The sequence below is a fragment of the Physella acuta genome, unplaced genomic scaffold (genome assembly GCF_028476545.2).
Source record: "Physella acuta isolate Inbredline_101_S28 unplaced genomic scaffold, ASM2847654v3 ptg000643l, whole genome shotgun sequence".
NCBI classification, from domain to species: domain Eukaryota; kingdom Metazoa; phylum Mollusca; class Gastropoda; family Physidae; genus Physella; species Physella acuta.
In genome coordinates, this window is record NW_026732162.1 from 1 (window position 1) to 118667 (window position 118667).

Below are 118667 nucleotides of genomic sequence, written 5' to 3' on the forward strand. Positions count from 1 at the left end.
AGTAAAAGCTGCTGGACATAAAGATAACCAAACTATACTTTATTGTTCCGATCTCACAGTAACAGGTGAACTCTACTTCATCTACCTCCATAGTTCGCTAGGTTCGTAAGGGGTAGCTTTATTTACACCATACCTTATTTACCTAATTCGGACGTCACAAATGTGTGTAGGCCTACATAGACTAAATCAACAAAACTTAAGTGTGGGATATATGAGAGCCTCAGTGTGGTTCACGGGCGTAGCTGTTGATGAGTTGTAGGTAAATGACGTAGAAGGGGTAAGCTAGTATAACATGACGTCACACTTTGGAGGCGGAGTGCAGACAGCTGAGCGTTTGGGGGGGGGTTTAGGAATGTGAGGAGGCATAAAATTGCATGACGTCATTTATGGATGACTACCCAAGATAATTGGATTTTTTTTTTTTAATTCAAAAGAATGTAAGTTAATAAAAAAAATCTTTTAAGTTTTGAAGTTTTAAGCTTTATTTCAGTCTAAGCCAAACAAAGTTAGATCGATTGCCTCAAAAGAGAAAGAAAAGAGTTAAACCCTTCATAAAAACAACAAGAATTCGTTTTTTTTGGTTTATTTCAGAAGAGTTTAAACTCAGCAACAATAGCGAGTGGTGTTAAGGTAGCTTCACATTGTAAGGGGGGGAGAGCTTCACATACCGTCCCGGCGAATGAGCTCTTGTGTGATCGCGTCAGACAGGTAGGGGGGGGGGGAGGGGTGTGTGTAGGCGGTGTGTAGGTATGGGATAGGTGCAAGCAGACAGTAAAACACACCGGAGGATTAAATACCACAGAAGGATTGTAGGCAAGGGGGGGGGGGGAAGGTAAACAAATGTAAAATTCAGCAGAAAATATAAGTTGGCGAACAGGTATATATATATATATAATATATATATATATATATATATATATATATATATATATATATATATATATATATATATATACATATATGTTTGTGTGTATGTTAAGGTAGGCCTGTATTTATACGTAATCTGTACACGATCGATGAGGAGCTAGACGGTTGAAATGTAAATGTCTAAAACACAAATTGTTTACTGACTGTACACTCAGACGCTCATAATTGTGTTTGAGCTATTGCATTAATAGGGGAGTGAGATGAAAACTGGGATATCAAATTATACAATTTACATGGTTATGACATTACCAATCATGATAATTAGCGCTCCACGTAATTATTGAGCAATTTTCTGCTGAGCGCTGCCTCACCATGTTGTGTTTGAATTTGTATGAGAAAAAAAAATATTTTTAATTCAGGGGAAGTAACTGTAAAATTTCTGTACACAAATTAGGACAACACGAGTTATTTAAAATGTGGAATGCTGAGAATAAACAATTTCTGTTGGTTAATTAAATGCTGTTTTATCCCGAGACATAAAAAAAATATATAAAAGAACACAGTGTAAGCAGAAGGCAGTTAAATATTGAAATAACCGTGAAAAATGATAATGTGTATGAATATTTTTTGAACAATCAATAGTTCTCATATTTTACATCAGGTACTTCTTGATGTAAAATAAATACAATAAACCCATATATATATATATATATATATTATATATATATATATATATATATTATATATATATATATATATATATATATATATATTATATGTATATATGGTATTGTTTATGGGAAAGAAAACAAGAAAAACAAGGCGGAGCGTTAAATGCAAAACTAACATTTGAAAGAAGCTTGGTCGAAAGGACAACATCACCTTTCTGTTCCATACAACAACATCACCTGGTTCCATAGACCAACATCACCTGCCACTCATCTGGTCAAGTGCCCGACGTTTCCTGGAATCCACAGCCTTCTTTAGAATCTGGTTCCTGAACACCTCCCAGCTGGCCATCGTCTCGATGCTGGGGACTGCAGGGTCTCTTCTGTGGGGGAGGGGGCGGATCTGGGGAGCAATCAAAATTTTTATCTTCTACTCTATTTTTTTTAAAGGTAAACTTATGAATAGAATATCCATCCAACACACACAATTTGAGACTGATAAAATACAAATGGTAGCCGCAGTGAGGTTAATTCAATTAGTAATAAAGCAGACAGTTTTAGCTACCTCGCAAGTTAAAGGACAGTCTAATCTGTAACCACACTGTTATGTGCTGACGAAGACCTTGGGTAGAAACGTCCATAGTATTTGTAACTGTCTTTAACTTGTGAGGCAACTAACATTATCTGTTTCATTACTGAATGTTAAAATATATAGCTTCTTATTTTACACGTAGCCTAACGTAGCATTTTCTACTCTCGTTTAAGGTAGGTAACTCATACGAGAATAAATGATGAAAAAATAATACCAGTCGTTTCCCTTTGACTACGATACCGTTCATTAGAGGTTTATAGGCCTATATTTTTATATGCTAGAAACATTTATCTATGCGCTAAAAAAATTATCGAAAATTATAGAGTAAGTTTGAAAAATATATATACATTTTTTTATTCGTTTAAATCTACAAACAGAGTTTTAAAATATTAAAACATTGAGCCTAATATATGACGAAAAAATAAACACAATTACAATAAAGGTTTAGCTGTCAATTTAAGTGGAATAATTGCATTTAGCTATTTGCAAACCTAAAATCCGTAATGAAAAACAAAACAGATCAAAAATGCAAACAGAAAAGTGCGAACAAAAAAATGCGAAATATAAATTGCGAACTGATAAAATGCGAACCTCCCTCCTGATTTGTTTCCGTAACTGCTCCGACGTGTGGTCCAAGAAGAACTTCCGGTTGATCATTATAAGCTCCGCCCCTCCGGATACGAGGTTGGTGCTGGTTGTCTTGTTTAAAGACTTGAAGACACACGACTCGAGACCCTGGGGATGTAGCCATAGCTACATTTGTAGTAGTTGGCTACTCTGGCTACACTACTGAATGCTACTGCAGGACAAATACCAGTGCAAAAAAATCCGTGACGAAGTAGAGAAATGGGGAACAGGCAGTGTTTCTTCCAGACTTTTTTCTCCGGGGGGGCACTTGAAATCTTCGGGGGGGCGGTAAACTTTCTTCGGGGGGGCGGACACTGTTAAAAGTATATATTTTCTATATAAATTATATAAATTTCATTTCGTTCGGGGGGGCGGTAAAAAATTTTCGGGGGGGCTTCGCCCCCCCGAAGAGATGCCTGAAGAAACTCTGGGAACAGGGGCGAGGGGGTTGTCCATAAATGACGTCACACTCGTAGGGGAGAGGACGGGGGGGAGGTTATTCGGATGGTGTGACGTCCACATTTTTTGCATTATAAAAATTGCAATTTTAGAAAAAGAATGCTAGCCGTTATTTCGAGATTTAAAAAAAAAACTGTCTTAATAAATTGTAATAGGAATTGATTAAAATACCCTATGTTGACAGAGTTTCAGACAAGATTTTGGAAAAAAAATATCAACGTTTTGAGAATATTCATCTGCAATTTTGATGGGGAGGGGGGGGGGGTATTGAATTATGAGGTATGACGTCATTTTAGGTGTGTGTGTGTGGGGGGGGGGGGGTCATGCTTTTTGTGACGAAGTGTGACGGATAGGAGATGGGGGGGGGGGGGGGGGGGGGGGGGGGTGGTAAAAATCGTCAAAAAAGCGAGACGTCATTTATGGATGACCCACTAAGGCTGACCTAAACTAAAGTCACCCCCCCCCCCCCACTGGTAACCGAACTGTAGCTGTTTCCAATAATTACTTCATAATCTAACCACATAAAGTCCCGGGACTATACGCATTCCCGTCCATCTTCCTTATTGCTCCGCCTAATGACTTAACCGAGAATCAGAAGGGATTTTAAATATAAAACTTACATAAACGTCACGAGGACATAACTTTAAAATCTCCACAAACACACAATTTCTCATTCCCTCCCCTTGGTGGTCTTCGGGTTTCATGGGAGGCGACTCAGGGAAAAATTCTCATCCATCATATCAGGGAGTTCTGGAACCTGAAAAAAACATCACAACAAACATGTTGGAAACATCGAGAAATCTCAAACAGCCCACAATGTTCAAATCTAGAACACTCACATAAAATTTGATTTAATTAAACGAAATAAAAAAATAGACACAAGAACATAGAGTGGAATGTTAAAATTCCTTTTCTAAATATCTGCATTGAATATTTTGCTCATGATGTTTTTTTCCTAAACGAAGATGTCTTTATGGTTAGTGAAAGAAGACTACTCTGCTGTTATTCTAATATTACCTGGTCTGTCATCCAACATACTCACCTGACATCCACACAACTCACCTGGTCTGACATCCAACAACTCACCTGACATCCAACAACTCACCTGACGTCCATGTACTCACCTGATATCCAACAACTCACCTGACATCCAACAACTCATCTGACATCCAACAACTCACCTGACATCCAACAACTCACCTGATATCCAACAACTCACCTGACATCCAACAACTCACCTGACATCCACACAACTCACCTGACATCCAACAACTCACCTGACATCCACACAACTCACCTGACATCCAACAACTCACCTGACATCCAACAACTCACCTGACATACAACAACTCACCTGACATACAACAACTCACCTGACATCCAACAACTTACCTGACATCCAACAACTCACCTGACATCCAACAACTCAACTGACATCCACACAACTCACCTGACATCCAACAACTCACCTGCTGGACTACTGCCCCATGTTTTTGCTCCATGATGACGTCAAGACACTGTAGGTGGTCAAGACCATTTTGCTCTGCTCAAACAAACAAACAAACATACAAATAATTATCTCAATTATCTCAGTTTGAATTACTTTTTAAATTAGAGATACAAAAAACAAAACAATTTTGGATCAAAATACAAAAACATAATTTTATATGACCATTAAAATCTAAAAAATACTTCGCTGTTTATATTTATATTAAAAAAAATATGCCCGTCTATCAAATTAGCCAATCATTGAAAGTTTTACATTACCTTCTTTGTTACGTTCTTGAAGGACCAATGAAATCGCGCCTTTCTTCCTTCCTCTCCTATCACTGCTGATGTTTATCGTGTACCCTCTCTGATGCCCAATGCTTGGGAGCGGAGAGTAAGGGGATAGAGAGGAACCAGTCGGCTGGATAACCAAAGGCTCTGTACAGTTAAAATTTATATCAGTTTGCACAGAGTTTCTTCCAGGCATCTCTTCGGCTTCGCCCCCCCCCCCCCCCGAAATTTTTTACCGCCCCCCCCCCCCCCCGAACGGAATGAAATTTATATAATTTATATAGAAAATATATACTTTTAACAGTGTCCGCCCCCCCCCCCCAAAGAAAGTTTACCGCCCCCCCCCCCCCCCCGAAAATTTCAAGTGCCCCCCCCCCCCCCCCCCCGGAGAAAAAAGTCTGGAAGAAACAATGAGTTTGCATATCGCAGATAAACGGAGAAGCGTAGCGAGGGGGGGGGGGGGGGGTGCGGACTGCACCGGATGACACCATTTAGGGGGGGGGGGGGGTGACACCAAGGCAAAAAATAGCAAGATATAGAGAGAAAAATTTGAGGGGGGGGTGCAAATCGAAAGTTTGAGGGGGGGGTGCAAATCGAAAATTTGAAAGTTTGTCCCCGGGAAGGGTCGCTGCGCCTCTGGGGGGTGACACCATTAAGTGCCGCACCGGGTGACACCCGACCTCGCTACGCCACTGGATAGAGGGCGTAACTATGGGGGTGGGGTGGGCTGTCACTCCCCCCCCCCCCGTGTACTGACCCTAGGGGGTGTTAAAATGTGTTAGGGAACAAATAAATGAAAAAACGTTTTCTTGAACAGCCTTACATGATTATACTATTACTATTTGGCTTCGCAGGCTCATTTAAATTTTCTTCACATTAATTGTGTGACACAAAGGTAAAAACAGTGATTGGTAATAAGTGCCGACTATTCCGAATTGGGAACGGGGTGCAATTTTTTAGCCAAAGTGAATAACTTTACTTGTAGGTGGAGGGGGGGAGGATAGAGGTGATTGGTCGCTCAGGACACTGGATACCACAAGGACAGATATTGATGTCAGTATTCTAGTTTGATCATATCCCACATAACCACCAGTTGCTAAGCAAGTTAGCTACTTTGATAAGACAAGTATATAACCCCCCCCCCACCACAAAAAAAAAAGAGCGGTATAATAGATATCGAACCCCGAAAAACATGCGCAGAAAAGAATTGGAGTTTAAGCTGTGCTGTTTTCTTTTTGTAATATAGGGTCTATACACAACTCCTATCCTTGACATCATACCAATGAAAAAACACTTAAACAATATTACCACGTGACCACTTACTATTTATAGAAGTTGCCTGCGATTTGTCAACAAACACTCCATTGTGCACCGCGCGCAGGGCTTTGATGACGCTGCATGACCCAGATTTCACCACGTAGATCCACTCAGACGTGTTGCTATCGCGACACAGCAACACACCGCGTCTAGACAACAGATCACGTGACATTTTTAAAACACGGTAATATTAGCAACACAGTTGTGTACACATAATAATCAACGCCTTAAAAAAACAACAACCCATAAATGCTATTTTTGTGTTTTTGCAAATTTTGTCGTAATGGTGGTCGTAAAATAATATTTTAAAAAAAAAACGATTTGTAGCTGAAAAAAAATTCAGGGGTTTAAAATTTTAAAAATAAAAGTTTTTAAATTATTAAATGCTAAGAACTCGAAATTCTTGTAGTTAAGGCTACATTTCCATTTATTTATGTCCTGAGACGTAGCTAAAGGCGTACGGATAGGGTGGCGGCATCAATTCCCCCAGGGGTTCCGACAGGGGTAGAAAACAATATTTAAAACGTCCCTTTCAACTACGATTCTGATGTACACACAGTGAAGGATAAGCAAATAAACTGTCCCAGGTCCTTCCAATCTGATTGGGGCATCCATAAATGACGTCACACTTGAAGGGGGGTGGTCCGTAATTTTGTGACGTCACACAGGCTGAGCGATTTCCGATAACCGGAAGTGGTACTTTTTCTACTTTGAATTTTTCAAAAGCCTATAACTTGAGTACTATGTCAGATAGATACATGAAATTTCACATGTAAGTAAAAGATCTAATTCTCTACCTTCTGTCAAATTTTGAGTAATTTCCGTTGACCGGAAGTAGTAATTTACGCTATTTCCGATTTCTCAAAAAACGCATGTAAATTTATAAAGTACTTTTAATATTGCGCACTATTATGAACATCTTTATTTGGCGTTCGCTTGGTGCGCAATTCTTTTTTCAATGAGATTCTATTCTATTTTAAAAAGTTTAAGTATTTAACTATATCCCGAGTTCCCATCCCCAGTTGTTTTACATAAGAATATTAGAGAAAGTTTAGGGGAGATCACTCCCGGTTTATTTTCTTTTTTTTTAACCAGTAAGTAAACTTTTTTAAAAACTGTTTTAAATATTTATTTATTGAATACAGTGGGACAAATTGACAATAAAGAACAACACGAAAAATGCTCTGTGTTTGAAAATATTCACAATATAGCACATCAATGTCAGTTTTGTAGCAATTTGATTTACGTTACATCAATGTCAATATTAAGGAGATATAGGATTCACATCTGTGAGATTCAAATCTTAGAGAACTTGATCCTGGCTTAAACTCCTTTTGTTCTTATTTTTACTATGTAAAAGCCATCTTCTATAAATCTTTCTACTGTAATCTCAAACGTTCTCACCACTATGTAAAAGCCAACTTCTATAAATCTTTCTACTGTAATCTCCAAGTCTCCAACTTTTTCAATTTGTATCAGGCCTGTGGGTGTAGACTTGAGGGTTGCCCAGTAGCGTAGCGAGGGGGGGGGGGGGCGGCGGGGGGGAGACATATGTTCCCGGGTGCCGACCTTAGGGGGCGCCAAAATGGGTTGAAAAATATATTGAAAGGTTGAGGGTGGTGCAAATCGAAAAAAATCCATTGTTTGAAAATTAACACAATCCGTCACATTTTACAATCCCAAGCTTTTTAAAAATCTTTATTAAAATGTAAGTTTCTTTCAAATCAAATATGTCAAATTTTGTTAAATAAAACAGATGAAAAGGCTTTAACATCAAAGTTTATACTATCATTTCAAGTTCTCTGGCATATTCAATGGTTTGTGTAGCTAATATTTTGGCAGGGATGGTGTGATCAGCATCCTTAGCTTCATGAATAAAGTGAAAAAAGTCTTTCTCTAATCTCCATTTTCTCTGAGTAGCATATTCCTTCATTGGTTTTTGGGCTTCAAAGAAAAGCATTCTCGCAGCTTTATTAAGACCAATACGGTTGTATGCTTTTTCTATGCTCCCTGCTATTTCATCTCTGATTGTGTTCAGTAAAATATCAAGTTATAAGAAGTTATAGTTGTCTGCTGGAGCATTTCCTCTGGCTAGAAAAAAAACCTTATTGTAAATTCCCTCCATCTCGGGCAGATGAGGCTCGTTAGCTGGGGACAGCCACTCTTCTAGGAGAGACAACTCCAAAATCAAACTACTGCTGCCTTGTAGTTTGTTCTTGGTTGGACAAAGGCTATGGAAGCAAATCCAAAAAGAAAAGCAGGCTGAAATCGGAGTCAACGGCCTCAATGGCGCAAAACCAGTTGACACGTAATCCTTAATTGTGATGGAGGCGTGGTCGAGTCGGCAAAGCTCATGTTTGATAAATTCGAAAAAAAGTCTCGAGTTCAAACCCTCTGGCAAATAAGGCTCGATCCCTCCAAACACTAAAAATTAAGAACGAAGAAGAAGAAGAAGAAGAACTTCCCTCCATTAAATACTGTTCCATGCTTACTGGATGTTTGATATAATTGTTATTCTGAATCTCCTTTACATGTAAACGTTCCAGTTCAGTGTGGAATTCTGCTAATCTATTTTGAGAACGTAGACACAAAAGGTTCAGTCCTAAAAGCTGGTATTTGAATGCAGACTCTGGAAGGTCATCCTTGTAATCCATATAATAGCATTTTAATTGGGCCATGTATCTTTCAAATGCTGGAATATCCTTTTTATCAATAGCCCACTGTGCTCCGATTTTAGGAATATCTCAAGCAATTAGCAATTCTTGCTTGGTCACTGACGCCTCTGTTGTTGGTAGAAATGCAACTTGGGTGAGTGACAACTTGAGTCTGGAAAGAAGTTCTCTGGACTTTTCTAAATTTTGTGGCTTACTATCCCATATACGTTTTAAATTTCTTTCATCGTAGCGTTAGCCATTTTTGTTTACTGTTGTACCTTGTAAGTAAACTTTTTTTTTTCTTTTTTTTTTTAAAGTAAACTATAAACTATTTCGACTCCGCAGACAAAAAGATTACTGCTATAAATTTTCTGATGGACTATAAATTCTAATGTATTTAGAAATAACGCAAAGCATTCATTAATCCATTCAAAACCTGTAATATTTACTGGATTTACAAAATCATCATTTTAATATAGTTTTTTTTGTATAAAACAGATTTATAAAATTAAAATTTACAAAGAAAGTTCGATTTACTTTTTAAAATTCAATGATTTAGAGAACGTTTAGTTTTATAAGCTTATACGATAGTGTTTTCTCCCTTTGTATTAAGAATCATAGACTTGAATAGCTGGTTCCAAATGGTTCCAAATTTGTGTTGCTAGAAAGCATGTTTTTCAACCAAAATTAAATATTATGTAACATTTGTGTAATAAGTGAAAAATTACTTCTGTTTTCATTAAGGCTAGAAATAGTCAAAGAAATATTTTTTTTAAAAATTTGGATTGGTAGAGTCAGGGTGTTGTGGTGATTGGGGGTGTTATATCATTTAATATAAATACAATATTACGCTATACCAGGGGTTCCCAAACCCGTGCCCGCGGGCGCCATGGCGCCCGCCGAACGATTCGTATGTGCCCGCCTCTCACTATTCGACAGAGACAGAATTTTTGTATAAACATTATTGAAAGGTTGAAGGGGATGGAAATCGAAATTTTGAGGGGGGGGGGGGCGGTGCAAATCGAACATTTGAGATGGGGGGGTGCAAATCAAAAGTCTGAGGGGGGAGGGTGCAAATAAAAAATTTGAGGGGGGGGGGGGGTGCAAATAAAAAATTTGAGGGGGGGTGCAAATCGAAAGTTTTGTCCCCGGGCGACGGGAAGGGTCGCTACGCCTCTGGAAGGAGTTTGTCGATTTAAAATAGGTGGTGCCCGCCACCCTACCGATATTTTAGAATGTGCTCTAGAGTAAAAAAAGGTTGGGAACCCCTGCGCTATACAGTACTATACACCATAGATCACTATTGTGTATTTTTATCATGGAAAACTATTGTTCTAACTTTTATTGTTTTACTCTCCCTGGCCATTTCGGTTGCCTTTAATGAGTGCTTAAGGGCAGTTTTTGAAAATATTTGAATTTATACAATAATTCTAAACGGCTTTTCAACGGCTTATATTCGATACAAAAATATAAAAATGAGTGTAATCGATGGTTCCCAAACGGCTTTAATTTTTACAAATGTATCTATAAGTTTATCACTTGCCATATTTTTAAAACGATTTAAAAAAAAAATAGTATTATTACTTAGACCTTTAATGCCTATAGTACTGTCAACTTGCAAAGGGGAGGTAATTAGTGATTGGCTGTTCAGCTAATAGCTGATATTCTTAATATCATTGATATTAACATTCACCAACATGACATCTATAGGCCGTGCCAGATGAACTACATAACCATTTCGTATGCTTAAAAATGTGTTTCCCCTGCATTCTTGATCAGATTTACAGGGTAGATTTGAAGATATGTTAAAGAGAGGCTAACTTGGTCATTTATCATTTACCGATTTCAAATAATATTTTTTTATCGTTTGCTAATATCAACTAATAAAAATAAAAAATAAATAATTTCATCATTACTTATTTCAGATGATTAAAATAAATAAACTGGGAGTGATCTCCCCTAAACTTTCTCGAATATTCTTATATAACACTACGTGGGATGGCAACTCGGAATATAGACATGATTTCTAATTACTTAAACTTTTTAAAATAGAATAGAATCTCGTAGAAAAAAAAAGAATTGCGCCAAAACAAAATATGCATAATAGTGCAGAATATTATTAGTACTTTATAAATTTACATGCATTTTTTTTTTGCGTAAATTACTACTTCCGTTCAACGGAAATTACTCAAAATTTGACAGATCGTAGAGAATTAGATCTTTTACTTACATGTGAAATTTTATTTATCTATCTGAAATAGTACTCAAGTTATAGGCTTTTGGAAAATTCAAAGTAAAAAAAGTACAGCTTCCGGTTATAGGAAATCGCTCAAAAGTTGATACGGATCTACGATTTTGATAAAATACTTATATATGAAATTTCATCAACCTAGCTGTAACGGTACTCAAGTTATCGTGTTTACACACGGACAGACACACACACAGACACACACACACAGACATACGGACAAGATTGCAAAATTATGTTTTTCCGTATCAGTGAGGTGTAAAACGTCGAGATTTTTGGAAATCTCGATTTTTTTTTTTTGCACGATTACAAGACTTTCTCTATACTTCGTATATACGAGAAAGTAAAAATGAGCTTAGTTAACCGTTGAAATTGATTGCAAATCGAACCACAAACCCATCGATAGACGATATGTGAGGTAAGAAACAAAACAACTTGTTGGAATATAAAAGCAATTAAATCCATTTTGGAATGAAATAGATCTACAACGTTTTGGTATTCGTATTTTATATAAAATAATGTTATCATTTACCGATTTCAAATAATATTTTTTTAATCGTTTGTTAATATCAATTAATAAAATAAAATAAAAATAATTTAATCATTACTTATTTCAAAATATAAAAATAAAAATAATTATTTTGGAAATACCTAATTTCAACTAATTAACATAAAGTTTTATTGTACACTAATTTTAGTATGGCGTGGTCTAGCGGTAGACCGCACGCTCGCTAACCCGAAAGCTACGAGTTCGGATCCTAGGTTCGCGGCCGCAGGTCGTCCATGACAGAATTGCCCCTCATGTCCAAATACAATTTTATTTTTTTGTTTACTAATATTAATATATTAATGTAAAATGTAATCCTATCATTCACTAACTTCAGTTAAATTTAATTAAACGATTTTTTGGTGCAAAAACCAGCTTTTTAGCGCAATTTCCATTCTGGAGAATTGCGTTTATTAACTCGTCATTTCTGGGAATGTATGGATGGATGAATGTATGGATGTATGAATGTGTGTCCGGACTTTAAGTCGTATCTCCTCCTCAACGAAGCAATATCGATGACTAGTTACAAAAGCAATTATGTTAAGCAAGTTACGAGGATGAACATAGGCCATAACAATTCAGGGTTTCTTTCATGGATTTCCCGAAAAAGCCAAAAAACCTGAAAAAAAAACAGTTTTGTGGCCCATATCTCGGCAACCAGACCACTTAGCGACTTGAAACATGTACCAATCGATTCCTGCCATAATTTAGAACAATATTGCCGAAGAAAGTTTTAAAAAATATCCTTTCGTTCGGTCACAATTTTTTTTTTTGAATTAATTAAAATTTGGGCCGAATTAGTAGGCATGTTTTTCCAACCACACCACACGCGTCATCACGTTCAATAGCTGCGCCATCACGTTCAATGGCTGCGACATCACGTTCGGTAGCTAGGCGCGCAATGGTTTTTAGTCATGTTACTCTATTGTAAATAAAACGTGTAAAATACTGAAAAAAAAATTAATAAAAAACGTTTTAATAACTAACCAATGGTTTTACTAACCCTGCTCTTGATTTACGCTACGACAGAGCTATTTTTAGATAACATAAGGAAATTGCGCTAAAATTGTCACTAGACTTTTTTTAATTACTTGTTTTAGTTTTGTACCCCATCGTCCTTTAACTATCTTAATGTTATACCCAGTATACATTAGGATTTCTTTAGAAAATCTCTACTATCCCCCATCCCTTCGCAAAATTGCGTCCACCTTCTCTTCGCCGCCACCCCCACTCAGAAGCTCCGCCCCCCCCCCCCCCAAGTAAGTCTACCGCCCCTCCCCCCTCCCTCCCCGAACTAAATGAAAATTATATAGAAAATATATACTTTTAACAGTGTCCGCCCCCCCCCCTCGAAAAAAGTCTACTCCCCCCCCCCCCCCAGAAAATTTCAAGTGCCCCCCCCCCCCCCCAGGAGAAAAAAGTCTGGAAGAAACACTGCCCCCCACCCCCTGGACGAAATAGAAAAAGTAAATAATTTATTATAAAAAATAACATAGTTAAGCTAATTACTTGTCTAACCCCCCCCCCCCCCCCCCCCCCCCCCCGTTGAGGAAGTTGAAGTGCGCCACCCGGAAATATTCAAGTGCCACTGGTTTAAATAACATCTAATTTGATCTTACCTGACATAGGTGAAGAGTAAAATTTTGGGGTTGGCGACAGGCAGGACCTCGATGGGCCAGTCTCTGAGGATCTGCAGGCTACGCAGGAACCGGATGTGCTCTGGCTCCACCCCCCGCTCCACGTGCATGAAGATGTCAACAAAGTCCTCGCGCCCAACAGCCAATAGATCCACGTCACTCTGACACGTCACCGTGGCGCTACGGCGTGACTTGTGCATCAGAGCAAGCTCCTGGGGGTGAGGGGGGGCGGGGTTAAGAAAGAGGGGGTGAGGTCTTTCTTCTTTTCTTCTTCTTCGTTCTTAATTATTAGTGTTGAAGGGGATCGAGATTTATCTGCCAGTGGGTTTGAACTCGAGAATTTGTTCGAATTTATCAACCATGAGCTTTTTGCCGACTCGACCACGCCTTCAACACAATTAAGCGTTACGTGTCAACTGGTTATGCGCCATTGAGGCCATTGACTCCGATTTCAGCCTGCTTTTCTTTTTGGATTTGCTTCCATAGCCTTTGTCCAAGAACAAACCACAAGGCAGCAGTTGTTTAATTTTGGAGTTGTCTCTCCTAGAAGAGTGGCTGTCCCCAGCTAACGAGCCTCATCTGCCCGAGGGTTCGAACTCGAGACTTTTCGGTTAGCAACCTTGAGCTTTACCGACTCGACCACTCCGACCCTAGGGGGTGAGGTGAGTGATGAGGTAGGAGGTCGTACATGGAAGATAGCTGGAATGGGTTCGAGTAAGTTAAATGTCCATGAGCTCACTCAGCTTTGATGGGTACCCAACTCCAGTGGCGTAGCGAGGTCGGGTGTCACCCGGTGCGGCACTTAATGGTGTCACCCCCCCCCCCCCAGAAGCGTAGCGACCCGTCCCGGGGACAGACTTTCAATTTTCGATTTGCACCCCCCCCCCCCCTCAAACTTTCGATTTGCACCTCTTAAAAGACTATTTAACACTCGAATTAATCACTTAACTAAGTGGAATGATCATTTTTCTTTATATAATTTGCTATTTTTTGCCTTGGTGTCACCCCCCTAAGTGGTGTCACCCGGTGCGGTCCGCACCCCCCGCACCCCCCTCGCTACGCCTCTACCCAACTCACATTAAGGAAAGTAAAAGCGGCTGGGCATAGTGCTGATAGCATTATCCTTTCATGTTGCGAGGTCACGAAAACAGGTAAACTCTACTTCATCTGTTTCATGGACTGCCAGTTTCGAAAGGATACCTCCACCTTCAAGATCTCTGATAACCCTTAATGAAGCCTTCTACAATGGTTTAACTACCGTAACTAAAATTCAAACTTTAACACAATCCTAGCCTGTTCTAATAAAAAAAAAAACAGTCCATTGGATTTTTTTTTCAATTAATAATTAATAAGTGACCAGTCTAATAAAGTACTCATTCCAACCAAGATTAAGTGACCAGTCTAATGAAGTACTCACTCCGACCAAGATTAAGTGACCAGCATGATGAAATACTCACACCGACCAAGACAAGATTAAGTGACCAGTATGATGAAATACACACTCCGACCAAGACAAGATTAAGTGACCAGTCTAATAAAGTACTCACACAGACCAAGATTAAGTGACCAGTATAATGAAGTACTCACACCGACCAAGACAAGATTAAGTGTCCACTCAAATGAAATACTCACGCCGAAACTTTTCCCTTTTCCAAGAAAAGCCACGGTCCTGGCTGTTTGTTCGCCGGTCTGTTTGTCTGTGTCAAGCACGATGACGATAGCTGTGGGCAGAGACGATGATGGCGAAAAAGATGACAAAACAAAGGTCAAGAAAATAACAATAAACTTCTTCACTGTTTTATGGGAGAATTTGCTTTAATGTTCTTCTTCTTCTTTCTTCATTGTGATGTTTGGCGTGATTTCCTCCAACACAATTAACTATTACATGTCAATCTGTTACTGCTTTTCTTCATGGATTTGTTCTTTCTTCTTCTTCGTTCTTAATTTTAGTGTTGTAAGAGATCCCCCTCCAACACAATTAAGTGTACGTGTCAACTGGTTTTGCGCCATTGAGGCCATTGACTCCGATTTCTGCCTGCTTTTCTTTTTGGATTTGCTTCCATAGCCTTTGTCCAACCAAGAACAAACTACAAGGCAGCAGTTGTCTGATTTTCGAGTTGTCTCTTCTAAAAGAGTTGCTGTTCACCAGCTATCGAGACGCATCTTCCCGGGTTTCGAACTCGGGACGTTTCGGTTTACAAACTATTAGTTCGACCAGGCAGATTTTTTGGCCAAAAAACGCGAGTGACTGACTGACCTACTGATCTACTGACAAACTGAGCTACTAACACACTGACCTACTGTCCTATTGACGACAGACAGACTACCTGATATACTGACATGCCGACCCACTGACCGACTGGCTTACTGATATACTGACATACTGACATACCGACTAAATGACATACTGACCTACTGACCGACTGACCAACTGACGACAGACAGATTGACTAACTGATCTACTGACCAACTCACCTGTACCAGACAAGATAAAGTAGAAATTATCCGCCATATGACCTTGACGAATGATGACCCGTTTCGATTCAAAACTGAAACAACGGTTACATTCTTGAACGCGCAGAAAAAAATTAAGATCATTTTAATTACGATTTCACAAACATATTTAAATCGGTAAACATAACTACAAAACTTTAAAGGAAAATAGACTTAAAAAACACGGTGATGGTGAACTCACTGAACTCCTTGACCGCTTGTCTCAGACCTAACAGACCTAACAGACCTAATACATAATACACACCATACACAGAGAAGTACTCACTGCTCATACCTAACACACAATACACACACTACACAGAGAAGTACTCACTGCTCATACATAACACACAATACACACAATACACACACTACACAGAGAAGTACTCACTGCTCATACATAACACACAATACACACAATACACACACCACACAGGGAAGTACTCACTGCTCATACATAACACACAATACACACAATACACACACTACACAGAGAAGTACTCACTGCTCATACATAACACACAATACACACAATACACACACTACACAGAGAAGTACTCACTGCTCATACATAACACACAATACACACAATACACACACTACACAGAGAAGTACTCACTGCTCATACATAACACACAATACACACAATACACACACTACACAGAGAAGTACTCACTGCTCATACATAACACACAATACACACAATACACACACCACACAGGGAAGTACTCACTGCTCATACCAGCCGACCCGCACCAAGGACTCCTGCATGGTGATGGGAAACTCACTGAATTCATTGACCGCTTGTCTCAGACCTAACATACCTAACACACAGAGAGAAGTACTCACTGTTCATACCAGCCGACCCGCACCAAGGACTCCTGCATGGTGATGGGGAACTCACTGAACTCCTTGACCGCCTGTCTCAGGGACAACAGCACCTGACGCAGCTGGGGAGGGGTGCGTCTGCTCGGCTCCAGGGAGAGGATGGCCTTGGCCTCGGCGGTTACCTGGATCTGTTGGGTACGTTATGCAAGTATGGTGGTGGTGGTGTGTGTGTTTGGGGGGGGGGGGGGTAATAAAGTAACTCCCCTGGATCTGTTGGGTACGTAATGCAAGTATGGTGGTGGTGGTGGTGGTGGTGGTGTGTGTATGTGTGGGGGGGGGGGTAATAAAGTAACTCCCCTGGATCTGTTGGGTACGTAATGCAAGTATGGTGGTGGTGGTGGTGGTGGTGGTGGTGTGTGTATGTGTGGGGGGGGGTAATAAAGTAACTCCCCTGGATCTGTTGGGTACGTAATGCAAGTATGGTGGTGGTGGTGGTGGTGGTGTGTGTATGTGTGTATGTGTAGGTGTGGGGTTAATAAAGTAAGTAAGTCACCTAGATCTGTTGGGTACGTTATGGAAATGTATGATGTGTATAGCTTTGGCCTCGGCGGTCACTTTTATCTATTGGGTACGTTATGGAAGTCTATGATGTGTATAGCTTTGGCCTCGGCGGTTACCTGAATCTGTTGGGTACGTTATGGAAGTATGGTGGTGGTGGTGTGTGTGTTTGGGGGGGGGGGGTAAAAAAGTAAAAGTTCCCTTTTCAAACCTGACGGTCTATAGGGCAAGTGAAGTAGAGTTCACTTGTTTCTGTGACCTCGGCATTATGAAGAGATAGTGTGGTCAGCACTATGCCCAGCCGCCTTTACTTTCCCAAACGTGAGTTAGGTACCCATCAGAGTTGGGTGGACTCAGGGACTCCTTGAACCCGGATTCGAACTCGAAACTTACGAGTTAGCAGTCCAGCTCTCTACTGCTAGACCACTCCGTCCCAGTGTTGGGGGGGGGGGGGGGGTAATAAAGTAAGTAAGTTCCCCTTTCGAACCTGCCGCTCCTGACGCAAGTTAAGAAGAGTTCACCTGTATCTATGAGCTCGGGGTATGAAGGAATAGTGGCCATTGACTTCAGCCTGATTTTCTTTCTGGATTTACTTCCATTGCCTTTGTCCAACTAAGGACAATCTACACGGCAGCAGTTGTTTAATTTTGGAGTTGTCTCTCCTAGATAGGTTGCTGTCCCCCAACAGCAATATGCCGAGTTGCCTTTCCTTTCCCTAACGAGAGTTCTACTGACTTGAACCTAGATTCGAACTAGAGACTTTCGGGGCGGTAGTTTAGTGCTCTACCGCTATGCCACGCCGTACCATGAGGGTAATAAAGTAGAATTGAAATCGTGTATCATGGACGGATTTGAACAACAGTTAAGGTCGAAAACTTGGAGAAGAATTACACAAACGATACTAGTAACACTGAGTAATTTGTATGTAAATTGTGATTTTTTTTTGAAAAATTTAAAACTTAACACTGACGTTTTCAATAAAAAAAAGCACCTCGAAGAATTTAATTGAAGGATAGGATAGCTTCTTTCTAGGTAACAATTGCAAACACTTTCTAACATTCACATATTTCAAGTTTCACACAATCTTCTTTTTTAAAAAAGTAAACAAATTTCGAAGTTTCGTATATAAATAATAGCTCCTGTACTTAGATCTCTGTAAAATTTTGAAAGATTTCCGGTAGCCGGAAGTTGTATTTTTCTCAAAGGATCATATTATTAGAACTCTTTTACTTTCTTTACTCATTTGAAATGAAGGGTTTAGTCACAAACTTCTGAATTTTTAATACCGTATTGCACTAGAGGTCAGAGGCGTAGCGACACTTCCCGGCGCCCGGGGACAAACTTTTCGATTTGCACCCTCCCCCCACCTCAAGATTTCGATTTGCACCCCCCCCCCCTTCAAGATTTCGATTTGCACCCCCCCCCCCTTAACCTTTCAATTTATTTTTCCAACCCATTTTGGCGTCCCCTAAGGTCGGCGCCCGGGGACATATGTCCGTCCGTCCCCCCCCCCTCCCCATCCCAACCTTTATTGTTATATGAGAAATTCGATAATGTAAACGAGATAATATTCATGCTGTATTTACATTTGTCAATTTAAAAAAAAAGCAGCTTTTATTTCTATTTTAAAACACATGCATCAACATCATTTAAATATTTAAATCAACATGTGTTGGTATTCAAAAGTCTGTAGGATAACTCGAATATCTACAAAAAAAAAGTTTTTTTAACTTTTCAACACAAAACAAAAGTGAGAAATTAATTACTTGGTGAAAGAAATGCGGTGAAAGAAATGTGTATACTTGTGTAAGGGATAATACATAAACAATAGTGACATACATTTTATGAAAGCCGTATTGGTTTTTATTTCTGTACGTTTGTTTAATAGTTTTTTTTTATTATTAGATATAGTGTTATTTTACATTGGACAAAAGGCAGCTGCTAAACGTGTCAAAAAGACTATCTAAGTAGTGATATTTATTTGCATTTAATAATATAATTATTAATATAATAGTTTAATAATACGGTTTTTCATTGTATAAATATAATTGATTTTAAATTGCATAACTTCAAAATATTTTATCATTTTAGAATAATGGTTATTTACAATAAAAATAAAAAATAATTTTGTTATAAATAAATAAAAAATAAAAATTTCTAATGCAATCATTACTTTTTTAGATGTTTGCAAAATTCATTTACAAGTTGTCTCCCATGACATTCTCTGATGTATAAATATTATAACGTTTAAATAAGTTTTCTAATTATTTAGTTCTAGACTTCTTGTAGCCGTAAAAAAAGTTTTGTTATTGATTATTAGTACTATAAATCGACTTTTCATTTCTGATCCCAAGTTTGTGTTTGTAACAGACATCCAACTTCCCATATCGGAAAAATTCTCCTGAATTTTTTTAAAAAAATTTCCCCACCCTTTGACCCCTCTGACCTCTCTGTTGGCCTTGAAGTCCTGGGGGTCAAAGCTGATGCCGTACAGGTCGTAGGCTCTCTTGGACGATGTCCAGCTTTTGTCCAGATAACTGGACCAGATACTGAAGTACCTCTCCCGTCTCTGAGTCCGCTCTCTGGAGAGAAAAAACGTCGCATTCAGCCAGATTTAGCTGTAGAGAGGTCAGGATGACGTAAAACACAAATCAACCTATTATAACAATAAAAGCCATCATGATCTGAATCATATCAGACAGCAAGTTGGATATGGCGAAACTTGCCCAAGTAGCATGGCCCCGGAGAATACAGAGCACGTTCTTCAGGACAGTTTTTTATATAGACAGTCGCGATCCAAACACTGGCCCCTATACACCCCATTCATGGGGAAGAAAAACTATATGGAGCAAGCGGATCTGGAGATCACAGTCTAGTTCATACACGAAGTTGGACTTGTTGTTTAAATCCTACACAATAAACTAAATCAAGAACGCAGAAAAAGAAGATATCACACAGTCAGGTATAGCTGTGCAAAGACCAGAAACGTCTCAATCAGCTAAGCCTAGAGTTCAGAAATAAATGTGTCTCGACATATATCAGCCAGCCAAGTATAGCTGTATCGAGGTCATCATGACATGAATCATACCAGCCAGGTATAGCTGTATCGAGGTCATCATGACATGAATCATACCAGCCAGGTATAGCTGTATCGAGGTCATCATGACATGAATCATACCAGTCAGGTATAGCTGTATCGAGGTCATCATGACATGAATCATACCAGCCAAGTATAGCTGTATCGAGGTCATCATGACATGAATCATACCAGTCAGGTATAGCTGTATCGAGGTCATCATGACATGAATCATACCAGCCAAATATAGCTGTATCGAGGTCATCATGACATGAATCATTACCAGCCAGGTATTGCTGTGCAAAGGTCAACATAACCAGAAACAAATTAGTCAGCTAAGGGAGAGTTCATAGGTCAACTTGTCCGGAAACTCCCCAGGTGACCCTCATTTACAGACACATTCCTTATGTGCCCTTTGTGGACCGTATGGACGCAACCACGCCTCAATGTGGAACCCAGTTTTGGGCGATTCCTTCAAGTTCGGTCCATGTCATTTCAGTTACATATGGTTAACTGACAACTGATTTTTTTTTAGCGCAATTTCCATTCTGGAGAATTGCGTTTATTAACCCGTCATTTCTGGATGGATGGATGGATGGATGGATGAATGTGTGTCCGCAGCTTTAAGTCGTATCTCCTCCTCAACGAAGCAATATCGATGACTAGTTCCAAAAGCAATTATGTTAAGCAAGTTACGAGGATGAACATAGGCCATAAAAATTCCGGGTTTCTTTCATGGATATCCCAGAAAAGCCAAAAAATCTCGAAAAAAAAAGCAGTTTTTGGCCCATATCTCGGCAACCAGACCACTTAGCGACTTGAAACATGTACCAATCGATTCCTGTCATAATTTAGAACAATATTGCCGAAGAAAGTTTTCAAAAATATTCTCTCGTTCGGTCACAAATTTTAAAATTACATAAACACCTACAAACCGATTGTTCTTCTAGCTTGAACGCACCCCAACATTATACGTCAGAGCTATTTTTAGATAACATAAGGAAATTGCGCACAAATGTCACTAGACTTTCTTAATTAACTTGTTTCTACGTTTGTCGTGGTTTAGACTGACTTCCAAAGTCTAATTGACACAAAAAAAAAAAAAAAAAAAAAAAAAAAAAAAAAAAAAAAACGTACAGAAAAATAAAATAAGTGAGCACAGAAATGTACACCGTTGTAAGCATTAAAAAGTGTAAAGTATGATAATTACGGGGACGGTATGGTCGGGTGTAGAGCGCTCGACTGCTAACCCGAAAGTCTCGAGTTCGAATCCTGGTAAGGACTTTAGCCTACCGGACGTCCTTTTGTCCACCCAGCTTTAATGGGTACCTGGCTCACGTTAGGGAAAGTAAAAGGAGCTGTGCATAGTGCTGACCACGACGTGCCGAGGTCAAGAAACAAACTCTACTTCTACCAATCAATTTTTAGGTCTGAAAGAAGAACTTCGATTTTTTACGTTTGAAAAATTACCTGCTGGTGTAAGTTGCCCTCAACAGATGTAACACCATCTTCACGGCTTTGCGGAACTTCATCAGTGGCTGAAAATATAGTTTCAATAATTTCATCAGTGGCTGAAAATATAGTTTCAATAATTTCATCAGTGGCTGAAAATATAGTTTCAATAATTTCATCAGTGGCTGAAAATATAGTTTTAATAATTTCATCAGTTTGCCATAGAAGTCTATCAAAACTAGCGTAAAGACCAATTAGTAAAGCAACACCAGAACATAACGGCTTGGCAGAAGTGGTGGGGGGGGGGGGGGATACATCTCGAAACGTCTCCGACTAGGGAGATTAATCGAGTCAATATAGATCTTGTAAAATACTGGGAAAAGCATTTGAAACTGTTATGGTTCATTTATTAAATTGTAAATGAGCGTGAACAAAAATTAAGTTATAAATGGTATTTAAATTAATTACAGTAATCAACATATTCATATAAAACTCATCCATCAATGATCAATGATTAATTCAATAAAATATATAGATGGTAGCAACATAAAGGAAATAAAAAAATGTGGGGGGTGGGGGGCAAGTTTTTTAAACGTCAAAAATTAACTGACTTTGTAAACAAATCAATTACAATAAATAATTAAAAACACAGTTGAAAGCAAAATTGTTTTTAATCAACATTTGTTCATGTTATTAAAATAATAAAAACATAATAAATTTAAAAAAAACACCAAAAAATTCATAAAAAACGTTTTAATAACAAGCTTTTATGTAACAATGCACTAAAAAGTAGAAAATAAATTATAGACTACTATTTAAATAACTATAAAGAAAAGCGTGGGTAACTTTAGTATCTATTGGATACCTTTACTAATGTTAAGGAAGACACCCACGCTTTTCTTTATAGTTATTTAAATAGTAGTCTATAATTTATTTTCTACTTTTTAGTGCATTGTTACATAAAAGCTTGTTATTAAAACGTTTTTTATGAATTTTTTTTTCAGTACTTTACATGTTTTATTTACAATAGAGTTACATGACTAAAAACCATTGCGCGCCTACTGAACATCACGTTCAGTAGGCGCGCAATGGTTTTTGAACGCAGCCATTACGTGATGGCGCAGCTATTGAAGGTGATGACGCGTGTGGTGTGGTTGGCTAGACATGCCTACTAATTCGGTCCAAATTTTAATTAATTAATAAAAAAGTAATTAGGCATCCAATTAAGTCAAATTTAGTTTCAGATTGCATTGTCTTCATGTCTTGACCCACGTGCCAACTGTGAATCGTGTCGGTCAAGTAGAACTGTCCGAATTTTCACTCCTGCGTTTCTATCTAGACAGACTGTCGACAGACTGTCGACAGAGGAAGTGAGTTAAATAAAAGCTTGTAAAAAAATTCATAAAAAACGTTTTAATAACAAGCTTTTATGTAATGATGCACTAAAAAGTAGAAAATAAATTATAGACTACTATTTAAATAACTATAAAGAAAAGCGTGGGTCACTTTAGTATCTATTGGATACCTTTACTAATGTTAAGGAAGACACCCACGCTTTTCTTTATAGTTATTTAAATAGTAGTCTATAATTTATTTTCTACTTTTTAGTGCATCATTACATAAAAGCTTGTTATTAAAACGTTTTTTATGAATTTTTTTTTCAGTACTTTACATGTTTTATCTACAATAGAGTTACATGACTAAAAACCATTGCGCGCCTTCTGAATATCACGTTCAGTAGGCGCGCAATGGTTTTTGAACGCAGCCATTACGTGGTCGTGATGGCGCAGCTATTGATGACGCGTGTGGTGTGGTTGGCTAGACATGCCTACTAATTCGGTCCAAATTTTAATTAATTCATAAAAAATCAATTAGGCATCCAATTAAGTCAAATTTAGTTTCAGATTGCATTGTCTTCATGTCTTGACCCACGTGCCAACTGTGAATCGTGTCGGTCAAGTAGAACTGTCCGAATTTTCACTCCTGCGTTTCCGTCTAGACAGACTGACGACAGACTGACGACAGACTGACGAGGAAGTGAGTTAAATAAAAGCTTGTAAAAAGTAGTCTAATTGCATCACCAAAATAAGCAAGAGATATAAATTAACGTGGCAGGTGGTAAAAAAAAAGTTGTTAAAATCAATCATAAATTACAACAAAAGAATCTCAGAAACTTTAAATCACACAAAAAAAAAACAACATATCTTTTTCAGTAGAAGAGAGATGGAAATACAGTAAAGATAGAAAAAAAAATGAACAAATAAGACAATCTCAAACACAGCCAGGAACGAAAAGAACCGACCCTGAAATGTTTTGAATTCACCATTTTCGACAGATCACCCTGAGACAGAGTTCTGCGGAGAGATCGGCGGTTTCCGGACTCCCCGGAAATGTCAAACGTCACGCGTTTTGCTGTCTTCCCAGAATACACCTGCCCGTTTACTGGCGGGGTCGTCCATTTTGGACGATCACGTGATCGTCTTCTCTTGGCTGACGTCATAGTGGTCAGCTGGTTGCGCTGGGCTGTCTTGGGCAACCCCAGGACAGGGGCGATAACCTTTGGGTAGTTTCGAGGTAAACAGCTGAAATTTAGAAACGAAATTAGCTTGCAAGTTTGCTGTAAGTTTAACTGTGGATATAGATTTAACAAAAGGGTTTCAGTCGATCGCACCAAACACTAATGGTCTGACAACCCAACTTTCCGGAAGTCTATTAACCTATAACCCAACTTTCCGGAAGTCTATTAACCTATAACCCAACTTTCCGAAAGTCTATTAACCTATAACCCAACTTTCCGGAAGTCTATTAACCTATAACCCAACTTTCCGGAAGTCTATTAACCTATAACCCAACTTTCCGAAAGTCTATTAACCTATAACCCAACTTTCCGAAAGTCTATTAACCTATAACCCAACTTTCCGAAAGTCTATTAACCAATAACCCAACTTCCCGAAAGTCTATTAACCGATAACCCAACTTTCTGAAAGTCTATTAACCGATAACCCAACTTTCCGAAAGTCTATTAACCGATAACCCAACTTTCTGAAAGTCTATTAACCGACAACCCAACTTTCCGAAAGTCTATTAACCTATAACCCAACTTTCCGAAAGTCTATTAACCTATAACCCAACTTTCCGAAAGTCTATTAACCAATAACCCAACTTTCCGAAAGTCTATTAACCGATAACCCAACTTTCTGAAAGTCTATTAACCGATAACCCAACTTTCCGAAAGTCTATTAACCGATAACCCAACTTTCTGAAAGTCTATTAACCGATAACCCAACTTTCCGAAAGTCTATTAACCGATAACCGAACTTTCATAAAGTCTATTAACCTATAACCCAACTTTCCGGAAGTCTATTAACCTATAACCCAACTTTCCGGTAGTCTATTAACCTATAACCCAACTTTCCGGAAGTCTATTAACCGATAACCCAACTTTCCGAAAGTCTATTAACCGATAACTTAATTTTCCAGTAGACCAATTGTCTGAAAATCCAACTTTTCCTAAACACCAACGATTAAAAACGTAATTTTCCTAAGCTTATTATCCGATGAACTAATTTTACGGAAAACTGTCTGAAAATCCAACTTTTCCTTAACACCAACGGTTTGACAACCAAATATTTTGACAGCCTACAGAAAATAAAAACTGAATTAAATTTTTTTTAAAATTGACAAAATTATCTTTGAATTTTTAAAATTAAAAGCGTTTCGCTGAAATGTTTTATTATAATAAAGCAGGGACACTATCACGTGATGGAAACTAGGATGTTAACTAATAGGCAGGATCACGGCTCTAAATTAATAAATGCGGCAGTGTCGAAGACTGCTGCTCTTAAAACTTTCGGTGGATGGGGCCGGACTCAAATTTCTTTTCTTTTGTTTTTGTTTTGGGGGAGGACGGGGAGGATTGGGGGGGGGGGGGGGGAATGACGACACTAACTGGTATATATTTCTATATCAATTTTTCTTCGTTCGGGGGAGGGGGGCGGTACGTGTGCTTCGGGTAAGCCACCCTCCCCCCTCCCCATGACATGCCTAAAGGAACACTTGTGGTCCCTTATATTGTTTTTCTTCTTCTTCTCCCTTTTCAACTCCCCGTGGTACGTGGGCTAGTTTACAACATTTTTCAAAAGCTTTTCTGTAATGTATATTTTTCCTCCTATTTTGTTTGGCGAAAGCTTTTATAGCGCCATATGTTTATTAATAATGATGTCTTATAGTTGAATTAAAACTAATGGAAATAATAGTTTAATTCATTTATCGTAATGTTTATTTTAACTGGAAGGAAACGGTGAAATTCTATTTTATATCAGTAAATACATATTAATACTGTAATGATATAAATGTTTTGAATGTTTTATAATTTCACGTGAATGTCTAATTAAAGGTTTCAAGCGCAGCCATTGATTGATAAGCATGTTATTATCTTGTCAAGGCTGTGTGCCCTTGTCTACACTGAGTATTTAAGTCTCTAGTTGTTTACTTTAGGTGGGGTATAAATGACAGACAGTTGACTAAGCTTTGTTACCCCCTTTAAACGTGGAATGTCTATTTTAATCTTTTATGTGTCAGCATATTTATTTTTAGGACCAAATACGGTTTTTTATGTAAATAAAATCGTGATTGTACAAAAAAAAAAATAAAGACCGTCTTTATGTAACTAAAATTCGTGATATAAAAAAAAACTTAAATAATCTATACTTCAATAATTTGGCGATAGTATAAAAATTAAAAATACTCTGTACCGTGTTTATTTAAATACATTTTTGATAGTATATTAATGTTATTTACCGTCTTTAATTGAATAAATAAGCGCTTGTAAAAAAAATCCTATGCACTCTCTTTTATTTCAATAAATTAATGATAGTTCAGTAATGGTATGAACTGCCTTTATTGAATAGTGATAGATCTTGTATACATTTATTTTTTTATTTTTTCGTATAAAAATGTTCTTTTTTTTTATAAATAAAAATTTTTTTTTTTTTTTTTTTCAATACTTTTATTTGCAATTAAAACAAGTACATCAACATCAAATTTTTTAGCATAACTTTGAACACCAAATGAAAACGAAAGGTTTTGCAAATGTACATAATGAATATTTACATGATGTCATGTATTTGATTATAAAAAAAAATTGCAAAGGATGACAGTAAAAGGGGTGAAGGTCAAATGAAAGTGTCAGAAGTCTGGGTGGGGAGAGGAAAGGAAATTTTTCAGAGAGGGTCAATGGGACAGTGAAGCATTTTCTATGTAGGGAAACAACTTAAGTTGACTAGTTGAAAGGGTGTTGTAGTGTTCACATTGAGTTTTGAAAAGGTTACAGTGTGAAAGATGAGGGGAAAGAGACAAGATTTAGAACTTTAAATAAGTTCTGGATATTGATGTTGCGGTGGGTGGTGGGGTCGTTGGAACAGTTAAAGGGATTGTGGGGTTATCATGTCTGGGGGTAAAGTGGATAGAGGGGGAGAGAGGAGGCGGTAGATTTTTATTTTATTTTTATTTTTATTAATTCAATTGTTTTAAACATTTTAAATCAGTAATAATAATATATTTGATAGATTTTACATAAATAAAAATGTTCTTTAACGTTTTTTATCCAACACATTTGAATTGAATTGAAACTAAAATGTCCCGGCTTTATATAAATAAGTTATTGATAGTACAGTATTAATAAGTACTGTCGTATTGAATAAATTAGTGATGTTACTAACTGTCTACAATGCAACATACCTTGTCAACGACGGCAGGGAGGCGGAATGACGCACCCTCGGCTCCTCTGTCTTCCACTGTTGTTCAATGACCGCAGTCTTCCAAGACTCAACTTTTGTTGAAAAATTCCAAATCCAGTTGGGTAGTCTCCCCTCCATCATCAAACCAATGTCCCGGTATAGGGGACCGTGTAAAGGGAGATCACTCGCGTAGCTTTGACTTCTCCGTGAATTACCATACACGGCGTGTTTAGTTGATGAGCTGCAGGATGGGTCCCGGAAATCGCGCGCGCGATTAACCGGATCCGGATAATTTGATTGACCGGATGATTCCGCTCCAATAACTTTGTTGCCATGAATATTATAATTAACCACGCTCGTCGCTGCCTTATGAGTTTTTAAAAACGGATTCGTTCCGTTATTTTTTGCGGCCCGTGAAGCACGATTCACAATTTTTATTTCCCGGTTTCTCGGAACATTGTTTCCGACAGCTGAACGACGATTTCCGTTCTTGTTTTGCATGTCTTACAAGTAATAAAACAATAAACTTTGATAAAAACACAGCTTTAAAATATCGCTTGGTATTTTTCGCATCAACTACACGATAGTGATTTTACTATCTTAATTCCTATAACTTAAAACCAATATGAAAAAAGAGAACATGGACACAATGATAAGGAATGATTTGAAATTTTGGCTATATCTGGCGAGGTCAGCTTTCTTTAACCAAGTATCATAAATGAAAGCTAATCATAGCTATCGATTTCTAATTAATAACTGCTCGAAAATTATAACAAATGTTTATCGCATGAAGCCTGAGAGACACAGCGGAGCTAAAGATAACATTTTGTAGAGTTATGGTCAGTGTTTCTTCCAGACTTTTTTCTACGGGGTGGGGGGGGGGGGGGGCACTTGACATTTTCGGGGGGGGGGGGGGGGGGGGGGGGTGGAGGGGCTATAATTTCCGGGGATGGGGGGCGGACACTGTCAAACGTGTATTTTCTATATAATTTCCATTTCGTTCCGGGAAGGGTGGGGGGGGGGGGGGACCAAAGAGACGCCCGCAAGAAACACTGGTTATGGAGATTTAGCTCTTTTATTGCAAACAGTAGCTTAGCTGTTGTTCAATGCAAATATTGGAGCGATTTGTAGTTTACAACGATACTTTTTTAAATTCCATATAGAAATTGATAAATAAATAAATAAATATATATATATACATAATATATATATATATATATATATATATATATATATATATATATATATATATATATATATATATATATATATATATATATATATATAGGCCTATATATATATATATATATATATATATATATATATATATATATATATATATATATATATATATATATATATATATATAGGGCCTATATATATATATATATATATATATATATATATATATATATATATATATATATATATATATATATATATATATATATATATATATATATATATATACTAGTTGTACCGGCCAGACCCTGTACTAGCAAATGAGGTAACTGTTATTTATAAAAAAAAAACGTGTTGCCTGGTCGGTAGCTACCCTCGCACCCCCGAAGTACGCCGCTGCCCGACTCCTAATCACCGTTGTCCTTAAAACTATTTGTTATAGCATAAAGATACCCGCTATCAGGCGCTTAGTACGTCATATCTCATGCACGAATTCGGCTATTTGCACGGCTCTTGTGCCGATACACAAACAACTTTTGCCGAAAGCCTCCAGTGCACTCTGGCCGTTTGTGCAATGTTAGATTCGTTGCGGTGTTTAGTTTAAATACGCTGCATTGGGTTATGAGGCCAACATTGTTTAGTTTCTATGAATTATTTTAAAGAAAATTTTTAGAGGTAATAAAACAATTTAGCTGGACCAAGAACGGCGAGGGAATATTAGAAAATTAACTCAAATATGGTCTATTTATTGCTTTTTGGAGGTCGCTTTGAAATTTTTAAACCACCACAGGTTAGGCTTATTTTAACTTATTACATTTACATTTTGTATTTCTGGTTATAAATTATCGTTTCAGAAAATATCTATGTAATTGAAAGCAAATTGAGCCATCGAATTAAAATAAAAAATGTGAAGTATAATGACATTTTTTTAAAAATTCGAAATTAAAGATGTGCTGTAGGCCTACATCAAGGTATATTTTTTTTTAGAAAATATACTTTACAGTGCTATTTAAAAAATTAAGCCTGATAAAGTCTAGTTTAAAAAATTGCAATCTTTGAATTTTAATTGTTTAAGGATTTTGTTTTTGCGACGTAACCTGAGAGCGTTACAACCTATTTATTAGCAGTGTTTCTTCCAGACTTTTTTCTCCGGGGGTGCAGTTGAAATTTTCGGGGGGGGGGGGGGGGGACAACAACAAATTTCGGGGGGGGGGGGGGTGGGCGGACGCTATCAAAAGTATATATTTTCTATATCAATTCCATTTCGTTCGGGGGGGGGGGGGGGGGCGGTAAACTTTCTTCGGGGGGGGGGGGATGTGTGCCGAAGAGATGCCGGGAAGAAACTCTGTTTATTAGTGTCAAAATCAACATGGCTTACTTCAAATTTGACCGTGTTATTTTTTTCCTCTTGTTTACTATTCTTCAAGTCAAACGAGTGACTTCTCGTCAGCTGTCTTCTGATAGTGCTCTCCCCTTGTCCCATGTCTTCCACAGATCTCTGGCGCCGGTTCGGGAAATTCCGGTGCTCGAGTAGAGTGAAAGACGAATTCAGCGGATGATTTTTCAGCTCCGGAACTAGGTCGTGGTCGGCGAGGCTGAAATTTTTGGAGGCGAATTCCACTTTTTTGACGACCTTCACCCCCAGCTTAGGTAGCCCGGCTATCCGTTGGTGTGGTGTCTTGTGTGACATGGTGATGGTTGGATGACCACTGGCGAGAGTCGACATGTTACATCAGTAACAAAACTTCATCTTGAGGGATAGTGAGAGAAAATAATAATCAGTACACTCATACATAAAGACAGTGGCGTAGCGAGGTCGGGTGTCACCGGTGCGGCACTTAATGGTGTCACCCCCCCCAGAGGCGTTGCGACCCTTCCCGGGGGACAAACTTTCATGTTTTCGATTTGCACCCCCCCCCCTCAAACTTTCGATTTTTGCACCCCCCCCCCCCTCAAACTTTCGATTTGCACCCCCCGTCAAGTTTTTCTCTATATATTTTGCTATTTTTTTGCCTTGGGTGTCACCCCCCCCTAAATGGTGTCACCCGGTGCGATCCGCACCCCCCGCCCCCCCCCCCCCCCCTCCCCCCTCGCTACGCCCCTGCATAAAGAGAGTAATACAATGGATAAATCACATGGAATCTCTTTGACTTTGAAGTAAAATTATAAAATATCATATTCATTATATATATATATATAAAAGAAAAACAGAAGATAAATTTTATATCTCAACCAAGTATTATAGCATCTATTTGCTAATTAAAAATTTAGATCAGTCTTAATAAAAAAAAAACCCACATAGTCAGCTGTATAAGCCCTGTTATGTTAAACATACACAAATATAAATAAAAATAACCTTACATTTCATCTACAATTATTTCCTCGTGTGATCCACATATCAGTCTCCATTCCCAGCCCCTACAAGAAACCTATCCTGTAACACTGACACTATTTATACACACCGTTCAAGCCCAAACTCTCGACAGATATTTGCACACTCTATTAACAACAGCTATCTGTGTCACCGTGCAGATATCCAAGGATTAGCAACGCCCTTCGCGTAACAATAATAATCCCACTAACTACCTTGAAAGCTGGAGCACACACAAAAAAAAAAAAAAAACTACGACGCGAGCGAATAAGACAGGATTTATTCCCGTCCAAGTTTTTAGCGCACCGAGTCCCCTGTCATTGGTTGATAGGTGACACGTGAACGGTCCCCTTAAGCAGGAGGCATCGAATTTATGGGCTCTTAAGTCACTTCCAGACCTGGTTAAATCACGTGGTTTGGGGGTGTAAAGATAATACATGTTTAAGTTGTAAGGAGAGGGGGGGTGGGGGGGGGGGGGTTCCCACCATCGATTTAATAACAATACATGACATTCACATGCTGGTGCTGTATTCACTTGTTGGTGCTGTATTCACTTTGTGCTTTCTTGACTTGGTTCTGTAATGAATTGTTGGTGCTGTATTGACTTGTTGGTGCTGTATTGACTTGTTGGTGCTGTATTGACTTGGTGCTGTATTGACTTGGTGCTGTATTAACTTGTTGGTGCCGTATTGACTTGGTGCTGTATTGAATTGTTGGTGCTGTATTAACTTGGTGCTGTATTAAGTTGGTGCTGTATTGACTTGGTGCTGTATTGACTTGGTGCTGCATTGACTTGGTGCTGCATCGACTTGGAGGTGTATTGACTTGTTGGTGTTGTATTGACTTGGTGCTGTATTGACTTGGAGCTGTATTGACTTGGTGCTGTATTGACTTGCTGGTGCTTTATTGACTTGGTTCTGTATTGTATTGACTTAAAACTGTTTGACTTGGTGCAATATTGACTTGGTGCTGTATTGAATTGGTGCTGTATTGACTTGGAGGTGTATTGACTTGTTGGTGTTGTATTGACTTGGTGCTGTATTGACTTGGTGCTGTATTGACTTGGAGGTGTATTGACTTGTTGGTGTTGTATTGACTTGGTGCTGTATTGACTTGGTGCTGTATTGACTTGGTGCTGTATTGACTTGCTGGTGCTGTATTGACTTGGTTCTGTATTGTATTGACTTAAAACTGTTTGACTTGGTGCTGTATTGACTTTGTGCAATATTGACTTGGTTCTGTATTGACTTGGTGCTATATTGACTTAGTGCTATATTGACTTGGTGCTGTATTGACTTGCTGGTGCTGTATTGACTTGGTTCTGTATTGTATTGACTTAAAACTGTTTGACTTGGTGCAGTATTGACTTGGTGCTGTATTGACTTGGTGCTGTATTGACTTGGTGCTGTATTGACTTGGTGCTGTATTGACTTGGTGCAATATTGACTTGGTTCTGTATTGACTTGGTGCTATATTGACTTAGTGCTGTATTGACTTGGTGCTGTATTGACCTGGTGCTGTATTGACTTGGTGCTGTATTGACTTGGTGCTGTATTGACTTGGTGCTGTATTGACTTGGTGCTATATTGACTTGTTGGTGCTGTATTGACTTGGTGCTGTATTGACTTGGTGCTATATTGACTTGGTGCTGTATTGACTTGTTGGTGCTGTATTGACTTGTTGGTGCTGTATTGACTTAATGCTGTATTGATCTTTTAAGACTTAACAATTCCGCAGCGATAAGGCACATTGTACCCAACGCCCGCATACCTACCATCTAAGGTCAGAAATCGATTTTTGGTCGATCAAAGATCGCAGTCGAGTGGATGTATACTTCAGACGTAGAGCACTTGAGCGTGAAGATTGATAGATTGCTGATAAACACGTGCAGTAAGTATGCATGAAGAGAGTGGCCATTGAATCCCTGCACTGGGTAAATATAAACACAGTTTTACCACTACCCCCTCAACTACAACACACATACTCTCTCAAGATAAAGTATTGCGCTACGTGCTTTACAGAGCTGAGATTAACAATACAAGGTTACATATGGTTATAGACTAGTGGCGACAAAGCAGAGGCGTAGCGAGGGGGGGGGGGGCGGGGGGGGACATATGTCCCCGGGCGCCGACCTTAGGGGGGGGCGCCAAATTGAAAGTTTGAGGGGGGGTGCAAATGAAAAGTTCGAGGGGGGTGCAAATCGAAAGTTTGAGGGGGGGGGGGTGCAAATGAAAAGTTCGAGGGGGGGGGTGCAAATCGAAAGTTTGAGGGGGGGTTGCAAATGAAAAGTTCGAGGGGGGGGTGCAAATCGAAAATTTGCTCCCGAGGGGGGCGCCAAATTGAAAGTATGTCCCCGGGCGCCGGGGAAGGGTCGCTACGCCTCTGCGACAAAGTTACCCACAAAACATAGGGATAAAGTAAGACGATAATCCAATAACAATAACATAAACACACAGATATTCGTGTAAAAAAGTACTCAAAGAATCTTTTTTTTTGTCTCTACTTAAAATATATCTTTGTATAGTAACCGTTAACGTATGTTTACCATTAAGATCCAATTAACATTTATTTATTTTTTAATTGAATTTTTTTTTTGCTTGTGTGATATTTTCATACATCTGACGAATTAGAAGGTATAGATAATTTCCTTATTGATAGAAATCGAACTGTAAATCTATTTTAACCAACTTGACCTCTTTAAAAGCAAACCATCATTAATTTCCTATCCAACAAAACTGTTACCATTATTGAATGTTCGCAATTAATAGCTTCATTAAAAATACATTTTTCTTTTCACATTTTTAAAATTTCTTTTAAAAAATCAATACTCCCTCGTTTGTATTCAACATTTTAGTAAGACTTTTTTTAACGAATAACCTTTCATGGACGTTCGATTTAGCTCCCTACAAATTAAATTCATGATCGATTTTTTTTCGTAATTCAATAACGAATTAAAGGCGTCGTTTCTTACAAGTTAATTAAAATTAAATTCAAACCGAGTGGGGTATTTTCTTTGTCGACACCGGGTAGTCCCGTTCAATCAGGCTTAATTCTGCGTTCCGGTGTCACAACAGGACAAGATTCCCCAGTCGCTACGCACACTTGTTTCTCCGCTGTTTCAATACACACGGTGTAAAGGGAGATTTACCGCCGTAATAACTTTACCGTTGTATAGACCAACATTGCGATTGCGTAGGGATTTCTAAGGAAGTCTTTCTTATGAAAATAATTCCTTATGGATCTCACGGTTGATGAGATTTTGGTCGTCACAACATGATTTTTAAGTCGACCAGATTTATGAATACGATCATACGGTGGTTGACCGAACCTTCAATTACTAGCAGTCGTGCCCGTCTGACGCAAAGGGCTACGGGCACATTTAAAACAAGTTTCAATACGCAGCGGTTTTTGTTCTGGATCATATACAGCCGTTACAATCCAACATATTAAAGATATCTAGGTTTCTGTAAGAACGGTAGAAGAAGAGGCAAAGACCTCTGGGCTGACATGGGCGATGATAAGGAGAGTGGCCCAAAACAGAGTCCGGTGGGAGAGGTGTGGTTGCAGCCCTTAACTCCCAGGGAAAAGATTAAGTGAAGTAAGTTAAGTAAATGGGGTGGCCTGGTCTAGTCACGAGTTCGTATCCGGGTTCAAGTTAGTAGAACATCTCCGAGTCCATCCAGCTCTGATGGGTACCCAGCTCACGTTAAGGAACACAAAGGCGGCTGGGCATAATGCTGATCACACTATCCCTTCATAAGCCGAGGTCATTAAAACATGAACTCTACTTCATCTGCCCAATCTGTCTATCTTGGGCACGAACGGGAAAAGAAGATGAAGTCAAGTTAGGGTTCCACAAGGCGTGTTCCAGCGATAGAACACTCGACTGCGAACCCGAAAGGAATGCGTTCTGAACCAGGGTTGTAAACCATAGCCCGTACCCTGTCTGAAACATCCGCCACCAAATGGTGCCATGTAACCTAGCGGAAACCTATGGGGAGTTAGCATGGGTGAGAGACATGCTCAATTCTTTATCCTGTTCTAGTCAGCATGGCCAATGAACACTGTTCACACAATGGCCATGTATGGAGTTAGATAAATAGAGCAGAGCTTATTTCTGAAATTTTTTTATCGTGGGATGGGGGGGGGGGGTAAAGCGCCCCCTGTCGAAACAAGTTCACTGTGCTTCCCTAACGAAATAGAAAAATATAAAATAAATACTCCATGTACATGGAGAAAAAATGTCTGAAAGAAACACAACAGTGATCTAGAATTCTTTATCTGCTGCTGGTAGCGTTGTCGATGTCTGGGCATTTGTAACAAATTCTATGAAACTGTCAGGGTGAGAATGATGATAAGGTTAAGCTTAGGGTTAAAGTCCGTTTGTATGGTTAAGGTATCAAACTAGAGATTATAATCTAGAATATGTTTTATAAAAACTAAAGTAACCTTTGGATCGTGATGGCTGATGGGGCAGGTGAAGTAGAGTTCTCCTGTTTCAGTTACCTCGGCATGTGAAGGGACAGTGTGATCAGCACTATGTCCAGCCACCTTTACTTTCAACTAACGTGTGTCAGGTACCCATCAGAGTTGGTTGGACTCATGGACGATCTACTGACATGATCCTGTATTCGAACTCGAGACTTTCAGGTTAGTATTCGTTTTCTCAACCACCCGCTCACGCCGTACCATTGAATAAGTGCTATCAACATTAAAAAAACACATCATTGTTGGTATTGACATTAAGGCAAAACGTATTTTCAATAACGTGCCGATCTTCTTCCCTAATGGAGATAAATTTAGCTCTAGCGGCCTTGATAAAAATAACTTGTCGGTATGGACGCTAGCTATAAATAGGTTGTTGCGTGACGTGCAATTTTTTACCACTCCATAACCACGAGACAAGTTGCGGAACGCGATTCCGAACAAAAGGGTTGGAGAAACACGCTGTTCGGTGGAGCGCGGGCCGTTCAGGGGTGCTTTAAATCCAACCATTGATACAATAAATTATAAGATTGATTTTTTTTTAAATTTTTATCATCTTCGAATCGATTGTGATTCTAGTTAGTCCTATAGTTGTTGTAGTGTTATCTCCCCCCCCCCCCCATACCGTTCGTCCCCAAGACACAATGACATCGGCATACAAAGCATAGTTGGGGTCAGCACTATGCCCAGCCAACTTAGTTTTCCTAACGTGAGTTACGTACCCATTAGAGCTGGGTGGACTCTGTGACGTTATACAGACCCTAGCCCGGGATCCTAACTCGAGACTTTCGGGTTAGCAATCTAGCGAGAGCTATTTTTATTATCCAGTAAATAACCTACTAAGTCATATTAAAAAAAAAAAAAAAAAAAAAAAAAAAAAAAAAAACTTCATTTAAAAAAAATTGTTAGAAACATCTGCAAACATTAAAACAATGATTACCAATGGAACATTTACTGATCTGGTGGTGGAAAGTCTCCCTCCATTTGACCCACCCACCGCTTCGAAGCGAAGAAGAATCACATTATTTTTTGGTTCAAATACTTTCGTGATATTTTAAACATACGGATTATTCTATTTAAAGTATGTTTTAAGAAAAAGATCTTAGATATTGATAATAGAGAGGTTGGAAACTATCACTGTGAATCTTTTAAGAGGACTAAATTAAGTGTTGCAAGAACATGGGAGATCAGTATAAAATTATAACGTATATTATCTCCCTTTGTTGATTCAACGCTCGTAAACCATCATTTTGGTTATTAGACTGTTATTAAAAGGGGACAGCACTCTAGTATGTAAAACAACGCGGTGATTGTTTTGTTTCGCACGAATAAGATTAGACGGTGTTGCAAGACTTAAGTAGGACTATCAGCTTTAATGACCTTAGAGTTATAATGGCAGCAAGATTTTAGGGGCACATAATGTTTAAGGACCGCTGTACAGAGAGGAACTCATAATTATAGAACATCAAAAGTTAGAGTTAGGGGTCATCGATAAATGACGTCACGCTTTTTTGACGATTTTTACCCCCCCCCCCCTCCCTCCGTCACATGTCGTTACCTTGAATTTTTCTAAAAACATCGATATTTTTAAAAAATGTCGTCAGAGCTAGAGTATTTTGATCAATTCCTATTACAATGTATTAAAAACCGTTTTCTAAAACGCGAAATAACGACTATAACTCGTTTTCTAACATTGCTTTTTTATAATGTAAAGAAGTGACGTCTCAGCATCTGAAGCCCCCCTCCCCCTCATCACACACAGTCACAAAATAACGAACCTTCCCTCCCCATTACGAGTGTGACGTCATTTATGGACGACCTCTTAACTCTGAATTTTAATGAATTTTCAATTGCAAAGGCCTCAGAAACACATTTTTGTGAAAACTATAACGAGATATGAATTATCCAAGAGATATATTTCACGGATTGATAAAAATGCCCACCACCCCCATTCCGAGTTATTTTGTTGGAGATTGATATTCATTAAATTTCTATTAAGGCGACATTATTGCAGCGGTTCTAAACTTTCTTCTCTCAACTCGACCCGTCTGTTAGACTTCCAGGTATAAGTACATCATGTCATCAACTGTACACCCTCCTGTCCTCACCATCCGCCTTATTATCTCTTGTGCATTTTACTAGAAATATTATATCATATATATATATATATATACATATATATATATATATATATATATATATATATATATATATATATATATATATATATATATATATATATATATATATATATATATATATATATATATATATATATAATGATGTTTATGGTAATGTTCAGTATTGTTCTTTTAATCTATTCCCTAAAAAAACATTCCTCTTGAATTATCGCAAAAAAAATAACATTTTGACTTGAATGAATATTACTAACGGCGTCACCTGACATATATCTACTATTAAATGTCGCAGATAGTGCTTTAAAAAGTTAAACTTTGTCTTTTGTGATACGTATACTACGCGGCTTGTTTACACAACTGTTATATACAGTTAACGGGGAGTAGCAAATTTTTCGAATAACTACCAATTCTTTGTGTTCATCCGTACATTTTACCCGGTCAGTATACCCCTCCCCTCCCTCGCCACCACCCCGTGGTCCCGGGATACCACTTTTATCATCGATCTATAAATTCCTGTTCCTTCACTGGTGAACTTATACTCGAAAACCATAAGATGCATTTTCAGGGGACGCAATAATTTTAAAATATAGGCTGCAATGTGATGTAGATATCCTCCCTTTAAACATTTAAATGAATGGGGTTTTTTTTTTCGTATTTCGACACAGGCCTACACACGTAGAGACATTAATTTAGCAGCAATTAAAAAGTTTATAAACTAATTATATAGATACATTTTTTTGTGTGATCATAAATATAACAAAAAGAGGTTTCCCGTTTTTGAACTTGTTGGTCCATGTAGCGTTCAACTATTTCTTAACTTATGCTGGGTGGAGTCAACGACGTTCTACTGACTTCAACCCGGATTCGAACTCGAGACGCTCTACCGCTAGGCCACACCATCCACAATCATAATAAAAAATTATTTTAAAAAATACCACCCCATAACCCGATCTTAGTTATACAATACACACGCTTTAATTGAGATACACATGAAATGCTAGTAAGATTAACATAAACAAAAAACAAAATTCACCCCCAATGGTAGTTGGTGCCTCTAGATACTATATATAATCCGCTGTTCTACGAGAGCGATATACCCCGCGCTCTATAAATACATGATTGAAATGGACCGACCCCCCCTCCCCCATCCCCGAAGAAAGTCTACCGACCCCCCCCCCCCCCCGAACGAAATGTATCTTATATAGCAAATATATACTTTTAACAATGTCCGTCCGTCCTTGCCCCCCCCCCCAAAAAAAAATAATCAGTCCGCCACCCCCCCCCCCCCCCCCCCTCCTCCGGAGAAAAATTTCTGAAAGAAACAACGACCGACAGGTTAAGAAAAAAATAACTTTTCGTACTTAGACGAGCTATTCTATAGAATCGCTAACAGGGAACATGGGATAAGTGTATACGTAAACTTATTCTTGGCAGAACGTTTCCTAACCCTGTCCTCAGCTTCAGCCCTATCGGGTGTTTCATTCAGGCATCCCCCACGAGAGTGTTTCAAGTGCCCCCCCCCCCCCCTCCGCCCCACCCTCGGGAGAAAAAAAAGTCTGAAAGAAACACTGACAAGAACCTTTAACCCTAAATCGAATCTTACATTTAGTGTTGGATGATGGTCATATTTTTATTCTCGAGTGTGGTGTACTTTTTTAAGTTGTTTACAGTCCAAAGGGGTGATTGACCTGCAAATAATGTCGCAGGATGACCTTAGTGGGGGTGGGGGGAAAGTAGCTGACAGGCCGTAATGCCCAGCTCCGTTGTGTGTGTGTGTGGGGGGGGGGGGGAGGGGGGGTAAACACCCACTACTCCTAGTGTTTCTTTTCCGAAAGTCCATCGCACTGCTCCCACCCCGAACGAAATTTAAAAAAAAAAAATTACATAGAAAATATACCCCCATCCCTCCTCCCCAAATTTAAGTCAGCCCTTACAACTTCATGTGCCCCCACCCCCTGAACAAACACATAATGCTGTACTAGATACGCCATTGGTCATTACTCAGCTTCGTGCCATATTGAAACTACTAATAACTAATGACTTTTCTTATATTATATTCTTAGTTAATCAATTAATAAGATAATTATGCAAAAAAATGCAAGCTTTGGGTGTTAAATTACTCAGCCCGTAGTACATAGAACATAACAGTAGACGCCATCGAGTTTATTTTATCACTTTATTAAATATTTTAGAGAACTGTCTCTGACTACACGTCTGATCACTATATAGGCCTTGTACATGGTAACTCACCGACGTAAACAACACAGCTTACACACTACACAGAGACTTCACATTCAAGGGACATCAGTAAAATATATAATACAAGGGACGTAACAATTGGCCTAACTAACAAGTCATATCGTAACAACTAACATCGTGTGTGACACACACGTTCTTGAGGGTGTGTGTGGGTGGGGTGCACTTAAAATATTCCGCGTGGGGTAGAGGGGTGTACGAATTCTAAATTAAATATTTTTGGTCCGAGGAATGAGCTCTGGGTTGGGGGTAGGGGGTCAATGTACTACGGAGAGTTGCATGAAAGAAGCACTGGTGCGCAGAAAGCCTGATGTCATACACGTCACTACCCAGAGCAACCTGGTGTATTTTTAGAGTCATCCATAAACGATGTCATGCATTTTCAAACGTTATGAGAAGAAAAAAAAATCTGTTGAATTTTAGACGATCAAATGTTAAAAATCCTTTTGCATGTGTGTTATTTAGTTCAAAATGACCCGTGTTTAATTTTAATAAATATGCTACTTGTAGGCTTATAACTAGACTGATAATAAGTAGACCGTATTTATTTACCCCCCTTCCCCCAATAAAAAAAAACAGTACTAAGAGGCTATAGATCCGCGTATGTTGATTTTACTGTATGATCTCTATATACCCGTCTCTCAGCTCCATATCAATCCAAAACACCGGACATTATAGCAACCATATATACAGTGCCGGCGCTAGGTATATTTAGCGCCCTAGGCAAAACTTATTAAAACGCCCCCTTTCACCAAAATTAATTAATAAATCATATGTATAAGAAAACAATTAATTAAAAGTGACGTATTAATCCTAATTTATAAAAGGCCATGTGCGCTCTTCTCTCTCTCTCTCTCTTTCTCTGTCCGCAAAAAATTTTCGCCGGACATCACGTCAGAATCGGCAGCGGTATATGGAGAACTTTTTACGGACTTTTGTTGAAAATAATATGTTAGATGTTTTAAATGTATAACCACAATTTTACTTAAAGAAGAAAAATAAAAATTAAAGGCGTATTCGAATGTAGAGAAACAGTATTATTTATGCAACCGGAAAAGCATTAATATATGTGAAAAAGAACGCATAAAACTGTGACGTCACTATTGCTTATACATTAACTAATGACGTCATCTGCCGTGTTAAGAATGAAAAGAAATGAACTATTTCATTCAAATTTGATTTAGATCTACGTACACTATGAAATGTATACAATACAATTTTTCCGGCCTAAACTCATAAAATTTATTTTATGTATTTGGATTCTAGATCTAGAGATTCTAGATCTAGACTAAATCTAAATCTAAATCTACGCAATAACTAGATCTAGACGTAGACGCTAAGATCTAGATTTAGACTCTAACTTCTCTAAAATCAATTCCAAAAATAAATGTCTATATTAGGACTAAACTATTTCAAGACTTATTTATTTTATACAAAATCTTTGTTTGGAACTGGCTAATTTGGGATAAAAAATTAATTTGAAAGAATAGGCATATTCGCGTAAGTTAAGATTTTAAAATACGTGTTTCATTCTCCGTATTTTATAAGGTGCCTAAATAGCGGAGATGTTAGTGTACATTAAACCACGCAGGTGGTGCGGGTTCGAGACACAGCAAGTCAACTTGGTTAATGTATTCTTTTTTATTATGCTCGGGCTAAATTTAAAAAAATAATTCTTTTAGGAATCTAGATCTAGATCTAGATTGTCGGGTGTCCGATAGGGCACTTCCCGGCGCCGCAGGCGCTTCAAATTTGGCATGATCTTGCCTTGGTGCGACAGAACACGGGGGCCGGTTGGCCGAAAAGTCTACGATGTGGGGGTCAAAACTGACCTCGACTGACCGGTACCTTATATGAGCTATAAATCGAAAAAAAATGTCCACGGAGGAACCTCTTCATAACTCTTGAGGTCGTAGACCGACCTTCGGGCGAATTAATTAAGCATTCAAATTCTCAATGTTTTCGAAAGCCTAAGCGAAGCTGGGCAGCATGCCTAGTTTATTATAAATTGCATTAACGTTACAAGTAAGCATCAAAATCAAATTTTACTTGCCTCCTTCGTCGCAAAAGTTTGTACTCATGCCTTCAATTCCAGTCTCGAAGCGTAATCACATTCTACTTCTTCTTCTTCGTTCTTAATTTTTAGTGTTGGAAATCTATTGAAATCGTTGCAAAGTCGAATAGTATACTTTACGACATAGCCCTCCCCCCCCCCCCACCCCCGAATATTTAAAGTGCACCCACCCCCCCTCCGCGAGAAAAAAGTCTGGAAAAACCCCCACTAAAAAGGTTCTTGTGGTGTTGGGTTCTCTGCAGACCCCCTAACAGTACTTACCAGGTTTAAGCTTGATTGCCTTTAGCTATAATTCTAAATGTCTATATTGTGTGAATATGTAACCATTTTTTTTTTTGTTTTCGAAAAATAAAAGTTTACAAATGTAAAAGATTCCAGCCTACAATTGATATATATTATCCTTTAGGAGAGGGTGAAAAATATGAAAAAGACACATAATTAGATAATTAATTTGCGACTGACGATTTTAGACGCATTAGTAGCACTATCTTATACTGTATGTCTACTAATATTAAGTACTGTATTCTACAACGGCTCCTAATGTATTTGTTTTTCAAGTTGATAATGCTAAGAAGCAACCTATTAAACTGTTTTGTTTGTTTAGAACTTCTGCTCTATGTCGTTTTTACAAAAACCAATAATAACAGAAAGTTGTATTTATAAGTAATCGGTTAACCCAAGGTGCGTGGATTTGAAATTAATGTAGTGTTAAACAACGAATTATCTCCCATTTGGAAAATCAAATACCAAAATTTTATTCAAGGGAAATAGCTTTCACATGAATAGCTAAATTAACAAAGTGTAACTAAAACATGCTTAAAAAAACAAAACAAAAACTCTTTACATTTTATTATATAATTAGTATATTTTTTATATTAATTATTTAACCCTGATAAACAATATATTTTACTAATTGACTACTTAACTGTAGGTTGTTTGAAAGTATAAACATAGTATCTTTATTATAACATACTTCTAGTCAATATCGATGACTTTCATGTAATTATATCTGTACATCATACATAAACTTTTAATTTTGGATCCCCAAAATAATGGGACATCTTTATAAAATCAAATACGTGTAACTGTTTAAGAATTAACGGGCGACACCATGTTACGCCGCTAATTAGTTGTTTTATTTTCTACTTTTCAGTAATTCATAATTGGTGAATTCGACACTACCAATGCTGCAACTGAAATCACGTTTTGGAACGCCCGTCATACGCTAAACCGATCACCAAATCAACATTAAAATTAGATAACCGTTTGAAATGTTCGAAATTTAAATTACGGACTTATTTAACCATTTTCTACATCAAATATGTGACACCAAAATAAAAAGGCAAAGTGACTGGTAAAACGCGCCCCGACCTTTCCAAATTAGGGTGGTGGGCAGGGGCGGAACTACCATACCGCCAGACCCCGCAATGCGGGGGGGCCCAGGACGTTTAGGGGCCCAGTTCCGACCAAAAAACAATGATTTTTTTTTCAAAAATTATGTTTTTCATGCATCTTGAAAGTGGTTTTTGTAAATAAAAAAAACCAGGTCTACTATAGCAGAGATTGTTGCGTAGAAAAATATTTTAAAACAGTGGTTCCCAACCTTTTTAGAGTGGCGACCCCTTTTTATAAAAAGAAAGTGACCCGCGACCCCTATAAAATTAAAAAAGCCGAAAGTAGTATGGACATTAATAAGGACTAAATTAAGATTTTCTAGAAGACATTCAATATGAACTGCTCTTGATAACTGTTTCAATACGATGAGTAAAATTGCATGCTATTTACTAAACATTCGCGGTTAAGTTTTTGTTAACGCCAACCTATGTCGTTATCAACATTAAATGTATTTCTTAATTTTGTTTTTAATCGGAGAATAGTGTTGAAAATCTATTCTCGAAAATACGTTTGGGTATGAATGGTGAATACTACACCAAAATTGTGTGTGCAGTTTTTCATCTTACGCGGAATCATTCTGCAAATCAAATAATTCATCTTGTAATTCATCGGTAATGCTGGCAACATCAAGGGAAGAAGAAAATGTGTAATGCGTCAATGCAGATTCTTCTTCTTTCTACTCAGATAAATGGCGCCGCAGTTAGTTTTCAATGATTCAAGATGCCCAGAAATCGCTTCTTTCAAAATTTTAATTATCTCACAATCAGATTCATCTACCACACTGCAGAGTTTCTCAAATTTGCAACACTTCCAAGATTTATTTTCTTCGCCAATTCTGCAGCTTTAATAAAAGTGCCCCGAGATTATCATGGAAAGTGATAATATTCGTTCATTTTCCGCGAAGCTTCAGGTTAAGCTTATGTTGATGTTCGAATGTGTATCTCCAACCACTCTATGTCGTTTTAAGTATACCAAAAGGTCTTGTTTCCTTTGCACTTCCAAGAACAATTTGATTTCAAATTTAATTCAAAAACACGATTCACAACAATTCGTTTGACAGCCAGCGTACTGTAGTGTAGAAAAGCAGAACCTCGTGATCTATATTAATGTCTTTTCTCAGTTTTTTTAAGGTTCCAGATTTAATATAATGTACGACTTTTACTAGCAATGGAGTCTTGATGGAGAGGGCATACTGGTGAATCATGCAGTGGTTAGGGAGCTATATCTTTTCTGTTTTCTGAAAGCCCGATTTTGACCTAAACATAGATGGCGCACCATCCGTACAAACCACCACAGCCGTTTTAACCCATTTTAGTCATTACATTAAAAAAAAACGTTTTATTTTCTCCATGCTATCTTCACAAAATAGCAACTCTTCTTTGCTATTATCTGAATGAATATAGACAAAGACCAGCAAGCAACTGCGAACACGAACTCACGTCTGTTGATTTATCAACTTGAAAAGCAAACAATGGTGAACGCTTGATTTCATTCAAAAATTTGTTATTTAACATTTAACGACATGTCTGCTTTAAGCCGCCGAATAGAATTATTAGGTAGAGATATTTGTTGCATCTTTACTGCACTGGAATCCCCAAGAATTAACTTCACCATCTTCAACATGCAGCGTTTGATGAGAATTTCTCCTACTGTGTTTTTTTTTGCTTGGAAATTTCTATCAGGAATTCATTTGATGCTTGCACTAATGCTGTGTTTCCTTGGTGAAAACTTCCTGTTCGATCAAGTCTCTGACGTTAGCAACTAGCTTCATGCCGACGAAAGAACTCCATATCTTTTTGGTGTGTTCAGAATGACTCGTCTCAAATGACGTTTTAGTTTTGAAGATTTCATAAACTCGTGACTGAGAACAACTTTGTACAGTACTCATTGCTTCTTCTCTATTCCATTTCCAGGTATGTTAGTAAAGCCGAATTTCAGACATTCTTCTAAATATTTATGTTTTGTTTCTCATTAATAAGGTTTAATATACCAGTTGGCGACCCCCCAGAAAGCCCTTCGCGACCCCCAGGGGGGTCGCGACCCCCAGGTTGGGAACCCGTGTTTTAAAACCTACAAGAGCTATAGTTTGAAAGGTAGACAAACATTCACACTACTTCCATGACTTACTGCCCTTCTTTAAAATAGGGATGCCCACAAAGCTCATTTAAATAGTTTTGTACTATGTATATTAAAAAGCAATTGATTCTCTGAATTATTATTTAAATAAGATGTACTAAACAATGGTATAGCTATAAAAATCAATGTTTTCAAAATTGATATTATAAAAGCCAAAAATGAAAAAAATAAACATAACGCGAGAAACCATTCACGAATCAAGCTTACTTATGCCTTTATATATTTTTCAACCAGCAAAATTTCCAACTGATAAGATGATAATTTTTAGCCCATGATAAGTTTGGACTAAATTTGTCTGGTTTGTTCTCTCGGAATGGTTATATATTGCAATGAAGTAGACTAAATTACTCAGGATATATATATATATATATATATATATATATATATATATATATATATATATATATATATATATATATATATATATATATATATATATATATATATATATATATATATATGGCCCTAATTTTTTCTTTGCGGGGGAGCCTTTTTTTTCTAGTTCCGCCACTGGTGGTGGGGTGCATTTTCACCAGCGCGAATAAATGTAGGCATATATAGGCCTAATTTGATGGTGGGGGCGCAAAATTGATAGTTTGTCCTGGGCGCCAAAATAGATTGCTAGGCATTTGTATTTTTAGCATCTATAGTTTATAAAAGATAATCATAGTTATTAATTATGAGGTACTTTTTGATAATGGCGATTATACATTTTTGCGCCCCACTATGGATGGCGCCCTAGGCGACCGCCTATTTCGAATTATAGGTAGCGCCGGCCCTGCATATATAAAAAGACAAAAAACAACACCATGCATGTGTGATTCTTTACTTAATATCTTTACAGAGCGACAAACAGTATTTTAAACACAATTTTAAAAAAATAATCTTCCATTTTATAATTTTAGATGAAGTGGAAAGGGGTGGGGGTGTTTGTCTGAGGCATCTTTTCGGGGGGGGGGGGGCACCGCACTCTTCCCCCTCCCCTTAGTCCGCCGTTGACCCCCCCTCACTGAAAGTCCCCCCCCCCCCCTTGGAGAAGTAAGATATACACTGCCATCCCCCCCACCCTCGGAATATTTTGGTCCAGCTACCACCACCCCCCCCCTCCGCCCCGAATGTTTTAAGTGCACCCCCCTCCTTTTGGAGGAAAACATCTAAAGGAACACTGGTTGGGGGTAAGGGTGGGTGTGTGTGTTTGGGGGGGGGGGTCGAATAATATATTAATTATTAATATTATATAAATATATTAATTATAGCAAAGCAAAGAACGCCGCCATCGTTTAATTAGCACTAAGGTTTATTTTTTTAAATTTCGACCATCACAACCAGCACACACCGGAAAAACACATGCCGCCTAAAATCATTAACAACAAAGAGAATAGTCGTGGCATAAGTGAAGGTCGTTCAACACGTACTCTATTCTTGACGCCACTGCTGTTTACATGTGTAGCACTAGTCGTAGTGTCCCGTTTGTTAATTGCACGAAGTTACGGTTTTATTTTTAGCCAGAATGCTGATAGTGTAGTAAGGAAAATATACTTTATTAAAATTGCAGAAATTATTTTTAGAACATTCCCTATTATAGGTTAGACTACTATCAAATACAAAATAAAATAACGATAATACAGCTGGTTTTGTAAAATCTAATTTATAATCTTAACTCGACCCGGAAAGGGAAAATAGTTAGGCCTAGTTATAAAACAAAATAAGTCTGTGTGATACTGCGAACAAAACATTAAACGAAATGAATAAAAATCTGTGTTAATGTATCTGAAGTGTGGATAAGTGGTGTACTTGTATTTAAAAAAAATGAAAGTCCAAAAATCATTGGCGTTTTATCTAACGGCGAATTCGTTGTTCAGCTGAGCATTGTGCAACCTTCTTTGTAATGTTTACAGAGGGCGCTTCAGTGTATTATGAATGACGTCTATAGAAAACACTACCAAATAACAGAAAACACCGAGAGATGTGCTATCGAGGTCACTCGTGAAATTGTTCACTTGTGTCGTTTGATTTGCGACTTATGCGCATTATTATGTGAAATATTCGGCTTGAATGTGGTGTTTAAATATTTCTGTTTCATTTATTTTAAATGGAATATATAAAAAATGAAGATCCGTAACATCACTTCACTAAACTCGGGCAGGAAATTTTTTATGCTCTCTTCATTTTCAAAATGGTGGTCACTTGTTATTGTGTTAAGTCTAGCATTTAATTTGCCTTACGTGTCTTCGGACGACCCTTCACTATTATCAAAAGACACTTTGGGAAAAAGATATCGCATAGCAGATATTACTTATTTGAATCCATTGACGCAAAAAACCGAAAGTATTAGTGGAAAATTTGGAATAAATAGCATCGAAAAACCAGTAGCTGGAATTGTGATCAGTCCGAAATCGAAGTCCGATTCTGGCAAAGAAATAAATAATCTCGGCTGCTCAAGATACCAAGATACTACAATCCCCAATGATAGCTGGATTGCTTTAGTTGAACGGGGCCTTTGTTACTTTTCTGACAAAGTAAAAATTGCAATTAAAGAGAGCAACGCATCAGCTATTATTATTTACAATAATGTTACCACCACGGGTGATTCTCACTCTGATCTCTACAATTCACATGTAATCGATATGGATGGACAAGATAAAAAAGGTGGGTGACTTTTTAAAAAGTTTCTTAGCTTTGGGTTTCGTTAGTTTATGGATTAGTTATATAGCTTACTGTATTTACAAACATTAGCTCTTGTGATGTCATTAAATCTGTTAAACTCAGTAGCATTGTATAGTATGTAGATCTATAGTAATAGGCTAATAGGGCTAGGGGCCTAATGTATTTTCAATTTTCTATGAACTAGTTGTAAACAACAATCTACATCCAGATCTTGGTTGTGTGTTTGTGGTAGGCACCTATGACAAATGTAATGTATTTGATAACTAATAGTATTTCTTTAAAAAAAAAAAACGAAGCTATTTAAAAAGCCAAAACATTTTTAATTTTGTCATCGACACATAGATTCTAGATCCATATGCCATATGTACAAGTAAGATACTAAAAATGTAAGATATGCTGGTGTATGTATTTGTATTTCAACACCAAAAATTGAAATTGGTTCATCACTAGTTCTTTTGAATGTCACCAATGAAAACATTTAGATCCATATATCCAAAAAGTGGACCAGTAGTACAAACCTATTATGGTCCTGATTATAAAGTTATTTAAACTTTGGTTAGTGTTTCAAGTTTGTTAGAACCATGAAGCATACTGGATATTTAACCCTAGACCAAAAGATTGCCTCCAAGTAAAAAGATCATTTTCATCTTCTCTGTGTATGCACAAGTGGTCGTTTAAATTTAAGCTTAAGATTGTCTATGTAAATTAGTTTATTTTAATTTAGGATTATCGAAGTTATGCATTTCATCAACACTGTCAACATCAAATCAACCATCAACTTTAGGTTACATTGAGTATTTTTATTGAATTATTACATTTGGGCTCAGCCATTAGCCAGTACCTTGCACATTTATGATTCTCTTTTCTCTTCTTGTGCTAAGCAATTTTTGTAAACTTTTACTTTTTACTTTTGCTAAAGTCTGAAGATGTTCAACTGTTCTATACACAGTGGAGAAACGTTAGAAGATTGACCTGTTTTTTCATTAGGTGTCCTGTTTATTTTCGTTGCACTATTACTTTTCCAAAAGTCTTATGTTCACAGGTTTTAAGTTTCTACGATGTCCATGAGTCCCCCTAGCTCTTATGTGTACCTGATTTGATTTGGGGAAAGTAGATAACGTAGTTACACAGTCATCTGCACCATGAACCACCCTGCCTGAAAATAAACATCACAGAATAAGTCTATCACAAAAATATAAATTACTAATCATTATTATCAAATTATGAAATATATTATGCATACGTTGTTAATCTTGACCAAATTCTCTTTCAGACAAGTTGACTAATAATAATAGTAATACACTTATTTATATTTATTATTGATTTAAATACTATATACTACACTATATTAACTAATGTATAATATTTTTCTTCCAATTTTTCTTTAGCTTCAGCTGTGTCTGTTTTCATTTCAAAAGAGGACGGTCTAAAGATTGTGGATTTGTTAAACAAAAACCATGTTTTCACACTGAAGATAACGCCGGGCGTCGAGGGGACAGTGCAAAAAAACAACTCCAACAACAACAGTATCAGCAAGACATCGGTCTTGTTTGTTTCCATTTCATTCATTGTTTTAATGATAATTTCCCTGGCATGGCTGGGGTTCTACTACATTCAGAGATTCAGGTACTCACATGCTAAGGAAAGGCTGGCGGTAAGTTGTATTTATTTAATGACTTAATTTTTAGATTTGCGTAAAGTTGTATTTATTTAAGGATTTAATTTTTAGATAAAGGGTAAGTTGTATTTATTTAATGACTTAATTTTTAGATTGGTGTTAAGTTGTATTTATTTAAGGTTTTAATTTTTAGATAAAGGGTACGTTGCATTCATTTGAGGATTTACTTTTCATATTGGCAGTAAGAATAGTAAGATGCATTTATTTAAGAATTTAATTTTTTAGATAGGCAATAATTTTGCATTTACATAAGGGTTAAGGATACACATTGTTTCTTTCAGACATTTTTCTTTGGGGGCACTTGAAAACTTAATGGGGGAGGGGGGGGGGAGATTGGCGGTAAGTTGTATTTATTTAAGGATTTAATTTTTAGATAAAGGGTAAGTTGCATTCATTTGAGGATTTAATTTTCAGATTGGCAGTAAGAATAGTAAGATGCATTTATTTAAGAATTTAATTTTTAGATAGGCGATAATTTTGCATTTACATAAGGGTTAAGGATACACATTGTTTCTTTCAGACATTTTTCTTTGGGGGCACTTGAAAACTTAATGGGGGAGGGGGGGGGGGCGAAAGGAGACTAAAATTTTCCAGAAAGGGGGGGGGGGGGTGGGCAGAGTAAAAGTATATATTTTCTATATAAATTCTATTAGTTTCATTGAGGAAGTAGATAAATGGGGGTGGGGGGGATTGGATGAGAGGGGGAACATTACACCCCCTCCCTCCTCCAAAGGGGTATACCTGATAAAAACAATGGCGGTAAGAGGTACGGTATTTATTTAATTTAAGGATTTAATTTTTAGCATATAAATTATGTTTACGTTTTTAAAGTAGGACATAGTGTGGTCTAGTAGTCTGACGCTTGTGAAATTGAGTGTTATTGTACAAGATTTTGAGAACCTAGTTTGTTTTCCGATAAAAGTGTTTCACCTTCCCCCCACTTGCAAGCCAATTCTGGTGTGCAGTGGGGTAGGAAGTTAGAGTGTGGAGTGGACAGACAATACTAGGGCTAGTGCCTTGTTATATTGTAGTGAGCAGCGATTGATTCTACTTCCTCTCTGTTGCCTGTCTGTTTAATTTAGCGAAGCCAATGCATAAATTAAATTTTAGTAAAACAATAAAATAGTTAAGTATTTGGATAAAGGCTGTTAATCTGATTATTAATAAAATAATAATTTTTTTTTTAATTTGACCTAAAAAAAATTTTTGGGTTTAAAAAAAGAATTAAACAAAAGAAAAGTTACTGACAACTTACACTTTTAGACTTGAAGCTGTTTAAGAGATAAGGATAAAATGGTTATCTGTTATTGGTTTGTGTACAGAAGGATTGGATGTTGAGATGTCAGTAGGCTACATAGAGACCTTCACATCATGATGTGAGGATTGATGGTGTTACACATCAACACCTTTAGGTGGACAGTCTCTCACACTAGCATAAGACCTTGAAAAAATATGTTAAAATAATGAGAGAAAAAATGTATTTGAATGTTAAATTGCATTCCTCTGACTTAAGTAGCATTTCTAGGCTAATGGGTACTCTTTAGAGCTGAATAAACTCAAGGATTTCCAGACTCTGGTTGGGGTAGCATTTTATTAGTTTTTTCCTAATAATAAACACATAATGAAGAGCATTGTAATTTTTGTGAGAAATATGGTTGTGTTGGTGAGAGGGTGTCATTGAAACCGCTGGGGGGGGGGGGGGGGGGGGGGGGAGATCTGACATTTTGTGATGTCATGGGGGGGGGGGGGGGTGAGGCTGGTATTTTGTTACCATTTGTGTGGTGGAACTTTATTGAGGAAAATGGGGTGATTTGTGATGCCAACTTCAGCAGCCTTAGTGGGTGTTAAAAACTGTTTATAATTTGTTACCTCAGGTTTACTTGTAATATTTGTATAATTTTTTTGGAATTTCTCTCACTGTTTAAATGTAAAAATCTTCCCATTGTTGATAGCTGAATCGCTGAAAAAATAACCAAGCAGTTAAAATAGACAATTTTCACTTAATATTACCAGTAATATTTTTCATTATCTCTTGCCATGGGAGATAACTTAACCCAGCAGAGAAGTGGCATCTCTGAACTAATTGAAACCCTATGGCAATATATTGCTTTAATGAAGCATGTTACCCATTCAATGGCTCACCGACTTTTATGTGCAGGATAAACAGGCTGCATTTTTCATCAAAGCGGAGAATTTTTTTTTGGTTTTAGATGTGTCACATGTTTTCAATAATATGCATGCATTTGGTGTTAAGCTTTGAAAAGTTCTCATAAGTTGGTTCATTTTATCTAAGTTTTAAATATAATAAAATATATATATATATATATATATATATATATATATATATATATATATATATATATATATATACTTTTGTATTTTGTTTATAATGACTTGACAATTGCTGTTTATTTAAACATAAACAATAACATAGTTTGTTATTTATTTTTTATTTATTTAAAAAGACGAGAACATACATGTTAAAATAATGACACTAATGACAGGAGAAATATTTTAAAAATGATTTGAGCCTAGTTTCAAATGACATGAGCATTGTTTCAGATAACATGTTTGTTCATATAATGTCAAGAGTGTTATTTTAAAAATAACATGAGCATTGTTTAAAATCACACAAGCACTGTTTTTAAAATGACATGCACATTATTGATGTTAGTTATGACTTGAACATTAAAAAAAAATTATATGCACATTGTTTATGTTATTATGGTTTAACCATGCTTGGTAACTACTGTTTAGACATATGATGTTTGAGCAGCTAAGAATTTATTTGTACCTAGAACACAGATTTCTAATTTTAGATGTATTTCAATGGCTTTTATACTGGTTCGACTATATATACTACACATACTAAATTTGTTTTGATAGCTATGTAAGAGTGTTTAATGTGGTTTCCAAAAAAATGCAAACAGAAAAATGCAAAAAAAAACCCAACACAACAACTGACTTAACTGACTACTAATGCACTTTAATTTTTTCATATTTCTTAGACTACTTAGAGACATGTTTCATTATTATTAGTCATTTATTCTATAATGTACATGTATTCCTTCTTTGCTAACATGTATAAATTGTTGATTAAAAGAAAATAAATTCCCTTGCTCACTTTTTTCGCATTTTTTTGGTAGGGCATCTTTTTAGTCACCATTTAATGTATTGACACAATTACACTAGAATAATATTATTTAATGGCATTATGTAATGATGTTATGAAACTGACACTGTTGTTTCTCTCCCCCCCCCCCCCCCCCCCCCCCCCCCCCCCCAACAGAGGAGACTGGCCTGTGCTGCCAAGAAAGCCATTGCCAAAATACCTCAGAAAACAATCAAGTCAGGAGATAAGGTGAGTGGTTTTGTGGGTAGTGCTGGGTAGTGGGTTAGGGCTGAGTAGTGGGTTAGGGTTAGTGTGTGAGGGTTAAGGTTAGTGCATTGGTAGTGTGTGGTGGTTAGGGTTAGTGTGTGAGGGTTAAGGTTAATGGCATGGTAGTGTGTGGTGGTTAGGGTTAGTGTGTGAGGGTTAAGGTTAATGGCATGGTAGTGTGTGGTGGTTAGGGTTAGGGCTGGGTAGTGTGTGGGTTAGTGCTGGGTAGTGGGTTAGGTCTGAGTAGTGTGTGAAGGTTAGAGCTGGGTAGTGGGTTAGGGTTAAGGCTGGGTAGTGTGTGAGGGTTAGGGCTGGGTAGTGGGTTAGTGTTAGGGTTGGGTAGTGGGTTAGGGTTAGGGCTGAGTAGTGTGTGATGGTTAGGGTTAGGGCTGGGTAGTGTGTGGTGGTTAAGGCTGGGTAGTGTGTGAGGGTTAGGGTTAGTGCTGGGTAGTGGGTTAGGGTTAGGGCTGGGTGGTGTGTGAGGGTTAGGGTTAGGGCTGGGTGGTGTGTGAGGGTTAGGGCAGGGTAGTGTGTGGTGGTTAGGGTTAGGGCTGGGTAGTGTGTGGTGGTTAAGGCTGGGTAGTGTGTGATGGTTAGGGTTAGGGCTGGGTAGTGTGTGGTGGTTAAGGCTGGGTAGTGTGTGAGGGTTAGGGTTAGTGCTGGGTAGTGGGTTAGGGTTAGGGCTGGGTGGTGTGTGAGGGTTAGGGTTAGGGCTGGGTAGTGGGTTAGGGTTAGGGCTGGGTAGTGTGTGGTGGTTAGGGTTAGTGCTGGGTAGTGTGTGGAGTTAGGGCTGGGTAGTGGGTTGTCACGGTTAGAGATGGGTTGTAGTCTGGTCAGGGCTGGGTTTTAGTTAGGGTTGGGTTGTTAGGGCCCGGTGTGGTAATGAGGGTTAGGGCTGGGGTATATTCAGGGTTAGTGCTTGGTTAGTTTAGTCATGGTTAGTGCTGGGTTATCATTACTGGGTCAGTCTTGTTTAACTCTCACAAGGAGCCTACATAGCTTTAAGCTGAGAGAATTGAGCTAATGAACAACAAGACAGTCAGCACTGTCAACCCAAGCCATACCTTTTCTTTATTTAAATATTTTGTTTGAACTCCTACACTGTGCATAATATTCACATTAATATGCATACTAATGCTTGTGTAATAAAAAACAAAAGTTAAGACATTGTTACCATACAATGAGGTAGCTAGCTACTAATCACATATCAAATTCCTGTAATGTTATTGTATGTTTACATAACAATCAATAAACCTCTACAATCATTGTTTATGGTTACCTAAAAGTACCCCCTCCCCCGTGAGACAATGTCGTTACACCTAAACATACAAGATATTTGTCCTTCTTCAGTAAAGTACAACCCTGTTGTGTTGTTTTAAAACTCCACCACCCAGCTGATAGGGACGTTGTATCAGCGAGTGTCTTGTCGTCAAAATACAGGAAACAATCAGTTTACGACCAGCTGTCATCGCTGGTTAATGTTTTATTTCATCGTTACAGTACAAAGTTATGTACAGGCAGTGGTTCTTTGTCTTTGTCTTCACACCCCTCTCCGTAGCTAGTTAACTGCATCTTATGTTAATCTAAGAAATTTGTTTACCTTGTTAAAAGTGGAACGACCTTTCGGAAGAAATTGTATCCAAGTCTACTTCTCCTCTGTAAGGCATCAATTACCTGTGCTAAGAATTGTAACGTGTACCCCAGTTTGAGAACCGTTGTTGTAAAAGTTGATACTGGCGGATATTTATCTTGAGCGCAGGTTGGAGGTTTTTAAGTGCAGAAAATAAACAAGCATTGCTTGTGGAATTTGGCAGCGGTTCTCGTTCTAGGTTAGGGTGCCCTTCTGTGTTGAGTTGAAACAGGTGGTAGCTTATTTGTGTGATGGTTTTCGTTTCAATAGAGGGTTAGTTGTCGTTCTTTAATTCAGGATTTAGATAATGCAATTGTCTTAGTTAGTTTGTTGATGCAAATATTGCTGTGTAATTGATTTCTAGTTAATGCTAAGATTGTCTGTAATCGATTTCTGGTTAGTGCAAATGTCGCTCTGTAATCGATTTCTAGTTAATGCAAATATTGTCTGTAATCAATTTCTAGTCAATGTTAATGTTGCTCTTTTATTAATTTCTAGTTAATGTAAATGTTGCTCTTTAATTAATTTCTAGTTAATGCAAATGTCACTCTGTATTCGACTTCTAGTTAATGCAAATATTGCTCTTTAATAGAGCTTAGCTAATGCAGTTGTCGATCTAGGCAAATGCAAATGTCGCGTTTGAATAGAAGGCTGGTTGATGCAAATGTCGCTCTTTTATTGCCCTCTACTTGTTGTCAATGAATGAAAAGGATGTCTCGTGTTACATGCTTTAGAAGGCTGAACGGTTTTTTTTGTCTATCAAGGATTATTAGCGTTGGTAGTCGTGTCTGTGCGGTTGCACATTGTGCGTTTGAATTGTGGAAGCTGCACAGTGTGCATTGTGCAGCTTGTGTGTGTGTGTTTGACATATGTGCTCGTCTTTTCTTCCGGATCTATCTGTGTGGGCGAATCGAACTCATTGAGCTATTTAAACTCATTGGGCTATTTAAACTCTTAAGCTCCTCAAACACTTCTGCTGATCAAACTATTTGAGCTAATTAAACATTGAGCCAATCAAACTCGTTGAGCTAATCATCAAACTCGTTGAGCTAATCATCAAACTCGTTGAGCTAATCATCAAACTCATTGAGCTAATCATCAAACTCATTGAGCTAATCATCAAACTCGTTGAGCTAATCATCAAACTCGTTGAGCTAATCATCAAACTCGTTGAGCTAATCATCAAACTCGTTGAGCTAATCATCAAACTCATTGAGCTATTTAAACTCATTGAGCTATTTAAACTATTAAGCTCATCAAACACGAGCTGATCAAACTATTTGAGCTAATTAAACTCATTGAGCTATTCATACTCATTGGGTGAATCAAAGTCATTGAGCTAAAATAAAAAAAAAACACTTGAGCTCTTCAAACTTCTTGAGCTCTTCAAACTGCTTGAGCTAATTAAACTCATTGAGCTAATTAAACTCATTGAGCTAATTAAACTCATTGAGCTAATTAAACTCATCAAGCTAATGATACTCATGGCGCTAGTATAACTCATGATCTAACTAAAATCTTGATCGAACTCATTTGATCACCTTCTAACATCAACCCGCCGCCCCCACCCCCCTTCCCTCCCCACATTACAATGTAATCCTCCCCATCAACATTCCCCCTGTGTATAAGCCAGCTCTGTCTGAAGAGCCTAAAGCACCCCTTTCTACCTGTATTGCATGCCGTTTGTCGGTAGATACTTCATCACCAGGTGAGCTCTGATTGATGGCTCACCTTGCACTGTAGCAGGTAGCTTTTTTTGTGTGAACCTGATTGTGGTGGTAGAGTTGAATAGCGGAGAGCGGTACAAATCTCTTTCACAGTGGCATGCACGATTTGGTTTGTGTCGTGTTGGAGTAGTTGTTGTGTTGAAGTGGTCCTTGAAGCGGTGTAGTGTCTTGAAGACTCAATACAGTAGCTTGATTGGTTGTTGTGGTGTGTACTCTCTGACACATTCGTTATAGGTTATTGTAGTGTGTAGGCTACTCTCTAACACATCGGTCATTGGTTGTTGTTGTAGTGTGTACTCTCTGACACATACGTTATTGGTTGTTGTAGTGTGTACTCTCTGACACATACGTCATTGGTTGTTGTTGTAGTGTGTACTCTCTGACACATACGTCATTGGTTGTTGTGATGTGTACTCTCTGACACATACGTCATTGGTTGTTGTTGTAGTGTGTACTCTCTGACACATACGTCATTGGTTGTTGTGGTGTGTACTCTCTGACACATCGGTCATTGGTTGTTGTGGTGTGTACTCTCTGACACATACGTCATTGGTTGTTGTTGTTGTAGCGTGTACTCTCTGACACATTCGTCATTGTTTGTTGTGGTGTGTACTCTCTGACACATACGTCATTGGTTGTTGTTGTTGTAGCGTGTACTCTCTGACACATTCGTCATTGTTTGTTGTGTTGTATACTCTCTAACACATTCGTCAAAAGGTTTGCTAGTTTCACACGTAAAGAGGGGCTTTGTTAATGTAGACATAGAGTATTCTTACAATGCCGAATGTAGACATACGTACGTAATAGAAAAGCTTCAGTGAGAAACAAACTACATTGCGTGTTTGTTAGCTGCACTGTGGATAGTGGTAAATGAAACATTGCTCAGGGAACGATAGAAAATCTGTATGCATCATTATATAACCGTCAAACCGTCCTTTATAAAAATGTAATGTTAGATGTTGGTTTAATATTTATTGGCAGTCATCATGTCCCCCAACTTTGTAAATACTAATCCACTGTATTAAACCGTCCGCCTTATCCGTTGTATAAAAACTTGTATCCATCATAATATTATATCATATCTATTATGCATGTAAAATACCACAACTACACTTACATCATATGCACCATAAACACCGCAACACGTACCGCCATATTTACCCTACATCACAACTACACGTACCAACATATGTAACATACCCACCTTAACAACACATACGATTAAATTTACTATACACACCACAGTAAACGCGTACCACCATATAAATCCTATCTAACTATTCTAACATTCCTTCGACACAATACTCTCCATATAAAAGTCCTCTTCCATTTCTCCCTTATTCAAACACCACATTAACATACCAAAACTACCTACACTAGTTACATTAAACAACGCCCCACATCCACACAACCCCTATCCCCATTACATCACCCCAAATCCACACAACCCCTACCCCCATTACAACACCCCATATCCACCACCCCCATACTCTCTCTCGTATGTTTCTAAACGCCCCCATGTTGTGTAGGCCTAGATACGATTCTGGCAGCAGCTACCACTGGTCACCGCCGCCCCAATTACAGAACACGCGCTAAAAGTGCAGCGCGCGTGTCGGGGCATCTGGCAACGCAGCCTCGTCTGTCTTCAAGCCGTGCGTCTGTTTGCGTTGTGTTGACGTGTGACGTGCCGCTCTGGGGAGCCCTACTCCACTGTGTTGTCCCCAGCTCCTGGTATATACATCTAGTCTAGTTACGTTAGGTCTACTTGACTATCTATGTCCCCAGCCCATGGTATATACATCTAGTCTAGTTACGTTATGTCTACTTGACTATCTATGTCCCCAGCCCATGGTATATACATCTAGTCTAGTTACGTTATGTCTACTTGACTATCTATGTCCCCAGCCCATGGTATATACATCTAGTCTAGTTACGTTATGTCTACTTGACTATCTATGTCCCCAGCCCATGGTATATACATCTAGTCTAGTTACGTTATGTCTACTTGACTATCTATGTCCCCAGCCCATGGTATATACATCTAGTCTAGTTACGTTATGTCTACTTGACTATCTATGTCCCCAGCCCATGGTATATAGATCTACAGTCTAGTTACGTTATGTCTACTTGACTATCTATGTCCCCAGCCCATGGTATATAGATCTACAGTCTAGTTAGGTTATGTCTTCTTGACTATCTATGTCCCCAGCCCATGGTATATAGATCTACAGTCTAGTTAGGTTATGTCTTCTTGACTATCTATGTCCCCAGCCCATGGTATATAGATCTACAGTCTAGTTAGGTTATGTCTTCTTGACTATCTATGTCCCCAGCCCATGGTATATAGATCTACAGTCTAGTTACGTTATGTCTTCTTGACTATCTATGTCCCCAGCCCATGGTATATAGATCTACAGTCTAGTTACGTTATGTCTACTTGACTATCTATGTCCCCAGCCCATGGTATATAGATCTACAGTCTAGTTACGTTATGCCTTCTTGACTATCTATGTCCCCAGCCCATGGTATATAGATCTACAGTCTAGTTAGGTTATGTCTTCTTGACTATCTATGTCCCCAGCCCATGGTATATAGATCTACAGTCTAGTTACGTTATGTCTTCTTGACTATCTATGTCCCCAGCCCATGGTATATAGATCTACAGTCTAGTTAGGTTATGTCTTCTTGACTATCTATGTCCCCAGCCCATGGTATATAGATCTACAGTCTAGTTAGGTTATGTCTTCTTGACTATCTATGTCCCCAGCCCATGGTATATAGATCTACAGTCTAGTTACGTTATGTCTTCTTGACTATCTATGTCCCCAGCCCATGGTATATAGATCTACAGTCTAGTTAGGTTATGTCTTCTTGACTATCTATGTCCCCAGCCCATGGTATATAGATCTACAGTCTAGTTACGTTATGTCTTCTTGACTATCTATGTCCCCAGCCCATGGTATATACATCTAGTCTAGTTACGTTATGTCTACTTGACTATCTATGTCCCCAGCCCATGGTATATAGATCTACAGTCTAGTTACGTTATGTCTACTTGACTATCTATGTCCCCAGCCCATGGTATATAGATCTACAGTCTAGTTAGGTTATGTCTTCTTGACTATCTATGTCCCCAGCCCATGGTATATAGATCTACAGTCTAGTTACGTTCTGTCTACTTGACTTTGTTGCTCCAACACATGGGATATAGATCTAGTCTAGTTACGTTATGACTATGTCCCCAGCCCATGGTATATAGATCAACAGTCTAGTTACGTTATGACTTGTCCCAGCACTGAGTATATAGATCTACTGTCAGGTTCAGGCTAGTTGATCACGATGTAGAGGCAACTGGATTAGGATAGTAATGTGATGATCTCTGGGGGATTACACTAATAACACACAGGGCGGATTAAGCCTGAGCGGAGCTCATGGTTGAAAGTTTACAGGGGTGTGACTAGCATATGATAAAGATATTGATACAGTTTTTATTATTCAGTACATCATTGTGGGGCCCCTAAAACTGGTTAGCTCTGGGTCTAAGTACAACATTGTGGGGGCCCTAAAACTAGCTAGCTCTGGGTCTAAGTACAACATTGTGGGGCCCCTAAAACTAATAGGCTCTGGGTCTAAGTACAATATTGTGGGGCCCTTAAAACTTGTTAGCTCTGGATCTAAGTACAATATTGTGGGGGCCCTTAAAACTAGTTAGCTGTGGGTCTAAGTACAACATTGTGGGGGCCCTAAAACTAGTTAGCTGTGGGTCTAAGTACAACATTGTGGGGGCCCTAAAACTAGTTAGCTCTGGGTCTAAGTACAACATTGTGGGGGCCCTAAAACTAGTTAGCTCTGGGTCTAAGTACAACATTGTGGGGGCCCTAAAAGTAGTTAGCTCTGGGTCTAAGTACAACATTGTGGGCCCCTTAAATTAAAACTAGTTAGCTGTGGGTCTAAGTACAACAATGTGGCGCCCCTAAAACAAGTTAGCTCTGGGTCTAAGTACAACATTGTGGGGGCCCTAAAACTAGCTAGCTCTGGGTACAGCATTGTGGGGGCCCTAAAACTAGCTAGCTCTGGGTACAACATTGTGGGGGCCCTAAAACTAGCTAGCTCTGGGTCTAAGTACAACATTGTGGGGCCCTTAAAACTAGTTAGCTCTGGGTACAACATTGTGGGGGCTCTAAAACTAGCTAGCTCTGGGTCTAAGTACAACATTGTGGGGCCCTTAAAACTAGTTAGCTCTGGGTACAACATTGTGGGGGCCCTAAAACTAGCTAGCTCTGGGTACAATATTGTGGGGGCCCTAAAACTAGCTAGCTCTGGGTCTAAGTACAACATTGTGGGGCCCTTAAAACTTGTTAGCTCTGGGTCTAAGTACAACACTGGGGGGGGGGGTGCCCTAAAACTCGTTAGCTCCTGGCTACACATGGTCACCCGCTCCCTTATTTAATTCGCCGATGTTTATGGCACCAAAAAGTCGCATTTATGCCTCTTGTTTATTAACCCACATTGCCCTATCCCTCTTATCTATGTATGATTGGTATATTCCATAGCCTGCCATTACTTGATCGGTATTTTTCCATGGCCCATACTACCCCCCCCCCCCCCCCAACACTGACTCCAATTTTCTAGAATCGACCGTTATGTATTTTTACCATCCCTATTCGTTTATGCTTCTCTTTCTCTCTATGGACTAAATGGCCCCACCTAGTGTACACTTACCATGTGGGATTTGAACCCCCCTCCCTCCTATAATAGACGAGTAAGCTCATCAGTTGACCTTATGTTTGAAAGCCCACAGTTAACCATTATAAGCCTACACACGTTTGAAACCGCTACTCACATTTCACCAGAATAAGCCCACTGTTTCTGAAGCCCACATAAGGGAAACCCCCAGCTGACCAGTAAAAGCCCTCATTTTCGAAGTCGTCTAGTTGACCTGACAGTCCTGCTGAAGCCCTTAGCTGACCAGCACAAGCCCACATTAATGAAGCCCCCAGCTGACCATTAAAACCAACATTATTGAAGTCTCCCGCCCCCCTGCTGAGCAGTACAAGACCACATTATTGAAGCCCCCCTGCTAACCAGTACAAGCCCACATTATTGAAGCCCCCCTGCTAACCAGTACAAGCCCATATTATTGAAGCCCCCCTGCTAACCAGTACAAGCCCACATTATTGAAGCCCCCCTGCTAACCAGTACAAGCCCACATTATTGAAGCCCCCCACCCTACCAGCTGACCATTATAAGCCCACATTATTGAAGCCCCCCCCCAGCTGACCAGCATAAGCCTTCTCAGTCCTGTAGAAGCCCCCCAGCTGACCAGCAAAATAAGCCCACACAGTCCTGTTGAAGCCCCCAGCTGACCAGTATAAGCCCACGCAGTCCTGTTGAAGCCCCCCCCCCCCCCCAGCTGACCAGTATAAGCCCACGCAGTCCTGTTGAAGCCCCCCCCCCCCCCAGCTGACCAGTATAAGCCCACGCAGTCCTGTTGAAGCCCTCCCCCCCCCACCAACTGACCAGCATAAGCCCACACTGAAGCCAAACGCAATGGGTGAACGTTCGTGTCACGATCGATAGTCATGTCACGCGCATTCCATCGCTAGTTTACTTTAAGGAGGGGAGGGGGTGGGTGAGGAGGAAAGTGTTTACTGTCTTCCAATAGCTGTGACGTTATCCTTGTAATATGGCGGAGGGAGGGGACGTAACATGCATTTCAAATGACGCACACCTCGGTAAAACCCGATTGCGCACTGACTAGAGAATCAAAAGCTTATTTATTCTTTTTTTGTACCACGTTGTTGTCTTTTTACACTTTTATTTTAACAGTATTTCTGTTTTCACGTGTGTTTTATTGTTTGCTGGAAACAGTACCAATAATAAAACATCTCCGTTCACTATAAATGCTTTCTTCTTCTTGTTTCTTCTTTTCGTTCTTAATTTTTAGCGCAATTTCCATTCTGGAGAATTGCGTTTATTAACCCGTCATTTCTGGATGTATGAATGTATGAATGAATGGATGTGTGTCCGCAGCTTTAAGTCGTATCTCCTCCTCAACGAAGCAATATCGAGGACTAGTTCCAAAAGCAATTATGTTAAGCAAGTTACGAGGATGAACATAGGCCAAAAAAATTCCGGGTTTCTTTCATGGATTTCCCGGAAAAGCCAAAAAAACCTCAAAAAAAGCTGTTTTTGGCCCACATCTCGGCAACCAGACCACTTAGCGACTTGAAACATGTACCAATCGATTCCTGCCATAATTTAGAACAATATTGCCGAAGAAAGTTTTCAAAAATATCCTTTCGTTCGGTCACAAATTTTTTTTTGAATTAATTAAAATTTGGACCGAATTAGTAGGCATTTTTATCCAACCACACCACAAGCGTCATCACGTTCAATAGCTGCGCCATCACGTTCAATGGCTGCGTCATCACGTTCAGTAGCTAGGCGCGCAATGGTTTTTAGTCATGTAACTCTATTGTAAATAAAACATGTATTTTAACCAATAGTTTTACTAACCCTGCTCTTGATTTACGCTACGACAGAGCTATTTTTAGATAACATAAGGAAATTGCGCTAAAATTGTCACTAGACTTTTTAACTACCTTGTTTAAATGTTGGAAGGGATCTCCTCCTACACAGTAAGTATTACGTGTCAACTGGTTATCTGACTCCGATTTCAACCTAGTTTTCTTTCTGTATTTGCTCCCATAACCCTTGTCCACCCAAAAACAAATTACAAGGCAGCAGTTGTTTGATTTTGGAGTTGTCTCTCCTAGAAGAGATGCTGTCACCAGCTTCTAAGCTTCATCTCGGTTTAGCTGTACCGACTCAACCATACCTACCCCCACTTTAATGCTTTGATATGAATGATTATGTTACTATTATATTTCTATGAAATAATATCCTTATGGATATAATGCGATAAAACTGCGCTACGAAAAACTGCGCACACAAAAAAAAAATGCTCGCAAGGGAGTTATTTGTTTTAAATCGATCATTTATAGACGTTAGCGAAGAATGCCCACGCATAATAAAATATTTTCCCTCGAAATATGACGAAATGAAATTGTATTAGTATAATCAGTTTGTATTTGCGCATTTTTTTCGTTTTGCGCATTGTGTGGGAAGCTTTATACACACACCCACTAACCCACACACTCACCCCCTCACTCACACACCACACACACACACACCACACACACACATGAGTATGATGTTGGTACCTATCTATTGTATCTGCAGGTCTATCTGGTTTTATTCTATTGAACTCATCCTTTACTCATTCGTTGATATCGAACTAACTGCCGAGTCGATTCGTGCACGCAACCTCTGAATAATATTAATAAAACAAAAAAAAAAGTTTCACGATTCCAGACTAATTTGATTGTTTAATGGCGAAGATAATCCGTCCTTGTTCTTTTTGGTGCACGATTTTTCACCTCACAACTCCCCTGTTACCGATTAGTTGGCGCAGAGAGCTAATTATATACACGGGAATTTCCCTTCAAACGTCACCCATAATTGTCGTAGTGTAAATGAGTAACCACGCGACAAGACATTTATGTATGCGGTATTTCCAAGCATCAGGTGAACTGTGATGTTTTTTCAAATGTCACCCTCCCTGTCTGCAGGTATTAGAAAAACGCTTTAAATGGGTGTTAATTATAATCATTTTGTCGAGGTGGTTCGTTGAAAGTGAGCACAGTTTCTGCTGTCGTGGCTGGAGCTTGTGGAGGCGGGTGTGGCAGGCTGGTGGTAGGTTTGCTGGATTGGGAGACTTGAGCCGGGGCCACACCGTTTGGGCTTCTGTGTGGGGTGTGTCGTATGTGTGGGTCTGAGGTGTCTTATGTGTGGGTCTGGGGTGAGTCTTATGTGTGGGTCTGGGGTGAGTCTTATGTGTGGGTCTGGAGTGTGTCTTATGTGTGGGTCTGGGTTGTCTTATGTGTGTGGGTCTGGTGTGTGTCTTATGTGTGGGTCTGGGGTGAGTCTTATGTGTGGGTCTGGAGTGTGTCTTATGTGTGGGTCTGGGGTGTGTGTTATGTGTGGGTCTGGGTTGTCTTATGTGTGTGGGTCTGGTGTGTGTCTTATGTGTGGGTCTGGGGTGAGTCTTATGTGTGGGTCAGGGTGAGTCTAATGTGTGGGTCTGGGGTGTGTGTTATGTGTGGGTCTGGGTTGTCTTATGTGTGTGGGTCTGGTGTGTGTCTTATGTGTGGGTCTGGGGTGAGTCTTATGTGTGGGTCTGAGGTGTGTCGTATGTGTGGGTCTGAGGTGTGTCGTATGTGTGGGTCTGAGTTGTGTCGTATGTGTGGGTCTGAGGTGTCTTATGTGAGGGTGTTATGTGTGGGTCTTGGGTGAGTCTTATGTGTGGGTCTGGGGTGAGCATTAAGTTTGGGTCTGGGGTGTCTTATGTGTGGGTCTGGGTGTTTGTGTGGGATGTGTCTTATGTGTGTGTTTCGGGTGTGTCTTATGTGTGCGTCAGAGGTGTGTTTTATGAGTGTAGGGTGTGTCTTATATATGTGGGGTGTCTTATGTGTGTGTCTGGGGTGTGTTTGTGTGGGGTGTGTCTTATGTGTGGGTGTGGGGTGTCTTACGTGTGGGTCTTGATTTTCTTGTGTGTGGGTCTGGGGTGAGTCTTATGTGTGGGTCTGGGGTGAGTCTTATGTGTGGGTCTGGGGTGAGTGTGTGCTATGTGCTGGTGTTTAGTGCAGGCCTCGTATGCTGGAACCTCTTGATTGTATGCTTTATGTGACACATTATCATGTTTTTCGACTCCGGTTACGTGACGAGATATTCTATATTTAGACACGTAAAAATGTTTTTTTTTTTTTGGGGGGGGGGGGGGGGTCACTGTTTTCGATTTTTATATTTGACATTTCGTTGCTTTTACTCGCGGACATTACTCTCTCAATCGCAATGACGTGTGTTTTTTTTAATTGACCGGGAACGAAAATATCAGCCTATTAATTCTTGATTCGGATGGCAGTATTTTTTTTTTTTTTTTTGAAATCGCCAATTTCTCATGTCGTGACTTCAAATTTCTGAGGCAGCTGGTATCTGAAAGAAAGTATTCTTATCTTTGCTTGTTAACATTTCAACATTCCTGATACAAGAAGGCGAGAGGGTGGGGGTGGATTGGTGGTTGGGGGACATCAAACAAAAGGGGAAAAACATTCCTGTAGTTCGTGGTAACCGTGATGGGAACGTTTAGCATGTCTGAGAAACAGATTACACGTGTTTTGCGATTCAATTTATTTATAATTTATCAACGGTTCCGGTGGGGGAATGGACGAGTGATTACGGCAAAGCCCACCGCAGGACTACAAGAGGCTATTCGTCATTCCGGTATCCAAGCATCGATTCGGTGTTTTGGTGGTTGTTTTTTTTTATTGGGAGTATTTTGGTGTGTTTTTTGTTTGGAGGTATTTTGGTGCTGCGCGGTGCCGCACGTGCTGTGCAGATTCTACTGTGGGGTTTTGGTGTTGCTCTGCAGAGATGCTGTCATGACTCAATAGTTCGTTGCTTTTATTTTTATGCCACTTGATTTGATGCGATGTGAATAATCTTGGATTTATTGTTTGTGGTTACCCCTAATTTTGTACTGGTAGTGACTCCTGATTGGGCTCTGGTAGTGACTGCTGATTGGGCCCTGCCAGTGACTCCTGATTGGGCCCTGCCAGTAACTCCTGATTGGGCACCGCCAGTGGGTGACTCCTGATTGGGCATCGCCAGTGGGTGACTCCTGATTGGGCACCGTCAGTGACTCCTGATTGGCACTGCCAGTGACTCCTGCTTGGGCACTGCCAGTGACTCCTGCTTGGGCCCTGCCAGTGACTTCTGATTGGGCAATGCCAGTGACTCCTTAGGCCTATTGGGCACTGCCAGTGACTCCTTATTGGGCACTGGTAGTGACTCCTGATTGGGCACTGGTAGTGACTCCTGATTGGGCACTGTTAGTAACCGATGCTGCGCTATGACGGACCCTTGACTTAGTACTTTTGGTGACCCATACGTATGCTCTACGTAATTTCTAATTTGGAACTATCACTGACCCCGTGTCTACTCCTGTGTTCTGATACAACTACAAGTACCCCCTCCTTACCCTTTCCTCCAAGACAGGCTCCTGCCACCGCTGGTTAAGATAATGAATTGGTTGTCGAAGACGGGGAACACTTACCTCACCGCTGAGTCGTACATTAGATTTTCTCTAGGATATGTTGGGTCAGGTTGATCTTAGGGGAGGGGGCACTGAATGTGCTAAGGTCAGGTTGATCTAAGCACTGAATGTGCTAAGGTCAGGTTGATCTAAGCACTGAATGTGCTAAGGTCAGGTTGATCTGTGGGTGGTGGTGGTGGGGGGGGGGGGTGGCACTAAATGTGCTAAGGTCAGGTTGATCTGTGGGTGGTGGTGGTGGGGGGGGTGGCACTAAATGTGCTAAGGTCAGGTTGATCCAGGCACTGAACGTGCTAAGGTCAGGTTGATCTAGGCACTGAATGTGTTATGGTCAGGTTGATCTAGGCACTGAATGTGCTATAAGGTCATGTTAATCTAGGCACTGAATGTGTTAAGGTCAGGTTGATCTAGGCACTGAATGTGCTACGGTCACTTTGATCTAGGCACTGAATGTGCTACGGTCAGTTTGATCTAGGCACTGAATGTGTTAAGGTCAGGTTGATCTAGGCACTGAATGTGCTACGGTCAGTTTGATCTAGGCACTGAATGTGCTAAGGTCAGGTTGATCTAGGCACTGAATGTGCTATAAGGTCATGTTAATCTAGGCACTGAATGTGTTAAGGTCAGGTTGATCTAGGCACTGAATGTGCTACGGTCAGTTTGATCTAGGCACTGAATGTGCTACGGTCAGTTTGATCTAGGCACTGAATGTGCTAAGGTCAGGTTGATCTAGGCACTGAATGTGCTACGGTCAGTTTGATCTAGGCACTGAATGTGCTACGGTCAGTTTGATCTAGGCACTGAATGTGCTAAGGTCAGGTTGATCTGGGCACTGAATGTGCTAAGGTCAGGTTGATCTAGGCACTGAATGTGCTACGGTCAGGTTGATCTAGGCACTGAATGTGCTAAGGTCAGGTTGATCTAGGCACTGAATGTGCTAAGGTCAGGTTGATCTAGGCACTGAATGTTCTTAGGTCAGGTTGACCTAGGCATGGAATGTGCCAAGGGTCAGGTTGATCAAGGCACTGAATGTGTTAAGGTCAGGTTGATCTAGGCACTGAATGTGCTAAGAAATAGATTCTCATGTTGGAAGTGTACATGTTTGTGTAATAGCTTTTGAAGGGTATAGAGGGGTATCATTTTACCGGGGTTAAAGTTGTACCTTTCGAGAGGGATGTTTCGTTTCAAGCGTATGGAGGTGTGTGGGTTTAGCACCATACATTCTATAAAGTTAACGTTGAGAGTACACATGCGGTTTAACGCCATAATTTTTGCTGCTGACCAACCAAATTTCCAGCACTATCTGATGCTAGTCCACGGGAAACAAAAACTAATAAAAGCGATTGGTAACCAGTTATAACAGATGGACGTTATCAACGGTCTCTGGTGACCCAAGCTGGTTGTGTCGGTAATTGGGGAGGGGGGGGGGGGTTATGTAGGGGCGGATACAGTTGTAGTTTATGTGTGGGTGGATAAAGTTGTAGTTTATGTGTGGGTGGATAAAGTTGTAGTTTATGTGTGGGTGGATAAAGTTGTAGTTTATGTGTGGGTGGATAAAGTTGTAGTTTATGTGTGGGTGGATAAAGTTGTAGTTTATGTAGTGGTGGATAAAGTTGTAGTTTATGTGGGTGGATAAAGTTGTAGTTTATGTGGGTGGATAAAGTTGTAGTTTATGTAGTGGTGGATAAAGTTGTAGTTTAAGTGGGTGGATAAAGTTGTAGTTCATGTGGGTGGATAAAGTTGTAGTTTATGTGGGTGGATAAAGTTGTAGTTTAAGTGGGTGGATAAAGTTGTAGTTTAAGTGGGTGGATAAAGTTGTAGTTTATGTGTGGGTGGATAAAGTTGTAGTTTATGTGTGGGTGGATAAAGTTGTAGTTTAAGTGTGGGTGGACAAAGTTGTAGTTTATGTGGGTGGATAAAGTTGTAGTTTAAGTGGGTGGATAAAGTTGTAGTTTATGTGTGGGTGGATAAAGTTGTAGTTTATGTGTGGGTGGAGAAAGTTGTAGTTTATGTGGGTGGATAAAGTTGTAGTTTATGTTTGGGTGGATAAAGTTGTAGTTTATGTGGGTGGATAAAGTTGTAGTTTATGTGGGTGGATAAAGTTGTAGTTTATGTAGGGGTGGATAAAGTTGTAGTTTATGTGTGGGTGGATGAAGTTGTAGTTTATGTGTGGGTGGATAAAGTTGTAGTTTATGTGTGGGTGGATAAAGTTGTAGTTTATGTGGGTGGATAAAGTTGTAGTTTATGTGTGGGTGGATAAAGTTGTATGTTATCGGAGCGGGGGGGGGGGGGGGTAGTGGACAAAGTTGTATTTTGTGTGGGTGGAAACAGATGTAGTTTATATGGGCAGAATAAATTATTGTAATCATGATTTCATCATTCCTTCATCGTTTTCCCAAGTTAGTTTTTTGTGAAATTTCGTTAAAAATTTGTCATGTTTGAGATAAGTCGAAGTGAAAATATTGTAATGAATTACTTAAAAAAATATTGTAAGATCGTACCATGCCAACGTTCGTTTACCCGGTAGTACTGACTCCATTGGGACACCAACTTAGTCTTATAAAACATCACTCAAGCAATATGGAAGCTACAGAACTCGCTTGCTTGCCAGATACGTTTTTTTAGTGCTTGCCAAAATAGTGTACTTTTATTGATAGTATTTTCCTAGTTTAAATTTCATAATTATAACGTTTTACGTATTTTCAGACTTAAATTTTCTTGCCGTAAACATTGTTAGTGACCGACTATAAATTACATTATCCTAGCTGTACTGGTAACGTGTCACTTTTTGGCAGCGAATTTTTAAAGTTAAAGCTATAGAGTTGCGAGTTGTTTGTGAGTAGGATGCTGGACCACTAGCAAACAATAAACTCTGGCAGAGGCTGTAGTTTGCTTGTAGGTTGGGTTGCTGTTAGGGCTAGCACAGTGTTGTTTGTGTGTAGGTTTGTCTGCTAGTACAGTGTTGGTTTGTGTGTAGGTTTGTGTGTATGTTTGTGTGTAGGTTTGTCTGCAAGTACAGTGTTGTTTGTGTGTAGGTTTGTGTGTAGGTTTGTCTGCAAGTACAGTGTCTGCGTGTAGACGTGAGCCCCTAGGGTATTGCCCCATTGAAGTTCCTGACTTAGTTAACAGGCTATTTGTAAGCGACGCGTCGATTCGGCCATTGATTTGAACACAGGGAATCTTATTCACTAGGAAACGTGAACACGAGCTAGATCTAGATACGTTGATAGGGTGGGGAGATGGAGGGAGGGAGGGTAGGGGGATGCCGTTCCCCGAAATATGTCGATCAGAGCTTGTTAAGTTGTGCCTTGATTTATGTGGTTTGAGGAAGGAAGGAGAGGAGAATGGTTTACGACGCCAGATGTGGATCCTGGTGGTTGTCGTTGTTGAAGAAAAGCCAACTTTTGTTGTTTGTTATACGAAGGGTTTCTTTCAGATATTTTATTTATCTTGGGGGGGGGGGGAGACACTTTATCTGGGGAAGGGGGCGCAATTATAATTTCCAGAGGGGGGGGGAGTTTAAAATGTTTTCTAAATAATTCCTATAATTTTTATATTTTAATACGGGGGGGGGGGGGGGGGGGGGTTGAGTCTCTGACAGGTCTGCAAGAAACTGGTAATATATGACTTGTGAACGTTTTCCTAATAGAAGACACAAGAATATTGCATTCACCGTTGTTTATGAAAGTATATTTTTACCACTTTGACATTCACCGTAATTTATATAGTTACCTTTGTGACATTCAACGTGGTTTATATAGATACCCTTCTGACATTTGCCGTAATTTATATAGTTACCTTTGTGACATTCGCCGTAATTTATATAGTTACCTTTGTGACATTCGCCGTAATTTATATAGTTACCCTTGTGACATTTGCCGTGGTTTATATAGTTACCCTTGTGACATTTGCCGTAATTTATATAGTTACCCTTGTGACATTCGCCGTAATTTATAAAGTTACCCTTGTGACATTCGCCGTAATTTATATAGTTACCCTTGTTACATTCGCCGTAATTTATAAAGTTACCCTTGTCACATTTGCAGTGGTTTATATAGTTACCTTTGTGACATTCAACGTGGTTTATATAGTTACCCTTGTGACATTTGCCGTGGTTTATATAGATACCTCTATGACGTTCGCAACAGTCGCAGCAAAAAAAAATATTTCCATTACATCAGCTAATCTTACATGGATTTTTTTACTCTCAAGAAGACAGTATATGTTTACATTGGTAAATGTTTGCTCTTAGCTGACGTGGAACGCACTGCTAAAAAAAGTTGTTTTCAATTTTTAGTTTCCATGGTAATGAGTTATAGTGTGAAGATAGAATATCGAAATATATTTTTTTTTTTAAATAGGAAGGGTCGACTTTTAGTTGGTATATTGATAAAGTTATATATAGCGGTGACGTGGTCAGTAATATGAAGGGTAGACATTTTGTTGAATTGTTGAAATAGCTTTGACATGTTCAAGAAAATGGAGTGTGGACTGTTTATTGACTTGTTGATATAGCGTTGACGTTGTCAAGAATATAAAGGGTGGGCTTCTCCTTCAAATGATGTGGCGTCGCCATTAGGAATAGATGATGTGTGCTAAAGGTACACGTGAAGTCATGAAGCGCTGTCACGTGACTATATTTGACTGTCACACATAGTTTCTTTCAGACATCTCTTCGGGGGGGGGGGGGCGGAGGGGTGCGAAGAAAGTCTACCGTCTCCCCGTACGAAATGGAATTTATATAGAGAATATATACTTTACCGGTGTACGTCCCCCCCTCTCACTCAAATTTAGTCCGCCCCCCTCCCCGCAAACATTTTAAGCCCCCTCCCCCCGCAGAAAAAAGTCTGAAAGAAAAACTACTGTCACAGCTGGTTCAGCACAACCCTGAGAGTGAACTAGACAGTTTGGATGACGTAGTCAGCTGACGTCACTAAGCGTAGACCGGCCAGTGTGTAGAGAACCGGATGACGTAGTCAGCTGACGTCACTAAGCGTAGGCCGGCCAGTGTGTAGAACCGGATGACGTAGTTCGCAGACGTCACTTACCGTAGGCCTTCCAGTATGTAGAATGTCTGGGCAGAAAAATCAATTCTTTGTTGTTTTTCCCTTGCCTTATAAGTGCGTCTACATCCATGATCTGATTACAAAGCGCCGTATGAAATCGCCTGGTTTTTGTTTGTTTGTTTGTTTGTTTGTTTGTTGGTGTGTGGCCCGTGATTCGTATGTCAAACACAAACAACATAATCCCATTGGGGATGATCATCAAGAAATCAGGTGAAGCAGAGTCCACCTGTTCCCGTGACCACGGCATATGAAAGGGTAGTGTGGCCAGTTCTGTGTATCCCCAATCACCGTTACGCGAATGAGGTACTAATTAGAGCTGGGTGTGCTCAGGGACGTCCCACGACCTCAAGTCATAAGTCAGGTTTTGTAAGTAATGTTTGAGCGGCGGGCTTAACTTTGACGTGACAGTTTCATTGAGGGGCACATAACTCATGTTTTGATTAAACTTAAGGACGTACATGGCATAAGTACATCTACAGGGATTTAACTCTAATATTTTTACACTTGAGGGCATAACTAAGTAAAATATTTACTCTTAAGGGGATGTAACTCATTGGATATTTATGCTTAAGGGGATATAACTCATGACATATTTACACTTGTGGGCATACTACTCATGGTACAGTTGCACTAAAAAAAATTCCAACAATTTAGATGACCGAAACCAAGGTTGCATTTTTAATTGTACACAGTGCATGGTAAGGCTAGTTACCGTACATGGCGAGACTGGTTACCGTAATTAGCTTGTTATACTTTGTGCATGCAGCGGGACAAAATGGTCTTTTTAAAATTACATGCTCGATTTGATTCAAATAGATGCATGGGGTTTTTTTTTTTTTGGGTTTCATTTTTTTTAAAATCGCGCCAGTACACTATTTTTGTTTGTGTGTTATTACTACTTTTTTAAATAATATCTTTTGAAGTGCGCGGTTTAAGGCTACGAAATGTCTAAAGTTTTTTCTGCTTAAAGCTTGCGTTCTTAGTAGATTTTGATAGCGACTCCTCGACTAAACCAAAAAGCCTGAACTAAACTAAAGTTGCCAGTTTAAAGCCTAACCCAAACTCGGTCTCTTAAGCCAAGACAAACCTGAACTGATCTGTCAAACTTAACCCAAACTAAACAGCTAGTGTCAAGTCCAACCTAAACTAATCAGCCAATGTCAAGGCCAACCTAAACTAATCAGCCAGTGTCAAGCCTAACCTAAACCCAGTCTCTTAAGTCTAGACAACTTCAACTATACCGTGGAGTCTACTCTAATGTGAACACAATCAGTACCAGAGTTTCTTCCAGGCATCTCTTCGGGGGGGCGAAGCCCCCCCGAAAAATTTTTACCGCCCCCCCGAACGAAATGAAATTTGTATCATTTATATAGAAAATATATACTTTTAACAGTGTCCGCCCCCCCGAAGAAAGTTTACCGCCCCCCCGAAGATTTCAAGTGCCCCCCCGGAGAAAAAAGTCTGGAAGAAACACTGATCAGTACCCATTGAATATGACCTACATCACGAAGGCACATCACCAAAGTCGGTTAACCCTTTTCTCACAGGCGATCCACGGTGTTTTAAAGTTATCTTTCTTCACAGGACAACCGTCATGATTTGATCGATTGCTTGGAATATTCCAACAATTCCACTGGGTGGGTTCTTCAACTGCCATTCTCGTTGATTAAAAATTGTCCCACTCAATTATTTCTTCCCCTTGCATCGTAATCTGTTGATTATAGCGTTGACTCATCTGGTGCAACTATCATTGTCTGGTGTTGTATAGGGATCTCCAGATTTTGTTCCAGTCACTGTTATTTGTTTATTAAACTCGCAGTTTGTACTATTATCCCAATTATTTTGTACTGTTATCCCAATTATTCATTAGACTCGTAGTTTGTACTGGTATCTTAATTATTTTGTACCGATGTCCCAATTATTCATTAGACTCGTTTGTACTGTTATCCTAATTATTCATTAGACTCGTTTGTACTGTTATCCTAATTATTTATTAGACCCATTGTAATGTTATCCCAATTATTCATAAGACTCGTTAGTACTGTTATCCCAGTTAGTTATTAGACCCGGTACTGTTATCCCAATTATTTTGTACTGTTATCCCAATTATTCATTAGATCCGCACTTTGTACTGTTATCCCAATTATTCATTAGACCCGCACTTTGTACTGTTATCCCAATAATTTTGTACTGTTATCCCAATTATTCATTAGACCCGCACTTTGTCCTGTTATCCCAATTATTCATTAGACCCGCACTGCGTACTGTTATCCCAATTATTTTGTACTGTTATCCCAATTATTCATTAGACCCGCACTGCGTACTGTTATCCCAATTATTCATCAGCCTGGTGACAACAACAAAAAATTAAAGCATGACTTTCGAAAGTTCACACCGTCCCGCTGAAACCTTACATTTCTTTCTCCTCCTCCCACCCCTTCCCCTCCCCCAACTTCCGTTAAAATCTTGAAATCAAGCTTCCCGGGGCATGACGTAGCCAGATTAATTAATGAGAAAACTAGGGCCCTTAATCAGCTTTCCATCTCTTTTTTTCCCTCCTCGCACCAGTCTACACAGAATAACGTCTGAAGCATTTTTTTTAGGCGGGTTGCTTCCCCTGCTCTTAATTTCAGAGCGATTTGAAATGCAAAACCAATCCATAAAATATTTATTGGCATTTTATTTTCAGCGTATGTTATAAAATATGTAACAAAAAAACAACAAAGAAATAACATTTGAATAATTGTGTGATGATCCTTGGTAGCGTTTTATTTTATTGGTTTGATGATGACGAATGATGGCCGTGTTTATCGGGTATTAGTCTTTCATCTTTTGATGGGCAGATCCCCATTCGTTAAGGTTAGGGTTTTTAATTAGCGGGCTATAATTAACTTTGGCTTTCAGCTGCGGGGCTTGTCTGGTGAACTAGCTTGAGGGTACAGCGGTTTGAACACGATGCTTTGTATAATGGTGTAACGCGGGGGTGTTTTGACATTAATGTCATAGAGGGCGTCATGATCATTACTACCAGGCATTCTCGATTTTAGTGTCAGTAGGGCGATATTATATCAAACCGTCATGATCTTAGTACTATCAGGGCGTCATGATCTTAGTACTATCAGGGCGTCATGATCTTAGTACTATCAGGACGTCATTATATTAACACTATTACGACGTCATGATCTTAATACTATTAGGGCGTCATGATCTTAGTACTATCAGGGCGTCATGATCTTAATACTATCAGGACGTCATTATATTAACACTATTACGACGTCATGATCTTAATACTATTAGGGCGTCATGATCTTAATACTATTAGGGCGTCATGATCTTAATACTATAAGGACGCCATGATCTTAGTATGATCAGGGGGCAACGATCTTAGTATTATCAGCGCGTTGTGGCATTTATATCACTAGGGCGTTTATATTAGGGCGTCATATTCTAAAGGTTTTCGTTTGTTAGATGGTTTGTAAATCACCCTGATGACGTGTGTTGCTTTTGTGTGGTGTTAAGTTTTGCTATGCAGTAGTGTCAATAGAATTTGTAACGTTATTGTTAATAGAGCGGTATGGGTTTGTGTACATGCGAACTCTAACAAAACAAAAATCTGTTACTTCAAATATCCCTGGTATCTGATACAACAGATATACCAGATACCCGGCTTCATATATCCCAGATAGGATAACTTTAGCTCTATTGACAAACTCAACACCCATCTATATCTTACATTATAGGTCTTTTTTTTTCCGACATCAGCCTTTCTGCTGCACCCCCCCCCCCCCCCGTACGCGCCACCCCACCGTATTAAAAAGACACGACCCTAATACCCCGAGATTTGAGTAGAATGGCCTGGCGCTCTACGTTATTCTTGCCAACCCTGACTATGTGGAACGGCCGTAAAATCAATGCCACCTCCCTGACAAGCCATGCATCTTAGTTTTCAAATTATTTCCGTTGCCATGGCGATTCAATATAAACATGATTGGTCGTAAAAAGATCTTTTGTGTTAAGCTATTTTCAGGGGTGGATAATCGTTGGCACGCAAACTGTGGAAACCTTTTTTCTCTCCCTTTTTGACCGTAAGAAAAAAATAATAGAAAGCTGGTCTGGCTTGGTACTCGCTTAGCTAAGTTTATATTCTTTTTTTTTGTTTTAATGCTCTGACACATTCTTTTTCTGGGAACAGGGCATTTCCCCCCTGTCAATTACCCCCCGGATATTTCCCCCCCGACATTACCCCCCAGAGTAATTACCCCCCCTGTCAATTACCCCCCTGTCAATTACCCCCCGCCCAGTAGGACATTACCCCCCCGGACAGGGTTAGAGTTAGGGTTAGGGCTAGGTTTAGGGTTAGGTTTAGGGCTAGGGCTAGGGTTAGAGTTAGGGTTAGGGCTAGGTTTAGGGTTAGGTTTAGGTTTAGGGCTAGGGTTAGGGTTAGGGTTAGGATTAGGGTTAGGGTTAGGGTTAGGGTTAGGGTTAGGTTTAGGTTTAGGGTTAGGGTTAGTTTTAAGTTTAGGTTTAGGTTTAGGTTTACGTTTGGGTTTGGGTTAGGGTCAGGGTCAGGGTCAGGGTTAGGTTTAGGTTTAGGTTTAGGTTTAGGTTTAGGTTTAGGTTTAGGTTTAGGTTTAGGTTTAGGTTTAGGTTTAGGTTTAGGTTTAGGTTTAGGTTTAGGTTTAGGTTTAGGTTTAGGTTTAGGTTTAGGTTTAGGTTTAGGTTTAGGTTTAGGTTTAGGTTTAGGTTTAGGTTTAGGGCTAGGGCTAGGGTTAGAGTTAGGGTTAGGGCTAGGTTTAGGGTTAGGTTTAGGTTTAGGGCTAGGGTTAGAGTTAGGGTTAGGGTTAGGGCTAGGTTTAGGGTTAGGTTTAGGGCTAGGGCTAGGGCTAGGGTTAGGGTTAGGTTTAGGTTTAGGTTTAGGTTTAGGTTTAGGTTTAGGTTTAGGTTTAGGTTTAGGTTTAGGTTTAGGTTTAGGTTTAGGTTTAGGTTTAGGGCTAGGGCTAGGGTTAGAGTTAGGGTTAGGGCTAGGTTTAGGGTTAGGTTTAGGTTTAGGGCTAGGGTTAGAGTTAGGGTTAGGGCTAGGTTTAGGGTTAGGTTTAGGGCTAGGGCTAGGGCTAGGGTTAGGGTTAGGTTTAGGTTTAGGTTTAGGTATGGGTTTGGGTTAGGGTTAGGGTCAGGGTTGTGTCTAGCATTGGTTTTGGTTTTGTGTGAAGTTTTAGGCTAAGGTGGATGCTTAGGTTTTTCTTAAGGTTTGGATTAAAGTAGTATATAGGTATAAAATTCTAGTTAGAGTTAGGATTTTAACTTGAGAGGGGGGGGGGGGGGGTAATTCCCCAGGGGGGTAATTGACAGGGGGGTAATTGACAGGGGGGTAATTGCTCCGGGGGGTAAATACGGGGGGGAAATGTCCGGGGGGGAAATATCCAGGGGGGTAATGTCCTGTAGCCTCTTTTTCTCTATACCATATTCAAGTGGGTCCACACACCTCTTTACTAGGGCTCTTTTTTAAAGTGGGTCCACACACCTCTTTACCAGGGCCCCATTTTTTAAGTAGGTCCACACACCTTTGTACCGGGGACGCACGTTTAAGTGCCCCCCCCCCCATACTTAACTTGGCCCCCACTCCTCTATACCGGGACCCCATGTTAAGTGGGCACCCATACATCTACCCGGGCCCATGTTTTAAAACTGTTCTAATAAATTGTAATAGTTATTGATTAAAATATACTATGTTGACAGAGTTCAGACAAGGTTTTGGAAAAATATCGATGTGCAATTTTGAGGGGGGTTTTGGGCCGAGGTGTGACGTCATTTTAGGTGGGGGTTCTGGCTTTTTGTGACGATGTGTGACGGAGGGGAGGGGGGAGGTAAAAATCGTCAAAAAAAAAAAGCCTGACGCCATTTATGGATGACCCCTAAGTTTAAATTGGGTGTATCTGAGCTTTAGCTTTTGACAATCATTTAACCATTGTCCTAGTTTCCTTAAAAAAAACAAAGAAAAAAAAAAAAATCCACATATCGACATCTTGATCGTCACTGTGTCTAGATAGACAAAAAAATTACCGTGTTGCTTATATAATCATACATTTTAGCCAGTCGTTTCGGTTCTGTTATGTATTTACACGCTGAAGTGATGACCCTGAATGACGTATTACATTGAGCATATAATCAGCCGCTGTTATTTTAAGATCTTAATGCGATGATTTGAGACGAACATAAAAAAAATACTGGAGCGAAAAAATAGAGACAGACAAGGTTGGCTTTGGTTTTACCTAAATGAAATCTCGGGCCGATTGATTAGATCAGGTCTTTTTTTGGCGAGATTCTAGATGGATGACTTGTGGAATATAAGGGGGGGGTGATAATAGAGGGATGGAATGTAGAGGCTTCGATCTCCGTTGATTATAAATATTCACGTATATATATATATATATATATATATATATATATATATATATATATATATATATATATATATATATATATATATATATATATATATATATATATATATATATATATATATGTATATACGTGTATATACATGTATATGCATGTATATGCAGGTATATGCATGTATATACAGGTATATGCATGTATATACAGGTATATGCATGTATATACAGGTATATGCATGTATATGCATGTATATACATATATAATATATACATAAATATACATGTATATATATACATATACGTATATAAACATATAATATATATATATATATATATATATATATATATATATATATATATATATATATATATATATATATATATATATATATATCTAATATATAAAGCTCAGTTCTGTAACGTGTGGCAAAAAAAAAAAAGTTTGTCGTTGACACTTCTACGGATTTAAGTGTTAGATTTTTTATCGTGCTCAAAGTCTAAATTTACGAGTCGAAAAATTACCATTGAAAGTCTTTAAAAACAATTTTCATTCTATTTACTTAGAAGAATAATTTTCAATTATGAACACGACATAAAATTTTTAAAAAGTGTATCGACGTTTATAAAATTTCTAAAATTGTGTCGGAAATGTATTGACTGCAAAGTTACTTCCCTTTAATGAAAAATAAATCCTTAAGAAGAGAGAATTAACATTTTATTACTTTGTTTTTGGTGTTAAGAAAAAAAAAATAATTACACAATTAGCGGGGATTGATTAAGTGCAATGTGGTTAGGTATTTTTAACACTGCCTTTTATTTATTCTATACACTGAACATACTGTTCAATAATTATTATTTTTTTTTTAAATCAATAACATTTAATAAGCCAGGTCCTACAAATCCTATACGTTTATTTCTTTCCATTTACGGATAAGCTTGGAGTATTATCATTTTTGTTCACTAAATTGAAACAGGCGCGTCCGCCGGCGCCCCTGCACGGTTCGATTTGGCACCCTGGGCTATCATGTGAGCGCTATGCTGCATAATTTTGTTTTGAACAGTGCGATAGACTATGGATAAGAAAGGTTACTATAGTCTTTAAGTGAATCAAATCCGGGCGTCCTCCGGCACCCCGACAGGGTGCTATTTGGCGCCCCGGGCCTTCCGGTGTACGCTATGGTATCTACGTTCGCGTGAGTTCAAAAGACTATGAATAAGTTATGCACTATAGGCGTTTACTAAGTTCAATCAGGCGGTGACGTCATGGTGCGTCCTCTGGCGCCCAGACAGGGTGCTTTTTGGGGTCCCGGGCCTCCCGTGTTCGGTTTCGCGCCTAGGTTCATTAAAGTGAGTGCAAAAGACTATGAATAAGTTGGGGTACTATAGTCGTTTATTAAGTTGAAGCAGGCGATTCAGCCCCGTGAGCACTTTGCGTTTATATTCGCGTTAGTGTTTTCTTTGTGTTTAGGTTGGGTTTGCGTTAGAGGTTGCGTTTTGATTTGGTTCGTTTTTGTTCTTTCTTTTTTCGTTTTCGTTTGTGTTTTATTTTCATTGGGTTTGTGTTTGTATTTGTGTTTGAGGTTGGTTTTGCGTTTGGATTTGGTTTGTTTTCGTTTGTTTTTTCTTTTGTGTTTTTTTCTTTGGGTTTGTGGTTGGTTTTGCGTTTGTATTTGGTTTGTTTTCGTTTGCTTTTTCGTTTGTGTTTTTTTCTTTGGGTTTGTATATGTGTTTGTGGTTGGTTTTGCGTTTGGATTTGGTTTGTTTTCGTTTGCTTTTTTCTTTGTGTTCGTATTGGTGTTTGTGGTTGTGGTTGGTTTGTTGTAAGTTTTTGTTTTCGTTTGTATTTGTAATTGTATTAGCGTTATGTTTGCGTTTTGTTGTTTTGGTTTTGGTTGGTTGTGGTTTGGGTGGGCAATGCCGGGTTTATGATGATTACTAAACACACAGGTAATGGTCTTTAACCGAAAGGTTTTTCACAGAAGCCAGAGCAGGGCCTGGCCGGGACGGCTAGTATAAAATAAATGTAATATCGATGGATGTTTCTATATATTTCTAAACAACTTGTCCCAATAAAAATGGCCTGTGCACAACTATTCAATACAAATTGCAATTACTTTTATTTTCTACCACAGGAGCTAGAAAACGACTTTGACCAGTGTGCCGTATGTATCGAGCCATACAAAGCCCATGATGTCATCCGGATACTGCCGTGCCGGTGAGTAGTGAAAACTATGTTAAAACTTTTGTCTTTGTGACTTTTATAGAGCAAGTGTCTTTTCTTGAACCATCCTGTAGCTTACAAGTGATTTTTTTTTAATCTTCTACTCTAAATGAATGAATATCACTAAAACAATAAAAAATATTGAAGATGGGTACAACGGAATACCATTGATATCGTATTTGTTTTTTTGGGAGGGGGGGGGGGGTTGTTGATGACATTTTAACGGGGTGTCTTAAGTTAGATCCGACGCCTAAGTGAGTACACTCGTGAGTTAACACGTGCATGGTGAGTTGAGTAGCCGGTAATCCTGGTATATTTGACAGGGGGTTGGCTGATCAGCTAGTCGAAAATGTGAACGATGTTTTCATTCAACTAGTCCAGATTATGACTTACCAACTGCCTAAATCAAGACTTTGAACAACAGGTTCAAATCAGACGGGACTGTTCCTGATTATGATCTACCGCCCTAATTATGAATTGACCAACTAGCCTGATTATGAATGGACCAAATGGCCATAAAATGAATGGACCAACTGGCCACATTATGAATTGACCTACTGGCTACATTATGAATTGACCTACTGGCCACATTATGAATTGACCTACTGGCCAGATTATGAATTGACCTACTGGCCAGATTATGAATTGACCTACTGGCCAGATTATGAATTGACCTACTGGCCAGATTATGAATTGACCTACTGGCCAGGTTATGAATTGACCTACTGGCCAGATTATGAATTGACCTACTGGCCAGGTTATGAATTGACCTACTGGCCAGATTATGAATTGACCTACTGGTCAGATTATGGCTTCACTCACTGCCTTTATTAAGATTTGACCAATTGCCTTAATTATGACTTGACCTACTTCCCTAATTATTATTTGACCTACTGACCTAATCATTATTTGACAAACTGGCCAGAATATGAATTGACCTACTGCCCTAATTATAGCTTGACTATCTTCATAATTACCCAACTTCTACATACATTACAAACTGACCACAACCCGGCCACGAAACCTACTTAAAACAGTAATCTGAAACACCCCACACCACTTCTGGCTTTTGTCTTGTTCATCATCTTGTCGTATATAGAATCCCAATGGGACCGAGACAGAATTAACACTTACGTAGCCGACCTTGTTGATTCGGACTGTATGTCAGTAGCCATTGCTTGAACACGGTATTAGGGGTATAACCCCCGCTTACGGTGTTGTAATGTGGATGAGGTATGAGGTATGTTTGATGAAACAAGACAAACCGCTGTAGTGACTGTTGTGGTTATGGCGATGAATAAGATTAACAGCTGTAGTGACAGTGGTAATGTGGGTGAAGTGTGTGTTTAATGAAACAAGACTAACAGCTGTGGTGCCAGTTGTGGTAATGTTGATGGAGTGTGTGTTTAATGTAACAAACCTAACCGCTGTATTGCTAGTTGTGGTAATTGTGGATGAAGTGTGTGTTTGATTCGCTGTAGTGACTGTTGTGTTCATGGCGATGAAGTGTGTTCAATGAAACGAGACTAAGAGATAATGTGGGTGAAGTGTGTGTTTGATCCAGCACGACGAACCGCTTTAGTGACAATTGTGTTTATGGTGATGAAGTGTGTGTTCAATGAAACAATACTAGGCTAACCGCTGTAGTGACTGTTGTGGTTATGGCGATGAATAAGATTAACAGCTGTAGTGACAGTGGTAATGTGGGTGACGTGTGTGTTTAATCAAACAAGACCGCTGTAGTGACAGTTGTGTTTATAGTGATGGAGTGTGTGTTTAATGAAACAAAACTAACCGTTGTAGTGCCAGTTTTGGTAATGTGGATGAAGTGTGTGTTTGATGCAACAAGACTAACCGCTGTAGGGCGATCCGTCCAAATTAACCGAGAAACAACCGCTGATAAAAAAATGTCTGGCGATGACAGGCCAATTCAACATCAGGAGCAGAGTTTTAGTGCTAGGGTAGTTAGGTAAACACGGGTCATGATGATACACGGGTCGTGGTGATACACGGGTCGTGGTGATACACGGGTTGTGGTGATACACGGGTCGTGGTGATACATGGGTCGTGGTGGTACACGGGTCGTGGTGATACATGGGTCGTGGTGATACACGGGTCGTGGTGATACACGGGTTGTGGTGGTACACTGGTTGTGGTGATACATGGGTCGTGGTGATACACGGGTCGTGGTGATACACGGGTTGTGGTGGTACACGGGTCGTGGTGATACATGGGTCGTGGTGGTACACGGGTCGTGGTGATACATGGGCCGTGGTGATACTGAGGTCTTCTTGGTGATACTGGGGTCGTGATATACTGGGGTCTTCGTGATAACCGGGTCTTCGTGATTCTGGGGTCTTCGTGGTGAGACTGAGGTCTTCGGGATACCGGGGTCATGGTGACACACGGCCCTTGATGAGTTTAGGTTCGTGGTGATATTGGGGTGATACACGGGTCGTAATGTTACTAGGGTTATGGATATACTAGGGTCAAGGGAATACTGGGGTCGTGGTAATACACCGACCATGGGGATACACGGGTCAGTGTGATAGTAGGTTTGTGTGTGGGTGGGGAGGGGGGGGTGCGTCTGGTAATCAGGTTAATGGGATTTTCGGCTTGTCTTGGGGGAGGTGAGGCGGTATCAATGTCGCTGTGACACCTAGTAATTCTTTGGAGGGAGGGGATAATGGAGTCGTCTGTAAACGACGTCACGTTGTTAGTAGATTTTTAACCCTTTCTTTAAACACGGCAACCAACTCCCTCCCCCTCCCCCATTACCACTCCCCATGAGGCCGCCCTTCCAAGTAACCTTATTTCTAATGCTGGTTGACGTGGTTGTTTTTATTTTTTTTATTTTTAAAAAAAACATGGTTGTAGTAATTGAAGAAAGGAAATGTAGGATTCGTCCGATTTCTTGAATGCCCTCACATAGCGTATCAGTTATTCCCCCACCCTCTCCCCATCTGCTCGTCTCCACTGTGTGTGTGAGTGTGTGTGTGAAGTATGGAGCACAACTAACAGGGTCAAGACTTCACAAGTGGTTGTGTCAGGTCATGGTAAATCTGGGGTTTTGTCTATATATATATATATATATATATATATATATATATATATATATATATATATATATATATATATATATATATATTTATTTATTTATTTATTTATTTATAAAATATAGCTTACAAACGGGCAGTGGCAGCATGTTATGGGTGAAGATCGCAGGAGAGTCTGTACTAACTTTTGTACTCGTCGTTTCCCAGCTCGTTAACAGTTTTTTTTTCTTTCGTCTCGTTAAACTGGCCGGTCACGTGAAGCCGACTGAAAGGCACTGATTGGTTAACTCGTCTGCTTCGGTGGCGATGTATTGATCACGTGTCTACGCTGACCTTACAGTTAAAGGGTCAGAGGTTAAAGGGTAATTAGGGCATTTTCAAAGTTAAAAAACAAATATATATATAAAAAAGTTAAAATGAAAATGGATTGAGTGCATGTCACGTCTCGTTCGTGTCACGTACTTATATCACGTGATAATCACGCGTGTCGTTGATAAGTTGCTGTCATATGTCACGTTGGTGGTCATATTCGTTGCTGGTGATATGTCACATTCCGGTCGTGTCACGTACAGGTATATCACATATATTGTCACGTGTGTGGATGTCACGTTGTTGCCATATGTCACATGTCATGTCACATACAGATGTACCACGTTGCCGTCGACAACGAAGTCTTAAAATTCCACAGAGGACACTCATGGTCGAACACAAGAGCACTCGGCATGCGTCTAGAACCGTTCTTGTTCGATTCCTACTTTCAGCTGTTCTTGTTTACACGTACTTTGTACCCGACATTAAACAAAGATACTTTGGTGTTTATCAATTTAGCAAAACACAGTAGGAACTGGACAGTTGTAATCTATAAAACAACATGAAAGCCAACACAAGCTTCGTATTACAGTCTCGGATTCGTATTGCAGTCTCGGATTCGTATTGCAGTCTCGGATTCGTATTGCAGTCTCGGATTCGTATTCCAAATTCGTTCGCGTTACAAATTTAAGGTTCATGTTTTGAACATCTTATTCTTGTCTTACGTCGTCTGTTCAATACGTCTACAATGTCAACAATGAATCAAGTAGATTACAAACAAAATTAAAATATCGTCTTGCAGCCGTGGTTAATGTTGCTTATATATATATTATATAATATAGGTCGGATGGATTTTGAGGGGGGGGGGAGAGCACAAAAAGCCTAGGGTACTAGATAGTTTCTGACGATGTACCGTAAAATACTGTAGTCCTACATGCGTAACACCGCATTTCCACTTGCGACATATATTATTATACACGTCTAGGAAAACACAAACTCGCAAGAAAACTCGTATGAAATCATTTTTCCCATAGAATATGTTTGCTTTCTTGTTTCGAAATTGTTTTTTAGGCATGTACAGTATATATGTGAAGAATAAATGTCGCAAGTATTGGGAAGTATATATGTCGCAAGGATAAACGCACTGTCATAGACTATACTTTGGTGATTTCCCCTTATCATTACCTTTCCAACAAATCTTAAAAAATAAATGAATTATCAATAGACAAATCGACTTTATTCTTTGAAACCATCAGTTCTCATTATTTCCAATTGTTGTTGTTTTGTTCCAAATGTATTTGTGCAGCAAAAATACACTTTAAAGGCATTTCGCAATGAGTTTAAAATAGATTTTTTTGTTTTCTAACAACCGCACCAACAGGCGTCTTGTCTTAATGGTTGTTTTATGTTGTCTTACAAGAGAAAAAAATAAGAGAGACTCCTTTGACGTGAGCACTCTAAGAGAGAGTTTGACTCACGCTTGAGAAAACGTGTCGAATACCTTGCATGCACTTCTGGCCGCGTCTACAGAATTTTTTTTTTTAATCACGTGATCAAGGCGCGTATTTTTATTGGCGGAATAGCCTTTTTAAACCACAGAGGGCGTATTCAATTTCCTTTTACTTTGTTAGGAGTTGTGATTATTTATATTAGTCTCATTCTTATGTTATATTTGAAATAAGAAAACTAATATGAAAGTTGGTGTTTGTTTTTCAATGACTATGTAATGGGGCGTAACACAAACAGGCTTAATAAGTTACACCCGAAGTAATCAGGCATTATTGACATAGATAACGTATGGTACGTCTACATGTGTCTGTATGTGAAGTCCTTTTTGAACCTGACAGTCCATGATAAAGTAAAGTAGAGTTCAACTGTTAATTCATGTGTCTCCTACTTTCTGTTTCAGTCATGTGTCCCTTAAGTCATGTGTCCCTTAAGTCATGTGTCCCATAAGTCATGTCTCCCTTAAGTCATGTGTTCCTTAAGTCATGTGTTCCATAAGTGATGTGTCCCTTAAGTCATGTGTCCCTTAAGTCATGTGTCCCTTAAGTCATGTGTCCCTTAAGTCATGTGTCCCTTAAGTCATGTGTCCCTTAAGTCATGTGTCCCTTAAGTCATGTGTCACATAAGTCATGTGTCACATAAGTCATTTGTCCCTTAAGTCATGTGTCTCCTACTTTCTGTTTCAGTCATGTGTCCCTTAAGTCATTTGTCCCTTAGTCATGTGTCCCTTAAGTCATGTGTCCCTTAAGTCATGTGTCCCTTAAGTCATTTGTCCCTTAGTCATGTGTCCCTTAAGTCATGCGTCCCTTAAGTCATGTGTCTCCTACTTTCTGTTTCAGTCATGTGTCCCTTAAGTCATGTGTCCTTTAAGTCATGTGTCCTTTAAGTCATGTGTCCCTTAAGTCATGTGTCCCTTAAGTCATGTGTCTCTTAAGTCACGTGTACCTTAAGTCATGTGTCACTTAAGTCAAGTGTCCCATAAGTCATGTGTCCCTTAGTCATGTGTCCCTTAAGTCATTTGTCCCTTAGTCATTTGTCCCTTAAGTCATTTGTCCCATAAGTCATGTGTCCCTTAGTGTCCCATTAGTCATGTGTCCCTTAAGTCACGTGTTCCTTAAGTCATGTGTCTCCTACTTTCTATTTCAGTCATGTGTTCCACAAGTCATGCGTCGACCCATGGCTGCTTGACCAGAGGTCGTGTCCCATGTGTAAGCTGGACATACTACGAGCGTACGGAATGCAGGTCAGTACCCCCCCCCCCCCCATTCCCCCCTCCCCCCATTCCCCCCTCCCAACTGTAGGTAACAGCATCATTACATTAACTACACAGCTTCAGGGTAACTGACTATTGGTAATTGTTTTAGTTTTTTATTACATGAAACGTTTGATTGAAGCCGACCGTTCTCAATAATTAATTATCAATTAACGTGATTGTGTATATTTGTATTGTCATCTCAGAGCCAAACATGCAATGCGTTAGTTTTCCATAGAATGTGTTCATTTGTGTTGAATTGTCATGTTTGGTGTTGACATGATGTTATGACCCGACATGATGTTTTATCCTGACATGATGTTTTATCCTGACATGATGTTTTATCCTGACATGATATGACCCGACATGATGTTTTATCCTGACATGATGTTATGACCCGACATGATGTTTTATCCTGACATGATGTTATGACCCGACATGATGTTTTATCCTGACATGATGTTATGACCCGACATGATGTTATGACCCGACATGATGTTATGACCCGACATGATATGACCCGACATGATGTTATGACCCATCATTATGTAATGACCAATCATAAAAATGTATGCTGACACAACTTAAAATCCCTCTAACAACAAACAGACTCCTGGATGCAACTAATTCACATAACGGCCTTTGGACAAGCCTGTTGTAGTTTTTGAGTGTCTAGAATTAGCCATTTAAAAACCTGTTTCCTGTGCGTTATCTTTGTGTTATTTACGTCTGCGTACGAGATTAAAGTCATGGACATTATTTGTTTCGTTGGTTGTAATTGTTTTAAATGTTTTAATGTGAGATGAAGGGGGGGGGGGGGGGTCAGATCTAGGAGAGAGAACGTGTATCCGGTGATTATGTAGATTTAAAATAGAAGCGATGAACACAACAGGAAGTGGGTAACTTCCCTTGGTTTGATAACAATCATTGTGGTGGACTTTGGTGTGACATGTGCAGTGGCCAGGGGCGGATATGTTGGCCATGGCCAGGGGCGGATATGTTGGCCATGGCCAGGGGCGGATATGTTGGACTTGGCCAGGGGCGGATATGTTGGCCATGGTAAGGAGCGGATATGTTGGCCATGGGGCAGATATGTTGGCCATGGGGCAGATATGTTGGCCAGGGGCGGATATGGTGGCCATCAGAGTTTCTTCCAGACATTTCTTAGGAGTGATAGCTCATGGTTGCAAACTCAAAGTCCCGAGTTTCAACCCCCCCCCCCCCCCGGTCAGATTAGGCCAAAACTCCTCAAGCTAACAACCATCTTGCTGTTATTTCTTGGGTGGACTAAGGCCATGAAAGCAAATCCAGAAAGACAAGCAGTTTGAATTCTGAGTCAACTGGCCATTTGACACGTAAAATTTAATTGAGTGTAAGGAAATCTTATCCAATATTAGCAATGAAGAACGAAAAAAAAATAATAACATGAAACATAAATACAAATACAACGAGTTATATTACATTATACATAAATTATCATCAAATGTAACCCAAACCACACAACTCTCCTTGACTTGAAGCTAAACCTCGATAAAGTTTATGCTCTTCTCACCGAAAAAAAAAAGCGTGTAAGGGTAGGCATCCCTGTTAAACTAATGTGTTGGTACAGGATCGTGAAATAGCGAGCGCCTGTGTTATATCGGAACGCCCTGTTTTCACGGTGATCAATAAGAAACGCCTGCCAACAATTTTAACTGGGGCAGGTCTCCGGTGACGCCGTCAATCAAATAACCTTTAACCTTTGATCTGTAAATCTCCTTGCCCTAAAACACACATAGATAATATCGAAAGTTTTTTTTTTTTGTCGTCTTTATCCAGAACACATTTTGAGTATTTGGTTGGTATATATATACACACACACACACACACACACACACACACACACACACACACACACACACACACACACACACACACACACACACACACACACACACACACACACACACACACACACACACACACACACACACACACACACACACACACACACACACACACACACACACACACACACACACACACACACACACACACACACACACACACACACACACACACACACACACACACACACACACACACACACACACACACACACACACACACACACACACACACACACACACACACACACACACACACACACACACACACACACACACACACACACACACACACACACACACACACACACACACACACACACACACACACACACACACACACACACACACACACACACACACACACACACACACACACACACACACACACACACACACACACACACACACACACACACACACACACACACACACACACACACACACACACACACACACACACACACACACACACACACACACACACACACACACACACACACACACACACACACACACACACACACACACACACACACACACACACACACACACACACACACACACACACACACACACACACACACACACACACACACACACACACACACACACACACACACACACACACACACACACACACACACGAGGCCTATGTGTGTATGTATGTAGCTCTGACGGACGAAAAACATGTAACGTAGTTTGGACAAAATAAGCGTAATGTGTGTCTGTGTGTCGATTTACAAGCAGTAGTAATGTATTGTGTTAAAAAAAGCATAAAAAACGTTTTTATAACCAGCTTTTGTTTAATATTTTGAAACGAATCTGTCCGTTAGATGTGGTCGAAATTTCGCTCGGCAGTTTCGATCCATAACGCAAGGCAGACAGACAGACAGAGAAAGCAAGTTAAATAAAAGCTTGTAATAATGAGTGTGATGCTTAGTTGTGTCAGCACTAAGGAGAAAAAAAAAACACACAATGTTATGAAGTAAAAATTATTGAATTTATGGTCAAATACAAATTTATTTTATATTTTATTATGTAATCTGCAGTTAAAATATTGTAAAGTATAGTTATATCAGTAAAAAGTAAGTGTAATGTATAGCTACTGCAGTTACAAATAAGTGTAATGTTAGCTACTACAGTAACTAATAAGTGTAATGTGTATTTACCGCAGTAACAAGTAAGTGTAATGTATAGTTACCGAAGTAACATGTGTAATGTAGTTACCGCAGCACTTAAGCATGCGACTTGTGTGTACTCTCAAAGTTATGCGGGTAAACAAGCAACAGTCCATGTCAATTAGCTGTACTCACATTTTTTTCTGTGTGTCTATATGTGTATGTGTGTGGTGAGGGGGGTAGGGTATGTGTGGGGGTGGGGGGGAGATGGCTTGGTGCCAGACCACTTTCCAGCATTGTCTGCCAGCCACCGTAGGTGTCTTACACTCTCTCGGCTGGCGTGTACACTTGTCAGTTAAGTGAGGGGGGGGGGGGTAGTAAGGGGATAAATAACGATGATTCGTTTAAAACGAGAAATGTTGAAATAGGAACGGGTAGATGTAATGTTTTTTGAAGGAAAGTTAACCGGGTTGGGGGGTATTTGTTGAAAAATTCGGGCGAGGTTGGAAGGAGCGAGGTGCGTATTAGGAGGAACAAATTTGAAATAAATATGCATGAGAGGGGAGATAACGATGTCCGGTCCCCTCGGACCAGGGGAGACAACGTCTGGCTGTGTGATTGACAGGAGCCCGTCATGATCTGTCTAGTGTGTGCCTGGTTGGTCTGTGTTTCGTCTGCGCTCCATTCTTTACAGCTCACACTCTGCTTACATGTGTAAGTGAGGGTAACTGCTGGCACGTTGGTTAGAGCACTATGCTGATAGAACCTCCACATTATACCTCCTTACACATCCACACTGCACCTCAGCATTACATCTTTACACATTGACATAATACACCTCATTACACATCCACATTATATATCATTACACATCCACATTACATCTTATTACATATACACATTATATCTTATTACACATACACATTACACCTTATTACACATCCACATTACATCGTATTACATATCCACATTACATCTTATTACACATCTATATTACACCTTATTACACATCTACATTTCACTTCCTCATTACAACTTTACACATTAACATAATACACCTTATTACACATTCCTATTTTACACCCATTACACATCCACATTACATCTTATTACACATCCATAATACATCTTATTACACATTCACATTACATCTCATTACACTTCCACACTGCATCTTTACCTATCCGCATTACACCTCCACATTACAATTCCCCAGATTGCACCAGCCCATTACACCTCATTATACCTTCACATTACACCTCCACATTACACCCCTCATATCACCAACTTACACTTCACAATACACCACCATTATATCTAAATTATTCTCAGTAAGGAATTTGTAATTCCATTTGTGATAATAACCTAAGCAGCTTAGCTTACATCCCATTACACCACACAGCTTACATCCACACATAACATCTTCATAAACATAACTGCTTACACCTACTGCACACTTCACATCTTAAACTCAGTCTATTCCATTTCTCTGTAGCTTCGCCTCCTCCCCTCACTCTTCCTGTTTCTCCTTTTATTTTTTCAACAGTCTATTCCAGTGGTTCCCAACCTTTTTCGAGTGGCGACCCCCTTTTATAAAAATTAAGTGACCCGCGACCCCCATAGAATTAAAAAGCCGAAATTAGTATGGAAATTAATAAGCACTAAAATAAGATTTTCTAGTAGACTTTCAATATGAACTACTCTAGATAACTGTTTTAATACCATGAGTAAAATTGCATACTATTCACTAAACATTCGCGGTTAATATTTTTTTAAAGTATTTTTTTGTTAACGCCAACCTATGTCATTATCATTATCTTAATTGTGTTTTTAATCGAAAAATAGTGTTCAAAATAGAATTATATTCTCGAAAAGTCAATGAATTTTACGTTTGGATATAAATGGTTAATACTACACCAAAATTGTGTCTGCAGTTTTTCATCTTAAGCGGAATCTTTCTACTAATCAAAGAATTCATCTTGTAATTCTCGGGAATGCTGGCAACATCAAGGGAAGAAGAGAATGGGTAATGCGTCAATGCAGATTCTTCTTCTTTCCGCTCAGAGAAATAGCGCTGCAGTTCGTTTTCAATAGATTCAAGATGCCCAGAAATTTCTTCTTTCAAACTTTTAATTATCTTACAATTAGATTCATCTACCACACTGCAGAGTTTCTCAAATTTACAATATTTTCGCCGATTTTGCAGCTTTGATAAAAATGCCCCGAGATTGTCATGGAAAGTGATAATATTCGTTCATTTTCCCTGAAGCTTCAGGTTACGCTTATGTTGATGTTTGAACACATCTGCTAGATATGATACTCTGTTCAACCACTCTATGTCGTTTTAAGTATACCAAAAGGTCTTGTTTCCTTTGCACTTCTAAGAACAATTTGATTTCAGATTTCAATTCAAAACACGATTCACAACAATTCGTTTGACAGCCAGCGCACTGTAGGGTAGAAGAGCAGAACCTCGTGATCTATATTAATGTTTTTGCTCAGTTCTTTGAAGGCTCCAGATTTTATATAATTTACGACTTATACTAGCAATGGAGTCTTGATGGCGATTGGTGAGGGCAGTGGTTAGGGAGCTAAATCTTTTGCTTTCTGAAAGCCCGATTTTGACCTAAACAAAGATGGTGTACCATCCGTACAAACCCTCACAGCCGTTTTAACCCATTTTAATCATCCAATTTAAAAAAAAAACGTATTTATTTTCTCCATGCTATCTTCACAAAAGAGCAATTCATCTTTGCTATCATCTGAATAAATATAGACAAAGACCAGCAACTGCGAACACGAACTCGCGTCTGTTGATTTATCAACTTGAAAAGCAAACAATGGTGAAAGCTTAATTTCAATAAAAATTTGTTATTTAACATCTACGGAAATGTAAGAATTAACTTCACCAACTTCAACATTCAGCGTTTGATGAGATCTTCTCCTATTGTGTTTTTTTTTTTGCTTGGCATTTTCTGTCGCGACTTAATGTGATGCTTGCACTAATGCCGTGTTTCCTTGGTGAAAACTTCCTGTTCGATCAAGTCTCTGACGTTTGCAACTAGCTTCATACCGACAAAAGAACTCCTTATCTTTTTTGGTGTGTTTCGAATAACTAGTGTCAAATGACGTTTTAGTTTTGAAGATTTCATAAACTCGTGACCGAGAACAACTTTGTACAGTACGCTTTGCTTCTTCTCTATTCCCTTTCCAGTGATGTCAGTAAAGCCGAATTTCAAAAATTCTTCTAAATATTTATGTTTTGTTTCAAATTACTAAGGTTTAGTATACCAGTTGGCGACCCCCCAGGAAGCCCTTCGCGACCCCCAGGGGGGTCGCGACCCCCAGGTTGGGAACCCGTGGTCTATTCCATTTCTCTGTAGCTTCGCCTCCTTTCCTCACTCTTCCTGTTTCTCCTTTTATTTTTTCAACAGTCTATTCCATTTCTCTGTAGCTTCGCCTCCTCCCCCACCCCTTCCCATCTTCTGCCTTTTTCTCTTCCAACAGTCTTGCCATTTCTCCTGGTAAAATTTCATTCTATCTCCCCAGGTTGGTGGCAGCCAGGAGTCTGTGCGGCCTGACCCCGAGGTGGGCCACGCCCCGGCCAGACTAGTCCCCCAGCACACGGAGCCCGAGCCAGGCTCAAGCCACGGGGAGCCCAACCCTGAGGACATGAAGGTGCTGCTGGTGGCTCACTCCTGCCTTCATTTCCACGTGCCCAGGGACAAGGAGCAGAAAGACGAGGCCTCCACCAGCCTCCTGGGGGCGGTGGGCGGGGTGGAGTTGGTCTCCCTCCCCCACTCTAGTTCCTCCAGTTCTTTGAATTCTAAAGCCAGCGGCAACACGCGGGTGCGGAGGTGCGACGCTGAAGCTGGGGGGAGCCCGGAGAAGGAGGCGCTGCTAAGCGGGAGCAGCGAGGAGGGGATTAGGAGGTGGAAGAGTGAGGAGGAGGAGGAAGAGGACTTTGATGATGCCCGAGCAACCAAAAGTGATAACAGCGGCCAGATTTCTTTGATAGAGTCGACCGAGCTGAAAGACAAAGGGAAGAAACACAAGCGGAAAAACAGGGAGAGAAGCGGGGAAACCAGCCACGACTCGTCATCCCTGGCAAGCGACGCCTGGGAGGCCGACGTCACTAACAACGTGTCAGAAGAGACTGACCAGGACAAAGATAGTTGTTCGTGCGTGACGGCCGGCAGCGACGACGAGAGTTGCAACAGCAGTATGAAGGTGGAGTTCCGCGGCGTCCTAGAAGACGAGCTGGAGTCGACGGCGTGAGGGTCAAGGTTTTGGCGGCGTAAGTGACCAGCGAGTGACCAGGACGACTTGGGACCCAAGTCAGCTCAATAGTTCATCCCTGTAGGGACCGAGCATTCTATTCGTTAATCTGGACAAAAAAAATAATTCCTGCACATGTGTTAAAAGTTTAGAATTGAGTTGTTTAATAGCATGTGGTTAGATTAATTAGCTGAACTATTCATCTTGCGTAAATTGGCCAACAAAGAAAGCAAATTTGGCAACAAAAAAAAGGCAATTTGGCCAACAAAAAAATGCGCCTGGCATGTTTACATTTTTAAAATAGTTTTTCTCTCTTTCCTACACAGAGAACATTACATTGTTTTTAATATCTAGATCATTCTTAGTCATGGAATTGTAATTCTATTTATCAATGAAACTTGATCAGCATTCATTTCTGTGCACACATTGTTTATATGATTCATGAGAAAGGCATCAGATGGTTGGGGAGTGGATGCATGGAGGGGTGGGGGGTAGACGTGTGGATATTATTTCACTATTATTTTAACATCCCCTTAACTAATATTTCAGCAGTGACATTTGATTATAGAAATGCATCACTGTAATATCTAGAAGATCATCTAGAAAATGTATTTTTCATCTACAGTCCTTAGCTTGTATTACAACAAATTATACTGGCCTGTGAAATAAGAAACTGTAAAGAAGGTCAAAAAACAATTTTGATTCTGGAAGTAACAGTAAACAAAGAAGGGGTTTAGTATTACAGAAACTTAACATTCTAATCTAATACGGTGCTGGAAATACCCCTTCTCCAACCCCCAACCCTCATCCTTTCCCCAAACCCCATCCTTACCCCGACCTCCATCCCCTCCCCAACACTAGGTAGCTGTAACTGCTTAGACATCCCTTCCTGTTTTGTTTCACCTTTAGATATTTTTACAATTGTATAGAGTCAAGTCTCACACCCAATGCCTGATTGATGAGAGAGGCCTGGCTTAATTTATGGTGACAGGCATGATGCCGCTGCTTAATGATTGGTTTTGTTGAAGTGGTGAAAGGCTTGAATCTTGTAAGGGTTTGTTTTTCATTGAAGTATTTTGTCTGCAGATCACTTCAGCTAAATTTGTGTTTTTCTTAATTAGCCACCACTCCAGAAAAGCTTTGTTACTGTCAATTAGCCAACCCATGAAAAACGTGGGTTCCTGTTAATTAGCCAACACCTCAAAAAAACTTAATTAGCTAACACTGATAAAAAATTTGGATACTCGTTAATTAGCCTACACTTTTTAGAAAAGCTTGGGTACTCGTTAATAAGCCTGACCCAAATCTTTGTATACCTAGTATCCATCGTATTAAAACACCGATCTTGAACCAATCTTAAATTATGAAAATAATTATCAGTGATTTATTCTATATGAACATGTAGATATGGCTAATCATTCAGAAGTAGTAGTTTACCTCAGAAACAATGTGACTTGCATACCCTAACCTAAGTAGTTATTATCTTCTTAACGAATAATTAGGTATGGGGAATCTGTTGCAAATAGTTAACACCCAGTGTTATTGACTTAAACAGGCATTATGTTAATCTTGTAAGAGGATTTGGGTGTGACTTATCTATCGATGTATTAATTATCTATCAAAATTAGTAGCTCAACTTATAACCAGTGTGGTTTGGGCATACCCCAGGAACTAGCTGATGTGGTTTAGTGCTCAACTTAAAACCAGTGTGGTTTGGGCATACCCCAGGAACTAGGTGATGTGGTTTAGTGCTCAACTTAAAACCAGTTGGTTTGGGTATACCCCAGGAAGTAGGTGATGTGGTTTAGTGCTCACCTTAAAACCAGTTAGTTTGGGCATACCCCAGGAACTAGCTGATGTGGTTTAGTAGAGGTAGAGAGTTTGTTGATGGACTGTGATAACTTGATGTATCAGAATTAGATGTTGTTTGTTTACACTTGTTTTGGTGTACGCGGGTCATGTGTGGTGATCGGGTCATGTGTAATGGTCATTTGAGATGGTCATCTGGTCATTTTAGATGGTCAGGTGGCCATTTTAGATGGTCATTTGAGATGGTCATCTGGTCATTTTAGATGGTCATGTGGTCATTTTAGATGGTCATGAGGTCATTTTAGATGTTCATGAGGTAATTTAAGATGGCCATGTGGTCATTTTAGATGGTCTTGTGGTCATTTAAGATGGTCATCCGGTCATTTTAGATGGCCATGAGGTCATTTTAGATGGTCATGTGGTCATTTGAGATGGTCATGTGGTCATTTGAGATGGTCATGAGGTCATTTGAGATGGTCATGTGGTCATTTTAGATGGTTGTTTAAGATAGTAGGCACAGGATGTCTGTTGCATCTGTAGATGTTGTTCTAGGAAGTGTTGTATATATTCCTGACCCAGTGTACATGAATTTGATGTCATTTTTAAAACAAAATTATTTGGAAACATTTTTATTTTAAAGAAATATATTTTACATGCAATGTGTATTTTCTAGAAATTTTATTTTTAAAAAATATCTAAAAACTATTCCTTAATTTTCGGTTCATATGTTAATATTTTGTTTTCTTTAATTTGTAATACCATTTTTTATGTAACCCAAATTATTTACACATCAGGAAACACTTCCTGTTTCAAGTGTTAAACCTTTGCATGTATGCTTCCTTTTGCATTGTTAATGAAATCTAGACAAGATCATTGATAACTTTCAGTACTTGATTGCTAATTAAATTGAATTAGTTGTAGATCTATAGTCGTTACTGATCTTTTCCGACATAGCAGTAACGAACTCTAGGCTTTGTGGTCATCCTGTCATTCAAATGTTGCCAGGGCATTCATTGTCAGTAAATTGTCACTATGAATGTAATATGTAACTCTGTGTGTTTATCTGAATTTTATAACAAGTCCATTGCTACATTTTACACTGTACTAAAACAAGTTGGCTAAAACTTATAGTATTTTTATTTAGTTTGAAGACAATTGTTTACATACAGGTTTAAATTTTTTGATGATGTACCACATACATCGCATTTACTTTGCATTTTTTTTAAATAAAATTAATGACAAAGATTCAGACACCCCTGAAAATGTTAATGCTCGTTAAAACTAATTATGGTTAAATTTGGGAAAGATGTGGTCAGTAGTTTGAAGGACAAAACCTGAAAAAAACCGGGGTGGGGGGGGGGGGTGGGGTATAGGTGTTTAGCTTTGCTATGAATTGTTTCAGCTGGCTGTTTCTCTTCTGGACAGTAGTTTGTGCTAAGGGGGGTGGGGGGGGGGGGGGGGAGAGTGGCTGTGAGAGAGGATGTGGATGTAAGGGGGGGGGGGAAGAATATATGTGGACTATGCATGCAACACATTCCCTAAGTTCCCTATATATGTGATGGTTGTATCAGATGACACATATGTTACCAGTTCCCAAACTTTTTGTTTTTTACTCACCAGCTCTCACTAGAGCTGTTCTAACAGACAGTCCTAACCCCTCGGAAACTGCTCAGCAACCAGACAGCTAAATAGCTTTAATCCGTTACTAACAGATCAATCACCAATTAGTCAATGGTCAATAACCAGTCAGTCAATGATCAATAGATGGTCAGTTATTGGTAAATCCCCAACTTTTAAACCCTCAGTAAACTGATCATTAACTGGTCAATAACCAGCATAGAAACTTTTCAATAACTGATCAATAACAGTGTTAAATAACATCCGGTCTATAGTCAATCATATGGTCTATAGCAAGCTCGTAAATTATCAATAGATGTTCAGGTATTGGTAAATCCCCAGCTTTTAAGCCTTCAATAAACTGGTCATTAACTGGTCAATAGCAACTTTTCAATAACTGATCAATAACAGTGTTATATAACATCCAGTCTATAGTCAATGATATGGTCTTTAGCAAGCTTGTAAATTATCAATACATGTTCAGGTAATGGTAAATCTCCAGCTTGTAAACTTTTAGTAAACTGGTCATTAACTGGTCAATAAGTGATCAATAGCAGCTTAGAAACTTTTCAATAACTGGTCATCAATTAGCCAATAGCCATTTAGAAAATTTTCAATAACTGGTCAATAATATGGTAGTTACCTTTTGTTAATCTGGTCAATAGTCAATCAAATGGTCTACAGCAAGTTCGTAAATTATCAATAGCCGGTCAGTAAACTCTCAGTAAATGGACAGTTACCGGTTAGTACCTGGTTGATAGCAGGTTAGTAACGGGTTAGTTACTGGCCAGTATTGTTCTATGGATATGGAATGAATAAATGTCTTTATATTAGCTATAAAAACTTCTAACAAAGATAAGAGTGAAAAAAGAATACAACCTACATTTGAAGGAGTGTTGTCTAGGCTGTATGATTAAACATACCAGGACAAAAATATAAGGTCCAATTTTTGGACTTTTTCATAAGTCTATTGTGAGGGAAACTGGCGGAAGTTTAGGATGAACTCATTGTAATACATGTTTGTAGGTGTAGTGTATTTGTTCATGATTGCTACACAAATTTAACTAACTTGATGATTGAATGTACTAAAACTAAATTTATGAAATTATGTTGATTCCTGAAAAAAAAAAAGTTCTAATAGTTTGTTAGTGTCATAATTTGTATGTTTTTTTTACACATTTAATTAATCTAAGTTGATTAGATGAAGCTGATTGTAAAAAAAAAAAAAAATTAATTAAAATTTAACTAATGTAAATCACTTTTGACTTATAAAAAATAAAGATTTGTATCAATTTACAATACTCATTGAATGCTAAATGTGGATGCTATGTTACCTTCAATACAATTTGCTATTTCATTCTAGATGTTGTGTTGAAAGTTTGTTTTAATGGATTGTGGCGGTCACTGGTTGGTCAGATGATGTAGGGTGAATGTGTAGCAATAGAAGTTTGCTATTAATGTCACTATCATAGGATAAGTCTGTTGCTATTGATGTCAATATCATAGGATAAGTCAGTTGCTAATGATGACACTAGCATAGGATAAGTCTATTGCTAATGATGTCACTATCATAGGATAAGGGGTCATCCATTTATGACGTCCACAATTTTTTGGGATTTTGGACACCCCCCCCCCCCCCCCCCCCCCCCCCCCGTCCACAAAAATCCACTTTTTTTCCCTTATAAAAGTCCATATGCGCCCACAAAAGTCAGTTTTTTTTCTGACCCCCCCCCCCCCCTCGTGTGTGGACGTCATAAATGGATGACCCCTAAGTCTCTTGCTAATGATGTCACTATCATAGGATAAGTCTGTTGCTATTGATGTCACTATCATAGGATAAGTCTCTTGCTAATGATGTCACTATCATAGGATAAGTCTCTTGCTAATGATGTCACTATCATAGGATAAGTCTGTTTCTAAGGATGTTTCAGCTGGATAAGTCTAATGCTAATGTGAAAGATAAATGTTTGCTAATTATATAATCATATGTAGGATAAATATATTGCTAATAATATCACTGTAGGATAGATTTCAATGTAGGTGTATAAGTGTGTTGCCCCTATCTGTAGGATAAGCTAATGATACCACTGCAGGATTAGCTAATGATACCACTGCAGGATTAGCTAATGATATCACTGTAGGATAGATTTCAATGTAGGTGTATAACTATGTTGCCACTATCCGTAGGATAAGCTAATGATACCACTGCAGGATTAGCTAATGATATCAATGTAGGATAGATTTTAATGTAGGTGTATAACTGATGCCATGTTCTGTAGGGTTTTAAAGATCAATTTTTATAGGATTATTGTGCACAATGCTAAAATTAAAATATATGTTGCTATGTAGTAAACAGTGTTAGTTGGTATAGAGTTCATGGGAAGTGTTGACAAATGTTACTATGGAAATTGTAAACATGTCACAATGGGAAATGAATGATGAGTGAAATGAAACAACGGGAAGTGGATGATGAGTGAAATATAACTGGTAAGTAAAAGATGAGTGAAATGAAATTATGGGAAGATATTAACTAGAAAAGTAAAAACTATGGGAAGTGAATAATAAGTGAAATAAAACTGTTGACTTTCTTTTAGTGAAGTTGGTCCACCATTTTATTTCACCCATAGTTCATTTTCTGCAGATATTAGTCTGTGGTACCAGCCTGCTATCATATTTTGTGTTAGATGATACAGCGTGGTCCTGGGTTCAATACCAAAGCAAGCCATCAAGCTTTAAACACACTAGAACTAGATCTACTTTTCAATATTCTTTTTACACATGTGTTGTCAATATTAACACATTTTTTTTAATGACAGTGTCAGTGCATGTGTTGCTTTGTATAGCGTGTACTATTGTCTTAAATAGATTGAGCTCACGTTACAGCTCAGAGTTCAAATCTTAGAGCTCAGTTTGACAGTGTGATAAGGATGCGTTATGTTAGTTATCGTTTGAACAGCAATCATGAAGGCTTATTGTCAACAGCCAGTGTTGTGTAGCTTTAAACCTAGCTTTAAAACTAGATGATGAGCATCCACAGGCCTATGGAAGTCACTAAACAATGTCACCACAGTTCTTTTTACCATCTGATGTAACCCTTAACATACCAATTGTGCGAAAGTGCATCTGATAAAATGTATTACCCCACAATAACTATATCTTTCCTCCATTTTTATGAATTTTAGCTCTATTTATCTAAAAAAAAATGATGAAAGGTTAAGGCTGTTTCAAGTTCCTTCTAAACTCAAAACACATAAGTTTTTGTATACAGCATACCACATTAAGATAAAATAGATCATCCTCATTCCTTAGTGGCCCCTGGGGAGCAAAGGGCTGCAACTACACATAAAATAGATACTAATGGAAAAATAATTGATTTGTGTTCTATTTTAAATGCAAATTATCAAACCTAAATTGTTCTTTATTTAAAAAAAATGGTTGTATTTAATGTGGTAAAAAAAAATAATAAGAAAAATATAAAAACTTAGAGGTTTGCAAGGGTCCCAACTTGAGAACAAGTATAGTTAAACCTGGTTAGGTGTGTGAAGGGTTAAGTCTCGCTACATTAAATGTGATCTTTCTTGAGTAGCCTGGCCCCTGTTTTGTATGAGGATGGAAGTCCTAAGTGCAACGAGAACTTTACTACAATTTTACATTCTGCTTTTATTAGAAATTACATTTTTAAAAATAACACCTAGAACTAGTTTAATACATTTTTTAAAATACATTTCATATGCATACATTATGTTCGTAATGGTCCATGCTTTTCTTAACCAAATCTTTGTAATTGATTAATTAGTTAATTAATTAATTGTGTAAGATGTGCATGTTGTAGTGTAGTGACTGAGGTAAGATCTAGTCTATAGTGCCACTACATATAGTTTTTTTTAATGATTCTAAAAACTAGCACCATTAAATAAAAAATAGTTGAATGATTCAAAGAACTAGTTGAATGATTCTGAAAATTACTTCCTCTACATGTAATTTTCTTTTAATGTTTCTAACAACTGATGCCATAAAATATTTTGAGTGATTCAACACTTGAAAGGTCTAGGTATTTTTCATTGCTGTCAGATCTTCAAGTGATTCGGAGAACTAACATCACTACACAAAAGGTCTACAAATAATTCTAGCGAATCTTTACTAGTACCATATTGTCTGAATGATTTTAGGTAATATTTTAAATATTGTTATAAGGCTTTGAATTATTTTTAGTAATATTTACTAGTGCTATAAGATCTTTGAATGATTTTAGTAAATATTTACTAGTGCTTTACGGCCTTTGATTACTTTTAGTAATTAATATTTACTTGTGCTGTAAGTCTTTGAATGATTGTTTATGAAAAATGTAGCTTTTGCTCACAAAGTCAACGAAAATGATCAGGAGTTTGTTGATAATGCTGTTATCAACAATCAAAAAGTGTTGATAAGATTATTATCAACCATCAGAGATAGCTGATATGATTTTGTAAGCTGCCTGTCAAAGATTCTAGGTAAACTGTCAAAGATTGTTTGTAGGGAATCAATCAAAGATTGAAGGTATCCTGTCAAAAATCATTTTTGACCTGTAAAAGATTGTTTTGTTGGTAATAACCTGTAACAGTTTGCTGGTATCCTGTCACTATTGTTGAAATCCTGTCAAAGATTGTATGTTGGGAATAACCTGTAATAGATTGTTGGTAACCTGTCAAAGTTTGTTTGTTACCTATCAAAGATTGTACGTACCCTGTCAGATTGTTGACCTGTTTGTAAAAGATGTCATTATTTGTTAACGAGGTTGTCATCAACCACCACACAAGTTTGAATGTCTGCTTAATCATGCTAAAATGTGAATAAACTGGGTAAACATTTCACTTGATTGTAATACTTTGTTTCAAATGTGTTGATATTTTTTTTTTAAATTGAGATCACTATGACCAAGTTATTGAGTTCTTATGCAGTGATATTACTATTAGATCCTGATGTCAATTTTGGTAGTAAGAAGTGGTAGAGGGGGCAACTACCAAACCAAAAGTTGAGTTCCGATCCCAGTCCTGAGCCTGTAGGACATCCCTGAGTTCACCCAGCTCTAACGAGTACCTGACTTATATTAGGTCAAGTAAAACTGACTGGGCGTAGTGTTGACCACAGTATATCTTCATATGACTAGGTCACAGAAACAGATGAACTCTACTTCATCTGCACCATGAACTGACATAGTGGAAAGGGTATCTTTATATCAAGCTCAGCAGTTTCAAATTATAATTTTTAACATCTGTGTTATAGGGATCTATGAAATAGCAGGGTCGACTGTGGTAGTTTTTAAATCTAAAAGTATTAGAGCTTCATCTTGGGTTGGGGGTGGGGTGGGTGTGGACAGACAATGGATTCCTAACTCTGGCAGGTTAAGGTGTGAATGTATGACCCTCGAGATGACCACACAATGGCTTGATATTACAAACAGGTGAACACTACTTCACCTGCCCTGTTGGCTAATAGAGTTTACTCAACAAACTCTTTGAAGAGATGATCTTTTGATCAAACCCAAGAATGAAATTCGTGCTACCTATGCGTATGTTGAAGTGGTAATCTAAGTGTTTATTGGCCTGAAAGTTATTTAATTAAAGGCTTATGTTATGGAAAGCTAAAAACCTGAGAGTTGGTGAAAAAACAAACATTCATTTGTATTTAGAATTAATCTCAAGTAATTTTAAAATAAAACGAGACGTTTCAAAACAGAATAAATAATATTTCTTGTGAATAGTCAACATACATCCATATTTAAGAAACATTCAAACATTATTTATATCTTTATATTCGAATTTAACAAAGTTCTGGGCTTATTTGTGTAATGTAAGGGAAGTAACTTGTTAAATATTTTACTTAAAATAAATATTTTGGCTACTTCCCTTGGATAATAAAATGTGCAAATTTAGAATGTAGGCCTACATTATTAAAGCACTCAAAAAAAAAAAAGGCAAAACTGTTTGGAATTTCAGAATTCAAGGTAAAACTTTAACACTTTTTTATAAAGAGGTGTCGTTAATTCCATTCTTTGTTTTGTTAATTTTCAACCATATAGTATTACCAACATACTGTTTTACCAAGTTAAATCTTCTCTCTGTAATGTTATGCAACAGTGGGCGATCAAATAAAAAGTTTATAAATATAATATACATATATTTACATGTATACATGCATACAATATATATATATACACACATATATATATATATATATATATATATATATACATATGAACTAGCATGTATAATTTACACTTTTGTTCATAACATTTCAATCTTATAAATAACACAAAAAACAAGATATTCATTTTGATTTCGGACTGAGTTGTCCGCAGTAGAATTTTATGTGAGTTAGGTCTTCTTTACACATTGACGTCACTAGGTCTGGCTTTACTTGGTACAGTAACTGCACGTGTAACCCCCCCCCCCCCCCCACACACACAAATTGTGAATAACAACAAATGACTACAATGACTAGTAACACCGTACATACGTTAGCGTGATATTTATGGAGAAACAGGCAATAATTACTTGTTTTATGATAATTTGTTGATTTTACAATAGAAATGTTACTGGCATGTAAGGCTAGTTTATATAAACATCACATTTTAAAATACGAATTAGGCCTTGATTATGTACTTTCTTATCCGCTTACCAACGAGTTAAGCAAATTCACATCGTCTTAAACGTAAAACATAGAACGGTGGAGGTGAAAGGTTGCTTGTATTTAAGGGGTCATCCATAAATGACTTCACTTTTTTTACTATGTTTACCTCCCCTCCGACACAACTGGTCGCAAAAAGCCAGACCCCTCTCAGAAATTTACGTCACATTGCAGCCTTTAACCCCCCCCCCCCCCCCTTCAAAAGTGAAGTTTAATTACTATATTTTAAACATCGATATTTTATTTTTCTAAAACGCAAAATAACAAATACAAATTCAGTTTCTCACATCACATTTCTTAAATACAAAAGTGTGACCCCCTCCACCCCACCACCCTCATCATACTTTGTCACAAAATTACAACCCCCTCCCCCCCTTCTGGAATGTTCATCAATTGGAGGCTGTTTTAATTGAAAATACATATTCTGAATAGAAAAATAATCCCAACATTTTCCAACAGCATACTGGTATTTTGAAGACATCGGCCGAAGAAGTGGCGAATTTTTCTAAAACTTAATCCTCTAGCTGGCTGTTAATGTAGAGTGATAATCTGTGACCGACAGCTAATCGTACGTCGATGGTGTCGATATAACTGACAGCTAATCGTACGTCAATGGTGTCTAACTGACAGCTAATCGTACGCAAATGTTGTCGCTGTAGGCGACAGCTAAATGTACGCAAATGGTGTCGCTGTAGCTGACAGCTAATCGTACTTCTTTGGTGTCTCTTTAACTAACAGCTAATCATACGTCAGTATTGTCTATACTGCTGACAGCTAATCATTCGTCAATGGAGTCGTAGCTGAAAGTAAATCGTAGGCCAATGATGTCGCTAGTCGCTGTAGCCGACAGCTAATCGTACGCCAATGTTGTCGCTGTAGCCGACAGCTAATCGTACGCCAATGTTGTCGCTGTAGCCGACAGCTAATCGTAGGTCAATGTTGTCGCACTTGCCGACAGCTAATCGTACGTCAATGTTGTCGCACTTGCCGACAGCTAATCGTACGTCAGTGGTGTCTAACTGGCAGCTAATCGTACGTCAATCTTGTCGCTGTAGCTGACAGCTAATCGTACGTCAATGTTGTCGCTGTAGCCGACAGCTAATCGTACGTCAATGTTGTCACACTTGCCGACAGCTAATCGTACGTCAATGTTGTCTAACTGACAGCTAATCGTACGTCAATGTTGTCCGCTCCTGCACGATATGCATGCTGGAGAACTTTTCTGGCAGCGTGCCGATCCACCGCAGACACTTCTCTATGGTCCGCCGACTCTGGTGGTCATCTTCGGACATGACGTCATCGGCCTCACTGTCGTCTGCCACGGCCGACTTGGACGTGAGCTGGTCGTCTGCGGTGCTTGACACAATCTGAGATTCCGAATTGTTTCCTGATTCGCTGGAGTTTGATTTTTGACCCGAGTAGGATGGCGTAGCTGTTGAATCACATTTTTTATGTAACTGGTTAGGGAAAGGAGTTTTTGGTTTTTTGTCTCGTAGGTTTAGAGATTCCAGTTTTTGAATTCTACGGGTGTGGTCAGCCCGGGCGTTGTCGCTGCCCGCCCACGGGCGGGCTAGTACGCTGGAGTCACTTTCCTTAGAAAACCGACTTCCTGTTATATCCGTTCGGGGTGAGTCAGAGTTATCCGTACCCCGCCCGTGACGAAACTCCATCCGGGTCACCGCCCGCCTCGTTGTGATGGTTGGACTAGAAACCGACGAACCGGCCTTGATCGAGGACGATGATGAAGCCACGCCGTTGAATAAAGATGGCGTGGACAACGTCTTGGTGCGTAGACGACGCGCCGCCGTTTTGGCGCGCGTTGGAGGCCGCGGGTTTTCCCGTTTTTGAACCGGGTGTGGATTTAAGCGATGGGGGATAATGTGGGAAGCTGATGGACTGGTAGTTTCGCTGCACCATTCGCTCAGGGTCACGGGCATGTGGGATATCCAGGTTTCCGGTTCGACGGGTTGTTGGATTGTGGATTGGGTTGTCAGGTTGTCAACTGGGTCATTTTTAGACGTGGTACTTCGTTGACTGGAACATAAATAGATTTTTATATGATTTTTAATAACACATTAATTTTACACGCACGCAAGCACACACACACACATACACACACACAGATATATATATATATATATATATATATATATATATATATATATATATATATATATATATATATATATATATATATACATCTCTTCGGGGAAGCCCCTCGAAAAAATTTTTACCGCCCCCCCCCCCGGAAATTTCAAGTGCCCCCCCCCCCCCCCCCCCCCAAATGCTTCAAGGCAAGCTTTCAATGTTTAAATGAATAAAATACGGCATACAGAAATTATTTCGGAAATTTTCGTTGCCTTAAAATTAAGAAAGCGTAATTTTCTGTTTCGTGAATTATTCGCTTGCTCCGTTTATAAGTTAGTTTTGAACTAATATTATTGATTTTCGAGGGTTTTTTTTAGTAGAAAGAAATTTCAAAAGTATTTTAAAGCCCCACCATTCAATACATTTCTGTATGTTAAAAACCAAAACAAGTCCATTTTTTATCTACTATTTCATACAAACCTGTCAGTGAATGTTTATACTATTTCGGCAATTATCAGTTGACGTACGTAACTAGATTATTTTTAAATTTCACCAAAAACGTGTTTGTTTTGGTGTTTTATGACCCTGCTCTAAACCAACACTGGCTGTTCTAATTACCTCCAACCACAGTGGCTGTTCTAATCACCTTTCACAACTGTTTCTTTTCTAGTTGCACCAACCACCCAACACTGGCTGTTCTAATCACCTCCCACAACTGTTTCTTTTCTAGTTACTCCCACCCAACCAATACTGGCTCTTCTAATCACCTCCCGCACAACTTTCTTTTCCAATTGCTCCCACCCACCCAACACACTCTGGTTCTAGGAATCTTCGCACATTCTGTTCTAATCACCTACCACAACACTTTCTGTTATCACCCTCCGTCAATACTATATGTTCTAGTCACCTCCCCCCCCCCCCCTTCACTATTGTTCTGTTTCAGTTACCACCCCCCTCCCTCCCCCCAACCCAAAACTGCCTACAATCACTATCTTGCAGGAACATATTACGACATACATTCCCAGAAACCGGAAGTTGTCATTGACGTGTATACAATCAATTTTTTAAAGCGTTGAAGGCAAACAGAAATTTGATAACTATGGAGGCGCGGGGGTCGATTTTTTAAATATTTTTTTTTTACCGTGATTGGGAATTCCCGATTGTTTGATTCCTTTTTTTCCGGACTTCAAAGAAGTCTTTTGTTCACTATCGGAGTTCTGATCTCAAGGTATCAAGACGGGTTGACTTATGAAAAACTTAAAACAGACCTCTGGATTTCTTTGATTACCCGCGCTGCTGCCATTAGTGTAGCGTGAAAAAAATGTAAGTAGTGACCCTCCCCCCCCCCTTTAATCCTCCGACCCGCCACCCTCCTATTCGGGACTGCTTGTGGGTACAAAATTGTTTACAAACTCATGGACATGGGCTGAAACCCCCTAGTAATAATAGGTAGTCTCCCTTCCTAGCCCCTATCCCAAACCCCCAACCCCACCCCCAAATTTTTGAGAACCAAAACTTGATTAAGATTCGAACCCAATAGTCTCTGACTCTACACCACAAAGCAGACACAACAAGAAACCAACTGGACTTTAAATCAATCAATAAACAAAACTAGTTTACTTATCACATGATAAGAAAAAAATCAAAACAATTCTAAAATAAATAATACATGTTTTTACAAACCAAGTTCTACACTAATTTCATTTCACAAATCAGTGAATAATAGATACCAAGGGCTAAGGCGTACCTGTAAAATCGACTGCATTGCTATAATCAGTGGCGTAGCCAGGATCGTCTCAAGGGGGGGGGGGGGTTCCAATTTTTACCCGGGGACAAACTTTCTTTCGATTTGCACCCCCCCCCCTCAAACTTTCGATTTGCACCCCCCCCCCCTCAAACTTTCGATTTGCACCCCCCCCCTCAAACTTTCGATTTTCACCCCCCCTCATACTTTTTATATATACCGAGGGATCTATGGGGGGGTTATGACCCCCCCCCCCTAACCCCCCCCCCCCTGCCTACGCCACTGGCTATAATCATGCTTTCCTTACTTATACAATCGCAACTGTATTGTTATAGGTACAGACAGAGGCGTAGCGAGGGGGGGGGGGAGGGGGGTGCGGACCGCACCGGGTGACACCAAGGCAAAAAATAGCAAAATATATAGAGAAAAACTTGAGGGGGTGTAAATCGAAAGTTTTAGGGTGGGGGGGGGGGGTGCAAATCAAAAACTTGAAGGGGGGTGCAAATCGAAAATTTGAAAGTTTGTCTCCGGGAAGGGGGTGACACCATTGAGTACCGCACCGGGTTTCACCCGACCTCGCTACGCCACTGGGTACTGATCCATAAATTAGGGCTATTACTGCTGAATGAAGGGTGCCATAATATATTGTTAACTTACAGGCGCCACAATATATGGCTGCACTTACATGCCACAATATATGGCTGCACTTACATGCCATAATATATAGCAACACTTACATATTTCATAATATATAGCTACACTTACGTATGCCGTAATAATTTATACATACAATTTCAGACGTTATAATATATTGCTACACTTGCATAGTTCATATTATATAGCTACACAGTATAGAGAAATAAGAAACATAAAACCAGTACCTGCTCAAACTAGACGTTGTATATGGAAGATGAAGTAGAGTTCATCTGTTGTTTTGACCTCGGCTTGTGAAGGAATTTTGTTGATTTTCCCGACTCGTGTTGGGTACCCATTAACGCTGAATGAACTCGCCATAAGGTCTCTAGCCCTTGAAGCGAACACACAACATGAAGGTTAATAGTTGTGTGCCTTACCACTCAACCACGCAGCTCTAAATAACGGGAAGAAAGACACACATAGTAGATATTAAAAGGATCTTTATAAAGAATTTCAAAGTACAGGTGTTATGAGTTTCTTTTAGTCATGTTTTCGGGTGTACAACGTCTACCCCCCCCCCCCTCCGAAAAATTAGAATTATATAGAAAATATATACTTTTACCTCCCCCTGGAAAATTTAACTCCCCCCCCTCGGTATTTTAAGAGCCCCCCCCCCCCCCGGAGAAAAAAGTCTGAAAGAAACACTGTATGTAATCATCACATTCCTGCTTAAGGAAAGGTGGGGGGGGGCGGGGGCGGATAACATCAAAGTCTGGATCTGATTGTTTTGCAGACTCGAAGAATTTTAGAAGACTTTGTGAAGGAGACTATTAGTGCCCATATGAACATCCTACAGGGTCAGCCATAGAATTGGACAAGGCCAAAAATAAATTCGTAGAAAAAAACTAGACCGATATACTCGGGAGGTGTTATAAATAGTAGGTAATATTTCTGTAGCACTTACCACGTTGGTTAAAACTCCAATGAAAATGTAATGTGTGTTTAACATTGAACTGTGTTCCTAATTAAAGGTAGACCGTACAGTTTTACACAAGAGCTTACACAGTGAAATACGCGCTCCGGTAGTTTCATTTATTTGTCCTGGTTTTCTAAGCGAGGGGTGTGTGTGGGGGGGGGGGGATAGGAATGGGTTTAGGGCCCGGGGAGTGCCAATCTATAAAAGTGTCTGCCCTACGGGAGGTACCATTAAGAATAATGAACAAGACAAGCCGCGTTAGCTGACTTCCGAGTGAATGAGCATTTGTCATGTTGGACTGGTCCACGCGCCATTCGGCACCATGACGTCACTCTGTGACTCGACAAAAATAAAACTGTGGTTCTAGCCTACTTGTTTCAAGGAAGATCCTTAAAGTATGTCTAGGTTAGGTTTATGGTGTCTATGTGTGGATATTGTTAAAACATTTTCAAGACACCGGCAATGATATTCGGTTGTTGTAGCTTGTAGCAAGAGATGCTGGGAGTGGTCAGATTCACTTAGCCACTCCCACCCTCTACTCATGTGACCCCTACTAGCCAACCCCCAAATCTCTGTGTGTTATTAGCCCCAACTTATGCTTTGTGAACGTCTTACCCTCTATTCATTACCTATATTGATCAAATACCTAAACCCAACCCTCAACTCCACAGCCCACCAAAACCCAACCCTCAACATCCCAACTCACTGAAACTAAACCTAAACCCTCTGACACATAAACACGAAAAACCCAAACCCTTAACTGACAGATTCCCCAAATCACTCCACCACAATAGAAAACAACTCCCCTTTCCCCCCCCCCCCCCCCCCCCACACAACCAACCCCAAATTCCGTGACCCGTCCCATTCCATTATAACTTTTATCCACGATTAACCACACCACCTATCAATGACCGCCATTGTCTTTCTAGTGTGAATACAGCTCAACACGGATACAATATACACAACTAACAGGATATTCACCTTAAACTGGCAACCTTGTCTTGCTGACAATACACCTTAACAGCTTAACAATCGTACAATGTGGTTACAGCCTAGCTAAATCCTGTTGCTAACCCATAGCTTACAAGCCATAGGTTAGCTAATCCATGGCCATGGCTGATATAAGCCATGGGTTAGTAAAGTCATAAAGTCTGAATCCTATCCATAATCTGACTTCTTAAAGTCCACCCTTCCCTCTCAACCCCTTTAGATAAGAAGTTACTTTTGAATCTGTCGGTCCACTGTGATGAAGTAGAGTATATCAGTTTCTAAGACTTCGGCATATGATAGGATAGTGGGGTAAGCACTCTGCCGGACCATTTTTACTCTCCCTAATATGAGTCAGGTACCCATTAGAGCTGGGTTGACTCAGGGAGACTCACCGAGACTCATGTGCAGGATTTAAACTCGATACCTTTGCGTAAATTGGTCAAATTTCTAACTTATGTTAAAATGATTTAAAAAAAAAACATTGTTATTCCTTAAAAGTACTAAATATAAATATGTGCTACGTCATATTTCTATGTCACCAATATGTGAAATCACATAATTCTTATGACGTCATTAATTTACCCCCCCCCCTTGCTAGTACTAATCTACCTAATCAAAACCCTTAAATAACGATTGTCTTAACACTGCAGTCCGATACATACACTCTAACACTTTTTGTTGATAGTCGAAGTATTATATCACATTAAAGTGTGATTTTAAGTTGGGTTTAAACATCACAATAGAAAAAAATATATTTAAAAACGATTTGTTTTAGTTTGTGCAACTTACTGCGTAATATATCCAACAAACAAAAGTGTTACAAAATACATACGACATCCATTCTCTTGGGAAAAAAATTTAATTAGATCCTACTTAATTGATTACCAGATTTTAGAATTTCAAACAGAATTTTTTTTTTTTAAATCCACGCAAACGATTGAGTTATAAATATTTCCAAAATAGTAGAAATGAAAAGGAATCAGTCATGACTTAGTCAGTAAACTCCTCTGTTAAAAAAATTACCCCGCATATTTTCCTTACACACACACACTTGACAAGAACAGCAACAATCAAATTATTCAAATCCCAGAACGGTTTGTATGTTCCGCTTGAGCGCGCAAAAAGCACAGTCGCGTCGTCATTAATCACGTGACAAGGTTGGAGTTTGACGCGTCAGAAATCTGACCAGATTTTCACCCAAGTATCAAATATCCAATCCGGCACACCATAAGTGAACGAATCGGCAAATCTTTCCAATAAAAATGAACGCGGCTGATAATTGTATTTTTCCGCGAAATCGGCTTTTGATCCGCGCAATAGTCAGACCATTATTGCATAACGTCCATCGATGTACGGTCGTTTTGTAATGTGAATAATTGATTTTTTGATTGATTGAATGATATAGAAAACTTTGATTTTTCTACAATGCTGTATACCGGTACTAGTTGAAAACCCGTTAAACTGTTGCCAAGTTTTGATGACAAAAAAGTTTAACTTTTTTTTTGGAATGAATTTGTTATTTTAAATTCGAAATGAAAAAAAAACAATAAATTAAACATTATTTAATTTCATGAATAAAAAACACGGTATACTTCAGCAGAAAAAAGTCAAAGAATAACTCCCTAAAAGCTAATAACAGAGGTTACTCTAGAGCAGGGGTTCCCAACCCTGTGCCCGAGGGCGCCATGGCGCCATCTGAACGATTCGTATGTGCCCGCCTCTCACTATTCGACAGAGACAGAATTTTTTTCATAAACATTATTTTAAAATATGATTTATTTTCAATTATTTGTTACAGTTTTAATTTTTTTTTTTTACTGCCTAGAATTATTAAATATGTTCGATACTTGTCCCAACTTGTCTAGCGGCGAGCCAGACTGCACAATTTACGCTAGCCTGGAACGGCTAGTGCCATTTGCACATCACACCTTGTACACGCAGAAAACTTTTCTTTACGTTATGTAACTACATTTCTCTGTGTGTATGCAATTTGAAAAAAATGCCAAATAGTTTTATTATTTTGAAACATTTTTGTTTATTACTTATTAATACATTATGACTATTAGAAAATAAGGAAAAAAGAAAATAAATTATGGGAAAATGACAAGTTATGGAAGGAGTTTGTCGATTTAAAATAGGTGGTGCCCGCCACCCTACCGATATTTTAGAATGTGCTCTAGAGTAAAAAAAAGGTTGGGAACCCCTGCTCTAGAGATAAAAAGTATCATAATTTGAAATAGTAAAATAACACTTTACCTTACGATATATCATTGACCAGCTCAATTAAATACCCGGCAATAGTTGGAGACTTGTGACACCTGTATGACCACGTGCTAATTAAACAACGCCTTTTGGCAAAAGTTGAAGAGAACTTTACTTTTTCAATGAATACTATGCTTCATTTTAAAAAGAGAACTTAACTTTTTATTTTTTTAGAACCCTAGAGCCATTATTCCAGCAACAATAATGTTGATTACAATCAAAGTATTATATTACGGTCTCAACACCGTGTTATGTTTCCTTTTTTATATTACCCTTTCTTTTTTTCTCTTAACAAAAATTAAAAATAAATAAATAAACACCAAAGTGTAAACAAATTAAATGTGATATTCACGTAACCTGATATTGGCCCCGCCTTTGAAAACAAACACCTCCGCCACGTCCTGTTGGAACAGAAACACAACAACCCAACCAGAAACACAACAACCCAACCAGAAACACAACAACCCACCATAAACACAACAACCCACCATAAACACAACAACCCAAACATAAACACAACAACCCAACCAGAAACACAACAACCCAACCAGAAACACAACAACCCAACCAGAAACACAACAACCCAACCATAAACACAACAACCCAACCAAAAACATAACAACTCAACCATAAACACAACAACCCAACCATAAACACAACTACCCAACCAAAAAACATAACAACCCAACCAGAAACACAACAACCCAACCATAAACACAGCAACCCAACTAAAAACACAACAACCCAACCAGAAACACAACAACCCACTATAAACACAACAACCCAAACATAAACACAACAACCCAACCATAAACACAACAACCCAACCATAAACACAACAACCCAACCATAAACACAACAACCCAACCAGAAACACAACAACCAAACCATAAACACAACAACCCAACCATAAACACAATAACTCAACCAGATACACAACAACAAAACCAGATACACAACAACCCAACCAAAAACACAACAACCCAGCTAGAAACACAACAACCCAACTATAAACACAACAACTCAACCAGAAACACAACAACCCAACCATAAACACAACCACCCAACCATAAACACAACAACCCAACCATAAACACAACAACCCAACCATAAACACAACAACCCAACCATAAACACAACAACCCAACCATAAACACAACAACCCAACCATAAACACAACAACCCAACCAGAAACACAACAACCGAACCATAAACACAACAACCCTACCAGAAACACAACTACCCAACCATAAACACAACAACCCAACCAGAAACACAACAACCCAACCAAAAACACAACAACCCAACCATAAACACAACAACCCAACCATAAACACAACAACCCAACTAGAAACACAACAACCCAACCATAAACACAACAACCCAACCAGAAGCACAACAACCCAACCAGAAACATAACAACCTAACCATAAACACAACAACCCAACCAGAAACACGGCAACCCAACCAGAAACACAACAACACAACAACCCAACCATAAACACGGCAACCCAACCAGAAACACAACAACACAACAACCCAACCATAAACACGGCAACCCAACCAGAAACACAACAACCCAACCATAAACACAACAACCCAACCATAAACACTAGACAGGCTTGGCGCGGACGTACGAGGAGCCAAGGTGTGTTGTCTTAACTGTGCCGTTATCTCCGACCCCCATCGATTGGTCTTGGAGTGGAACTCAGGTGTGACAATCAGGTAGACACTTTTATAACGGCGCCGTTTTTGATTGATTTTTCTCGTTCGGAGATTAGAAATGTAATCGAAGTACTTGAGGTCTGTTTGTGTTGAAAGTTTTTTAAACTTGGTGGGTGGGTGTAAATACTATCTGTATAATTTTACAGAAAATTTAAGTCAAACTTTTTTTGTAAATATATACGGAAGAAAATACCTAGTTTTTCCCACTTCTACAAAACCAGTTTCCAAAAAATAATTAATCATAGGCCCCATGTATTTCTCAAATGACTAAAATTCGGTCGGAGGGCGGGGAGTGGGGGGGGGGGGGGGGGTAGGGCCTACACTGTTAAAAGTATATATTTTCTATATAAATTCCATTTCGTTGGGGGGGGGGGGGTGGTTGACTTTCTTTGGGAGAGATGCCTGGAAGAAACTCTGGATACGAATTATTTTTAACAATAACATAAGAGTGGCTAAATGCAGCGACAAATCTTTTGTTGGTGTTTAGTATGTATTATAATTAAAAACAATTTTCATACCGAAGATTTATCAAAAGCAAACTCTTTAGGAACGTTGTGTTAGGTTCTTATGTTTTTTTTAAATTAAAAGCTTATATATTTTGTAAAATAATCCTGAATTAGAATAGGATTTTGTGAATAGAATAGCATTTTGAACAAAGCAACAAAGAGTTATTGACGATTTGTTCATGAATCTGTCTCGGTTAAAGTCTAATTTCTCGCTCCAGTTATTGTCAGGGTTGAGTGGTTGAGGCGGCAGAGCACATTAAAAATGTAAAGGTGTTAATGGTATCAATTGTTGGTAGGGTGTAGCACGGGCCGGTAGCACGGGTAGCTATAGCGGTGGGTTACAGTGGTAGCATGGGTAGCACTAGTCACAGGGGTAGCAAAGTTATTAATAGCGGCAAAGTGTAGCATGAGTAAATAAGTAGCCGCAGTAGCAGGGTAGCACATGTAGCAATGTGTAGCCCAGTAAAACCAGAAAAAGGTAGCATTGGTAGCATGGGGTAAACTAGTACATAGGCGGCATTATTAGCCGGTTAGTATCTGTAGTAATGTGTAGTATCTATAAATAGGTAGCCGTAGTAGCAGGGTAGCACATATAGAAAAATTTAGCACCAGTAGCATTGGGTAGCAGGACGTAGTGGCCTAGCGGTAGAGAGCTGGACTGTTAACGCGAAAGTCTCGAGTTCGAATCCGTCTCTAAATCAGTAGACCGTCCCTGAGTCCACCCAACTCTGATGGGTACCTAAATAACGTTAGGGAGTGTAAAGGCGGCTGGGCATAGTGCTGACCACACTATCCCTTCAGAGAAACAAGTGAACTACTTTACTCGCCCCGTAAATCGTCAGGTTTGAAATGGTACTTTACTTTATACTTTAGCATTGGGTAGCACCCACAAAACTGATGTCAAAACGCCCCAGTAGGCCATTGCAAAAATTAGTGTCCGGTACGTTCTCAGTATATTACCCGCTGATCTTCACTATTGAAGATAACGTTTGGCCCGCTACCACTGAACTGTCGATTTGATTCCCCCTCTCCCAATTTAAAAGAAAAGTTCGAATCTTGTATTTGACAAGTGATTTCATCGATTAATTACAGTTCAATTACGTTCAATTAACATTTCTAAATACCGTTCAATAATAATAAGCAAAAACTGGAATTAAGTGCCACAAACAAACAAACAAACAAAAATCACCTGGGGCTTTGATTTTTAGGGGATAAAACAAAAACAACTTTTCGCTTGAGCTGGCAAAATTAATTGCAACAAAAATCACCATCAATCAATTTCAAGACAGATCGATAAAGTAATCGATAAAAATATTCACGCAAGGTAATCGGAATTCGCTTAATGTTTCCGACAGGTCTATCGTATGTCCGTGCAAGCGTTACAGAGTAGAACATAGAAATTTTAACGACTTGACGCCTGATTCAACAGGTTTTAAATTACATGTATTTCAGTTACAGAAACCTAATTGGCACGTGTTCAATGTACATAATAGTCTGCTGTTTTTAGGTCAAGATTCTGTTTTAGAGCAGTTTAAAAAGACGTAAGTTTAATGTGTGAGGGAAAAGTTAAAAAAAAAAAAAAGTAAATTTCCGCTTTAGGATCTAAAAATACATACAGGTGAAGTAGAGTAGATGTTTGCTGATTTCGAAATATGAAATAATGATGTGTTCAGCACCGTGTTTTGCCGCCTATACTTTCCCTAATGTGGGTTAAGTACCCCAGTGGCGTAGCCAGGATCGTCTCAAGGGGGGGGGGGGGGGGTTCCAATTTTTACCCGGGGACAAACTTTCGATTTGCACCCCCCTCATACTTTTTATATATATACCGAGGGGTCTATGGGGTGGGTTATAACCCCCCTCCCGCCTACGCCACTGAAGTACCCATCAAGGCTGGGTGGGTTGGGGATATTTTGCAGTCACGATTCCGGACCCGTGTTTCTTTCAGACATCATCGGGGGGGGGGGGGGGGGGAGGGGGAAAAGACTACCAGTCTTATAATAATAATTTTTTAAGAGATTTGAACTGGAGACATTCGGGTTAGCAGACGAGCTCTCTGACCACCCGACAACGCCGTCCCAAATCCGCACTTTTGTCTATATCGTCGAGACTAGCAAAAACTTCCCAGGTTTGAGAAAGCCAGACAAACAAACAAATAAATAAACAAATAGGAAGACATTTCACAGAACAGACGGGTTCACGATAACGAAAGGCACAGGTTAGCATGGAGGCAGATTATCTAAGGATACTAGTAGCGCCCCAACGGTCCACCAAGTGTACGGGCAGAAGAAAAAAAATAATATTTATAGAATCTGACACTGATAACAATAAACCATAAACCTAATGTTTTCTTAGACCGTAAACCTATCATAGTCCATAGCGCCAAAACCATATCATAACACATATCCCTAAACATATCATAGTCCATAGCCCTAAACCTATCATAATTCATAGCCAGAAACCTATCATACCCATAGCCCACACCATATCATAAACCCATAGCCCATAACATATCATAACCCATAGTTCATAACATATCATAACCCATAGCCCTAAACATATCATAACTTAAAGCCTTAAACCTACCATAACCACATCCCTAAACATATCATAGCCCATAAGCCTATCATAAGTCATAGCCCTAAACCTATTATACACATTTCCTTAAACCTATGTTAACCCATACTCCTTAATTAAAGTATCATAATTGATAGATCTCGCTCCACAAAAACAAATTATCAAGGGGTTGAAGCATTGAACCAAGTATCATTTTTCATTTGAAAATATTGTTTTATCGAATCGATCATGATGTTTGTCTACATCTAACTTTAACATATTTCAGATCATTTCTAAAGAGATTAACGTACAGTTTTGATGGAAATATAAATAACAGCTTTCAACTACCAATATATCCGTCTTCTGAAAGACCTATAGACTAGTAGTATTAAAATTAGAATCGGGGATTACCTAACTCTATGATTAGCTGGTGGAGCGTGGCGCGATTTTAAACTCTGAAAAGAAGAATACCACTTTTTTTTTATCAATCTCTCCGGGTAATTTGCATTGACGTCAGTGCCTCAATTCATCTAAATATCGAGAGTTGAATGCTCAACAGAATAACTCTTATAGAACATAATCCATATTATACATAACGTATACAAAGTCTGGGTACAGAAAGGGGGAGGGGTGGGGGAGGTCGATGGGTGGACAGATGTTACATAAGAATATATTAGCCTTAATATATCATACGTGTATAGTTTATGTCTAGCCAGCTTGAAGTCGGGGGTAGATTCACCGATAAGTTCACAACTGCTGCCTGCTGCTATAGTCTTGCAGGTGTATTGGCCGCTCATAAAATTTATTTTGACGTTCATTTTATAGTCGCTTGTACGGAGTTATTTATGTAATTATGCAGCATATATATATATATATATATATATATATATATATATATATATATATATATATATATATATATATATATATATATATATATATATATATATATATATATATATATATATATATATATATAATATATATATATATATATATATATATATATTTATTTATATATATATTTATATATATATTTATATATATATATTTATATATATATATTATATATATTTACATATATTTACATATATTTATATATATTTACATATATATATATATATATATATATATATATATATATATATATATATATTATATATATATATATAT

General features: G+C 38.9%; 3 protein-coding genes across 3 annotated transcripts; 1 reads left to right on the forward strand and 2 right to left on the reverse strand.

Annotated features, from left to right (window-relative positions):
• Positions 1-1798: 1798 nt before the first annotated feature.
• Positions 1799-30460, reverse strand: LOC131948413 (cyclic nucleotide-binding domain-containing protein 2-like; the record flags this gene model as incomplete). The annotated part of the gene is made up of 13 exons (XM_059310019.1): positions 30101-30460; positions 21821-21888; positions 19721-19856; positions 16738-16904; positions 15871-15944; positions 15028-15116; positions 13378-13607; positions 6316-6458; positions 4981-5139; positions 4664-4756; positions 3834-3940; positions 2719-2862; positions 1799-1938 (listed from the first exon to the last, which is right to left on the reverse strand). Coding segments are annotated over exons 1-13 (1898 nt in total), but the record flags the coding sequence as incomplete, so codon positions are not given.
• Positions 30461-47272: 16812 nt separating this feature from the next.
• Positions 47273-94151, forward strand: LOC131948414 (E3 ubiquitin-protein ligase RNF149). Its single transcript, XM_059310020.1, has 6 exons — positions 47273-48226; positions 49633-49898; positions 53212-53283; positions 80426-80508; positions 86532-86628; positions 93194-94151. The coding sequence occupies exons 1-6, from the start codon at positions 47686-47688 to the stop codon at positions 93920-93922; spliced, it is 1788 nt and encodes a 595-aa protein (XP_059166003.1). The 5' UTR covers positions 47273-47685; the 3' UTR covers positions 93923-94151.
• An 11025-nt stretch (positions 94152-105176) lies between these two features.
• Positions 105177-108891, reverse strand: LOC131948415 (uncharacterized). The gene is made up of 2 exons (XM_059310021.1): positions 108728-108891; positions 105177-106048 (listed from the first exon to the last, which is right to left on the reverse strand). The coding sequence occupies exon 2, from the start codon at positions 105949-105951 to the stop codon at positions 105181-105183; it is 771 nt and encodes a 256-aa protein (XP_059166004.1). The 5' UTR covers positions 105952-106048; positions 108728-108891; the 3' UTR covers positions 105177-105180.
• Between the last annotated feature and the right edge of the window lie 9776 nt (positions 108892-118667).

Excerpts from the sequence above, each read along its gene's own strand:
- LOC131948414 (XM_059310020.1), top strand. The coding sequence starts at position 47,686 with ATGAAGATCCGTAACATCACTTCACTAAACTCGGGCAGGAAATTTTTT. Across the intron at positions 53,284-80,425 it reads CAATCAAGTCAGGAGATAAG|GAGCTAGAAAACGACTTTGA; the intron begins GTGAGTGGTTTT and ends TTTCTACCACAG. Across the intron at positions 80,509-86,531 it reads ATCCGGATACTGCCGTGCCG|TCATGTGTTCCACAAGTCAT; the intron begins GTGAGTAGTGAA and ends TTTCTATTTCAG.
- LOC131948415 (XM_059310021.1), bottom strand. The coding sequence starts at position 105,951 with ATGCCCGTGACCCTGAGCGAATGGTGCAGCGAAACTACCAGTCCATCA.